Raw genomic sequence first — 122,716 nt, forward strand, 5'->3', positions numbered from 1 at the left:
TCGGTTGGAGGTGGCGCAGCTTTACAGATCTGTGCTTTCGATATGTATTATTTACTGTGCACTATGCTGTTGGAGCTAACCCCAGATCAACTGGCCTCTTTTCTCCAGCAGACTGTGAGCTTGAGAACGATGCTCCCACTTAGTCTACCTGTCAGCTAACCCCCTGGCACTGTGCTGCTTCATGTAACCCGCACACATGCACACACCACACACATTCAAATGTATTTCTCAACCTTTCTATCTCTCCCTTTATCTCTCTCCTTCTTTATCTCTTTCTCTTGCTGTCACCCAATTAAAAGTTCCCAGAGTTGCTACTGTGTACTTCTCCTCATGAACACTTGGTAACACTTTATTTTGAAAGTGCCTCTGTAGACAGTCTCTTAACCATCAAGGATCAATTAGTTACAAAACACTTCTCCTGCCAAGTTATTTTCTCGCACTCTTATTCTGTGTTCACATCTGTAATATTTAGAATATAAATCAATTTTTATTTCTTTTTTTCCATCTCTACCCTTTCCCTGCATATGTCCACTAAAAAACTCATGAACACACACACACTCACAGACACACACACACACACGCTCGCACACACACACACAGCTTGACCTTGAGCCCTGTTAGTATTGTTTACTGTAACTCTGAATTAATACCAAGCCAGGCTTACATGATCCCAGCACAGACAGTGGTTGACATGCTGTTAGACTCACGGATGTCTGTCCCTCGCTATTGGGAAAACACGCTCCCATGAATATTTATGCTATGCTAATTGTGCGTGTGGAAGCTGTTGACAGTGTTGATTAAAGCAGAGGACATGTCTGCAGTCTCCCCTCAAGAGGAAGTGGTATTGACAGGCCCATTGTACCCTAACCACAGGTCCTTCCCACAGGGGCACCGAGTGACAGGTGGCAGATATCAGTGGCAGCATCCAAGGTGACACTGCTGTTGACACCGCTGCCTCTGCAGGTTGATGGTGGAGGCTCACTTTACTTTGCTGCTGCACTCTAAGTTAAACACAGTGGTCAGAGTGGAGGCACACAGCCACACGCACACATGCACATACACGAGCACACACACACACAAACGGTACAGTCAGTACCTGCTTCTTCCCACCCTTGGAAGCCTCTGTTCATCTGTATGTATGCCCAGTAGTGGGTAGGTGTTGTGATGTGAAACCATGTGGAGATCAGGGTGTACATCTGAGCCCAGCAGGTCCACTCGAATGATCTTGACCAACGGATGCTGATTGAGCTTTGAAGATTTACATGTCTTTTGATGACATGGTATTTGAGCTTGTTGCGTTGGCGTGTGTATTTGTGTGTGTGTCTGTCTGTGTGTCTGTGTGCAAGTCGCGTGCGTGACTCGGTGCGTGTGCACACTCGCTGTGAGTTTTACGTGTGTGTGTGTGTGTTTGCGAGGCCTCAGGAAAGGGATTTCCATCTGTTATCTATGTGAGCAGTACAGCAGTTTAGGTGTCCCACTGGGAACTGTAATGACACCATGCTGGCAGGAGAGAGGAGCCATCAGAGTCTCTCTCAATGGAGACATATCATCAGTGAGTCCCTCCACAGTGGACTTATCAAACACTCCAGCTGTCAGGAGGATACCAGCCTCTCGTGAAAAACATCACTGCTTCTCTCAGCTCCTCTGATCAGGCTCGGGTCGGCCCTGCCCTCCAAACCCCTGTCGTGAATTATTCATGAGAATATCAGCCATGTTTGTCAGATTGGCCAAGTTAGGCGTCCTCATCACAATCCCAATTTCCTTTCTTTCTTCTCCCACAGTGTATGGAATCCTTCTCTTCTCTCCTCTCTGTAGTCTTTTGTTTCCCACCGTGCTAGTGTTCATATCAGCAACAAACAAACAAACAAACATTCACTCTTCCACCAGCTGAAACCAATCAATGATGGCTCTCAGATAACAGCAGTGCTAAGTGGTCCTTCAAAACAGTAATTACATGAGTACAGGATGCAGAGGTGGAATGGAGATTCATACTATATGCAACAGGAAGTGCAACAGGGATGTGTGAAAAGCTCAAATATAGATTGTTTTGTGTTTTGGTGCGAGTGAATTGACTTTAAAGTAAGTAAGTAAGTAAGTAAGTAAGTAAGTAAGACTTTATTTATATAGCACATTTCATACAAGAATTGTAGCTCAAGGTGCTTAACATAAAATCAATAAAAACAATAATACAAGTGATAAATAATTCAAACAAAAATAAAAATCCCAATAAGATCTCTGTTCAAGAGAGAAAACAACTTTAAAAAGTAGGAAAACCCTTTTGAGATAAAATTACTTAAATGCTTCGGTAAAAAGGTAGGTTTTAAGCTGTCTTTTAAAAATGTCTAGAGTGTTTGCTTCCCTAATATTTATGGGTAATTTGTTCCATAGTTTTGGGGCGTAATTGACAAAGGCCGAATCACCAATCTTCTTATGACTGCTTCTGGTGACCTCTAATAGGCCTGCATTTGATGATCGCAGTGTTCTAGCTGGTGTGTAGTTTATAAAGGAGTTAGCAATGTAGCTAGGTCCTTGTTCGTGTAGAGCTTTGTATGTGAGGAAAAGGACCTTAAAGTCAATTCTGAAGGTAACAGGGAGCCAGTGTAAAGTAGCTAGGACAGGACTAATGTGTTCTCTCCTTTTAGTTTTGGTTAATAATCTAGCTGCAGAATTTTGAATGAGCTGTAGTCTTTCAGTGGTTTTCTTGGGAAGACCAGTGAAAAGTGCGTTACAGTAGTCCAGCCGGCTGGATATAAAAGCATGAATTAACTTCTCTGCATCATTTTGGTTTATGAATGGTCGTACCTTTGCTATATTCCTCAGGTGAAAGAAAGCTGTTTTGGTCACTTTATTAATGTGAGAGTTGAAATTCAAATCTGAGTCCAGGATTACACCGAGACTCGTCACCTCTGGTTTAAGACAGGGGGTTAAGCCTCCAAGATTCTTAATAAGCATCTCTCTTTTGGATTTGGGGCCACATAATACTCTCTCTCTCTCTCTCTCTCTCTCTCTCTCTCTCTCTCTCTCTCTCTCTCTCTCTCTCTCTCTCTCTCTCTCTCTCTCTCTCTCTCTCTCTCTCTCTCTCTCTCTCTCTCTCTCTCTCTCTCTCTCTCTTTCTCTCTCTCTCTCTTTCTCTCCCTCTCTCCCTCTCTCTTTTTGCCAGTGGTCCCTGCATTAGCGTTAATCTCTTCCCTCTCCTCCTACCCCTACCCTCCTCCTCTCCCCCCTCTCCTCCTACCCCTACCCTCCTCCTCCTCTCCCCCCTCTCTTCCCACCCCTCCCTCCTCATCTCGCCCACGGTCCCGGGGGGTAGAACAGCCATTGTGGTGTCTAATAAGGTTTATGGAATTACAGATCTCTGGAATTGGATTTTGTCACTCCACCAAAGCACGGGGATTAGTGGTTTACTGCCCAGTGCATTAGAGCCTCAGTGACCTGGAACTGAACTGCTCAGGTTACCGGTCCTATGGATACACCGAGAGGTGGACAGACACAGGGTCTGTCTTCTCTTTTCCTGTCCTCTCTCCTACTTTTCTCAACTCTCACTGTATGTGAGGCATGTTATTTATTCTACCCCGGTGCATATAGAGGTCATATTCACATTTATACATCCTCAGCAGTTGTACTATATATTGTAGCCCAGGCCAAGTTTTTAGGGGAAGTATTCTTCTTGGGGATGTTAAGATGTCTGGTGTTTTCTCTCCTGGTTGTGTTTAATGAAGTGTGGCATTCACACATGAACCCTAAGAGCTGCGATAGCTCAACACTGACACAGATCGATCCTGCTGTTATTGTTGAATAAAAATTCAGCAAAAACCAAGGGACTTTAAGAATACAGTGTGTGAAGACAGAGAGAGAGAGAGCGAAGAGAGAGAGAGAGAGAGAGAGAGAGAGTGAGCGAGAGAGAGAGAGAGAGAGAGAGAGAGAGAGAGAGAGAGAGAGAGAGAGAGAGAGAGAGAGAGAGAGAGAGAGAGAGAGAGAGAGAGAGAGAGAGAGAGAGAGAGAGAGAGAGAGAGAGGCAATAAAGAGTGTGGGTGAACTTGGCAGGAAGAAAGTGCTCTTTAGAAGCAGTCCACAGTGGTTGGCTTAGTCAACTCTTAATTGGGGTAGAGACAGGGTTGAGCAATCAATACTGGGGGGGAGGGGTAACTGCCTGACGTGGGATCAATCAGGGTCTGACTAGGAGGGATCACACAGCTAATCACAGAAACATGGCCTGGGGCTCCTTCTCACTCATTCCTAGTCCAGTCTGGCCTGAATCTCACAGACATACAATCCAGGAGAGACAGACGAATATATTCTGTATAATTATTTGAGGACACCAGCCTTAAGATCCTAAAAGAAGACACACCAGTTCATGAAATCATATATCTAGACCAGCGAGGACTGGTAATTGATAGTGAAGAATATTTTCTTGGAGTTTAAATATATTACTTGGAGTAAAAATAGCCCCTTCCTCTCCTTCCCCTGGGTAATAAGTATCTTTTTGCGCTGTCACTTTGTGATGTATCATTCTTTCATCCACATCAAGGACAAGGCTAGGTGTCGCATTTTCTCTCCATGCCACACTGGTCACATCTCCTTGTCATCTAGAGCTTGCTCATTCCTCCCCCTTCTCTCCGGTTGTACAAATTAAATCTGTCACTCTTTTATTTCAGTGAGGACAATGAACAATGTTTTGTTTTACCTGATTCAGTGGATACCGTATACAGTATCTGCAAAATATTGGTTGTTTGTGTTATGGCAGGCCAAATCAACCATACATTTAAAGAAAAATATGACTTTTCTATGTTTTTGTCAGGTGATAAATTATATTTTTTCACATTTTCCTGCCTCTAGCCCAAAACAGTCTGCCTTAGAAGTGGCAATTCTTGGTGCATTTGGCCTTGTTACACACAAAATATTGCTGCCTACTTTAAGATCAATTCACTATTCCAATGGGAACAGAGTGAAACATTTGTTGAGAAACATTCTTGTTTTTTTGCGGGGAAACTGCTGAGCAAACAGAGAGTGATGGACTGTACATTCCCTGGTGTTGTGGGGATGGACTTAGCACTGTTGACTGCTGTACAGAGTGGACAATGACAGAAAACCAATCACAACACAGATCAGATAACTGTAGCTCTGTCATCACGTCTTTACAGGCAGACAGGGAACAAAGCCTTCAGCAGGCTGTAAAAAGTTCTGAAATAGAGAGCGTTTGACACAGTTGCTTGATGAGAAGGGTATGGTGAGCACTGTTCCTCATTCTGACACTCCGTTTGAAGTAAAATTGCTTTAGTGCATGTTACAGAGAGAGACACAGTGTGAGTGATAAAGCGTAATCATAAAATATGGTAATTCATTTTTATTACGAAATGTCACACAAGAAAGTCACTGTTTTAATAATTCACAAGAAAAGTACTGTGGTCGTGTCAACAAAGTTCTATGAAACATTTTTGAAACACCGAGACATTTACTTGGACATCTTAATTGTATAAATATATAATCCAGATACAGAATGTATTGAGGTCTTTAAATCATGCTGTGAACACTGTACCTTATATCATATATAGCAGACAATTTTATCCATGGACGTATGGGGGGGACTTGAAGCAGCTATCTCTTACTTAGTCAAACTACAATGAGCAATTACCCATCCCCATCATCGCAATTGTTAAAAGCAGTGTTTTGAAATCAAACAAACGTTCTATCATGCTCTGGGCATATGTGAGGGAGGAGTGGCGATTGGGAGTGTCATCTGCCCAGAAGGACTCAATAGTGGCTGGCGTCTGCGGAGGAGAGACAATGGAGCAGAGCATCTGTTGGGGATGATCCCAGATCTGTAGCCTGCTCAGAGACGCTGTGTGGAAGATCTAACATGGAGAATGGTCCTCAAACCCCCTGAGCAGGAGCTGCAGGAGCAGCAGGATCAGAGGCCGTCCAGTCTGATCACTCGTGTTCTCCATTGCCTTCAGATCCTGGTGCCCGGAACTTGACTGAAACAGAAGATCACAAGAACTTTGTTGAGCTTTAAGGTACGTCGTGTTTTTTGTTCTCTGTGAAATACAAACTTTTTGGAGTGTGTGTGTGTGTGTGACAGAGACATCTTTACATGTTTGATCTTAACATCAGAAGGGCGTGGGAGTCATAGTCTGGTGATGTACTAGACTGTTGCCTAACTAGCTGTATTCACATCCCAGCATGCAGAAAGAGCACAGGCTGGTGTTAGTGGGATATATCCACAGATCCTGTAGACCTTAGGGGAGTCAAACAGCTCAGCAGGCCACTGTTAACACAGCTGCCGTTTACCACAGAGAATAGACCATCAGTGCGAGACTTAATTTGCACATTCAACCTTTTTCTGCATTGCCTACATCAACTCACTGAAAGGGTTTTGACTAATAATGCAGTCTGTGAAAGTTTTTTCAACCAATGTAGGTCAGCCCTATAACTGATGGTTAAGCTTAAAGAGAGATTCCCAGACTGTGTGATTTTGGAACTCAATGCATAGATGTATATCACAAGTTTTGCTGACAAACACATGATGCTAAAACTAACAACCCATAGTACATTTTGTGCTGGACATCACAATGCTGTACTTACAATGTAACGCTGTCCAGGTTCATTTACACTCGTTAAGGTTGTGATGACAAAAGATAACACATTACAGATATTTCTCAGAAATGTCTCTAACCACTGAGAGCAGATGCCTTACAGTCGTTTCAAAATTAGACTTTAACGATTTAATGGCATACAATTATGATTCCCAGTATCTGTAGTTGTAGTCTATCAACCTGGTGTTTAGGATGTCCTGTTCTGAAAAGGCTAATATGCTTCTCTGAGTGGTTCAAAAAAGAGATGGAGGAGGTAATTGCTTCTCTGGGCTCTTGATGCTGTAAGGGGAAGACAGGTGAAGGAAAGCTCTTTGGTGAGTTATTCTGTTTGAGGCCTGAACCCTTCAGTCCCAGAATGTGGAGTTACTGTTCACCGTCCCCTTTCTTCCCCTTCTCCTGGCTGGCAGGGAAGTCTGCGGCAGGGCCAGACGAGCTGAGAGAAAAAGTCTGACAGGAACTCTTCAAAGGCAGAGTTCAGCAGCAAGTGTTGGAAAGTTTCAGGTCTTTTTATCCAATCACTGTCCCCTCGCAAACCCTGTTTCTGTCGGGAGAAATGTCAAGGTTTTACACGTCTTGCAGGGAGTTGCGTAAGGTGATTTCGATACCTCGTGACAAAGGGGCCTCCTCACTCTGGGCTCCCTGAGTCTGCCTGTGCTGGTGGATGTTCCTCCCCAGACTGAGCTGCATTCCTTCTCATCTCTTTTACATCCCCCATTTTCCAGACCAGCAGCATTCACACCCCTGGCCTGCTCTGGCTTTCTAGAGCCCTGCTTGCCCACTGAGGAAAAGTCAAATATTAAAGTGGTCTGTTGTGAGTGACCTAATTGATTCATTCTATTCGGTGCACACACAATAGGCTGACAGCAGGCGATAGCAAGCTTTGTCAACATTGGGCTCATTGCCACCTCTCAGGAAGGTACCCCATTAAAGCCCTAGTGAGTGTGCCAACCCACTGGCCACACACAGTCGCCCCTCAGTGTGCCAGCCAGGCATTAAGGGTGGGACACAAATGTTGCTCATCTCTCTTTGTTTCTCTGAGCTCCTTATCAGCCGGGCACGAAGTCTGGCTCGATATCTTTAGTAGGAGACTGGAAACCCTGTGTGTGTAAATGTGAACATGTGTATGTGTGTGTGCCTTGGTGTGTGTACGTATGTGTGTGGATGTTTGTGTGAGTCTGTCTGTCCATGTATGGTCGATCGGTAGGTAGGTAGGTACTTTATTTATCCCCATGGGAAAATTGCGGATATCCGTGTAGTTGTACATATGCAGCCCCTTACTGCAGTAAGGCATGTTGGCTTGCATAACCAGTCCAGTAACTGAAGCAGATCTGGGGCGATGGTGCTGAAAATATGTTTCATCTACAGAATGGTCTCACAAATGGCTTTTCTTAAATCCCAGACTCTCCTGCTGCTAATATAATTGCTGGAATAGGTTTTAAATACAGTTGTAATTAACAAGCATCGGTGGGGCTTAGGAGACACAGAATGGCAGCTACTTAACCTCCCCAGGTTCTTTGGAAGGTTTGACAGGCAGGGATGTCTTACCTAAAGTTTTAACGTATCCTCTTGTTGCCTTTATATGCAGTAGAGTCATTCATTAAATCGAGCATAAAATATAACATAGGTCTCCAGAGTCTTACTCACGTAACTTGTCTCTCCATCTACATTTACTGTGGATTTATGGGATATTTTATGTTGGCTTGAATTGCCTTCTCTCCTCATTTAGCTTTAGTGCTTTTATACTCCACATGTTAGAGTGCAAGCAGGATCCTTGTCCAGTACATTACAGGCTGTTTATAATCAAAGACATGCCCACGTGACGTTTTCTTCATGAATCTCATTGACCTTTTGCTGCATTTGATCCATGGAAAAGGGTTCCAGGCAGCTGTAACTCCCCATGGTTGAGTAGCTGCGTGTATATCCTGTCCTGTCCTGTATTTTACTGGCCATCTGAGCATAGTGACCCAGACAGGTCATATAAAGAGAGGATCGGAGAGAGACAGCCATCGTTGTGGTAATTACTTCATTAGGGTAATGGGGCTGTGCTCTTTCCTGTGACACGGCACTAATTACGATACAAGGTTGATGAACTTCATCAAAGCTTTTCTAATTTTCATTTAATAAAATGAGGGGAGAGGAATGAACAGGTTATGATCGACCATCAAAAGGAAGTGTAGTTTAAAAACATAATCTGAACCTTTACAGTTTGCATCTAGTGTTTTTACAGAGCAATTCAGTATGTGACATTTCCAATACATCTTTTACAGATAATGTGTTCATTGTCTCCTGTGTACATTATTCCTCAAATTTCTTGTTTTTTCACCCCGGCAGAGGGAAAACTCCCAACCGTCCATGCCTGTCTTGCCATGTGTCTATCCTTTTCCCCAGCAGTCCCAGGGGACAGTGAGGGGGGCAGCAGCATTAGGATCCCAGCCACAAAGCCCTGGTAGCACTGTGAGGATCTGACAAGCGCCTAACGGAGGACTAATAGTGGGAGCTGTAGTCCCAGCCCATGCCTGACCTTGACATGGGCTGTGGTTACTGCTGCGTTACTAGGTGGTGGTGGAGGGGGGCTGGGGGTGGTGAGATCACAGTAGGAAGGTTAACAGCCCCCTTCACTTAGAGAATGCAGCTGTGTATCTATATCTCTCTCTCCCTCTCTCTCCTCCTCCCCGGTTCTCTCTCTTCACTCTTTCTCTTCTCTCTCTCTCTCTCGCTCTCTCTCTCTCTCTCTCTTCTCTCTCTCTCTCTCTCTCTCTCTCTCTCTCTCTCTCTCTCTCTCTCCGCCTCTCTATTTCTCTTCCTCAAGTTGTTTGCCCTCACTTGTCCAATCAGTGCTTCAAGGTCAGTTTCTACTTGCTGTGAGATTGTGTGTTAAAGCACTTGATTTAATCTTCTCTCTGGTTGTCTGCGCGCATGTGTATAAGTGTGTGTGTTGGGGCCCATCACTTCCCCAGTATAGATTACAGAGGCAGCTCTGCAGGGAGAAACAAATGATATCATTATCCAGAGGAGGTCCACCGATGCTTGATCAATCTGAGCCTTCATTAAAAGCCTGCCAGGCATCTGCAACCCTATACAATATCAATAGTTGAGCCGCGCCACAGAGACAGAACGAGCTGTCCTGCAGGTCCCTGGCAGCCTGACTGTCGTTACCATGTGGGCTACCAGCCAGATGCCCCCTTACTGGGCCACTTAGCCCCATGTGCCAAAACACAGGTCAGGACAGACAGACAGATGGGGTGTCTGGTCTCGGCTGCTGGAAGGAAGAAATGGGGAGGGACCTGAGTGTGCAGGACCCAGATAGTGAGCCAAACAGGTTTAGTGGTGGCAGCGTGTTTGTGACTTTCTGGTGACAGGGACTGGCAAGGCAAGCGACCACCTAAAATACATGTTATAAAACATCCACATCCATGCACTGCTGTTGAGCAGGTCATGGCTAATTGCCACCTAACATGACCAACAGGAGGGAGAGAAATAGAACTCAGACTGCCCAGGGGAGGCTTGCAGTGGAAGGGGTCAGTGCAAGGAGCCATCGGTAGTGCTGGGTCTAGGTTTTGTCCCTAACCTACTTTTTCGTGACATGGGAAGTATGCAGGTCAAAGGCCCAGGTTTGGAAAATAGGATAGGATTATTTGGGTTTTGAGTTGAGATCAATCAAAGCAAATCAAAACAGCTTGGACAAAGTAATAATTTGAATGCAATCCAAGATTCGATTCAAACTCTTCAAACGGATTTGGCATGGAGCCCATCATTCTCAGTGGGAAAATTACAAACACTGAAAGGTGCTCTGTTGGGACTCCCTACCAGGGCTAACGGCGGCATATAAGTGGGCACTGGTAGCCTATCTGATTCAAGTCTTTGTGTTCCCATCTCCCCCAATAGTCTTAACCCCCTATGTGGCTCTGACAGGGTTTGGGGGGGGGGGGGGTGTTTCCAAGCCAGATAATCTTCCGACAAAGACTAAGAGAAAGAAGAAGAGAGAAGAGGGGATTACAGCAGAGAAAGGGGGAGTGAAGAAGCAAAGAAGTGGTCTTTGCCTCTCCATTCCCTCAGGGCATGCTTAACAACAGATCAGACCATCCCCACGGTGCCCACATTCCCATTAACAGAGCTGGATGGCCCTGCTCAGGGCCACGGGGCTGAGTGCTGACAGACCACAGAGCTGGACCGGGACCCTGGAGCACTAATCCTGGCCCAACTAGGAAGCCCTGGGAGATATCTCTGCTCTCAATGGAAAGACAACTGGCCCCAAAGGTCACCTAAAATAGTTAGTCTACAATCACTGTTAGCAGTGCAGGATAACTTGTGTCACGTCCCCTTAACAGTGAATGGATTTATTTTTGTTGTCTGTAATTTATGCACTGTGGGGTAGTGGCTATTTGCTGAAATATTAAACCAATATTGTTCGTAATGATCATTATGTGGAGGCGATTACAAGTTCCCCTTTCTGCATGCCCCTAATTTGATGGCAGAAGAGTAATGGGTGGTAATTAAAAGGAAACAAATGACAGTGTTGAGCCAGGTCCTGTGGCGCTTTGGGAACATTCCTCTAATTTGATCACCACAATGAAACCTGCATTAGGGGGGAAATAAACAAAAGCAAAACAGATGAACGCAAATGTGGACAGTGCTGATCATTGCAGCAGCAGTTCATCAGACAGCCATGTTCTCAGGCTGTGATTCGTACAGAACCAGCACAAAATTGATTTCCCCCATCTTCCTCTCTCTGTATCCTGACAGTACGATGGCATTACCTCGGAGCACATAGACTGCAGCATGGTGACAGAACGATGGTTAGAGCCGCAGGACAATAAGCCTACAGTATGGGTCTGTAATCCCTGTAAGTGCTACACACAGCACAGCAGGGGGGCTTTGCCTCTGGTCAATAAGTGCCAATAAGGAACCCAATCCCTCAGCAGGTCGTCATGTCCAGCAGCTTCGTCACAAGTTTCAACTGTCCCCCCCTGTTTCCCATGCACATCACAACACCACGGACAAAGAGCGAACACTTACTTACTGACTCCGAAATCGCCCAAACCTTTCTCACCACCAGAACCCAACCATTCAATTAGGAACTGCGTAGTATTTACTAAACACACCATTCACAGTTTCTTATTCTTGTCCTCCAAACCCCGTAGACTTGGCCTCTGGGGGCTGCACCCAGCTGAGGCACTATCGAGGCTCTGTTTGTGTTTTCTCTACCACCTCCACGTTCTGTTTGGGGTTTCTCGACGCGTACTATGGAGAGCATGGAGGGGGGCTAAGTGGCCTGACCCCAGCGGATCACCTCACACAGCCGTGGCCCCCCCCAATCGACACTACTCCCAGACCACCACGCTCGGCCTGCATACCGCCCTGTTGCCGATGGAGACGGAGCGTTTGAAAACAGGAGGCGAGACTGAAAAGAGCTCAGCCCGTCCCCTGGGATGACGACCGAATGGAACGTGTTCTTCTTCTGGATGTCTCCTGCATCAAGTTCCTACGTTGTTAGTGAAGCACCACAAAGAAAATACAACAAATACAAGCCAATAAATATGACGTATCAGCTGTACTACAGGGCTGAGACAATGGATTATTTGTCCTCTGGTGCTGTGAGGGGAGACATAGTGAAAACCACTTAATTTTCTGGTTTCTTTGTTCATTTCCTAGATGTTCCACAGATGATTATCCCTCGTTGTCTTCCATGGCAAATTCTAACAGCGATGTTTCAAGTCTGATGTCCTGTGTTGTGCGTTTGTAGTCCTGCTGCAGGGAGTTTGTCGGAGGTCTTTGTTCTCCTGGGAGAGCTCGTGATGACTGGGGGCTTCTGTCTGCAGTCAGACCATCCGACTCCTCTCCTCCTCCATCTAGAAAAACTAATCACAAGCATCTCATATTTCTTTGTGTCATTGAAAGCATTCAGAAGATGAAGTGTGATGTGGGTGATGGACGACGGAGATGAGATGATTTGTGTGCGGTTGGGCGGGGGAGCAGGGGGGCGTGTGGGGGGGGGTAGTTTGTGTGTTTGAATGTTCTATCTTCTGTCTTAGTCAGAACACATCACAGAATCACCCCTTATCTGGAAGGAAAAGAAACAAGACTCATTGGAGGATTAATGATGTGTTAGGTGTTGGGGCTACACACATTCATACATCACTTTCTGGAGCTCACTGTCACAGACTAGTACAGAGGTCTTTAGGGGCTGTTCCTGTGCTGCAGACAGAAATACTGAACCTCTGGGAAATACTCTGTCTCCTGCAGATTACTAGATTCACACACAATAACACACAAACCACACTCACAAAAAGAGTTTTGCATAAAACTCAGTTCAAATATTAATTACATTTTTTATCAGTTGTAAGAACTCACATTTTACTCAGTTTTCATTCCCTCATTTGTGTCTGTGTATTCAAATGGAACCTTGGTTTGTAGAATCCGACTGTCAGGCTTTAACAAGGGTGCAGAGTTGATGAGAAATCTAAATTAAATCTTTTCCATGAATGTGGGTAACCACAGCGGTGTCTGGCATCCTCCCAAGCCATTTGAAGTTATTAAAAATTACAAGCTCTCTTATGAAAATAATGTGTAAGTGTTGTTGTTGCTGAGCATCAGTGGGTTTGTGATTGAGATTGGCCTCCGGCCAGGCGGGGCTGAGCTGGACTGTGGTGGGCTGGGCTGTGGTGGGGAGGAGTGGACTAGGTTGGGCTGGGTTGGGGTGGGGTGAGGTGGGCTGTGGTGGGCTGGGCTGTGGTGGGGTGGACTAGGTTGTGCTGGGCTGTGGTGGGGTGGAGTGGACTAGGTTGGGTTGGGGTGGGGTGGGGTGGGGTGGGGTTGGGCTGGGGTGGGGTGGGGAGGAGTGGACTAGGTTGGGCTGGGTTGGGGTGGGGTGGGGTGGGGTTGGGCTGGGCTGGGGTGGGTTGGGGGGTCTCCGTAGTGACCTGGCAAGGGACATTCTTTTAAAGGTCATTGAATCAGTGTTCACTAATTAAGAAATAATTGATTTGGAGGTAATCATCTGTTTGAACAATCTAGGACAATTCAGCAGTATATGTTATACCGGTTTAGATTTGTGTAAACCAGTATTGGTCGAGAAGTGGAGGCATAGTGAGTGAACAACGTCAGAAACTACTGTCCTGGACACCAGGTACATATAGACATTGTTTATTATCACTGGTGGTGCAATGATAAGCAAGCGGAACATACGGGTCTATTTTCTAAAGCTACATATTATCATGAAAAAGAGGCCATTAATCTACAGTATTCAGTATCCCAACCTGTACCCTTCCCCCAACATACCACATCTCACATCACACACACACTTTCCCTTTAGAGAAAGTTACTCCCACATAGAGACATGTCATTGCAGAATTTGCATCTGAATACTAACTTTTGTTAGTAAATTCAAGGGTCCTTGGTGAATTTGCACATTGGGTCCACATCTATACAACCAAATGGAAACAAAGTCGCACATTCCCAAAGCTCTGCCTGGCTCAGTTATGACCAACAGTGTGGTTGGTAGTATTGCAACAGGGTGCTGTTGGAAGTGGGAGTTGTTTGTTTATGCATCCTTGGCCATCTCTACTGTTTGTTTAGACATAACAGACAGAACATTTATAATTACAGTTTAAGGTCAACAACTCCATTATGATTCTATTTAATTTTTCTTCTCTTCTATTTCTACTGGAAGCCCTTAGACTGTAAATTAAGTCATGGTTTTCTGTTGGTAAGAACAGACAGGAGTAGAGGCTGTCTTGTTTTGTTCTCCATAGACGACGCCTGAAGCTAGCTCTCTTTCTCTTACAGACAAATCCACAGTCCATTTTGAGCTTGTAGGCTCCTCCATATTTTATATGCATTATAAGACTGCTTGGACTGATTAAAATATAAGCAAGCACATGCATCATGACTTCAATATGAAATAAGAGAGTTTTTCTTATTTTCTCACTTTCTTTCATTTCATTTCTTTCTCCCAGGAGACTAACATGGCTGGCATTTATCAGACCACACAATATGACAAGCCCATGGTATTCTATTTATAGGTAAACTGCATGAACTCAAGCACAATGTTCTTTCCTTATTGTGTTCATTTTGAGATGTTTTCTCTCAGGTTGGGCTTTTGATCTGCATGTCATGTTGTTGGGCAGCAGGGATTCTGTCTCAGGGTCACTAATGTGACTCATAGTGTGATCTGGCTCTTCTGTTGTGACATTTACATTTCACTCTTTTCAATAAAAGATAACCATCATTAACATTTCATTGGGAGTGCACTTTCTGTTTTCCAATGTCTTGTTTATATGGAGAAAAATTATGTGCACATGTACTTCATTCTTGAACTACTTGCCTCACAGACAAACAGCACAGCAACCTTGGAAAATATTTCTGATAGTCTATTGAGTCCACAGAACTTATGACCTCTCTCTCTCTTTGTCTCTCTGTCTTTCTCTCAGTCTTTCTCTTTTTTTCAATCTCAATTTCAAACTCTCTCTCTCTCTCTCTCTCTCTCTCTCTCTCTCTCTCTCTCTCTCTCTCTCTCTCTCTCTCTCTCTCTCTCTCTCTCTCTCTCTCTCTCTCTCTCTCTCTCTCTCTCTCTCTCTCTCTCTCTCTCTCTCTCTCTCTCTCTCTCTCTCTCTCTCTCTCTCTGGGTGTCTCTCCGGTAATGTAAGAGTTCTGCTGAGAATCATATTTACTCATGTACTGTGTTGTTGGTTGCTGCTAAATGGCTAGATTTCTTTCACCCTGTCACATGAAGCTGAATCAGCACTGCCACATCACTCTTCACTTAGTATAAAGAGCTGATCTGGGCAGCATTCATCCCGACTCCCCGGGACACTGGCTTTAAATCATCCTATCCTGCCATCACATTTTCTGAGCCTGCAGTACAGACAAACACACATCATCCCTCATTGTGGGTTTACGACAGACGCTATCCAACTGCCATTCAGTCATATGTTTATTTTCACGCATTTTCACAAACCATATACCTACTTGAGTTATGTACTAGGCTTCTCACTCCAGCCAACTAAGAGAAATAAGATACAAGATGCATTTGAAATAATGATCCTAATACTAAATAATGAGAGAGAGAAACAAAGAACTACAGAGAAAGAAAGGAATGGAGTGAGAGAGAGAGAGAGAGAGAGAGAGAGAGAGAGAGAGAGAGAGAGAGAGAGAGAGAGAGAGAGAGAGAGAGAGAGAGAGAGAGAGAGAGAGAGAGAGAAGAAAAGAGAAAATAAAGGAGTGTAACTGTCAGTTGTAACTGATTAAAGACACTAATCCGATCAGTTCTCCTACCGAGGGAATGTGCTGGATCTCCAGAGAATCATTCTCCCACATCTCCACCGCCTGTCCACATCAATAACTTCACATTCACAAATAAGCTATTGATGTATCACACAGGCCTGGGAAATGCAGCTGGAGGATTCTAGTCAAATCTTCCCATATACTCTTTACTTTCCTGTCATAAACTTCCTGTAACACTTTCCAGTGAGTGGCAATAATCAGTTGGACCATCAATGCTGCTTCTTCTCTCTAATGGCATGAATACCCAAAGGCAGACACTAGCAGAGAAGGGTTTTCTTTAAAAAAAAACTATTCCTTTATCTATTGTAAATGTCCTGGCAGCCATTTTGGCAAGGCATTTACTGCTGTATGGAGACAGAGCTGTTTAAGTGTTTTTCCTTTCACTGGGGTTTTTTGTGCGGTTTTCCATGTTGTCGTTGTTTTGTTTTTATCCCTTGCCAGTGATGTGAGGAGAAGAGCTGGATGGAGAGGGTAAAGGAAGAGAGAGAAGGACGAGCTGGGAGAATTTAAAACAGCAAAGTGCCCTGGGTCAGACCTGATGTATTCCTCTGGGAGGGAAGAATGCCCTGAAAAACAGGAGGAGGAATTAAGGCTGAGCTGATGCAGCTGTTTGTGTGCGTGTGTATTTGTGTGTGTGTGTGCGTATCCTGAGAAGGAAGGCGATATGTTGGGAAGTAGGTGAAAGAAGGTATCCTAAGTGGCGCTCTACAGAATGTATTTAAGTTGTAAAGAGACACAGGAGGTATAGTGCCACAAAGGCGGATCTGCTTGGATTTGGGTAAGACAGGGTTGTTCCATTTGCATGCAGTACTTTCCTGTCTCGGGGGAAACATTTTGTGGAAGTGATTTGTGCTCTTTGAGGGAATGTCAGTAGGCATCAATACTGTGAGGAAAGAATACCTTTTCTCTCCTGGATGAAAACATGCAGTTGGTTTTTTGGATAAGTGTGTGTGTTTATGTTTGTGTGTGTGTGTGTGCGTGTACAGGCTTACAAGGCTATGGTTAGTTGACCTGATTTTTCTCAAACCTCTAGTACCTTTAGAAAGGGTTGTCCCCTCAAGTGATGTTCAAAAAAGTGGTCCCCGTCAGACATAAAAACCAGTCTGTGTGTGCTTGTCGGGCAAGAATGCATGTTTGAGAATAGGTAGAATGGTGGTGAATGGCCCATGGTGAGTGGAAGTCGTTGTTGTTGAGCTGTGTTTAGTCTCACAGCAAGCCAGTCGCTGTTGTTTCAGTCTTCTCACAGGGACCATGCAGAGGCCATTCTCATCCTCTGTACCCCACAGAGCCAGGCTTACACACACCCCACATATGCCCCTGGAGGGTGAGCCTGTATGTCCCTAGGCCCTGGTCGTGCATCAGGAAGTGTTGTATTAGACCATATAACATCAGTAGTTACTGCACATCACAAGTCACAGTGGGACTTTAGTACAAAAAGTGAATCAACAAACAAGAAAATAACTGAAATTTTGTTTTGAGACTTACACAAAAAAATGTGTCTGTCTGTATTTCCACGTTGTTGAAGAAATATTCTAATTGAGTAACTAGAAATAGAGTGTGATTTCAGCACGCAGCACAGGAAGACATGTCGTAGGTTGTTTATGGAGGGAGGGTCACCATCTGAGCACCATCACTGTCACATTATTGCTTTATTGCTCCATTGCTTCATTAACGATACACAGCGTGAAGCACACTGTACCAATTCTCAAGTCAATTCACTTTTATTGAGCACACAGGTTTTCACGTCTATAAAATATGCATTTCACTTCTCTTCGGAAATAAATGTCCAAATATTGGTTTTGTACCTGCATTCATCTTCTCCTGTGTTTGTGTACATGTCCTGTATGTTCAAAGGCCTCCTTTTAGCCACGCTTACCGATGCTCCCCGATCTCTGTATTGGCATCCTGTATTTACACGTTCCTCCTCCTGTTCCTCTCCTTCACCTCTGCTCTGCTAACCCTCCTCTGGGGCTCGGTGGAGGTTGATGGCAGCCCTGGCCCCTGGCCCAGCACCATTAGCTCCAGACCGCCAGCCATGTGTTCATCAGCACAGATCGTTACGCCGAGCCAGTGACACCGCTCTAATGCATCATTAATGATTGATTAACGAGCGGAGCTCAAACGAGGGAGTTTGTACGGGGAGCGGACGGTAATGGCCCTGCTCGGGTCACATCTGCGATTTTTCATCTAATACGTGAAATCGGGGTGTTTTGACTCTTGAGATTTGGAAATAGATAGGTGGGTCTGTCAGAGTTCATATGATATCTAAAACTGAGTCCCGTTCTCTCCCTCCCTCCCTCCCTCCCTCCCTCCCTCCCTCCCTCCCTCCCTCCCTCCCTCCCTCCCTCCCTGTCTCTCTCTCTCTCTCTCTCTCTCTCTCTCTCTCTCTCTCCAGCGTGAGCGAGGGTGTTGGCCTCTCCTGCAGTTATTGGGAGGTCACCACAGGTCAAAGTGATGGCAGGGTGGAGGCTGAGTGGGCCCCGCCTCCTCCTCCTCCTCCTCCTCCTGGGGCTCCTGGCCCTGACCCAGGGCTCCTCCTACCTCTCTGGGCAGCGCCTGCGCTCACGCCTGCAGAGGGACCGGCATGTCCGCAACGTCAGGCCCAACATCATCCTCATCCTCACTGATGACCAGGACATCGAACTGGGTGAGACACTTTAAATCACTAGATCACTATCGGCGATGCGTAAGTGTGGGAACGTTTGTGTTTGTGTGCGTTTAAACGTCTGTGTGTGTGCATGTCCATGAGAGAGGTTAAGGATCTCTTTTGTCACTGTAACAAATTGTCCCTCTCAAAGTCAAGTGCCCCGTGGCCAACACCACTGTTGGCAGGGAGTGAGTGGCCTATGGCATCTATTGTCTGTGTGCCAGACCCTGGCCATATCCCTACCCGTTTAAGCCTTTAAACTGTGGATTGGGTTGGGGTGGCTGCATAATGGCCAAACTGACACCCTTTGTCCCTCTCTGATCGCTGGTAAGGAGACCCCTATTGAAATGCAGGAATTTATGGTTGAGCATCTGTTTCACTAAACAATCAGCATCAGCCTAAAAGCCTTTTACCGCACATGAATTTAAATGGGCTTCGCTCCGCACAGAAAATCTCTCGCCCCTTTTCGCTCTCAAATATCCCCTCCATCTTCTTCCCCTCACCCTTCTTTTGCTCCCCTTCTACTGTGTCCCCTCTCCTCCTCACCCCCCCCCCCCGTCACCCCCTCCCCTCCTCCCGTCTGTGTTTCTGTCCCTCAGGTTCCATGCAGGCCATGAACAAGACTCGTCGTATCATGGAGCAGGGAGGCACCCACTTCTCCAACGCCTTCTCCACCACTCCCATGTGCTGCCCGTCCCGTTCCTCCATCCTGACGGGGAAGTACGTCCACAACCACCACACCTACACCAACAACGAGAACTGCTCCTCGCCCTCCTGGCAGGCCCAGCACGAGCCGCATACCTTCGCCGTGCACCTCAACAACTCAGGCTACAGGACGGGTAGGAAGCCTTTTGGAGACAGACATCCAGACACACACACACACCTGCATGGCGTACGTGCGATAAGTCGTGTCTTCTCGTATTGTTCGCATTCGGAACTGTCTCACTTTCTACTCCATCATCCACTCCTCCTGCAGCCTTCTTTGGGAAGTACCTGAATGAGTACAACGGCTCATATGTGCCCCCTGGCTGGAAGGAGTGGGTGGCCCTGGTCAAGAACTCCCGCTTCTACAACTACACTCTGTGCAGGAACGGAGTCCGTGAGAAACACGGCAACAACTATCCCAAGGTCTTAGCCCATGTCCCATGATGCATTGCGGTCTCACAGGACAGCAGCAGCAATTGACGGAAACGTTGAGTGCATTCCTTTGGAAACTGACGTACGCTTCATCCTCACTCTCCAGGACTACCTCACTGATATCATCACCAATGACAGCATCAACTACTTCCGAACGTCCAAGAGGATGTACCCCCACCGGCCAGTCATGATGGTGCTGAGCCACGCTGCCCCCCATGGCCCGGAGGACTCTGCGCCACAGTACAGCAGCACATTCCCCAACGCCTCACAGCACATGTAAGGAGTCTGCAAGGAATAACGCTTCAGCTCAGTCATTTCTAAACACTCTTGTCTAAATATTGTCCTTGTATCAAATAGTAGGCTCTTGTCGTGTTCGTGGCGTTGTCTTGGAGTGTGTACCTGAGTGACTGTGTGGTGCCCTTGGCAGATTGAACTCTCCCAGAGGCCCCTGGGGGGAAATCCAGGATGGCAGTAATGAGAGAAGTGTTCTCCGTTCCTTCTCTGCTGCCAAAATAAATCCCCTCAGCATCATTAACAAACCGTACACAGGCAGGATACACAGTCTACTTGGGTATACTCAGCAACTGTGTCTTTAATGGCAACTTTTAATTGCTTTTTCCCAGTAATGTATCCTCCCCTGTGGGATTTTGACACGCCTTCTTAAATATTATATACCCTATATCTACTCATGTTGCTCTCTCTCTCTCTCTCTCTCTCTCTCTCTCTCTCTCTCTCTCTCTCTCTCTCTCTCTCTCTCTCTCTCTCTCTCTCTCTCACACTATTTCCTCTCTTTTCTCTCTCTCTCTCACTACTTGTCCTTATATTCCTTCTAGAGTGACAAGTGCATTCCTCTCCTCCACACCTCCAGCAAGAAACTTTCCTCCACAGACACCACAGACCCTCTCCTTTGTCGGAATCTCTAGTGGGGCTCAGTGCTTCTAGGCTGTGGATGATTAGCATTCTCTAAAAGTTAAATCAATATGCTTTAAACGTTAAATATGTTTGCCTCCAAGATCTCATTCAATATTTAGCAGTGTTTATTTTGAAATAATGAAGGTTCTAATCTGCTCCTGAGTTAGGTATTGATTAAGTGCTTTTCCTGTGTATGCAGCCATTGATCAGTTCAGCAGCTTGTTGCCTTTTCATGGTTTGTGAGTACAATCTGAATCATTTTGAGGCTACCTTGGAGGCTTTGTGGAACAGCCCATTACAATCACGTTGATGTGTGATTGCTGTTGCAAATGCAGGAATCAAAACCAAATTAATGTGTGTACACTCCCAATAAAACCAAAACAATTATTCAAGGCCACTCAACGAATCGTCATTCAACTCAGAACAATACACCACAATAATAGGTAACGCAACACGGTATATCACAAAAAGTGTCAGTCCAATTTTCCATCCATGTGTCTTTCAGAACACCCAGCTACAACTACGCTCCCAACCCAGACAAGCACTGGATCCTGCGCTACACCGGCCCCATGAAGCCAGTCCACATGCAGTTCACCAACATGCTGCAGCGCAGGAGGATGCAGACGCTGCTGTCTGTCGACGACAGCGTGGAGAAGGTGGGACAGACGCACTGACAGACAGACAGACAGACAGACAGACAGACAGACAGACAGAGAGGCAGACAGACAGAGATGCAGACAGAAAGGCAGACAGACAGACAGACAGACAGACAGACAGAGAGGCAGACACACAGACAGAGAGGCAGACAGACAGACAGAGAGGCAGACACACAGACAGACAGACAGACAGACAGACAGACAGACAGAGAGGCAGACACACAGACAGAGAGGCAGACAGACAGACAGACAGACAGACAGACAGACAGACAGACAGACAGAGAGGCAGACACACAGACAGACAGACAGACAGACAGACAGAGAGGCAGACAGACAGACAGAGAGGCAGACACACAGACAGAGAGGCAGACAGACAGACAGACACACACACAGACAGACAGAGAGGCAGACAGACAGACAGTCAAACACACAGACAGGCAGAGATCTGTGCCTGATTTTCCATTGTATCTTTGTTGAAAAAGTGCTAGGGACCCCTAGGGGGTTTTTCAGCTGTGTGTGTTCTCCTCAGGTGTATAACATGTTAGTGGAGACTGGAGAGATGGACAACACCTACATCATCTACACCTCCGACCACGGATACCACATTGGCCAGTTTGGACTGGTCAAGGGCAAGTCCATGCCCTACGAGTTTGACATCAGAGTCCCCTTCTACGTACGAGGGCCCAACGTGGAGGCAGGAGCCATGTGAGGGGCCGCACCGAATAACACCTGTAGATTAGCCCTTTCGATTGGCTGCTCCATTGTCGATGACGTGGCGATACAGTTGTAACTGAAAGGTCACACGTTGCTCGTGTTGAATTTTCAGCTGAGCGGTTGTGTATCTCTGCTGCAGAAACCCTCATGTGGTGTTGAACATCGACCTGGCGCCCACACTGCTGGACATGGCCGGGGCAGAGGTGCCCTCGGACATGGACGGCAAGTCCATCCTCAAACTCCTGGACACGGACAGACCTGTCAACAGGTGACTTCATGCTTAACAATGGGTTATACTTTGTGGTGGAACTGGACACTCACCTCGACAGCGAGGACATTTACAATGACTTCCATGCTTTTCTTTAGGTTCCAGTTGAACAAAAAGGGAAAAGTGTGGAGGGATTCATTCCTGTTAGAGAGAGGGTGAGGATCTCCTTCATTGGCCATCAGTTGAACATGTTTGTATTTCCATCATAGTAGCAGCCTTAATCCCATGAGACAACATCCTGTCCACACAGGAAGCCTCTCCATAAGAGGTCTGATGGAAAGGAAGTGTCCCAGGAGGAGAACTTCCTGCCTAAGTACCAGCGGGTGAAGGACCTGTGTCAGAGAGCAGAGTACCAGAGCTCCTGTGAACAGCCTGGCCAGGTCAGTGGACAGACACGGGCTCACACATACACAGGCTCTCTCGCACACACACAGTTACATACACACACATACTCCTCTTCGCTTACGCACTCGCACATGCACACAAGCAGCGGTACATACACACTAACAGCATGGCCAGGTTGGTTGACCATGCGCTAGTCACACACACACATAGACACACGTGCACACACACATTTGTGTTGATCTAAAAATGTATGTCCTCCTTCCCTCTGTGTGTGTGTAGAAGTGGCAGTGTGTGGAGGACCCTTCTGGGAAGCTGAGGCTGTATAAGTGTAAGGGCATGGCCAGCCTCTTTGCCCCTCGCATGCAGGCTTTGATGGCTGCTGGGCCTAAGAGCTATGGCCACATGTCCAACTCTGACTCTTGTAACTGTGGCCCTCTGGGCATCAAGACAACACCTGTGAAGAGGAGGAAACTGCTCACCAAAAAGAGTGAGCAACTCTTGTCATGCATTCTGTTTTGGAAATGGTGTGGTTGTGCCACCCAGTGGCAACACAAGGTAGTGCAGACACACACCACCTCAACCGCCAGTCACACTATCTTACTGTTGTGATCCTGACAGAAGGAAAGTCCACTAAAGGTCTGTCTAAGAACCGCTGGGCTCGCTCCATCCCCTTTGAGCTGGACGGGGATCTGTTTGCTGTGGACCTTGAAGAGGGGTACCGGCCTGTGGGCCCCAGGAACTCCAGCTGGGAGAGGCAGAGGATGACTGGAGCTGGGAATGGTGACATGGAGGATGAGGAGTTTAGTGGCATGGAGGTGACAGCCAGACCTACCACCAGCAACAGCCTCACCCCACCTGCTGCTCTCAAAGTCACCTACAGGTGTGTGTGTGAGAAGGAGAAAGAAAGGGACAGAGAGAGAGAGAGAGAGAGAGAGAGAGAGAGAGAGAGAGAGAGAGAGAGAGAGAGAGAGAGAGAGAGAGAGAGAGAAGGAGAGAGTCAGGGGGTGTTGACAGTGTCTGTCTGTTTACTCTGCAGGTGCTCCATTCTGATGAATGACACAGTCAAGTGTGATGGAGGCCTCTACAAGTCCCTGCAGGCATGGAAGGATCACAAGCTCCACATCGAGCACGAGGTACTGCCCCAACGGCTTCCTCCCTGGAATGTTCCGGACACGCCTGTCACTGCTGTTTTCCACTCCAACTGTCCTGGTGTGTTTTCTCTGTGCATCAGATAGAAACCTTGCAGACCAAAATCAAGAACCTGCGTGATGTCAAAGGTCATTTAAAGAAGGTCCGGCCGGAGGAGTGCCAGTGTAACGACCCCAGGTCTGAGTCTGGACTCAACCACAAAGAAAACAATCTCATGTTTTAACTGCACATACAGGATGCACAAAAACAATCCGTAGAGCACATGTTGACATTTATCAAAACGTGGCTTTTCCACATATAAATAAAGCTCCTTATCTAGGCTGGCCAAAAGATGTTGTCATTCACGTGTTGTTTTCCTCCTTTCAGTTACTTGTTCAAGAACAAAGGGTCTTTCAGACTCAACACAGGCCGCATCCATTCACTCAAGTAAGGTGGTGCGTGAAGGGTATGAAGGTTATGCTGGTTCATGTGTTTTTTCCTCCACTGACTGTGTCTGTAATGGCTGTCGGTGCTCAGCAGAATGCCCTCGAAGCAGAAGAAGCAGTGGCTGATGAAGGAGCAGAAACGCAGAAAGAAGCTCCGTAAACTACTCAAGAGGCTACGCAACAACGACACCTGCAGCATGCCTGGCCTCACCTGCTTCACCCACGACAACCAGCACTGGCAGACCGCCCCCTTCTGGACAAGTATGGCGCTGCAGACCATTTGAAATCCTGTTATGCTGAACGTTTTGGAGTACGATTTTATCCGCAATGACACAATGTGGTTATTGCATGTATGAGGAAGGCTTGTAATTGGTCACTTGAATGTCTCTGTTCTTGCCAGTGGGCCCGTTCTGTGCCTGCACCAGTGCCAACAACAACACATACTGGTGTCTCAGGACCATCAACGACACTCACAACTTCCTGTTCTGCGAGTTTGCCACAGGTTTCTTAGAGTATTTTGATCTTAACACTGACCCATACCAGGTATGTATTTTTAAGACTTTTTAAAATTATTTTGTTTTACTTGTTTATACAGCTGTGTTGCTCCGTTCTGGAGAATGCTGCTTGTCCGATAGTTAACACACAACATACTAGACAAATATGAACTGTGAAAGTTATTTGGTTAAAACGGTGACAATCTTATCCAGGATGTAGCCTTTTCACTGATGCAGTGCCTCTTGTTGTTTATGGACACATTGTCCTCATGGCATTTCTGCAGCTGATAAATGCTGTCAGCAGTCTGGACCGCAATGCTCTGAACCAGATGCACCAGCAGCTGATGGACCTGCGCAGCTGTAAAGGACACAAGCAGTGCAACGCAGAGAAGGGTAAGTCTGACAGACACAAACGTCACCTGGTTATCTGTTTGTTTACTTAACTCCGTTTTTTATTTGTTTTACAGGAGGCAAAGAGCGAAACTCCTTCAGTGAATACAGGTACCCAAGTTTTCCTGGATTGATCTTATATGGTCTTGCCCTTCGTTCTTGCCTTTTTCCAAATGCTTTTCTACAAACTGTTTCCCAGAAGCCTTTGGTTGTTACAGTTTATTGATGCTTGCAGCTGCTGACACCCTCTTTGCACTGAGGCCTAATTGCTTGTCTCTGCTGTTTATTTGTGCATATGCGTACGTGTGTGCGTGTACGTCTGTGTGTGTATGTGTGTGTGCGTGTGTTGTTAATGCACATGCGTTTGCCAATGCACGTATGTACGTGTTGTGCATGCTTTAGGCCAGTTCATCGTCGAAAGAGGCCAAAAGTGAAGAAGCCCTCCTCCAAATCAGTGTGAGTTTGTCATCCCCCATTTGTTCCTCTCAGTTTAGCCAATCTCCCCCTCTCCTCCAGTAGAGCTCTATCTATCACTTTCAAATGACCCAGAGGCATGCCTTCTTCTAACAATAGTCCATGCTTCTTGTTCTATGCTTCATAGAACAAATGTAAGGATCTTTAAGTGCAGCGCCTTCAAGGCATCAGTACAACCTCATGTCAAAGTTTGTCATGTGTGTATTCATTTCATTTAACAGATGCTTTTATCAAAAGGGACATACAGTATGGGGGGGGGGGGGGGGGGGGGCGACCTGCAACCTCTTGAACTCTATGCAGTCAAGTGCTTCAACCACTGAGCTGTACCCTCATTTTATGCAGATTAAGAATTGTCTTTGTCATGAGTGTCTCTGTCCTTGTTCTGTCTTTGTCTCTCATTTGGGCTTTAGGAAAAGAACTACTGCATCCACAGATTTCAGTAATTGCTTAAAGTAAACCCTTCCATCCATCTGTTTTACCCACACAGAGGGCAGATTTGGGAAGGATGGGTGGGTTAAACCTGGACCTGTCCTCCACACTAGCTCTACCATCTTCTGCGAGGGAGGCTGAAGAACCTGAGGATCTTGTGGGGATATCACTGGAATGTAACCTCATAAACCATTACTGTAGGAGTTCATGGAGAAGGCCTGGACTGATATAGCTACCAAAATATTCTCCAAACAGAGGAAATGTTTAAGTCTATGGAACACAAAAAAAAGGATTATTGTTGCCTCTTTCCCCCCTCATACTGAATAAACACTCTTCCACTCAGTCAAGCTCACTCACAGGACTGTCTCTCATCTAGTAACCAACATCTCCCTCTGTCAGTCCCAACAACTCTGGTAGATTCTTGATTTTGTGCGGTTTTAAGTGTCCATTCTTGATCATCATGGTATATCAATTGCCTGTAAGCTTTTTTATTGTCCTGTTGAACTGGAGGAAAACAGATTAATAAATGTGAGGTGGATGAAATGTCAATGGTGCTGCTACAAACTGCTGTGGATCATCTCCTGGTGTTTCGCCCTAAGGCTCTACTACCACACAGGAGAAGGATATCTGTCATCACTCACACTTTCACCCTACTGTACAGACATACAACATGAAGAAACTCTTCTCATCACATCATTTCCCTTGCACCACAAACTTCTGGATGTTTGCTGCATTCTTGTATTATAGCTCAAATAAATGTTGCTTGAGTGCCAGTTATGATTGTTTTACCTTATAGAGAGGGTTGAGAGATGATGGGGCATGACTGTACAGTCAAAAGGATCAAAAAGCTCATTCTAATGTTTTTATCACAGACTCTTATCAGGACTACTCACCCGAACACCCACACTGAGAGTCTGCAAACCAAACTCCTTAACATTAGTCAAGTGGCAGAATGCTTATGGTACATTAGTGAATGATATTTTATTGCTTTGCATTGTTCATGCCCTGGTAGGTATTCAGTAAACTTAGTTTGTTCAGCTTGCAATACATGGTGCTATGATAACAATATGGAAAAAAGACTTGCTGTATAGTATGTATTTGAATGTATGTTGTGCAATTAATATAAATGTTTACAATATTTTTTTATAATACTGAAAGGAGGCAGACCTCTCTTGTACCTGGTATTATTTAAGACAACATTATTACCTTTTAGATGTTTTTTTCTGTTAGTGTCCGTTTTTTGGATGTCAAAACTGACTTCTGGAAAAGCACTTACAAATTATTAGTGAACATAGTAACTGTAAAATTAATGGATTTGTGCATAAGAATGCAGATTGTGATCTTTTGTCATTGAAATAATGTTTTCTCTTTTTCTCATTCAGCCTTTTCTTTTCTTTTATCAGTATTAGGTGATATATTATATTAGCCTAATTAGACAGTAATTGAGAATAAAGTGTTGATTTGCCACATATATGTTTTTGCTACTTTTATCTGGCTGGTATTTTAGTCGAGTAACATGCAACAAGTCGCACTTGCCAGCAGGTGTCTCTGCCACCCAAAGTGTATCTAACCACCGAACTACAGACTTTAAGAGATTAGAAGAGGGATTCAAGAGATAATTTAAAATATACATATATTCGATTAACATTTTTTTTTACTTCTCAAAATAGTCTAACCTGTAGGCCAATACTAATTAGGCTACTGTGCACATACTGGTAATATCGTCAGTGGAACTAAATGTCACTTGTCCCGTGAGTGGCCAGTGAGTAACAAACAGGAGGGAAGGGCGGGGGTGCCGCCCGCACCGGGCGGGGACCCCCATCGTATTTCACGTGCAGAGGCGGAGACTCCATATCGGATTCACTACTGGAGAATTGTCTCATGCTCAGTGCACTTACCGACTGTGGAAAGTAGCCGACAAGTTTGAGTAAACTAGTGAAATAGTCTTAATTCTAAGATATTCGTGTTGATTACAATGTGAAGGAAATGGCCGGGACAAGGTAAGTCATCTAATCTTCACAACTATTGAAACGTGTCGGACGGAGTTAAAAACATGTTATTTTTTAATCGAACGCCCCGCGCTCTTCGTGTGAGTGGTGTGGGCTGCAACTGAGAAACCGTCTAGCTCTCCATGAAGGGAGCTGCATTGTGTTAAGGGACCCAAAGGGTATAAGTTGGATTCAGAGTCAAACTTAATTATAGTTCCTTACTGCCCAACCTGAATTGTCAAGCAAAATAAATGTTTTGATGTAAACATTTTCTATGAACACGGTGGCTGTTTTGTATACATGAGTGTAAATGTTGTTTGTCAATTATTCAACAGTTTAGATGTTTAAAGGCACACTTTATAAAGTAGGCCTAGTACACAAAATGATTAGTGGGTTACCGTTTTAATAGCCGATATTTATATATACAGAGTTCTTGTGTAGGCCTAGTGACGGCATAACTTTTGAAAGGGTATTGGCTTTTGAATAGTTTTATCAAGCTGTCAAACTAACTGATCTAGATTCTTTATAGTCATAGCTTTGTTCAAAGCAATTTAATGACATCTTTCCCCTAACCTCTATATCAACCTGGTATCAAATCAACTCTTCTCAAGTGTTCTTCTGTCTTTAGAAATATTGAATTTCCTGTTGGCTTAAATGTAATAATGACCTTCCTCCTCAATTTGGCTCAGTTTGCTATTTTCTTTGGATAACAGACCAATAACCAAGGTGGAAAACAAATGCCCTGAAGACCATTTGTTTTTAAATTGGGCGTACTCCACCTGTTTCGGCTGATTCACACGCTCTTAGACAGCTCGTATTCACTATAAGGCTTGCTTTGGGAAGTCTTGCCATTTGATTAGTTATTTATACATTTCAGTTCTACTCGTCTCATAAATACCTAAATCCTAGTATACCTCAGATTAACACAATTTATTAATGGTGTACTTTTGATTGTCATTGGAGTTGATGAGAGGTTTTGTAATTGTGTTATTATTCCCCAATAAGTAAGGCATGGATTATTCCCCACTCAGTAGGGTATTGTAGACACTTTGATTAAAGATACTCGTCCCTCTAAATAATGATTAGATTACATTAGATAGTGTGTCGTGCTGCAGAACAAGTGGTTATGGGTTTGAAACCCAAACCAAATGTTACATTGGTCTTGGAAATGGGATGGTCTAGGAAGCCCTTATAGTCAAGTCACTTTGAGGGTTTGCTTTTAAAACCTGACTCCAACCTCTCACCACCCACTGTACTTATGCTCTGGGATAGTCTCAAAAAGATTGAAATGTCTTACGGGTGGAACCATGGAGATGGTGGCCCAAGGGGCAGCAAGAGGTGTTTTAAGGTCCCTCAGATATGTAATGTATCTAGCCCAAGGAGTTGACATGTCGCACCCCTACAGTTCTCAACTCAGTAGTATGTCACCCCTCCCTGTACAGCTGGGGTATCGATTCTTCTCCATGAGGCATTGGTGACAGCATTAGACTGTGTGCATTTGTGTGGTGTTGGGTTCTGCATACATGTGAGCTTCTCCATACCACACTATGCACAAAGAGAAATCACCTCTCAACCCATCTCAACATGCATGCTTCCATTATAGGATTCAGTAGGATGAGTGTGATATCATATCAGAATTGTCAAATGACTAATAGTATTACAGTTATGCATATTTCATAGAACTCTAGACCTAAAGGAGTCAGGTGGCTGAGCGGTGAGGGAGTCGGACTAGTAATCCGAAGGTTGCCAGTTCGATTCCAGGTCATGTCAACTGACGTTGTGTCCTTGGGCAAGGCACTTCACCCTACTTGCCTTGGGGGAATGTCCCTGTACTTACTGTAAGTCGCTCTGGATAAGAGCGTCTGCTAAATGACTAAATGTAAATGTAATGTAATAATTCTAGACCTACACAGTGTAGTTAGATTGGTTCAATGCTTATCACAAATACAACCTAATTTAGGGCCACACCTTACTCGCCCCTTGTGAACTGATAAACCAAGTAACTCCTCTGCTCTGCTGAAGCTAATCAGGGCTCCAAAAGATCTGGTGGACCAAAATCTACTCACATTACAATGCAGTTTTGTTAGTGAGGGCCTTCATTTTGTCTAGCTAATTAATCTTACCTATTTTATGCCTAACATTCTTTAAGATTAGATTATCAAAGTGCAAGCAGAGATGAGCCACACTAGGATGTTGTCTCCTTGTTTACTCTGCTGGCCCCCAATGGTCGGCAGACAAAGGAACACAGGACACTGCATTCCTCCAGCAAGGTTACCTCAGTGCACAGCCAGGCCTTTTGGGCCACATGTGACAATACAGACGCAGGACGTCCGTCAAACAATGGCTTTGAAGACAGATCTGTTTGATTGGCCTGTTGGGAGGAAGTGTGACGCGTTTGAGACTCCTTCTTCTGTGGTTCCAGTTGCTCGTCGGTGCCATAATGGGTTAAAACATTGGGGAAAGATCAACATGGTTCCTTCTGTTCCCTCTTTTCACCACCATGTGATTGTTGTAGGCTTTGTACAAAGGCTGTGTAGCCTAGGTGATTTGTCTATTCACATTTGTCTGTGCCCATCCAGCCCCTGACATTTGCAATCCCTCTTACACTGGGATAAAGAGCTGGCTTAACTTGCTTGCCTAAACTATGTTCAAACCTGATGGCCAGTCCAAGTTATCTGAGTGTTCCTAGATGGCATGATAAAGAATAACATTCCCAGGGTATAGAATGGTATGGCGTGGTATGATTGGCTATACTTAGTCATATCTTCCACTCAAGTTAACTAATACTGTAGGTCATCAGTGGTGAAGTTAATTCTTGTTACTAAGATACATATTTATGTCATATTTGCGCAAAGCTGCCTGTCTTATTCCTTTCACTCCACATTCATTCTGCTGCTATTAGGAGAATGCTTATCAGTCCCAATACCCTGAAATACTGGAGCAGGTGGAGGATGTTATGCTGACACCCCTGTCCAGCTCCCCTCAGTGTGGAGCATTAACAGCTTAACCAGGCTCTGGGTCTGACCCAGGATCGGCTGTCACAAGCCCATTTCCTCGGGGGGGAATCATCATCCAAGATGCCTCCTTCCTGTGTGGCTCATCGGCCACCTCTGACCCCCCTTTCACCCCGTCACTGCCCCGTGCTCAGACTCTGGCCTCGTTTGTCATGTCAGCAGAGGAAGGCTAATGGTTGGGGGTTGTGTTCTCAATGCATTTGGCATCAATGTCAGCTATAAAGTTAGACAAGCCCAAAGTAGTATTATGTTGAGCAGGCACCAAGCAGATGGCTATGGTTGAAATTCCCTCTTTAAAAATTGTTCCTCGCTGCAGAAATAAATCTGGTTGGACCCCAGTGTGTGCACTTGTCCTTATTTGTCACATTCTCACCTCAAAATTAAGAAATTACATTGAAAAATGATGTTAATGTCCATTAATCACAATTACATCCTCATTAGTTATTTTTTCTCAACGTTTGGACAAGTGACCCCATTGTTCCTGGGTTGACAGCTGGTGTACCAGACAGGGAGTCTGTCCTGTATTTGGTAAACACCATGATCTGTCCCTCCATGTCTCCTGCACATGCTCACTCATGTCCAGAGGCCCTCTGACCTGGTAAAACGTCCATTTGTCATAGGCCAGAAAGGGTAGGAGGATCTGCGGGAGCACAGGGGCTGTAAGTGGTCGCACTGGCCCCTATAAAACGGTTTGTTTTGGATTGACCCTGTTTCTGCCATGTGTGTCATACAGAGCGTGTGACTGGTCTGCTCAGCTGTGAGGGGTCAGAAGTTTAACCAGCAGTCCTGCCTCATGCTTCTGCTTCAGTGGACAAAAGAACAGGACAGGGTTTAGAAAATGACCTCCAAACAGACGCCATAGAGGAGTATCTCTATCCATTCACTATTTAGGCAAGGGACAGAACAACTTTAAGAACCTCTAAGCCATGGCACAGTATATCTCTGGACGGAACATATATCATATTCATCCTGCTAGCTGGAAGTGGCATGGGAAAGAGTAGCTTTGCTGGAGGTGGTGGAACGACCTTGCGGAATCCAGTCTAATCCTGTGCCAGGAGAATGAAAACTGTCTCTGGTTGTGGCTTATGGCAGCTGTTGTAGGAGGTCACCCCACTTCTCCCAAATATGTTCCAAGCTCCTCCCCCTGGGCTTAAGCACAAAGCTCTGATTGGCTGGCAGCCATGTGGGAACGGAAATGGAGACAGTTGTAGCTGAATGAAGCCTGGTTGTTAATTTGACAATAGTGTCCATTGTCAGCTATCAGGCATTAGCATAGGGCAGACTGCACAAGGATTGGAATGCATATGATTATGACTCACCGTTGGACTGGTTTGTCAGCTCAGGAGCTTTCATTCTATACAGAACAAGGCCCCCCTGAGGGTTTGTGTACAGACAACTCTTGGTTTTCTGATGCAACTTGTTAGGATGGTTTGGGACTTTGGAGCATGCTTCCCTAATAAAACTGGTCATGGTCTTAATGTGCTTTTCTTCACACACAAAGTTATTTTGTACACCACAGAGGACATCTGACAGCAGCACTACGCAGGTTGGACCAGTGCGTTGAAAATTGAGCCCAGTTACAATTACCGCACTCTGTAAAGCCCTGAGGCACAGACACCAGATAGTCCAGTTTTGAGGTGTATGGAGTCACTGCAAATGACTCACACCTTAATGATACCATTAACCACGGATACCAGACTGGAGCATCTGTTACACTATCTGACTGTAACCTCTCCAGGCCATATCGGCCGTCTGCCTGTCTGTCTGTGTGACTGCAGAGGGGTGGAGGTGACTGCAGAGGGGTACAGCTTCCAGCCCTGCTTTGCTCTGCCAGGCATGTGGCTGCGACTGCTTTGGCTTAAAGTGCTTGCCCCCTCTTCCCGTCCTTGGCCTGCTGCCTCTCTGCTTGTCTCTCAGGCCGGAGCGGCAAACACAAGGCCTGTTTTATCATGCAGAACAAAACCCCCATGAAACATTCGCTTCAGACCCGGCCCCAGCGTCGGAGCAGGCCGTGTGAGGGATGGACAAGAACAACTGTTGTCCCCCCTCAGGGTGAGGAAGGAAGGTGACAACCTGTCGGAACGGTGCATAGCATCGGGCCTGTCAGTCTGTATATAGACCCCCCTCAGGTACAGTGGTAAAGGGAAAAATAGAACCCACTTTGAAGCCTATGCACCTTTACCATCATAACATTCACTTCATACATGATACATGATCCTGTAGGGGCCTCAAGGCAGGGCTTGGAGAGACTTTTCACACCACAGAGATCACACAAGCCCCTTACACCTCCCCTCATAGGCAGCCCTCTGCCCATAAGGCAAGGAATCTTTTAACACAAACCACAATTACTTGTACCAGGGAATTTACTACTATGGTTCCTTTCGTGTAATGGCAAATAAACCCATTGTAATTCTGAAGAGGCAGCTGGTAAGAATGGATTCAGTTTTAAGAGAGCTTTGTACTGTAGAATCTGAAACGGATGCCTAACATACAATGATTTAACCGTAGTGTTACTTGGATGGAGTTGCTATGGGGATGAATGCCAATGGTTCCATGGAAGTCTGTTATCCTGTTATAGATTGCACCTTCAGCAGCGGTCATACTGGTTTGTGAGATGTACACAAACAGACTCACTAACACGCACTAATTGTCAGTAGTTTTTTGTTGTTGACCCCTGCCCTTGGTGGAACGGTAGGAATGGGATTGAACAAAAGAACCAAAGAATGCGTGTGTGACAGGTGCACAGCTTTTTCGGTCATCTGAAACATGTGCTCTTTCCCCCCCCCCTCCATGTGATTGTTCTCTGTGACCAGGGTGTGGGAGCCTGCACGTGGCCTGTACAATGCTGACCCACATAAACACTTTACACATATGCCTCTGTCCCAACCAAAAATGGAGTTAGTTAGATCTGGGTCCTAAGGTTTCCTTGGTATTTAGTCTTAAAATGCCTTAATTATTGCCTAGAAATATAGATATATCTTACATGTACAGACACAGTTTGAAAAGTTAAGTAAGTTGCTGACAGGGCCTCCTCATTCACTTCAATATCTGTATTTCTTGGACGTGTTTGAGAGTTGCTTGCTCTGTTCCAGTCCATCACAGTCCACACTGTAAATGGGGTTTCTGTTTCTAGTCACACACGGCTCATGAAGCTACTGCAGAGCACACACAGTTCATGTCTTCACTCTTGTTTTACAATATTTAGATAAGCTTGTTGCCTAGGAGCAGGCGGTCTATTTAGACTTTGAACATAACGTCCAATGACACAGAGCGCTGTCTGGGCCTGATTATTACTGCCTTAATATTGAGGTTCGTGCCACTGCTCGCAAGGCTGCAGCAGATGGCTAGCAACTCATGTTTGAATTGCAAGGTGAGCAGGGAGAAATTTAGCTTGTTAGCCTTACTGTGACTTTTTGTTTTTAAACTGTGTATCTGAGGAGTAAGGATGTATTTTGTCTCCAGATAGGAAATGGCAGGTCTGGAAATACACACAGGCGGACTTTGGCACTTGTTGCTGTGGCTGGTGAACTGAACTCTAAGATTACCCAGATGAATGGCAGAGCCTGTTAGAAACGGCAGCCTCAGGTCCTCAGGGGAACTGACCAGAGACCAGCTTAGAATAGCCTGTTGTTAGGCGAGGTTAGAGGTTAGTTTACGAGAGCAGTAAATGTGAAATGGGAGTTAAGGCTCGTCACTGGTGCCTATTGTCTCTCTACAAATTAATTTGAGAGCAAACAAATACTTAATAATCCCTTATTTAGCTACACGTCTGAGTAGGTGCTGTCAGTGAATCAGAAACAGCAGAATGATATTCGAGTGATGAGCTCCTCAACAGCCTTGACTAGATGAGTTGATGACACACTCACTCATCTGCCTTTTCTCTGACCATTGCACTTTAACGTTTTGTCTCTGATTTCTTTCCATTGAAAAAAAAAAAAGAAAAGTTAAACTAGCTCGGAATTTGAGGTGGACAGAAAGCCAACATTAAACAATGAGAGAAAGCTGCGTGGTGCCCTATTTTGAGACATTGAATTGTCCACTCCTATGTTTTTCACTGCTGGGAAAAGTGCCATTTACGGTTTCTTTCTAGAACAATGGAGCAGATTCCATGACCACGACGGTGTTGTTCTCCGCTCCAGGAAATCTCTATAAGATCAGATGTTATTTCTGGACTATGGATTTTATGACTGTAAATTACAGTTGGATGAAATATTCCTTCAGAGCAAGATCTCTAACACTTTGGCAGCAACAGGATGGGGAGAGAGATGGTCTTCCCGTTTTGGTGCAGCGTTCCGACAGGTTTTCTGTGTTTGCAGAGGTGTTATTCTATTTGACTGGACTTATTTTTAGTCATCCTAGAATAACCATGTGCTGCAAAATGGTCTCCTTGACCCAGATGGGAGACAAAGAGGCAGTGTGCCGTGGGAGATGATGGTCTGTGTTATCACATGAAGAGTACAAGACTAAACACCAAAGCTTATTTGAAGGCCATGTTTTTCCACTTGCTCCTAAGCACAACCATAGTTGCTGTATTATTTCTGAGCGTCATGTTGAGAGATTCCTACCCATGTTTAATGAACTGCACCCGCTGAATGGGGTCGTTGTCATACCGAGAAGCCGTCTCAGGGTAGAACTCATGTCTGCTTCAATGACATTGATCAACCCTGAGGTGAATCAGGTGCTATGTGCGTTGGTCACACTAGCACAAGTGTAATGACTTCATATTAGATTGTTACAAAACATTTGCAGTTCAAGTCTGAGTTCACTGAGGCAACGCAGACTGCATTCCACACCATTAGGAGCACCCTCAGTGAGTGGTCTCAGGTCACAGGGCTTTCTTAGTCAGACTTTGTGTTAAACTGTGGGGAGTCAGGTGGCTGAGCGGTTAGGGAAGCGGGCTAGTAATCAGAAGGTTGCCAGTTCGATTCCCGGCTGTGCAAAATGACGTTGTGTCCTTGGGCAAGGCACTTCACCCTACTTGCCTCGGGGAGAATGTCCTTACTGTAAGTCGCTCTGGATAAGAGCGTCTGCTAAATGTAAATGTAAATGTAAACTGTTCTGTCTTCCCGTTCCTTCATGAGAAAATGACCAACAGTACGACCTCTATATACCTATGGAGTGACAGACGGTACCAGCCACGAGCCCCAGACTCCCAGCTCTGCGCTCGTACACAGGGTGTCTCCCTTGTAGAATGAAGTGGGTGAGGGATGTCACACTTCACAACGTTAAACACAGACGTGGGGGGAGACCATCTCCTAGCAGCACTCCCAGAATACCTCTTCCAAGAATTTCCGAACATGACAGCCAGTCTATCTTCCAGCTTATCTCTGCCTGTCAACAGAAAACCCATGGCTTTACTCTGATATGACTACTGTTTATTTATCCAGAAGGAAGGGCCCTTACGCAACCACTAACCCCGTACTGTTTCTCTCCCGTTTACGATGGCCTGCGCCGCTGACCCTTGAACCCGGGTTTCCTGTAGGAGCGTTCACGTGGCATGTTCCTGTGCACACGTGTTCATATCTGGGGTTTGGCTCCCATCTTTTTTTCTCATTACAATAATGTAATGCCAAACACATGACTGGGAGAAATTCAGCATGAAGGGTTGTGTGTGTGTGTGTGTGTGTGAAAGCCCCTATAGGGACTTTAGTGCAGTGAGAGGCTGAAGGTTTGGTCGTTTGGGGGGATGCTGACTGGCTCACTCTGAACGTCCCATTATTCCATGTTTTTCCCACCCATTAGCTGTAGATCTGTCAGCTTAAAAGGCGTCTGCTCTGGTAGAAAAATGTGCCTTTTTCCCGGTCCCTCTTTGTGTGTAGTCACTAGCCAGACAGGTTAACCTCTACCTCCATGATGGCAGCTCTTAGGAGCAACACACACACCACACATGGACGTACACACATCTCATCTATATCATCCCTTCTTTTACACACACTCGAGAATAAGAAATGACCAATCTACTGTTTGTGATGCGCTCGTCACTCGATATGGGCTAAGATTCCCCTAGTCACACTGATTACATGTGAGCCGTGAGCCTCGGTTCTGAGCTTGTTGAGTGTCGGAGCAGATGGCCTCTCCGCTCCTGTGTGCAGCGTGGACCAACACTGGCAGGGGTGGCGTACTCCTGTGCCCCTCCACGTCAGCCTGGCTTTGAGAGGGGCAACGTGGAGAGCTTCAGCTTGATGCTGGACGAAGACATGTACACCTCCGAATTAATACTGAGTTTGTCACTGAGTGCATAGAATTTGATTCGAGAAGACTTTTTGATTGAATATAAAATGGCAAGTAGCAGTCTGGCTGTCGTACAGCAGAGACGACACTCCTGGCAGACCTGCTTGGCACTGCTTGTCTGTGGCTATTTCGGAGGCTGGGAATAGGGGTCTTTCTTGGCGAGAGCACCAGGAACAAATGTGTGCATTTGGTCACAGTATCCCCCTGCCCCCTCTCTCTGCCGCAGGTGGCCTGGCTTTGGGCATGTGTCCTAATCTTGTCAGTGAAGAGAAAAGAGTCCATCCCAATAAAACAATTCCTCACCCTTTACCCTTTCTGTTTCATAAGCTGTACCATGCTGGGAAATAATTATATGATTGCATTAAAGGCACAGTGAATGGGATATTTCATAAAGCAATTCCACATTTGCTAAATACTATTTTATAAAAGGTATCTCTACCGACTACCTTAACACCTCCCGCCTTTCTCCGAAATGTAGTTCATGGTACCATTGTGTCTGAGCCTGACGGCTTGCCCTTCTTCTCTTTGAAGCATTGCTCTGTATCGTGTATGTGGATCAGTCTGTGTTTCTGTAGGTCATGCTGGGTTAGCTGCTAGCGCTGCTCAGCTTTTGTGGTGGTGCTGGGAGCGGATGGTGCTCCTCAGGGCTGCTGGCCGGGCCTGCTGGCCGGGCCTGGCGCTGGTCCTGGTGCCATACCGAGCGTGTCCACCTGTCTCTTAGTCAGAACAACACACACTGCTACTCCTGCTGCTCCTCTGCTCACCAGAGAGGTGACATCACTGCTGAACCAGCGTTCCCCGACACTCACACACAGATGGATACATGTGGTGGACACAAACATTCCCTCCTGCTCCATATGGCCTGTGGCCACGGGGTTTATCCAGGGACACTGGGGTTCTGCGGTTTGAAGTCTGATGTCCCATAAAGCGATGATTGCCTGTAATCACTGGTGGTCTTTCCTTCTCTCTGCTGTCCTGGTGACTGTCTCTCCTGTGTCTTATTTTCAGCTCTGATTGGGTGGAGATCCTGGAGCCCCGCTCCCGGGAGCGCATGTACGTGAACCTGGCCACCGGCGAGTGTGGCTGGGACCCCCCCTTGGGCGCCCCCGTACGGCAGGCCGACGGCAACCAGTGGTGGGAGCTCTTCGACCCCCAGAGCGGCCGCTTCTACTACTACAACTCTGTTGGCCGCCGCACCGTCTGGCATCGCCCCCAGGGCGGCGATATCGTGCCCCTGTCCCAGCTTCAGGCCATGAAGCGCTGCTCGGAGGCCAAGCGAGCAGGGGGGACCGGAGAAAGGCATCCTGGGACGGGGAGTATTGGGAGTATTGTGAGCCAGGGACGCCGCACCCCTCTGCCTGAGCAGGGCCCGCCCAGCCCCAGACCCCCTGACATCAGCGAGAAGGAGAACACGGAGCCGGAGCCAGGCCCGAGGGTGGACAGCAGACCTCCGGGAGACGGCTCCACGGACACCAGCAAGGACCCCCAGAGGTACGTCCCTTCAATCTGGTGTCATCACCCCACATCACCGTGACACAACAGGAGAGAATGTACTTATTATTGTTATTGGAAGATCATATTTTCATGACCCGAAACAATTGACCAAAAATTGTATACATTAGAAAACGTATTTTGACTTTTGATCCGTCCGATCCATTTCAAACTCCTTTTTATTTTCATTCTCACTTATCTTAACGTTCCACATGCTTGTGTTTCCGTAGCATCGCCTGTGAACCGTACTTGGTACTTTGAGCAAATTGCTTCCAAATGCGAAGACAGTGTGCACTTCTATTAGTGTGCATGACATTTACCCCCACATGGCTGTTTGGATAAAGGCCCTAACAGTAAGCCTTTCAGAGACCCCATCATGTGCTCTGCTCTGTGGCATAGTCCAAACCACCATGGCTCCCTCAGAGTCAGATTCCAGGCATGCCAGTTGTATTTCCTCTGGCCCTCGGCCACCAGGCCAGTCTTAGTGCCCCTGTGTGTTCACCGCTGTCTCTCTTTAGTCCTATATGCACATTTCATTTCTAAAACAAACCCAGGTCCCTAACCATGAAAGACAAGGGGCTCCCTGGAGGAGGACATTTGAATCACCGCAGTTCAAACGTGACCGCATGGGTTCCTCCCTTGATATCATTTCATAGTCAGATTTGTGTGTTTACTAACCGAACACACGTGAAGGGGCATGTGAAGGAGCATTGTCCGTCTTGGGTCAAACCGTGCAAAACAGCTTGGTTCTAGTCAGAAACAGGAGGGCCTGCTGTTTACAGAAGGTCTCCTGTGGAGTCCAGAGGTCTTCTCCTCATCCTGGATCATCCCCTGCCATGTGCTGGAGCTCACAGGCACCAGGACGAGCTCTCTCTCCTTTGACCCCTGGCCCTGATGATTACGTAAACTGGAGGGGTAACAAATTGCTCGCCCCTCACTGTTGGAGAGCCCAAAGCCTCCTTGACTCCACTCAGCTTGGTGGTCGTCCCTAATGACTCAACTTTTCCCAGAAGTCTCTCTGTTTCCCCAAAACAATGGACAGCTGTGTCTTTGAGGCTCACATGGGCTGTACACCCCACTCAGCCATATGGTGTTTCTCCCTGGTCTTTCTCTGTCTCTCTTAGCAAGTAATTAGATACCACCATGTAATGAGGAGAGACTCTGGAATGTGACAGCGCAAAATGGATCAAAACAACTCAGTGGTTTCATGTTTGGGGTTCGGGAGGAACAGCTCTTCTTCAGCTCTGTCTAACTTATTGATAATGACATGGGTGAGCTGTAAGGAGCCTCAGAGGAGGGAAACCTTAGCAGTTGTGTAATGGTGTGGGGTCAGAGTTGAACAGGGCACATGTGGTAGGTAAAGGTGTTCCTGAAAGGGAACATATGTAGACAGTTGATTGCAGATTTTTTATGGAAAGTCTTGGGGGCATTTTCATGTGAACATCGTCAAGTCATCAGATTTTCAGACGCCCCAGTTTTATTTTGTTCTTACTTCCTCTATTTGCGGTTTTGGTGATATACTAAAATCTCCTTTTAAATGTTCTTTCCTTATTAACCTTGTTGACATATTTGCCTGAAGTTGTGCTATGCTAGAGAATTTGTGCTATGCTTGAACATTTTATCTGGCTTTCAATCACATGAAAATGTCCCCAACTCTCCCCACAACATAATATCAGGAACCAAACAAAATGAAAGCAAAAAAACATGTTGTCCACCATACCATGATGATACCCATCTGTCTGTTTTCCAAAATCACACCATCTATGTTATTCCACACAGCATGTTTTATGGATACAGTTTCCTGGTGTGTACATGTGTGTGTACATGCATGTGTGTGATGAAGGCAGCTCTAAATCTGTTACTCATTGGCTAACTCTTATCACATGATCTTGGACTTTCTGGGTATTTTCACACTGTGGACCTCACCAGGAAAACACCGTAAACTCCAGGGCTGAAACATGTCCCTAACATGTCCTAGCAGGGAGCTGATCTGTAGGAAATAAAAAAGGTTAAAGCTGACAGTGGCTTTCTTCTTGTCACATCTGTTGTGGATTTCCCCACTGTTACCTCTGAGCTGTGTGTAAGATGCCTTGCTTCATGGTGTCTAATAAGTTACAGAAAGTGGCTGAATTTAAGGGGAAATGTCATGCTTGTTGTGGTCACACAGCAGAGAGGTGTAAGATAACCCAGAAGTGACCTGGGATGGTCCACGTTAGGGTCACAGTGCACCTTTGTCCTGGGTGGGCTATAATAAACCACTTGAGGAAGAAAGGCCCGCAGTTGAGCACAAGTTTCCCCAGGGTCAGTGGAGCGCTTTCTCTAAGAGGAAGTCAGGAGCTGCTCAATAGTGAACAATGCTGCCAAATCAGCAGTGTTTTCCTTCTCATTTAGCCTCTAATGACACAGTAGTACACATCAGTGATTTGTGGTCTTCTGTTTGAGGCATTCAGACAAGAGATCAAACACACTAGGAACTTGCTGTTCTGGATTGTCAGCTATTTTATGCAGACAGCTTCCCATGACATGTAATATAGATGTTTCTATTTTGGTCCCTTTTTGAACTCAAACGCATTTTCTCACAGTTTGTTTCTAGATTTTTGGGAGACAATCTCTTAAATCTCAAATGAGACCAGACAGAGGCTTTTCCCCTGTGCTTTCTGTTTCTTATGTTTGGAATTTTATTAAAAATTGCTTGTAGATGTGGAAAAAATCCCCTTACACCCCATGCAAGTCAAATTTAAAGTGAATAGTGTTTGAAAGGGGAAATCACCAGTAGATTGATGTAGGAAACGAGGAGGAGTCTCTGGTTGGAATAGTGTATCGTTTTAATGAGTCACACATTGAGTGGATGTTTACAGGGACAACACAAGCCTCTTACACTTTCATCTCCCTAAACATGCCGGACTAGCCGCAGCTTTTTACACACACTTGGAAACAAGACTTGTAGTCATTTTATATCCTCATTCCTGGCTTGGTAAGGTTTCTCTGCTCTCTCACCACATTTCATTTAAGTTGGCCTGGATAGTTGGTAGTTATTTCAAAGTAACACTTTGAACTTGGTGGGTTGCGATCTAGTTAAATGTTACTATGTAAATGGGTGTTCATTGTGACTGTCCTTATTTCTCTCTGTATCCCTTTATCTAGCTTGTCCCAGTTTTCTGTCTCTCCCGTGTGAACGCTCAATTGTATGGTGTCCTTAGAACTAGATTATAGACCTACTGTTTTATGGTTGGAACTGGAGCAGAAAGTACAGCATGTGTATTTGAAACATTCTATAAGGGTTTCTGGGAGGCTTTCAGTGACTCATGAAGGGTCAGTGGCTTCACATGTAAATAAGCCTTAGTCATGATTCAGGCATGACACACAAATGCTGTATAGTTGATCCAGTGTATTGCCAGTGTCTGAACAGTGTCTCTTACTACCTATACAGTAGTATGAGCACCTCCAGATCTGTTTTGTAGTTGTAGAAAGTAACATTTTAAACTGCACTTTTACACACTGTATCTGTAATCCAAGAAGTGTGTCCTGCTGGGCTATCGTTTTACGTGAACAGATGTGGGCTTGTCGTACACATTCGGGAGGCATGTCTCTCTGGCGTCAAGATGTGATGGCCTCTGTGTCACCGTATCCCTGAGTCATGGAGACCAGCGCTCCCGGCCGTTGTCCCTGGCCCAGGCCAGGGTTTCCTATCTGGGTGGTTGGATGGAGGGTGAGGTGGGTGGGTGGGGATCTTGCCGGAGGTATGTGCAGCTGGTAGACACGGTGGCTCAGGAGAGGGCGGGGCGTAACTTCAGCTGCTAAAGGACAGCTGGGTCCTCACTCTCAGAGGTGTCTCCAAGTCCCATGTCTCTCACTGCTCCTTTAAGTGTTTCTCAGGCCTTTGAATAGACTATGTCACAGGGCTTGTGTGCCAGTGTAGTGTCAGTGTATGCCATATGGACTGTACATGTTTATTGTGGTCTGCTAAACGCTAAGGGTGTGCCATGTTCAGCGTCGCTAGAACGGCCATGACATTGTCTCAGTGAATCCTCTTTGTCTCTCCGTTTCCTTCCTGTGTGCAGATTGCGAGGGGTCTGATTGGCCAGACTGCCAAGGTGTTTGTGTGTATAGTGCCTGGCCTGTGTGAACTCTTTTCCTTTTCCTGTCTGGCAGATGATAATAATAATCCTGTTTGGTCCCCACTACTCCCAGGGGGTATATTTAAGAACGTCCCAGTCGATATCCCTATCCGCCACACTGACTCACTTATTCCAGGAAGGATACAGAACTGGAATATTTATTGCAAAATAGCTTATGTATATTAATACGTTTTTGCGTCAACCCTTATATTTAGTGCAGCAAACAGACTGGTCAGGGGCGTGAGACACCAGAGCTACCAAGACTAATTGAAATTTGCTGACCCATAAGCCAATCGAATTACTCCGTTGGGCTCCAGAGGACTAACTTCATTTCTTCTGTGTTGTCCTCACATGTTTGATGGAATGTGTGTTTGGACAAGAATGGCTGATATTCAAATGTGTCTACACATGACCTTATGATGAATTGTGGAATTTATAATCTCTCTTTACAAACATCTGAAAATACATGTCAGGTACTGCAGTTAGCATGATGTAGGGCCCAAGAAAGACTGATGTGGCGCTTTCTGTTATATAAGAATGTGTTTGTTTGAGTTAATCTGTAGGTTGAGGTGCTCTTTCAAAAATTGGCCTCAACCTTTGCACCACCCCCCGCCCCTCGATTGCTGCCGTTTAGAGGCGTTGCCGTGACGATAGCACAGTTATCCATTGTGTGAGGCTCCTCACCACCCCAGAGGCCCCAGAATGAGCCCTGAGGAATGCCAGCGTTCCCGCTCATTCCCCCTCCGCACTCTCCCACGACTAATCCTCCTCTCATTTACACACTCACGCCGGCCTTGCTCTCTCTCTCTCTCTCTCTCTCTCTGCTTCTCTCACTCTGGCTCGCTCTCTTTCTGTCTCTCGTCTCTATCTCTCCTCCTATTTTCTGACTTTTTTCATGTCTCCTCTCCTTCTCCACCTTCTCTCTCTTTCTTTCTCTCTCTTTTTACAGACAGAGTGTCAACGTTGACCACAGTCCCCATGTGATCATGATAATCATCTGTAGTCCGCTCAGTGCTGACACTCCACACACTGTACCAATGCTGGGGGGCTCCATGCATTAGCTTGCACCCCCCTAGTTTGGACAATGACTACTGAACAACAGACACAAAGCCAAGTGAAATCCTCATCTCAGAGCTGGGAGCCAGACCAGCAGACTCATTCAGTTATGTGTCTGATTTCACCCCTTCAACCACAGCCAGACTCAGGATAGAGTTTCTGCTTTTGTTTATTGGCATTTCTGAGAGGGCTGACACAATGTACAGAGAACATGGGTCATTTGGCATGGGACTGATGGTGTTCCACCCGATATGTGTGTGGATGTAGGATCTAGAACATGCTCTACTGAGTAGCAGGATGGCTACTCCGATCCAATAAAGTTCTTTATAAGGCCTCCATGAGGATAGTCTAGCCCTTATGTTCCGGCCTTACTCCTGTGTGAACGTTGCATTAAGCATTTCCTGTGTGTGTGTGAGCTCCCTCCAGGGGGCCTCACAGGACAGGAAGTAGAGGCCACCCCTCAAACCAGGCACATAGATGGAGAATGAGACTACTCATTAAATATACTGTGTTAGTCACCTGACATGTTGATACAACAGGAACCTTACCATGAGTAGTACCATTTTCATTGTGTGTGTATGTTATTGTTGTGTGGTCGTGGTCACTTTTCTAGAATTCTACCACAGTAATTACCCATCAACGGTACCCCAGTAAACTGATTACGCGTGTTATTCTTTTTGTCATTCAATTATCTGATGATGGTTTGGTTTGTCTGTCTGGTTTTCTTTGTGGTGACACCACTAGCCATGGACATGACAGCGGGAAACTCATGTATTTAAGAGATGACAAGCAGAAACAGGTCTCCTGTTCTTTCAACCCAGCCAGCTCTCTTGTCATTCTCTCACACCTTTCTGTGAGAACTAACAACATGAAAAGTGTCAATTTGAAGTGGGTCCTCAACTTGGACTGTCCCCACATGTGTGTGTGTGTGTGGGGGGGGGGGGCTGTAAACAGGTTTGATTGGGCTTTTGTGGCATGAAAGGGAGAAGAGGATCCTTGGAGTGTTCCCAGCAGCACCAGGGTGCCTGTGGTGCTGCCAGTTGGCTCTGAACCAGCTGTTTATAGACTTTGGATGGCGTATCTGTGGAACCGTTTGAAGTGGTTGTTTACTTTCAAACCACTGAGGTGGCGTGACTCACTCTGACACAGAAAGGGTGTGAGAGAGCAACAAAAAGAGAGAGAAGGCTATGCAGTGGCTCGGGGGGGGTGGGGAAGTTTGCCAGGAGTCTGAGAAGCTGCGTTCCTGGGGGGATTGCTTATATTGTTACAAAAAAGATGGGATGTGGGGGGGCTTTCTCCGTCCTCTTCCTGCCCTCAACTTAGCTTTCCAGTGAGCCCTGAGCGTAAGAGGAAGCATGTGAACAGTAGCACCATGTTTTTATTTGACTGACTAAGGACAAAAGGTCTAGGGTTTGACAGACGTTGATTACTGTGCTGAATTAGCTGTAATGTAGAGGAGGTGAAGGTAAGTCGCTTCATTCAAAATTCTTAATCTGTGGCAATAAAACTACCGGTAATGACCTTTGTTTCTTAAACAGAGGCAGCTCCTTTTTAGAGCTCAAGGATGTTGCATAAATCACAGTTTGTCATATAACCTTTGACTGTTCGTTTTACAGTTTGTCGTAAAGCCTTTGCATGTTAGTAATGTGTTGATTAACATCAAGCTGATTTTGACTATCTGAGAACATTAGTTGGATCAAACTGAAAACAGTGTGACCAGATTGATGGCAGATGGCTTTCTAGTGCTGGGATTATCATTCCTTTAGATTGAGACTGTAATCACGCTCTCAAATTTCGGTTTCAGGAATCACATAAATCATTTGGAGTGGGTCAGCTAGCTCTGTCGAGTTGCGCATCAAATGTGTTAAATGAGGCCATGTAATTAGCTTGACACAAATGTATTGGGTTGTTGTTCAAAGTCTAAAGGGGTTTAAACACTTTGGGTCATTTTCCACACTTCTGGTTGAGACAAAAGCTGGGATTCTGAACTTGCCTCAGTTAGATGACTTGACCTCACACTATATTTTGGGGTTTTTAGTTTGCACAATAGACATAGTTATTGTCTCATGACTTGAGATGTCATGGCTTTCTAGACTATAAAGGGAACAAAAGGCTTCTGAGGGTCAGTGAAACTTTTTACAATGTTCTGTAAAAATGTGTGGAGCTATTTTCCCAAGCCAACTGTGGAAGTTCAAGCCAGAGGCTTCCAATTGGAATTCAAAGAAAATGTTAGTAGACAGAAGAAAATGATGACATTTATTAACTCTATCAATACTCTAGGTTAATATATGAATGTATTTCCTGTCTCTGCCAGGGACCCCTCACAAAGATGGCAGCCCTCTCCGGGCTCCAAGGCAGCCATGTTGGTGAAGGTGAACAGCGTCAGCAGGACACAGCCAGGAGGAGCCTCTAGTGCTGCCCTGCAGCACCAGCACAGCACACACGCCAAACCCAACAGCCACAACACCTTCACACTTCTCCCTGTCAGTAGCAAGCCCCCGGGGGGCCACGTCTGCTCTGCGCAGGGCTATAAGACTGCCCCTTCTGGCAAGATGGCTGCCGATGCCCGTCAGGCTCACCACCTGAGGAAGGGGAGTAACGGCAGCTTCTGTCTGGTGACCTCCGACCATGGCCACCCTAGCCCTGGCCCTCAGAGGTCCCAGACGAGCACCCCGCGACCTGTTTCTCCCCAGTATGGCTCTGGATCTCCGCTCTATGATGACCCAGTGTCAGAGTGTCCAATCTATGACGAGCCCCCAGTGGACATGGAGGTGGAGGGGGCTCACCTCCACAACGGACCCTCCCTGCCCCGCCTCACCCCCAATCACAGCCTCCAGAAATCCAGGCTCCTCCAGCAACCTGGTCCCTCTCACTTAGGCTCCAGACACAAGAGAAACCCCTCTGCCTCCGACTACAGCCCAGCAGGCCTGGAATGCATCAAGCACATGGTCAACGTAGACCCCAAACAGGGGATTCTGTCCAGCTCTCCTGTCCCTACACGCACCCCCTCCCCAATCTCTAGACCTGACCCCCAGGCCCAGCCCAATCCCCAGCACCAGTCCCAGCCCAATCCCCATCACCAGTCCCAGCCCAATCCCCAGCACCAGCCCCAGGCTCAGCACCAGCCCCAGGCTCAGCCCCAGCCCCAGACCCGAGGGCAACAGCGAGAGAGGGAGCCCGGGACACCTGGCCCTAACACCCTGGAGAAGAAGCAAACATGGAGGGCCCTGGAGGCCACTGTGCAGAGAGCCATGGAAGCACGCCACAGTAGACAAAGTAGCCAGGCCTCCCAGGACTTCCCTACCCCGCCTCCACAGCCTGCAGCTACCTACCAGGACTCTGGCTACTCCACCGGACCCTCCCCAAGCCTGAGGAGAAAGAGCCGCAGAAGAGTTGGGGCCGGGGGTCGGCCCGGCTCAGTGGGCAGCAGCGGGGAGCTGTGTGCCCTCAATGAGAGGCTGATGGCGGAGATGAGGGAGGTTGTGAGCCGCTCCAACACTATGAGGGAGGTTAGGGCTGACTCAGAGGTGGGGGAGAGAGGGGCTGTGCCCCGGACTCGCTCCCCAGCTGAGTCGCTCAGGTGGTTTGGAGGAGGGAGGTGCTCATCCAGGGAGGATGTAGTTGCTGGCGCTGGTGCCAGCCGCTCGTTGAGCAGGGTGGGTAACCATGGCAATGCGGCCTTGAACCCACTGGAGATGCCTGGTAGGCAGAAGAGGACCTACGAGAAGGTGGACACTCTGGAGACGAGCATCGCCAGCCAGGCCAGTCTGTCCTCCCCAGAGACCTCCGGACCACCACCCCAGGTATGGTGTGCATGTGTGTGTGAGTGAGAGAGACAGAGAGAGAGGCAGAGAATAAGATAGTCATTCCCAAACTGACTAACTAGACATTGTCAATTCTTTAAATTCATTTCAACTCCATTTGTATGCCAATTCTTGTGTGGTTTATTTGGATTCAACTTAACTTACTCATATCTGTCCGTGACTACTTTTACCACCGGTTTCCCTGTATAATGTGAGACCAGGTTGAGCTCCCAGACCAAAGTGTTTTTGAATATTAGTTCTCGTTGTTTGTGCAAGATCCAATTTGTAGAAGTCCTCCCTAAAAATGTTTCCAGGTTAACAGATATTATGGAGTGCTAGATAAAAGGATAGATTCATTTATTATCACACACCACGTAAGTTCATAATGTAAGACACACACACACACACACTTAAATGTAAACAAAAAGGAAACTTGCTAAGTGTCATGTTATTACAACAAGTTCACATGATTTGAATTAAGGCGACTATTGGTCTGCTATGAACTGTTACATAAGCATTAGTGTTTATCCAGATCTGAGTCTCAGAGCTCTGGGAGCTACTCTCACGCTGCTTCTTATTCCTATAAATCACACCCTACCCATCCGTACAAAATATGAAGCTGAGAAAGTAAGATTACATGGCCTTCAGAACAGATCAGTGTTTAACAGTGTAACGGTCCAGTAATGTGATGTGTCCAGGCCTGACAACAAGCACAGCCAAGCATCAAGATAATCAGCCCAGTGGTACCTGTCACCCTCTTACTGTCCCCCACCTGTCCAACACAACAGGCCCTTATGTCCCCCAGCTCCCTGCCCTGGAATCAGGAAGCTGAGCCAAGCCTCAGAGATCCAGGACGTGGCAGCCTCTAGTCCGGAAGGAGGGCTACTGCGGCCCATATGGCGCAAGCTTAGAAGGGAGAAGAGGTAGAGAGGTGGTACGGCTGCGGCGATCATAGCCATTTGGCCTGGCCAGGGTAGAACTAAGAGTGGCCCCCTTAAGCCTGGCCAGGAATGTTCTACAGACCTCCTGTTACATCATCATACACTGTAAAATAGATTACATTCAGACTGCCTGTGCTTAAAAAGCAACACACAGACACACAAGCACACTAGTACACATTTAACCACACACACATATGGACAAGTTGGACAAGGCTTTGTTGAGTTTTCCAATATTATTTTATCCATTACATAGTATAGGAACTTGGAACATTTTCTTATTTTTAATAGACCTGTGGTTTAAGTCAATACAGAAATAGAATACCCCCATGTCATGGCTCATTTGGCTCAGCTATCTGTATGAAAGGAAAAGGTGAAATATTAGAGGTATAAATCATATGTAGTTAATGTCCCCTAGCCCAGTCAAAATGATCCCTGGTTTTATCTGAGCTCATATTATTGACCCTTGCCACCATCTCAAGACTGCTAGTACATGAAAGGCCATGAAAACTCTGGCGGCCAAAGCCAAACCATGGAGATGCATTATGACTAAACCCCAGCCTGTCTGGCACACCCCCACCCCAATTTCCATCATGCTCACATTAAGAAGATACACTGCATGTTTTATGTTCAGATAGTAAATTCTTCCTTTGATTTGGCTGGATTTGTTGTTGTTCCTGGCTCTATCTGAGTGTAGCTGGATTACTGGTTTTCACTGAGGGCAGTGGGCGGTGACTGTAGAAGGTTTGTTCGAGCCTGAAATCCGTCTTGGGATCAGAAGGTCTTGGGTAGGAAGGACTCAGTTCTTAGAGATTGGAGAAGAAGGAGGAGGAGGTGGAGGAGGTGCTGTGTCTGTCTGTAGTCACCTGCTCCTGACTGGCAGATCCATATGGATATTTGGGACATTTTAAGGGATGCAGCGTCTTCCGGTCGGGAAATAAATGTACTGACCCTGCAATAATTCCCCCTCGAGCCCTTGCACTGCAGAGGAAAGAGCCCAGACCACGCTGAGGAGACTGCAGCTGTACAGATACGTACCACTGACTGAACCTCTCTCTATCTTCCCCCTCTCCCTCGAATCTCTCCCCCTCTTTCTGCCGTACTCCCTCTCTCCTTCTGTCCTCGTCCCTTCCCCTCTCTTTCTCCCTCTCCCTGTGCAGGTGGGGACTCTGGAACTGCAGGCTCAGTTGGACAGCAGGAAAAAAGGGATGGTCGACGGCCGGACCAGCTCCTTGGGCCCCCACCGCCCCGTTACCCATGACAACCAAGAGATAGGGGAGGAGGGGGGAGGAGGAGGAGGAGGAGGAGGAAGAGCAGGTTCTTCCTACCAGCTCTCCTATGCCACCCTGCGCCAGCCCCCGCCCCCAGACACAGGCATGGCTGACTGGGCCAGCAAGCACCTGAACATGCACACCCAGGGCCTGTTCCGCCGACGTGTTTCCATCGCCAACATGCTATCCTGGAACCGCGGCTCCATCAAGAAGCCTATGTTGGTGACCAGTGACCGCGCTGTCAGGAAGGAGGCGTGCGAGATGTTCAAGCTGGTTCAGGCCTACATGGGTGACCGGCCCTCGCGGCTGGACCGCCGCCACTCCGCCCTGCTCATTGTCACCAAGTGCTGGGGCATGCAGGGCTTGCGGGACGAGCTATATGTGCAGCTGGTCAGGCAGACCACAGGCAACACTAGCCCCAGGAGCTTGGCAGCTGGTTGGGAGCTGATGGCCGTCAGCCTGGCCTTCTTTGCCCCCTCGCCCAAGTTCCGCTGTTACCTGGAAGGATACATCCAGAGGCACACGGAGCCAGCCAACGACAAGAAACGTGAGTCTCAGACTGAGCAACAGGGTGGGTCACCTTTCTTTCTTTCTTCCTTCCCTCCTTCTGTTTGTGTCATTCGCTGACTGTGATGTATCTAAGTGTCGGCCGTGACTATTCAAACCTAACCGTCAAACCTTTTCCAACTGCTACATAATCTGTCTTAATCTGATTTTTTCGAGGCCCTTCTTAACCTTTGCCATGTTTTCTGGTTTTCAGTTACTCAGTTCATACTGGACCAGCAGGACCTGAAGCTGAAAAAGAATTCAAAGTCCAGAAAGAAACGCAAACAGAACACAGACGAAGAAGAGGGTGTGTTGTTCTTTCATATGTTCTTTGTCTGTAGCCCTCAAGACAGGATGGCTGGTAGCTTTGTTTGTGTTCCATTGAATCGGGGCTGCAATGTTGTCTTTGTTGCAGAGTAGTTATCTGATATCTGGATTGGAGACACAACTTAAACATATTGCAGTACAATAAGCATTTAGAGTGGGATGGAAAGGCTTCTGGTGTGATTTGTCAGATGGCCATCCATGTTGATATTCTTGCTTCCCTTGCAGACACTATGAATGGATTTCACAGAACAGAAATAAAATCTGTAGGTTGGTACAGAATGTCAGAATTCCTTTAGATATTACAGTCACAATACAGTGAGTCATATCAGTAGCCCACACTACGTGTCAATCATCGGTTTTGAGAAAGCCTCCTCACAGAACACAACCTCATTAGGAAAGGTCTTCAAAGCCGGAAGAAATGACATCATCAGAGAGGAAGCAACCGTGTTATGGCAGTGACCACACTGGTGGGCCCCCACATTGTACATCAATGAGTCCAACACGAGACCTACACTCTAAAAAATCTCCAGTGACTAACTGTCCATCTGGAAAGCCTACTCTCACAGGAGTGACTAATCCTAGAGGTTTTTGGATAGAGAATGGAATAATAATGGCTTCAGGGAAAGAACTGTTGCTCACGATGCCGGCCAACCACCAGAGAAAGACTTCTGTCCACACAAACAGCATAATGAGAGCTGCTGTCTGTGTGATGGATGGAGGAGTTGAAATGAAGTGTGGTGTGTGTGACCACACCGTAGAGCAGCTGTGAGACCAGGGGTGGGAGTCGCGTGTGGGAACTGGAGGCCTCTTGTCTCGGCCTGGGCTAGGCAGGGCTTGGAGCCTCTCCTTGAGGCTGACATGGGCTTGGCTGGGAAAGGGTTGGGCTGAGACCCGGCTCGTCTTTCTAGGCTTCAAGACAGTGAGAAACAAGTCAAGACTGCGGTAGTGTCCTGGACACCAGTGAGGGGCTCTCTAAGATGTTGTTAGTTTGAAACCATGCGTAGACAGGTGTCATCACGTCCTCAGTCATGTGCCGAACTGTCAGTCCTCTCATGAACGTTTCTTTCTCAGGGGATTTGGTTGCTTTGTTGTTGTTTTTGTGCTATTGAAACAAGATGTTAATAAGGACCACCGCTAGAGTTCAAACCTGCTTTCAGATGGAAAAGAACAGGGCTTCACTCTTGCTTTTCTACCAGTGATGAATAGTTAATTTCAGCAGCCCTAGGAAAAATGGTGAGTTTTCTCCAAGATCAAGGGGAAATTATTGGTATGATCTCCCTAATTAGACATAATTACAGTCAAACTCCGGCAGATTAACGACATTTGTGAACATGCATGGGAGTCACCTGTTTGCTATAAATCCAGCGGCTTTGGGTCTAGGGAACATTCCGGAAAGGATGTTTTTCATCGCAGCACGAGTTCTCCATCTGGCGGAGTTTCAGGTACCTGAGAGGGTTCTGGAAAGAGAAGAGAACCCCATGGGTGTGATTGGGAGGCTGTGAAGGGGAAGTGAACACTCTCCTGAAGTGTAAACTTGACGTTGGATGGGGCTAAATTGTAGCCGTTAACCTGTAAGACTAGACGGGAGCCCATGGCTTGGGCTCTCTTTGTTGCATGCTTTGTTTCACCACCTGCACAAGGGAACAAAATAGAAATCTCTCTCTCCCCCATGAATCATCGGAAACAGAAAGCATACACAGGCTTTTGTGGAGCAGAGGTAAATCTTCCTCTGCCGTGACAGGTTAGACAGCAACGCTCTAATCCCTTCATGCCAGAATCACACAGTCTACATGTCTCTCCAATTAACGCAGCTGCAGTGTCTAACACATGTGGGAACAAATCGCTTGTCTTCTTTGTGAGGTAGTCTTTAACCCTTAAACTGGTTTTGTGTAAACCAGTTCCTTGTTTTTCTGATGTACCTTCTAAGTTTTAGTCAGAGTTAGAGTGTCTCAGGGTGTTAATAACTCAGGGCTTCAGTCTTATAATGTTAGTTTTTTTCTTCCAACAGGCCTCCCAATTAGCACATATGCTAAGTTCTGTTACCGCAAACTGCAGAAGGTGGCCATAACTGGAGGCAAAAAGGTGAGATCAGAAACAAGTACTCCATAGTGAGGTTGGATACTGAAGAGGGCAAAATAGTCGCAAAATAGTCTAAAACATTGTCTTTATAGAATGAATCTAACAGTATTGATAGACTGAAACACATAGAGCAATAATCACACATAGATCATAGAAAATCATATACCTAATGACATAGTCAAAGCTAATTTCAGATACATTCATAGATACATTAGTATGAGACATAATTATGTCATGGTCACAGACAGGATATATTGTGTCATTCATTCAAACTCTACTTCCCAATCTTCCTGCAGGGTCTTCGTAAACCCACCCTGGAGGAGATCGACCACAGCAGACGGGCCATCGTGACCCCCTCCCTGTTTGGCAGCTCCCTGGAAGAGGTGATGGAGCGCCAGAGTGAACTGTTCCCGGACAGGAAGCTGCCCTGGGTGCAGGTGCAGCTCTCCCAGTATGTACTGGCTTTGGGTGGAGCCCAAACCGAGGGCATCTTCAGGTGAGACAGGCCAGAGGGTCATCTATTCTAGGATGTTAACTGCTGAGGTTTAGGAGTGGTGGGATGGTATTATGATCATAATAGGAGAGGATTTTGTCAGTGTGAATGCTGCATTCACACGAGGTGGGTGGCCTGCTCTGCTAGTACAGTTAAGATAGACTATCCCTGTATACAGTCCTTGAGACAACAGAACATACAAAGCATTGGTCTTGAGCACCCGATACTGTGAGATGTGTGTTTACATTCTTGTTGTAGCATGAGCTCTCACGCACGTACAGACTTGGCCAGTGGCTGTGATTTTGTTTCTTTTGCTAATTAAATTATTTCGAATTTTGAATTTGTTTAGAAGAACCTCCTATCTCTACAAATGTGTTATCTTGTCTGTTAAGTCGATTACTTATCACATTCTTGTAGGGAAAGTGCTTGTTTTCCAGAAGTTTGCTCTTACTCAAACTGATGCAAAATGTATAAATGCCAAGAAATCCACAGGAAATTGATTAAATAACATATGAAGTATGGGAATTTTTTTTAATCTATAAACAAGGGACACAGACTGGCCATTAATCTCAAATTAAACACAGACAGGACACATTCAATGCATTTACGGTAGTTTTGAAGAGACTCAGTAGACACTGAACGTTTGACTGGATTATGTACAATACCAGGTAAAGGTCTCCCTCTTGTGTCCATTCAGTATAACTGATACATGTTTTATGCGTGGTTCTGTAGGGTGCCTGGAGACATTGATGAAGTGAATGCACTGAAGCTCCAGGTGGACCAATGGAGAATCCCAGAAAACCTGTCAGATCCTAACGTACCTGGTGAGTGAGACCTGCAAGTTACGGCCATATTTTCATAATTGTCTTTGTTTGTTTGTCCCTGTCCCTTCCTTGTTTGACTGTTGTCCTTCTTTCCCAGCCTCTCTGATGAAGCTGTGGTATCGGGAGTTGGAGGAGCCTCTTATTCCCATGAATTTCTACAAGCAGTGTGTCAGTAACTATGATGACCCTGTAGCAGCCATCGCAGTGGTGCAGTCCCTCCCTGAGCTCAACAGACTGGTCCTGTGCTACTTCATCCATTTCCTTCAGGTAATAAACAACATCCACAACTACTGCACTAATCAGAGCAAATTATTTGATGAATGCTAAATATTGTACATTAATGCTGTCCTATTTCTAACCCCTCTCCCCGGTCTCATGGTCCCCAGGTGTTTGCCCAGCCTGCCAATGTGTCTGTAACAAAGATGGATGTGAATAATCTTGCCATGGTAATGGCTCCCAACTGCCTCCGCTGCCAGTCTGATGACCCACGTGTGATATTTGAGAACACACGCAAGGAGATGTCCTTCCTGCGAATGCTCATTGTCCATCTGGACACAAGTTTCATTGAGGGTGTTGTGTGAGCTCCTGGCTCCTCTGGTATTCCAGGCACTGAATTTCAATGTGAACAGAACATGAGGAGAAACTGTAAAGTAAACAAGACGTTTACCCATGGTCTCACCATATCCACCACATTCATGAGTACTGTAAATGATAGTTTGTTAAGATATTGTCTTTATCCACAGTCTACTTTCTGACAGAGTAATAGACCTGGCCTAAGGCTGCATGTTGTGTGCTTTCATGTCACACCCACTGTGGTGGCACATTAGAAAAGTAAAAACCTCCTTCAAACCGGTTTTAATCTGTCTTCTTTTGCTGACTATTTTGTAACTGCATGTAAACTTTGACAGTACTAAATTTAAATTTCTGTCTCACTGTGCAGTGCTATGGGGGTCACTGGATAGCTTGATTGTGTTAAATGACACTCAAATAATAATTTTGGTTGTGGAAAATGCTAGCTTAATGCACCAGACAACAATGCCTTATTTATACAAACAAGTCTGGCTTTGCTGTCAGGTTCTTACTAATGTTTTTGTGTGTGTTGTTAACACACATTTATGTATGTGTGTGTGTTTGTGACACAGTAATGTACAAACCAAGAGATGAATATAAGGAAAATCATGTTAAAAAAAGCTTGCCTGTGATGTTTTAGTGGTTATGTTAATATCAATACATTTGTACTAGGATGGTTATTTAATTAAATAATACCACGATACCTGTTATACAGTAAAGATCCCAAATTTCAAAGCACAAACTGAAAGTATGTGTTTTTGGATCATTTTAGCTTGGTGTTCAGTTAAGTGAACAAAAGGGATTTTCCACAGCTCAATTAAACCGAGGTCAGTGTTTAGGGTACATATATATTATGTATGATTTCCCTTAAACATCTTAAGACGATCACACACTCATGTCTGTAATCTGACCCATTCTCTGCAACTCAGTTTACTGTTAGTTCTATTATGTATGATGTCATATCCTTTGGCTCGGGTGTTTAAACGGGTGTAGGTAACTACTCATGGCTTCCCCTTCTTTCACTGCTCTCAAACTAATGATGAAGCAGTGTTTAACTGTCAAGCACTACAAGATATTGTAGATATGACTGCCCTCTGGAGGCTTTGATGATGTACATACATTCTGCTTGTAAATAAATAAATAAATAAATAGGTATTTTGAGTGGATCTACAGCAAAGGTGAACCTTCCTGTTAAGAGGAAGAACACATTTTTGTAATTAATGTTAAATGCCCTGCTGTATGTGCCTGCCTTTGAAGATAGTACTGATTAAAACCACTCTCCACGTGTGTGTTCATGTTTGCATATCCCCTGTTATAATACGGAATGATTATTCTATATATATAAATAAAGGTTTGTCCAATGTAAGCTAGCCGTTCGTTACATTTTTTGTTAGATGAAAAAGCACTTGGGCACAATTGGCTTATGGTGAAATAGACAAACAATATTTATTTATTTATTAAGGATCCCCATTAGTCTACTCTCCATTAGTCACCATGGTGGAGACTATTCTTCCTGGGGTTCCAAATATGGAAATGTAGGTAGCTCTAATACAACAAAACAATATATTAAAACGTTTGTGTATCCATTATATACACATTTAGATTTTAATTGGTTGGAAATTGCTCCTTATATTTAGTTTGCCCCATGGTTTGTGTTGCTGAGATTTGGAAGCCTCTCCTCAGGTCACTTATCCGCACATGCGTATTTTGCGCTCCACTCACTCTCCCCGCGCCGGTGGAATGAGTGCAGCCAGCATGCATCGGAGAGAAATTCAACTGCGTGCACACAGAGACGAAGGCAACCCGCAAGGATTATAGCAACCGCACTTTCTGCACATTTTTTGGACTAAGTAACAGGAAAACAAGGTAACAATCCTCTGAATTTACCCAACATCACAGTAGCAAACATTTAAGGCAGAATAAAAAATGCGGGCCCATTTTGTTGACCTTAATGTAATGCAACGTTAGCTAGCTAGATTGTGCCGCATGCCGCTTGATGGAGATAGCTCCATGAGTTAACAATATACGTAACTTTAAATAAAAAATCATAATATGTATTTTATTTTCCTTACGGCTGTTTTTCAACATATTAGGTTGTTTATGTGGGCTTTGTTGTTGTTTATGTGGAGCATTCGATGACAAACAGTCTACGAAGTTTATATCGCTGTATGTGTATGCAGTATTTACGGTAAGGAAACTGTGAAACAGGCCTACTAGTGCTAGGAAAGGCCCCGGCAATGACTGTGAATGTCAGTTTCAACGGCCTATAAGATTTCACTAACCCGCCCCCATCGGACATATCCCCCAATAATCGTCATTTAAATCTCTGACGTACTACACTGAAGCGTATTTGACGCCCTTCCACCTTTTATAAAACGTCAGACAATAAGCTGTTCACTTTACTCCAGAAGTCAACAAAGGCTTTTAGTTGCATATTGATTTGTATGTAATCAAGCAACTAGTTGTGTACATGTACACAATTATTCTCGTTTTGACGTGGATCTTAATGAAAACATCCAAAATAAAGCTCACACATTCAGTGCTCTACAGGCATTAAATAATAGGACTTCGTCGACCTTTGTCTTATATTATGAAAATACTCCAGCCTAAGCAAATACTGCGAAGGATGAAGACAATTGTATCCGTAACTAAATCGAAGCCGTATGTGGCATAAACAACAGACGTTCTTTGCGCGCAATTTGCGTCACTGACTTAGATCACGTCTGTCTGTCCCTTGAGCCACTTTGTGCCTGACCAAAGTGACCTGTTATTCGTTTACTCAATTGTGTCATACCAATATTTGTGACGTTTGGGTACTGCGATCCACATGTAGATCTACGTCAAATTATCATTGGCCTACATAAAGTATATTTCCTAGACCTGCCTTTGCTATTGTCTCCTATTGTTTCGATACATGGAAAATTCGCCTGGCCAGAAGACACGTGGGTTTCCAGTAGTGTGATATCCGGCTAGGTTGCGTTGCAATGGAATATGCACATCAAACGCTCTCATCTAAGGTGAGTTATTGTAGCTCGGAATTTGTATGTCATAGTTTCCGACAAAGATTATCGTCTTTTCAGATGCCGCCACTTGTGTTTTTTGTGTGTGAATATCTTGTGGACATCATGACATGAGATTGTACACAAAGTATCACAATTAAATATTTCAATGCAATGGTGAAATAATTAAAGGTAACCTATCTTTTTATTGAGCATTTCCCGTCAATACAGAAGCAGAGTCGTATTGCATCATATTTTTTCTGTAAGGGCTGATCTTAAAGTACGGTAGCTTAAACGATGCACATGCTTGCTGTAACATGCTATAAAAGGGACAATAGCATTATGCACTCTGGCGTCCAACATCTGTTAAATGAAGATGTAAATTATCTCGTAATATTCATATCACTGTAGTTACAACGAATTCCATAAGCACATAGCCAGCACTTGATAGTCACTTGTCCTGTAGGATGCACACATTTTTTAGAAACCCTCAGTATGTTGTTTGCTTCTGCCTCAACCATGGATCCTAGTCTCATCATATATTTTACATGTTACCATGCCAGCAGATGCATATTTCTCACCACAATGAATGACACAAATCTATGTTAATTGTCCTGAACTATAGATGAGGCCAACATTATCTGACAATCTATCTTGTATATGTTACAGCCTGCTGATTTCACTTAAGATCAATTAGGGTAATTATTTAGTACTCATTTTGTACATATTTGATTTGGAACTGATTTCCTACTCCACTGTGTTTCTGTGTGTCTGTTTACAGGAGACAGATGAGGACAGGATGAGTAAGACACCCCCTAACAGAAGAGGAATAACCTTCGAAGTAGGAGCACAACTAGAGGCCAGAGACAGCCTCAAAAACTGGTGAGTCATACCATCACGCCTGAGCTTGCACTTCATGTCCTCCTTTATCCATTCACACTCAACTTCTCTCTCCACCCATTCTCCATTTCAGTCTCCATTTTGACCCCTGAAGTTGTTTCCTTGCATCTCAATGACACCTGCCTTCTTCTCTTTGCCAAGGTATGCTGCCAACATAGAGAAGATCGACTATGACGACGAGAAGGTCCTGATTCACTACCGTCAGTGGAGCCATCGTTATGACGAGTGGTTTGACTGGACCAGCCCCTACCTGAGGCCCGTGGAGAGGATCCAGCTGAGGAGACAGGGACTACAGGATGACTGTCCTGTCCCTGTAAGCCATGTACTCTGCATTCTTACTTTACCTTCTTTTTGCCTTTCCCCTATATTGACATAATTAGCCTTTTTCCTATCCCACCCTGATGATCCCATTGTTATTGTTGTTTTTGCACCTCACCTTATGATTTATTTTCTTGCTTCTCTAGGGATTCCACGTGCATGACAAGGTTCTAGCCAGTTGGTCTGATTGCCGTTTCTACCCTGCCAAAGTTTTGTCAGTGAACAAAGATGGTAAGAATGTCTGAACGTATGTATGTATGTGTGTGTGTATAGAAATGTACTTACTCACTCATTTCGGTTTTTTCCTCAGCATCCTACACTGTCAAGTTTTATGACGGAGTAGTCCAGACAGTAAAGGAGATTCATGTAAAGCCATATGTTAGAGGGGTAAGTGTGCTTCTGTTTCCTTCCTGTTGGTCCAAAGACATTACCTGTACATAGTGTACACTACACTGTCGAATATTGTGTTATTGTTTGTAGCTTTAAATATTTTTTTATTCCAGCAAAGAGAAGTAGGAGGGAAGCCAGGATCCGCTGACAGGAACAGAGCCAGAAAGCCCCGGAACAAGAGAGACAGGAGGCCTCAGGAGAACGGGGGCTTGAAGAGGAAGAGAGCCAGACGCAGCACTTCTGACCAGGAAGACGACAGCAACACGGAGGACGAGGATGATGAGGATGAGTGGGAGGAGAGAGAAGGAGACGAGACTTGCAAGAGGAATGACAGTGACGAAGATGGTACCAAAGAGAGAGAGGTTCCAGTGAAACAGGAGGAGGGTGCCCAGGAAGCAGAACAGAACCACCTCAGGGAGCCAGCGAAAGAGACTGAACACCTAAATGGCGTGAAAGAAGAGGGGGAGAATGGGCAAAGTGAAGGACAATGCAGTCATCTTTTGAATGGAGGAATTAAGAAAGAGGAGGTCGAAATGATGTCTGAACACAAATCCCAGATCGGTAAAGGGGGATTGGGGTCTAAAAGTATCTGAAAGTGGATGCAAATGGGGGCAAAATGCGTACTGTGTACGACAGCCAACTATTTTGTAACATTCAACATATTCTTTCATTTTGTGCAGATGAAAGCTCGCATAATGAAACTAAGCCATCCACTGAATCACCAAATCAGACATCACAGACAGTGCCTGGCACAGTGGTATCCATTGCATCCACCAATGAAAACAAGGAACAGGAGGTAGCCACCCAACCAGACACCTCTAAAGCAGAGGTGCAACCAGCCCCAATAGTAAAACGTAAGTGTCCATATTTGGTATACAGCCTATATAGTTTGGTACATCTATAGGTTTAGTTTAATTTCATATTCAATGTGCAAGACAGCAAAAACACGCGTCAGTGTCACTTACAAAATACTATGGACTGCCCTCCAGATTCATATCATGTCTTTTTTGTCTTTATCACAGCCGTTAGAAAGCAAGGGTTTCACAACCCCAACCGCTTCAGCAGAGAACCATGTGAGTACTTCTCATACCTCTCTCCAAGCCACCTATCCTTCCTCTTTTCTTACCCTTTACCCTTTCCTTTGTTTCTGTTTTTCAGTGTACAGAGTCATCAAAAACCAGCCTCCACCAGTCTTGTCCATCAATCTGGACCACAACCCATTTAAATGCAGCTCTCCAGGATGCACTAAGTCCTTCCGCAAGGCCAAACTGCTGCACTACCATATGAAGTACTACCACGGGGAGGACCAGCCTCTGGAAGACCTCAGCCCCACCCAAAGTGTCCAGACCCGGGCCTCAGACAAGCAGACGTTCCCCAATAACCTGGAAAGCCCCAAAAGGAGGCGCACCATCTCTGCTTCAATGTGTAAGTCCCTTACTGCCTTGTACTATCAATGTGCTTAGTTACCCTGTTTATGCAGACTGGGCCTGTCTCATAAAAGGGGCTGTCAGGCTGTCTTTAGCACAGTATGACATATATAACATGTATAACAGTTGCACCTACACGGCATTGAATCAGTTCCACCCATAAATAAGCATGATTGTTTTGATACCTGATATCCTAATCTCATAACATGTTGCTTTTGTCTCTTGTTTGCTCGGTGTGTCATCGTAGACTCCACAGTGCATAATCCCTACGTAGTTCCACCATCTCCTCGCGGTGAGGTAAAGCCAGCGGGCCGGCGCACGTCAGCTCCCCCTGCTGTCACCGCCCAGGGCCAGCAGCAGAGGGCGCTGCAGAGGGAGAAGAGCAAGGAGAACCAGCTGGACAGGAACGGATGCAAAACACTGGATGGGGAGAAGAGTGGTCTGGATGTAGGTGTGTATGATGCATGGGATATTAGGCCATATCCAGGTAATCAAATGCGAAGTGGTAGGTGGTGTCACCATCTCTTTATGAGGTAAACATATTGCGATTTCACCAAAAGGGTGGACATTGATCATTGGGCAAATGAGAAATGCGCTACCTTGGCGTTGTCTCCGGACACTGCTTTGACGTGGAATTTCTGCCTGTGTGTCTCCAGTGCTGGTGAAAGAAAGAGACAGACTTAAAGATAAGAAACCAAAAGACTTCCTCCGCATCAAACTCAAGAAAAAGAAGAAGAAAAAGAAGTCCAAATCTGGTAAGAGGTGAACCCTACTGTCCTGCATCGGGCCCCTGCATCTATGGTGCTACTGCATGTGCTTTGCTTGCTACAGTACATTCAGGGCATTGAGAGGCCCCTGAATTCACCGACTTCATTCCTTCCTCTTGGTGTGGTGTGCTGTGGTGTGTGAGAGGGTCAACGTGCCATAAGTAGTTGTAGTTCGTAGTACTTAATCAGTAGTTGTAGTTTGTAGTAGTTATTCAGTAGTTGTTGTCCCATGATCTTTAGAATGATAAAACGTACTAGTACCTACGTTAACACCTTTTCTTACCGACTTTGCTTCTATTTTCTATGTAAGACTGGGTAGGCAAGGCTGATGTTGCCTCATTTTGTGCACGCTGTCCCCATATATACCGCCTGACACGCAGTTCCGCTTAACACCCTCCCCAACAAAAATAGTAACATCCACCAATCAACACCCTGAACCACTGAGTGCGTATGAATGTAAACTGTCACCCGTGATTTGAAGGTTGGCCCAGTCATCCATTTGAGACGAATTCGACGGACCTGTCATAGATTCTAGCTACTCAAAAGGGAGAGCAGTATACGTGTCATCTGTTCCGTGTGCCATGTCCACTGTAGTGTCTGTAGTCCATGAAGCAGTTTTTGTTTTTCTGACCAGCATGTCCAAAGTTGATATGATGTTCTACGTCTGCTCTCCCCTTCCCTTCATTAACAGAGTACACAGGTAGTGAGGAGAATATTGACATCTCAATATTGGGCCTTCAGTCCAAATTGAATTTGCCTCTCAAATTCCCCCTGTCACACAATCACAAGTCTGAGGCCTACCTCCGCAGGCCAGGATACAACCAGTCAGAGCAGATTCACATGAATGGTGGGTATGTGTGCGCGTGTGTGTGTGAGGAATTATATATCTCTCCTCTGGCATTCTCTCTGCTTGGATTCAATCTATCAGCCGTATGTCCCAAAGATTGCATCTGTTGTTAGTGTGTGTAAAGTTGATCCCATGTCATTTTACGCATACTTCACTGTGACATGTCAATTATCCAAACCTGGTGTCTCAATTAAGAACAGATGTTATGGTTCATTGATTGAATCCAGGTGTTTCCACTGTGGCTATGGCTTGCTTAATCCTATTATATTGTACATATAATATGAAGGTTGGCAGGATTGTCACTGTTTCTGAGAGATATGCTTTATTATTGGGCAACCTCCCTCTGTCCCTAATTGTCCCTCCTAGATGAGGATAGTGTCAGTGATTGGTCGACTGACAGCTGTGGGTGGAGTGAGGAGGAGTATGGGGAGGAGTTGGATGTTACTACTCCGCCAATGAGTCTGGACTCTGTTACCTTGGAAACAAGTGACCAGGAGATAGTGCGCTGCATCTGTGAGGTGGAAGAGGAGAATGACTTCATGATACAGGTTAGATGAGCAGCAGGTCGCTGAACCTGAATATTATTATTTAATTTTTTTACCCGCTAACTCAAACAATTGGTTTCATGTCTCCCAGTGTGAGGAGTGTCTGTGCTGGCAGCATGGAACCTGCATGGGCCTGTTAGAGGAGAATGTTCCAGACAAGTATGCCTGCTACATCTGCAGAGACCCACCAGGTGAGCCAAGGCTACACACTTAAGAGCCCCTCACAACATTCTGCACGTTCGAGTCTGACTGTCTTCACGCGATGTGGGGTTCCAGGTCAGAGGCAAAACCTGCGCTTCTGGTATGACCGCGATTGGTTGAGCAGCGGTCACATGTACGGCCTGTCCTTCCTGGAGGAGAACTACTCCCACCAGAACTCCAAGAAGATTGCTGCCACCCACCAGCTGCTGGGGGATGTTCACCATGTGGTGGAGGTGCTGAACGGACTCCAGCTCAAGATGAGCGTCCTACAGTAAGCACCCAGTGGACGTCTATGTCTTTACTGTCCCACGTCTGACAATAAAAAAACGTGAAACTTGAAACTTCTGTCTGCTGGGATTTTGTTACAGTAACAGAGCCGTATATTGGGGTGTCATCTTACAGTGCCTGTGCCTCCCCCCTCCCTTTAGGAGCCAGACCCACCCAGACTTGCGTCTCTGGCGCCAGCCCTGGAAACGCACAGAGAGGCCCTGGAAGAGGGGAGACTCGTATCAGGGGACAGACACGGTGCCGTCTCCCATGGCGACGGAGGAGGATCGGGCCCACAGTGAGGTGTTGTCCGCCGCTCTGGAGAAGCTCAGCAGAGCCACCTCGGCCTCCTCCTCGTCCTCCTGCTCCTCGCCCTACCAGTCCTTCCAGGACTCTTACATCAGCAGCGAGCACTGCTACCAGAAGCCGCGGGCTTACTACCCTGCTGTGGAGCAGAGGCTGGTGGTGGAGACCCGCCGGGGCTCTGAGCTGGAGGACAGCCTGAGGAGCACCGAGGATCTGCTGGAGAGGGAGCAGCGCTACGGGGGGCTCCTGGACACAGACAAGCCCAAAGCCCTCAACACCATCACCAAGGTCAGCCAGTCCAAAATAAACTGCCTTGCAAACCAACCCTCTGTCCAGATGTCATGCCTGTATCCACTACCCTATATTCTTTACTGAACTGAACAATATCAGGTTATGTCTTTCACGAGAATATTTTGTCTGAGGTGTGCTTGTGTCTGACCTTAGGCATCAAACGGTAGTTGCTGGTCCCAGACGGAGGTGAAGCAGGAAGAGGGCGTGGTGTGTGGCGGGGCCCAGGACAGCAGTGGGCAGCGTCAGCAGTGGCAGATCAACCTGCTGGACCACATAGACGCGGTGCAGGACGACGTCACACACAGGATGGACTTCATCGAGAGGGAGCTAGATGGTGAGACATGGGCACGGCTCCCTGGGCCTACTACAGTTCCTTGAAATCCCGCTGTTGTTGTGCAGAAGCCGCAGCAACAGCTCAACTAGAATGAACGGGATCTGTCAGCCCACACTGATGCTTCCTTGGTTGAGAATGTGTTTGTCTTGTGTGTCCCTCAGTGCTAGAGAGCTGGCTGGACTACACGGGAGAGTTGGAGCCCCCAGAACCCCTGGCCCGGCTGCCTCAGCTCAAACAGCGAGTCAAGCAGCTGCTCGCCGAGCTGGGCAAGGTGCAGCAGATCGCGCTGCGCTGCGCCACGTGAGGGCGCCAGAGAGCAGGGCCTCGAGACAGCAGCGCCACCATCCCACCCCGTGCTCAGCAACCAGACGATGCAGAGAAACACTGAGATGAACGTTCACTGGTCTGCAATTACAAGGGTTGGAGGGAGGAGATGCGTGGGGGGAAAGGAGTGGAGATGTAAATGCATGGTAGAGCGCCATATGGCAAGAGGCTCAAAAGAGGTATTTGATCTAAAAAGGGAATGCACTGTGTAAAGCAAGCATTCTGTTAGACGATCAGACGTACAATAGGTGATCTCCTTGTCAGTGCTATAGGAAGTAAACAGAGCCATGGGGCTCTTAGTGCAAATCATAACCTTATGAATGCCTTTGTATGAGGAACTGTTAAGCTTGCCCTCAACACTACCTTGCTGTACTGTATATTCAAAGACCTCACCTGAACTCTGGATGAACACGCCTAACTTCAACATGGCAACTTCTTTACTGATTGAACAGCCATATGATTATCTAAACCAATACCCTTGTGTTTTCTCGTTATTGTGAAGTGCTTAGAACTTGATTTTTTTCAGATGCATATAATTATTAAGCTTATATGTTTGCTAATGTGGACTTTAACAAAGCACAAGCTTTGACTGAAACATGAAGTAAAGCGTTTATTCTCATATAATGGCACTGTATGAGTACATTGTTTCTGTAAAGTTTATCTCTACCTTTACGGAATTGAATTCCACAGCAGCTTCAGGGAACCAAGGTTTAGTTTCATAACACACTGTGAAGTTATTTTTGTCCAAAATCAAAGGGGATTGATGGCAACAGATTATTTGATTTCATGTTATTTTTGTGCTGGGTTTGCTTTTCTTGTACTATATTGATGTTTATATCCCATTTTTCCATTTCCAACTGCGATTGTTGCATTCAGCCTTTTGACTCACTGCAAATATTCTATCTGGAGATGTCATGAACCTAGAATCTTGTGGCCTGTTGTCAGTGATAAGACTCCTGTGACATGATTGTACATGTTGTTTTCCTATACATGTTTATTGTTTCATCTGTACTGTTTATTTGCAATATTTTGTATTGTGTGTTAATACAGCATTCAAAAATGGTCTTTTGGGACATCTTTGTATTGAAATGAAATGTATTTTTCAACATTCATGTCCAAAAAGGATCATTGTAATGTAGGCCTGTGTACTAAATTGTGATGTTGAGGGGGGAAAGTAAAAATGCTGGTACATAAATAAATTCCCTTTGATTAAAAGTAGGCTTGTGATTATTGAAACCAATATGAAGATCCATCTCATAATAGATATCACGTGTTGTTGATAAATATACTGGGCTTCAATTTAGTCACATCATTTTTTGCTTGTACAGTTGGAAATGGACTTAAAAATATGTCAAAGGTTATAAGTCCCCATTGAGTTCGATAACTTGTTTTCAGCTGAATGTGTACGCTTACACAATCAGATCGGGAATTAAAAAACTGAAACTTAATGTGAATTCTAATCTTTTAATCTTTGAGAAATGGGCCAGTGCAGATGGGGCAGGTCAAATGATACGCTGGCCTGCCATCTGAGAAAAGCATCTTTTTTTGTAACCTCTTGGGGGCGTTCAGATGGATTTGTACACCCTATTCGTATTGGCTGCGTGGCTTGTCCTCCGTAATGTCTAGGACGCAATGTGTAGGCTAGTTCCGCCCAGAACAGTGACATTCGTTGGATGAGGAAACGCGCTGAGAACGTGCGATACTCCATTATCATTCCACCTAGTTAGCGTATTCTATATTCCAATATTTTTAAGGGAATTGACTGGGTACTGATTTTTTTCCGAGTGGTAAGTGTGAACATCCATTGTACAGTGAAATATTACAATGTATCTATTACAGATGTGCTCAATGGTGGGAGAGTCGCAGTTCGCAATACCAATTCATCTTGTGTTCCAGTTCTCTGTTGTATTTATGGACCCTTTTTCTACAGGCATTTTACAGGCACGTAGAAACAGAGAGGCCAGAATTGCAGGCTTCTACCATTCGAATCAGTTAAAATAAGCAGTCGATGTTTGAATATAAAGTATATTTTAAGTGGCGCAGGCAGGAACTGCATTGAACACTTTGTAACTGGATCGACGGACTCAGTTAAAACAGTACGGTTTATTATCCACAGTTACCCGTTGTGACAATTTTGCGTTATTTTTGAATACATGATCTAATGATTATAAAGTAAAGTAACAATGTTTGCTAGCGTACGCCTAGGCTACTGTAGGGTACTCAACGATATGAGTGACCCCAGGCCTCCTGCGGACGGAGTATTTCGGTCGAGATCCAGCGAAGCTTGTGTCAAGAGTAGCCTGTTCATTTCAAACCTGTAGAAGATTTTGAAAACTGCTTATTATTAGGCATCTACACATGCCAGATTTATACAGTTTAAGAAACCACATCCATACAATCCAACTAAGTGCAGTATCCCTAGAACTTAAGACCAAATGCATACTGTTAGACTACGTGGGAATTATCTTTTGATACAGTAATGATTTGTGACACAAAATTATCTATCAGGATTTAGCAGGCACGATTTGCCAGTCCCACGGTGCCATGCTGATGCTGGCAACTAGTGGCTTGAAGGGATTAGGTTATATTAGATGACATTGTCAATTGTCACCTGGTTATTCGAAGGTCATGTGTCCTGAGGTGTAGGCAGGATTTTCAGGTTATATGATCCCAAGAATGACCTCAAAATAAGCAATGGCGGTTAAAGTTTACACAACAAACCGTGCCATTGCTTCCAGTTGTTGTCATTCTCAACAAAGCTTCTATTTAGTTTGGACCTATATTTTACAAATATCCAGCAGATAAGACTTTGCCTGTTATGGGTTTATAGCTAAATAAAAGAACAAACCCCTTGTAACAAATCTAGTTTGAAAAGGTCTAATACTGTAGGTCTCAAACATGTGTCTACAAGTTTGTTGGCTTGTCCATTCCAACGAAAGGGTGCATTTGTGGGAAACTCCACCATGTCCTTGATTTTAAGGCACCTGTATTTAGATCTCAAAAAATGATTAGATAAACCAATTTAAGTAAGTCTTATAACACATTCACAGTAGCCTATTAGCACACAAAATCTCTTGCCAGGGAATACAACACACAGGGGAGATGCAGGGTTTAATTAAGCTCTGCTGAAGCTGCCAGTCAGCCTTCTAGTTAGCCGTCTGTTCACTGTATCACCTCAGCATCACTGTCTGTCATTGCTGCCTACAAGGCAAAACCTAGAGCTGGGATTCATTGCACGGAGATAGGAGCATTCTACAAAGTGTGTGAATGTTTTGTACAAAAGTTAATCCACTGGTCCAAGATGCTACTTTAACCACTCCTGGTCACATATTGATTATTAATTCCAGGGGCCTTAAGCAGTATAACATCTTGGTTCTAGGTCCTTCTGTTGTGGTAGTGTGCCACATATTCTTCTGTTTGTCCTCACGTTGTGCTGTGCTGTTGAAATTGAGCTGTTTAGAGTTGTGCAATTCAAGACCTATAAGGTTACAGTACAGACTGCGTACAGGATCTGTTAAGTGAACTTGTCAAACGGAGAGCTGCTGTCCAAGCACCAACTTCCTAAGTCTATATATGGATCAAGCCAGGCTGAGACCTCTCTAACCTTGTAATACTGTTGTAATAACCTTGATATTGCACTCCTTATTTAGTTAGTGTGTCTCTGCTCATCTCTTGAGCCTTGTGTCACTTCAGTGTGGACAGTCCTGTAATTGTTGTGTGAGACGATTGCTTGTCATTAACCGCAGGCAGCGTGATAACACATCTGGGAGAGAGCTATTCCGTTTCATTTCTTTATCAGTGTCGGCATGACAGCAGCAGGTGGTGACATGGTGGAGAGAGATAGAGAGAGAGAAAGAGAGAGAGCACAGGTAGCAAGCTTGTTGATCCACAGGGATGGACACATTCCAAGGTGGAGGGGCCTTTAGATGCCCTCTGCAGTCCTTCACTACTGACACACACGCATATACACACACGCGCGCACACACTACTACACGTGCACATGTGCATAGATCGACAATAAACATTCACCACTGCAGCTCCTCTTTGATACAGAGAATAAACAATGCATTGGTTGTCATGTTAATAATGACTAATGTTCATCCCAATTAATCAATAATTTCACTCACATGTTCAGCCCAGGCCTGTTCCTTGTCCCCTTCACCTTGTTGTCAGGAAGAGTTGTGCAGGATATGTTTTGTCTTTGCTGTTTTGATCCAGCCACCACAGATCCATACCCATGGTCTGGCTACAAGATAAGTTAAACTGAGTTGTCCCAAAGGAAATTTGTCTTGGACACTTATGTTACCTGCTGTTAACATACAAATAACAAAGTGCATACGTGATACATACAATTAATACATACATTCATGCACAGGCTTTCACATACGCACACACACAATACCTACAGTACATGCACAGCGTACAGCATGTGTTCCCAACAGCCTCCCTCACTCCTTAGGCACCACAGTCCAAGGGTAGAGGTTCTCACGCACTGTAAAAATGGTATCCATGACTTGTTTTAATGGGCTTAGAGACACCAAGGAAAATGAAAGTCCTTGCCAGTTTTAATTGCAGTTGTGCAAATGGAGAGCCCACTGCACCAGGGGGCTGAGGCTCCTCCCCCCAGGGGGCTGAGGCTCCTCCCCCCAGGGGGCTGAGGCTCCTCCTCCCGGTAAAAAAAAACAAACAATACATCTGGAGATGAAGGGAAGTCACTGTTGTCTGTCTCAAGTCAACGTCAGATACATCAACAGTGAATCCAAAAAGATCGAAGACAGGTCTGGAACCAAGTTTAGACATCTAATTAACGTATAAAGTTTAACGCCAGGTATATTGTCTCAAATTCTTGTGCACGAGGTGAGAAGTTGGAAGCACCATTTGTCTACATATGTATCATTACTTTGACAAATTTTACCAAAAAATATTTAAAATGTGGCATGATAAATCAATGACTATAGGTACGCAACTTCAAAATGGTTGGTTCAATGTAATTATGTCTATGATAGTTGTGTCAACTATCCAAATAATCTTTTGTCTCCAGGCTTGATTAATCATTGACCATACCCCATTTACCAGTACTCAGAAACATTTTACAATGAAAGTTTAACAACGGTAAGATTTTTTGGGATCTGTACGCAATAAGGTGACATACAGTCGCTTGGCCCTTCCTAGTGACGAGTAGCTTGGCGAGCCAGCATCAGACGCCAAACTGTCACACTGAGTAAAGGAAACTCAGGAAGATTGGGTGGGATTCAGGTGTATGTGTGTGTGTTACTGAGTGGCGAGTTGTGACCCTAAATGTGTGTGTATCTCTGCAAGTAAGGGGGAAGCTTGTGACCAGACTAAGCAGTTGCTCCTATCTCTGTACATTTGTATCGTGCATGACCCTGTCTGTGACCATCTCAGGATTTCCCTCATTCTGCCTGCCTGCTTCGGCTACTTGTAAAAGCACCCCCTCTGCTCCTCGGCTGGGCTCAGCTGATGAGAATGAGAGGCCTTATGTAAATGATGGTAAAAGGTCATTTGGTCGTCATGGCGGCAGCGTTTGCGCTCCGTGGAGGGGGTGGGGTTTGGGGTGTGATGGCTCCCTGTGGTTGCCAAGGACACAGCCAACCTCCTTGGAGACCAGAACAGAAGGCGCCTGTGCTGTGCTGTGCTGGCTTGGAGGTTCCTCGTCACTCCCGGAGATTGACTTGTCAGCGATCAGTCAGTGTGACAGCCAATCTAGCAGTGTGATGGCTCTATCCAAAGAAGCTCGGCTCTGTGTGTGCAACAGGCAGCTCACAGAACTAACCTCTGTACATACGGAAGTATGGTTATTTTTTTAGTACTACTCACTCAATTCGGTCAGTTCTTTTTTTATTTAAGTGGGAGGATATTTAATTGAAGAACCTGGCATGTCTCTATCTATGGAATATCTGAGAGAGCAAAGAGAGATGTGAAATGTGTTGTTATCTATCTGGAGGTGAGATAGCTGCCCCTTGTCAGCACCCTGTTTTCTCTCCAGCACTCGTGGCCTTGTGTTCCTCTCATCCATTACAGGCCTTGTGTCCTGCTGGCCCAGCACTTCTCTGACTCCTGTAAGGCTCTCATCCGAAGCAGACCCACCCTCCAACCTGCTGCTCCTTGACGTGAACTTGTTCCTTTCTGTCTCTCCCCTTGTCTCCCCCAGCATTGTGCTCCCCCGCTCTGCTCTTACCTGCATGAGTGAGCCAGGTTAGGAATCCCCTACAGACCGCCAGTCTGAAGCAGCTAGCATAGCGAGGGAGCGCACAGGCTGGTACTCTATTAGCAGCACTGAGAGCAGGGCTGACAGGCTGCCCATTCCCCCTTATTTATAGCAGTTGTAGCAGGAGGAGACGAGCCGGGCCCACACCTCTCTCCAGCCCTGGTTATAGATTGCAGCACATTTATTGGGTGTTGTCCATTTGTTGACATTCGCTTAGTAGTGGTATATTTTCCTCCATGTCTCTGTGGCTTTATGAGGCTGATATGAGAGATCTTTTATTTCAGCCTTTGATTCTGGACAGCGACATGATGCAGACCAACAGTTTTGAGAAAATCCGCTCATACTGTCTTCATGAATGTCATGGTGATAGATAGAGGCAGATAGGCGCTTCTAAGAATCAAATCACATCACCCGAAAGACACTCCTCAAATTGATACACAGCTTAGTGCTTGGTCCGCTCCATGACTTATAAATGACCAAAAAGACCAAAATAGAGCTTGCTGAGCTGGAAAGGCTGAGCATGTAGGTTATTGTGGGACGAACATGGGAGAAACGGCCTCACATATGTTCTACCGCCCGCGGACCCACCTGACGGTTAATAAACAATGTATGATTAGTACTTTAACCTTGGTTGATTTAATATTAATAGAGTTTGTAGTTGGATGGACACATCACACTACTTGAGAGAAAAATAGTCCACTGGTCTGCCCCGTATTAGTGTTGTAAATCCAGCTTCTAGCTATCCCCTGAAACCCTGACAAATAATAATTTGGGCTATAAGACACTCTGTAAAGCCAAGTGGCTGATGTCTTGAAGACAGGCTTTTATATTACTGATGATGCCAACAGATATGCGGTCCTAAATCAATATGGGAAGATGCTTTTTTTAATCTCATAAGACCATTAGCGGATACAGCAATTCTTTAAAAGCCATCTGAGGATAGTAATAAGGGCCTATGCGGTATGTGAATGTGTTCATGTGGGCACGTTTGTGCAATGCACGTCTGTGGACCCTTTATTTGTGAAACTGTCCTAAGCCTTATTTTGCATGTGTCTGTGACTTTGTTTCTGTCACTGGGTTGCCCCCAGTCTGGGGAGAGGAGAGGGGGTGGGGCTCCCTCTTGGCAGAAAGGTTAGTGCAGTGTCTGCTGTGTGCCAGTGAAAAACTCTGCTAATGAACCAAGCCTCTACTCTAATACCGACACACACACACACACACAGATGCACACAAATACACAAACAGACATGCACACAAAAACACTGGCAGTGTAAACCAAAACCAAATATAGCGTAATCCCCAAACTCCCCCACACACAAAACATGTGACAGATGCTCATGAGAGAGAGAGAAAGGGAGAGAGAGACAGATGAACTTGGGTAAGAGAAACACGCCACAAGGTCATGTCCCTCCACCCCTTCTGTACATAGTAGCACTCGCACAGGAACCCTCCATAACACAGTATTCAATGGTCTGTATTTGGAAATATTCATGCAGTGGAGTCTGCATGTTTTCTTTGGTATTTTCACTTTGTTAATGATGCGCTTGAGTATTACCACCCTTTGTTAGTTGAAAATAATTCTTACAGCCGTACTAGGAATTTTCCTAGTAGTTTCCTAGAAGTAAATTCTTAGAAGAGGGACTAAACACTGAGTTATTTCTAAATTACTGACAGATAGTGCTCTCAGTGATATTACATTTTTACAACATTCACTTGACAATTGAATTAATTTAAGTTCTTCTATCTCGGCCTTTGATTGCATGTGCTGAGGACCCATGCAATCCAAAACAGCCTTTTATAAAGGAATTTGTCAGGGTGCGTAGAGACTGGGGCCTCCTTGAACATCCTGTTCAAGGAGTGAGCTGTAATTAAGAAAGCAGAAGCATCACCAGGGACTCTCAACATCCCAGAGTCAGAGCATGGATCTGGTCAGAGCATGGCTCTGGTCAGAGGATGGCTCTGGTCAGAGCATGGCTCTGGTCAGAGGATGGCTCTGGTCAGAGCATGGCTCTGGTCAGAGGATGGCTCTGGTCAGAGCATGGCTCTGGTCAGAGCATGGCTCTGGTCAGACGATGGCTCTGGTCAGAGGATGGCTCTGGTCAGAGGATGGTACTAGTGTTGTGGTGGCTCTTCTAGCACTGAGACAGAGAAAGACTTCCAGACTGGATCCAGTCCTGGTCCAAATATTCTATTTTCAGCCCATTGTCTCATTAGATCAAATAGAGCAGTGGTTTGGAACAGAACATACGGCTTACACTTCCTCCAGTCACACTAATGCCTTGACAGAAAGGAAATGAAAAAATGAAGAGATTTTTCTCCTCTAATTCTCTTACCAAACGGCCCTGGTTAGAGTGTTCGGAATAATCTGGAACTGAGCCCTGTCATAGTCCCTTAACACATAATTATACTCTGGAGTGGATTATAGTCAGACTAAGCTCTATAAATGTGTGTTTGGAGGGAATGAGTTTCAAGTGAGATGTTCCTGGTTACAAGAAAGGCTAGGGTTAAGGTGGCATCAGTTACCGTCCTGAAACAAGGGATATCCTTTTCTTTTCATGGTAACCACGACAACGGCAGGCACTTGGAGAGGAGCGGGCAGGGCAGGGGAGCTCTGCTGAATGGTTGGCATGGAGGTAGCATCTCTGGAATTTGGCTTGTCCCATTTCTGTTTTGTTTTTGATGCTTGACTGACTGCGAACCCCCCCAAAACTCTCAGACACAGACGTCCCTCTGTTCAGTAATTGGGACTGTACTTGTTAAAGTATTGTGGACCAAACTAAAAACAGACAGAAACATAACACAGTTATTTATGTGGGACTATCTGTCAAATAGCTGCCAAGTATTCACTCATAAAATCCGTCCGTCTTTTAGGACAGGATCACCAAAAGGATACTTAGTTAGGTTAATCCAGGGTTACCAGTGAGACTCATATCTGAGTTTTAGGCAGTTTAATGGCCAGCATGGTGGCCAGTAAGCTGTGATCCATCATGGAGCCTCTCCCAGGCGGAGGTGCTCTGCCCTCCGACGTGAGATGGATGGATGGAGACACAATGGGTCGATGGGGGCTGAGGCAGGAATGGTGGGGCTTCTTCATCAATCATCTAACACTAGCTGCTGACAAGGTGGCTACAAGACTCCTTTTGGTTCGCTGTATGTGTGTGTGTCAGCACTAAGCTTAACATAACAACTGTACCATCTCTATAGCCAGCCCAGCCCTGGCTGGATGCAGGTCACATGGAGTGGGGTCTTCTTTTTTAAAGACCAGTGTAATATTAATATCAACCCAGCAAGGCAGTGCAATTCAGAATCAGGATCAGGATTTTCACTTCAAAGTTTAATCCTCCTGGTTTCATCTGTCTCGTGTCTTGGTCTCGAACGAAGAGATAAGCCACGAGTGGGAAGGACTGACCTTTCCCTTGCTGTGTCAGAGAGCTCCTGTGGTTTTCCTCAGACTTGACTTCCAGACATGTTTTTCTCTGAGCCCAGTGAGGTAGTATGTTCAACATTGAGAAAGGGCGGCCCTGGGCACACCATGCTGAGGCAGAAATTGAGCCAGACAACAGCTAAGAGGCAATGTGCGTGAACGTGTATCATATTTGTGTTTGTGTGTTTGTAATGTGCTTTTAGCTCTAGTAAGCCATAAGTTCATGTCTGCCTAAATGAGTGTTTCTTAATTATTCATATTCAGTCATATCTGCCAGGAGATGTCATTAGTAACAACGTTCATATTGCTGCAGTCAGACCCGGCTGTGTTCGACTCCTGCCTGCCTCTCAACACTTAAGCTTTACCCACTGAAACACACCTCCGTAGATGTAGCACACAGTTTTTCACCACATAGTGGTGTAATCACTGCTAAAAACAGATGCTTTCGATAACCTTTCTCGATCTATATCTCCCTCTAGAACGGCCAGAATCTACTTTTATCCCAGCCTCGATTTCCCCTTGTCTTTATGTTTCTTGTCTGTCCCAAGGGGCTCCTAGCTCAGAATAAACATCCCCAGATTTGTCTCTATGGCAACAGCTGCACACACTGTACAGTAGAATAGGATTGTATAGTGCTGATAAGAGACAGGCCAGTCTAGTGGGAAGCTGCTGTTATTACAGGTGGCTGGACCCACAGCAAGGGGCCACATAGAGAAACAAGCCTCTGGGGGGGTCTTTCTCTCTCTGACATTGAAGGCGCAACCAGGGGGTTGTTTCCCAGGTAACCCCTGTAGGGGGGAGGTCTGCAATTAACCTGTCAGTCTATAATTTGGGTAAGTCTAGCCTGACCCCACTCCGTGGGCACTCTATTAGCCGATTAGCAGGCTACGATTACAGTTGGCCTTTGCCTCCGTCCCAATGTCTGTGACAGCCTGAGGAAGTGTTGGATTGATCCAGCCAATACGCTTAATCTGCTCAAGCATGCAGAATATTTGTTTTTCTTTTCTCCTCACAGCTTGTCTAAATATTATTTAGTTCTTCTGAGCCGGATTTGTCAGCAGGATTCCACTCCATATTTTCTCTCAGTTCCGGGTAATTACTTCCTACTTTTGATGTTTTTTTTTTCAATTTATTTTTCTTGTACTGGTATTGTTGTCACTCAAATGCCATCTGTTCTGAATTGTTGGCACACAGTTATTGACAGGCACCTTAAATGTCTGCCTGGGTTGTGATGATATTATGATGGCTACAATAGATGATCTTGAGATCATTGTTTTTGTTGTGTTGTTTTGTTACATTGATGGGTTTTTAATGTGTGTCTATTCTGTGCTAGAAAACAAATTGCCTCTCGGAGGACATTACAGTTTTCAAAGTCTAAGTCACTCCTATGGATTTTGAGTGGAACTTCTAGTCTTTTCCAGGAAGCAGTTAAATATTGTCACCAGCAGGAGCGTTCCATCCCCCAGCCAATCATTAGCAGCAGGTCCATGAAGAGTGCCGAAAGGTCTTCCTGCTGACTCAAACTGGGATGATGTCACCGAGCATAGCTGCTCTGGTTGGTTGAGTTACAGACACTTCACTAAGCAACCCTGAAGGTGATCTGATACTGAAGCCCAAGGTCATTAGAGGGGCGGACTCTGACACAGGAAGTGAATGCATCAGCCCCAGATCAGACTGCAATTGGCCTCCGTTCTGTCCAATGGTACTTCAGGTTGATTTGGGTTAATTATTAGCATGTATCTCTCACAGTCAGTGGCACTGTAGTTAGTATAATAGCCGATTGACTTGCCAACTTGTTGTTTGCTCCGACCTTCAGTAATCAGAGAACGTCTGTCTTAGTTTAGGATCCATATGCTTTTCAGTGTAACCAGAGCTTGTCTCTTGGTGCACCAGGTAACCCAACACTGCCCCCAGTTCTCACCTTGAATGAGGGCTGAGGTGGAAGCCATGAGAGGGGGAGGTGGGGGTAGGGGGAATAAACACAGACGTTGTCTCTCTGAGGGGGGGGGGGGGGGGGGGGCAGGGGCAGGACCATGGCACCACAAGCAGACGCTTGCTTCATCCCATACTAATAGATCAATCAGTATGATGTGCTGTTGTTAACCGCTCCCAGGATAACTAACACATGCTGCTGACATGAATCTGAACACTATCGACCCTGTGGGACCCTGTGGTCTCTTAGTAATCTGCCATGTTCTGTGCGTGTGCGTGCTTGTGTTGATGAACAAACACATTTACGAGTGCACTTCATGCTGTAACACAGCCCCGACTCAAACAACGATACAACACTGTCAAGCCCAGTCTGTGGGAGTATGTGTCATTTGGTGCTTATCTGTACTGTCCTGTCCTTTCTTTTTAGAGTGACTAGACAGAAAGATGGAAGAGCTACAGGATGTCCAGCTGACTGAGATCAAGCCCCTGCTGACCAGTAAGGTGAGCTGATGAGGGGGGGACTAGCTGATGAGGGGGGGACTAGCTGATGAGGGGGGGACTAGCTGATGAGGGGGACTAGCTGATGAGGGGGGGACTAGCTGATGAGGGGGGGACTAGCTGATGAGGGAGACTAGCTGATGAGGGGGAGACTAGCTGATGAGGGGGACTAGCTGATGAGGGGGAGACTAGCTGATGGGGGGGGACTAGCTGATGAGGGGGAGACTAGCTGATGAGGGGGGGACTAGCTGATGAGGGGGAGACTAGCTGATGAGGGAGACTAGCTCATGAGGGGGAGACTAGCTGATGAGGGAGACTAGCTCATGAGGGGGACTAGCTGATGAGGGGGGGGCTAGCTGATGAGGGGGGGCTACTTGCTAAGGAGGTCCATACGTATCCCAACAGCTGTGCACAGCACAGTGTGTGTACATACAGAGTGCTCTGTTCATCAAAGTGCATTATTTATATCATCTGGTTCACAGTAGAGGAGGAAAAAAAGAGAGGGGGGTTGGAGTCAATAGGAGAAGAAGGAGAGAGAGGGGAGGAGAGAGGAAGGATGGGAGTTTGAAAGCAAGAGGGAAGGAGGGAGAGATCAAAGGGAAAGCTGGCAGAAACTCATCTCTTTTCTGGAAGCTTTAAAGATTCCAAGGGAAGAGCAGCAACCAAAAAAAAAACTCTGGCAGATCAAAGCTGTCTTCCCACCATTCCTCAAGGACCATCTCCACTGCAGCAAGGAGCCAGCAAGACGAAACCATGACACAGTCTTTCTTTGGGTGGGTTAGTGAGCATGAAGTCAGCCTGTCTGTAGAACATGACCCCTGTTAGCTCAGTCGGGTGCTCCAGGTAAATGCTCCAAGTGACCCCAGGCGAATATCTCAGACAGTTAGGCAAAGTGTTGGGTTAGAGGAAGCGTGTTGACTAAAGCAGAGGCTTTTAGACTAAGTGTCATGAGGCCAGGGGGAAAATAACATGATCTCATCAGCCTGAATGAGTGTCTGGCTGACCTCTCACTCCACCTAGTGGCCACCTCATTAAGAGACATGACACAGCTGCCAGCAGGACAGAGCAGAGGAGAGACTCAGGGACAGGGAGGACATAGGAGGAGAGTTAGAGATAGGTGTAGGCCTCTCAGTTGGAATGACTGTTCAGCTGAACAGCACTTCTCAGGTCTCTGATATACCATTCAGACATTTTGTATCTGTATCTTACATGGAACGCTTCACAACAACTCTGTTTGCTCCTTTCTCATTTTCAGAACTCACGCAACTTCCAGGACTTTGACTGCCAGGTGAGTGTCCTCAGTTGAAACACTGTTGTTGTTTTTTCTGTTCCTGGAAATGGCATGACGCAGGGGAGGGTGGTAGGTATGAACATTGCTGCTCAGACCGTGCCCTACATTTGAAAGGAGTTTCTCCCTCATGAGGTGTTCACTTTTGACCCAGTTTGTGCCCATGTCAAGTGTAAAGAACACTATACAAACACTACCAGTTATACTGTCAAGTAAACCCCTCAAGACTTGTCAAATAATGGTGAGATTGCCCTTGTTTCTTTGTCTGTGTGTATGTGAGCGTGTATTATTGAGAACAATAGTATTATCGCCAATCATAGCAAATGTTTGAACATCTTGCCAAAGATGGTAATCCTACAATTACTCCCCTGATCTCTGCTTGAGCTTGATTGTACTAATGGGGCCAGAGTCAGAAAGAGCCGGTCAGGCCACACACAGACACTCATAACAACACCACACACACTCATAACAACACCTCACACACACTCATAACAACACCTCACACACACTCATAACAACACCTCACACACTCATAACAACACCACACACACACACTCATGACAAAACCACACCCACACAAAACCTAACACAAACACAGAGACGGTTTAGAACAAAACATGAGTTTGGTTTCATGTGGTTATTGAATCGATGTTGATTTAGCTTCATTGTGTAATCTAGCCAATGATGGTTGACTTAGTAGGTAATTGGGTCTTTAAGTTTCCACGTAATGTTAGGGATGTTACTTCTGAGGCTTCTTCTCCCAGTGAAGGGTTAATGTCTGTGGCTCTCCCAGTGAAGGGTTAATGTCTGTGGCTCTCCCAGTGAAGGGTTAGGGTCTGTGGCTCTCCCAGTGAAGGGTTAGGGTCTGTGGCTCTCCCAGGCTCCTGCAGTCTTCATGCTCCCTGCATCACATCATGGGCTAAAAATAGCTCCTGCAGGTAGGAGAGTAAGCACGCTCAGTAGAGCAGGGCTGGTTCATGCTCTCCTCCATGTGGTCCTGTCTAGCACCCATCCCCCATTACACACCCTCACACACCCTCACACAGAGCCTACACTTGTTTAGAGGTTTGTGGAGTCAAAGAAATTGACCAAACATACATACACTCATACAAACCCACTCTCTAGGTCTGTTTCCCAAATGTGTCTTTTTGCAGTGTAAAGCCAGTAATTCTACCATTGCACCAGTAATTCCAGTACTGCTGTGATGATGTCATAACCATGCTGCTGTGCGTGATTGGCCAGGAGGAGACAGGGTCTGGGGGTGGTGCCTCAGCCTTGATGCCACATAGATACTTCCTCCCTACCAGAGGATACATTAGCACCAACTCCACCGAAATCTTCCAGCAAGGCAGGGTCAGCACAACAGCTGCCTCTCTGCTATGAATGTAGAATGTGGAAGCTCCCATCTTTAAAATTGCAATCTGTGGTAAATCTCATTTTATCACAATATATTGTCCAGTTCGTTCAGTGGTGAAACATTTTGTTTAAAGGTTGATTGTTCTGCATATACTTTACGTGGAAACTTAAAATAGGGATGTTTGACCATCAACTTAACTTAAACTAGGTGTAGTAAGAATCCCCTCTCTATTCTCCTCATGGAACAATGGCTGCCTCCTCTACACAGTATAGTACTGCAAGTCATCGTCGTCCTCCACTGTTTCATCTGGTCCAGGAGAGGGCGCTGTTTACCTGATCATTTGTTCAGAACCAATCAGCTTGCCTTTGGGTGGTGTCTTTAGGCGTACATACATTGGCCGGGTTTCCCAGATTTGTTAAGAAGCTCTTAACGCTAAGAGCTTCTTAAGAGCGTTCTAAGAACGCTCTAGAACGCTCTTAGAACGCTCCTAAGAAGCTCTTAGCGTTAAGAGCTTCTTAACGAATCTGGGAAACCCGGCCATTGTCTACTGTTCTGATCTACGGGTGTACGGGTTTGAGGACAACATGATCCATCTCCTTCCGTTTCCCCTGACTCATAGGGTGACTCGTGACTCATAGGTAGACGTGCCAGCTTGCATGTGTTCTGGATATTCAAACCGTCACTTACCATCATGACTGTACTTTGGGGGGTGGCACACTGGAGGTTGAAACCAGCTGGCTGTCAGCCCTTGTTGTTAAAGTAGCCTATTTGTCATAAGGTGTATAGCTATGTATAGGATAAAAAAAAAATTATGTACCGCATCAGTCAGTGTGTACACCACACCTCAGAATGAACCATGTGTATGGGGCACCCCCTATGGGCCCCTGGTAGTAATGGCACTGGCAATCCTGTACGTCAAACTCAACACTGATTCTGAGTCATAAAGCAGTTCTCCTCCGCCTCCACCTATCTTGCCGTTTGGGCAAGCTACTTTGAGAGGACCAACTGTGACTGCAGGTTATGTGAAAAATAGGATCAGGTGAGAGAGAGAGAGAGAGAGAGGGAGACAGGCTTAGAGACGGATAAACATGCTACACACATTTCTGGTTAATTCCCCATAACTAACATGCATGTGTACTTTATCGTTTCTTCATGTTGTATTGTAGAGAGCATGTTCTCTCTCTTGTCTGGCGGTGGGGGTTGTGTAGGATGAAGAAACGCAGGGTTGACAAGGGTCAGCTGATTAATGTTATTTGAATAGCACTTATATACCTACATTACATTCAGCTGCTGTTAAACAATGAGGAGCAGGGGATGTTGATTCCTGCCATATCTGCCACCTACTGTAAATGTGTGCATTGCCTTGTTTGTAATAAAATAACGTCTATCATTAAGATGATGAACCTGTCGTCGCTGTCAAAGACAGGAAAACGTGTCTGCTTTCCTTTCCAAAAATCAGCTTGATGATATATTCACCTCTTAAACCAGTAGGCTGATCCTTTAGCGTTGGCATGTAATGTCAGTTCCTGCTACTTCTTTTGTGATTGGTGTTGTCTGTATGGGGGATGCTGAATGCAGACAGGGGTCAATAGTCAAAGTCAGCTTCCCTTCCGTATTCTGTGCTCCAGCACCACTTCCTCTGTCTGTGTGTGACGTTGCAGCCCTGCTTGTCTCCTGGGCTGCTGGCTGCTTCCAGGCGGACACCCCTCCTCCATCCCTCTGTCTCTCCATCCCTCCCCCACCCCTCTCCTCTAAACCCGCCTTCCTCTGCCCACCTGACCCTCTGCAATCCAATTAGAAGGAGCGGAACGTAGCCCCTGAAAACACTAACGCACTGTGCTTACCAAGCGCAAACTGCAGTCTCACTCTCCCCCTTTCTGCCTCCCACCCCTCTCACACTCTGTCTATCTCCTTTTCTCTCTCTCTCGGACTCTCCCTGTATTTGTATCTTATCCATCTCCCCCACTCTCATTCTAAAGTATCCACCCCTCTTCTTCTTCATTTGGAGTTCTGTCCGTCTCTCTCATTTCCTCTACCTCTGGGTGCTCTATCCTTGCTCTTTAGCTAGTCCCTCTGTGTGTGTCTACTCCCCCTCTCTCTCTCTCTCTCTCTCTCTCTCTCTCTCTCTCTCTGTGTCGCTCTCTCTCTGTGTCTCTCTCTCTGTGTCTCTCCCTTGCGCTACTACCCTCCCTTTCTCCCTACCCGTCCTTGTGGAGATCTTGACAGCTCCCAGTGGCACTCAGTCTACTCTCCTGCGTGGGAAACATGTCAGCCATTCTGGATCTGGACCAGATTGCATGCTCCGGGAATGGAGTGGTGAGTGGATCTGACTGACACACCTTGCTCCCTCTGTGCTGGGTTATGTTTCTTAGTGCTGCTTGTAGAAAATCTGTGTGTGTGTGTGTGGCTGTAGGACTCCCTGGCCAGCAGCTCTCACACAGACAGACAGAGCCATTTCTGTGCACAGGCGTTAGTGTGGGCGAGCGTTTGTCTGCAGGATTTCTTGTTTTCATCTGCCGCCCATGCATTCATGTGTGCGGTCCATGCAGAATGGTGCAGTGGTGCATTTTAACGGGATGTCATGAAAAATGCATATGTGTAAAGGGCTGTGAATAAGGGAGAATCCGAATGACTTGTACATGTATGCTGTTTGTCTGCCTGGGCTTGTGATTAGCGTTTGTGTTTACCAGAGTGATTGTCGCTATTTCCGTTTGTATCAGTAATCATTTGGCTGGCCTTGTTCCCCTCCTCCCAGTCCCTGAGTTTGGATCAGTATGAACTGCAACACTCAGGCAAGTCATCTTTCAACCACATAGCAACAACGTACCACTTGAGCAATGGGCATCACACCCAACGAGAACCCTCCTGTTGTTTTGCCTTGTGACCGCTGGAATACTCAGAATACACTCACCATATCACATTATGTGTGTGTTGTGTGTGTGTACGTTTGTCAGTTTGGATGTGTGTGCGAGGTGATGGATGCCGTCACTCTGAGGGTGGGGGAGGAGAGAGGGAGCAGGATAAGGTGATGGACAGGACAGGGATGAAAGGTTGCGGTGAGGTATGATGACATACTGCTCTGATTGTCTACTTGGCTTTTCCTTATGTCCAAGTCTACCTAAACCCATCTGTCGTCTTTTCCCCTCCCCATTGCATCCTCTCCTCTCTGTTTCCACTATCCGCCTCTCCTTCCCCCCCTCATTTTATTCACTCTGTAACAGTGTTTCAGCTTTCTAAGGTTTCTCTGCTGTGCTGGGCTCTATTTATGCTTTAGTAAATGTCCGACCTCTACCGACTGTATCAAATCCACAGTATTCTACTCAGTATTCTACTCCAAAAGGCACCATAGATTGACTGTGGTAAAGGGTTAAAGGATTGCAGCCATTGCAGTACCCCCCCTCCCCCTCCCTCTCAATGCAAGGAGCCCCGCCCCAGGTCTGTTTGCCTCAAAGGCTGAGTTGTGTGTGTGTGTGTGTGTGTGTGTGTGTGTGTGTGTGTGTGTGTGTGTGTGTGTGTGTGTGCGCGCGTGTCTGTGTATGTTGAGGCAGAGATGAAGGGAAAAATAGTGAGAGGATGACTAAGATCAATAGTGGCCAGAGGGAGTAGCAGGAGGTGGATTGCGGGATGCAGGGTCTGTGCTGTCCTGTTCCAATTTGAGGTTATGCATCATCACACCCATCTGTTTGTTTGTTCTGGCACTGACCTGTCCAATATCTTGAACCACATTCCTCTGAATTCATCTGTCCATTTCATGTTTTTCTTTCTTTCATTCGGACCTCCCTATTTTCTCCCTGTTGCAGACAAAGTATTCGTTTCATTTCCTGGCTCAGATTTTCACTTGTGTGTGTGTGTGTGTGTGCATAGGCTGTATGTGTTCTCTAAAGCAACATTTCTTCACCCACTAAGTGTCCTTGACACCGTCTTTCCTGAATATTCTAGAATAATTGTCCAACCATATAATAGCTTTGGCTAGGTAAGATAATCTCTTTTTAAATAATAACAGTTTATTGTGTAAGTAAGCCTTGTCACTAGTTGACATTTAAACAGTCTAAGACTTAATTCTTGTCGTTGGGATGATGGTTGTATTTTTGCTTCACTCATATGCTTTTTCACCATGCATGCTAGAGAATGAAGGCCAAGACAGCCAATCTGTGACCTTCAGAAGACCGTTCAACCTTCACTTCTCCTAAGGGAATAGTCCTATATCAGTCAGTCTAATTCAACCTCAGCTGTGAAGTGAAAATGGTGCTTTGTACAGTGTTGTGTGCCCAGCCCTTCCTGGCACAGATAACCTGAGCTTCTCCTTCACTGAAGCTCTGCCTCTCTGTTATTGATGACCTGAGTGCCTCGAGACCTGAGACTTACCACTCCCTTGGACACACACACACACATATACACACACTGTGTCTCCCACACCGTCCGTCCCATACGCAGTTCTGAGTCATGGCGACCTTGCGCTTTGGAATGTGTGTGTCTGTTTGACGTAAGCAGATACTGCTGTCACGAGTCTTGAGAAGTAGCAGTAGGAGGAGCCATGAGAAAGTTTGGATACAAGCCAAAGGATGACTATGTCATTTCCTTTGTGTCTTGCATCACCTCCTGTTTAAAATATGTTCTTCTCATGAAATGATGAGCTCAACATTTATTGCTGCATTTATTGCTGAGTAATCTTTATAGGCACTGACCTACTAGGTACTGCTTAACTGTTAAAACAAGGCTGTGGATAGATGGCATCCATTTTAGGGGATGTGAGTCTGTGTTTCGTAGAAGAGGTTCTTGGGTTCACAGCGAGAAACACGGAGAGGAGAGATGGTCCTTTGAGATTTTTGAATTAAAATGCTGGTCACCCCTGTGGGCAGAGCTTTGAGAAGCCATGACTCTGAGATTTTTGCGCAGTCATTCCTCAGAGAGTCTTGCATACTTGAGACCTCTGAAGAAAAGATCTTCTCTCGACACAATCGTCAGCTGTGTGTTTCATCTAGGCAGGAAACAGGAGGACCTTACTTCCAAGATTGTATACACACTTAATTATCCACACGTACGCGCGCACACACGCAAACACACAAGATTGTAATTGGATTTCGGATTTGTCCGACATTGTATGGTCTCTTCCCCGTGTGTGATGAGCTGTGTGGTGCTCAACTATCAGCTGGATCCCCGTCCATGCCAGATGTCTCTCGTCCCAGAGGGGAGGGGTGAAGGCCTCTCTGAGGGCCGAAGGCCTCTCTGGATCCTCCAGACATCTGGGAGGCCTTCATGGAAAATGACACAAGCTTCAAATGCCCTTTCATTCAAATTACTTGTTCACCATCGATCCCATTTCAGTCAGGTCTCTGACCTCCCTGTTGCTGTCTCTGATTGGCTGCAGGAGCATGACATTGAAACTCCCTATGGCGTCCTCCATGTGACCATGAGGGGTGTGCCCAAGGGCAACCGGCCAATCATCCTCACTTACCATGACATTGGCCTCAACCGTGAGTAAAAGAACAATTCATGCTATTTGTGCCATTTGGTACGTACAGTATCGTCTTACATGTTCGTCTCTGCTCTTCCTCCTTGCAGATAAGTCGTGCTTCAACACGCTGTTTAACTATGAGGACATGCTGGAGATCACCCAGCATTTTGCAGTTGTTCATGTGGACGCCCCTGGCCAGCAGGAGGCTGCGCCCCCATTCCCTACTGGGTGTGTGTTTGTGTGTGTGTGTGTGTGCACGTCTGCCTGCCTGCTTGTAAATAGGCACTTCTAAACAACCCTGTTTGACTTTAGTCTCATACTGTAGGTTGTCTGTCTTTGTGTCTCCAGGTACCAGTACCCAACCATGGATGAACTTGCTGAGATGCTGCCCTCAGTTATGACTCAGCTAAAGTAAGTGATGGACATGGTCACTAGCATGTGTACAACAGTAGCAGTGGGTTGTACAGTTGTGTTGTGGAGGCTGATGTGTACATCTGGTCCCTGCAGGGTTAATAGTGTGATCGGGATTGGAGTTGGAGCAGGTGCCTACATCCTCTCAAGGTTTGCTGTAAGTCCCCCTCTCTGATCTACTATTCATTTCCTCTCGCTCGTTCTCTGTCTGTTTCTCTGTCCGCCTGTGTGTCTCTGTCTGGGATGCTAATACCACAGTCCCCAGGCTGGGTCTGGCTATGCCTTTCTACAGTATCTGTCAGACTGAATAGTAATGCTTCACATCCTTACACAAGCAGCAATTCACGAGTCTTTCATTTGAACCGTGCCCTTCATAGGATGATAAATAACCTTGTGACCGAACCCATCTCGCTCTCTTTCTCTCGTGTTCTTCATCATTGTTTTTCTGTCTAGGCAGCAGAGCTAAAATAAGACAGGCATTATAGCTGTGCGATACATTATAGTTGGACAAGACATTATATATGTACAAGACAGGATAGCTGTACAAGACAGGATATCTGTATAAGACAGGATAGCTGTACAAGACAGGATATCTGTATAAGACAGGATAGCTGTACAAGACAGGATATCTGTATAAGACAGGATAGCTGTACAAGACAGGATAGCTGTACAAGACAGGATATCTGTATAAGACAGGATAGCTGTACAAGACAGGATATCTGTATAAGACAGGATAGCTGTACAATCAAGTCCACAGAAGGAGAAGGGAAGGACAGAGAACACTGAAAGATTAATGAGGAAGAGGAGGACAGTGGAGGGGGAAGGTGGATGCATTTATGGAGGATTAGGCATCACAGTGTTGGATGTTCCTCAGGGGCTCTGCTCTCATTCTGATTTAATGAGAAATATTGTGATTGTCACATGCTTTCATTTGGAGTATGTGCTCTTGGGGAACCAAATGTGATGGCTAGGTAGGATGGTACCAGCTGTTGCTGCCCTGGATTAGGATTATGTTAAAGATATCTGGAATACCAGAGGTCCCGAAACAGACATAGTCTGTCAATGCACTAATGCACTTCTAAATCCAGCACTCTTTTTAGAGACATTCTATATCTGCACCCGCCTGCTTTCTGGCTGATAGATTTTGTGCTGCACCTGGTTATGGTTTTGAGATTGGGTTTTGAGATTTTCCCATTATACCTGGTGTCAGACTGACCTTCCCCCTTCTGTCCCCTGCAGCTGAATAACCCCAGCCTGGTAGAGGGCCTGGTGCTGATCGACGTGGACCCATGTGCCGAGGGATGGATAGATTGGGCAGCCTCCAAGGTCAGTTTTCTATCATAAGACATCCACCATACCGGCCCTTCCTACCCTTCCCAGACTTCTCCACTAACTGCACAATTAATGGAGAAATAGTAACTGGACCTTCTCCTGATAATTTCCCCTTTAGCTGTCTGGGTGGACCAGTAATCTTGTGGACATCGTGATGGCTCACCACTTCAGCACTGTGAGTCCCCCTTAATGCCACAGCATGTTGGCCTTAGTTGGAGTCTAGTTAACCTCCGAAGAGAGCTTTCATCCTCATGGTGTGTGTGTGTTCTCAGGAGGAGTTGACAGATAACCAGGAGCTCGTCCAGACCTACCGCCTCCATATTGCCCAGGACATCAACCAGGACAACCTGGGCCTGTTCTGTGCTACCTACAATGGGTACGCTTCCATGGGCGCTCAGAGGGCTTCATCCACTCTGGGGGTTTCGTTAGAGCTCTCTGATGGCTGGACACATTGCTAAACCATGTGTTTTTGGGGGGGGGTTTGTCTGACAGACGTCGGGATCTGGAGATCGAGAGGCCAGTCGTTGGTCTTAATGAGGACACAGTCAACACACTGTTGTGAGTTTGTATTGTTTGTACTATTTCCAGTTGTTGTTTTGGTGTTTTGTTCATTCACTGCCATTTTCAAACTGTTTTTGCCGTCTGTTTGCCGTCCAGGTGCCCTGCTTTGCTGGTAGTCGGAGACACATCCCCTGCTGTGGAGGCTGTGGTGAGTTAGATGGGACTGTGGTTGGTTTAGATATGGCCATAGATAAATCCTCTGAAGTATACGTGAAGACGTTATACGTGACCCCCTTGACCCTCCTCTACAACCTTGCTTTAGGTGGAGTGTAATTCCAGATTAAATCCAACTAAGACCACACTGCTTAAGGTGAGGCCATATGTATTAAATGTGTAATAAATGAATATATATAAATGGGTGTGTGTATATATTTGTGAAGTAGAACTGACAAGTGTCTCTGTGCTAGATGGCTGACTGTGGAGGCTTGCCCCAGGTTGTTCAGGTGAGACTTGTGTTCCTAGGACACTCCATTTGTTTGATGACTTATTCAATTATTCACTTCATTCATAACTAGGTACTACCTACTTTCATAATTCATGTCTCTTTCACAGCCTGGAAAACTGGCAGAGGCATTCAAGTACTTTGTGCAGGGGATGGGCTACAGTAAGCATATTCCTATTTCTATAATTCAGTATGTATGTATTACAGTCATGCTGTAATTTAAATTTTTAAATACATTTTCGCGGTTACTTTAGCCAGTTAACAGTGGCTCCTCTACATTTGAAACTGCCTAATGATGTCCTCTTGAACTGACGTGTTTGTTGTCAAGGTCTGTATGGCCAACGTACTTCCTGTTGACGTGAGTGAAATGATAAACGCAAGTAAATGGATGTTGCTTTCATTGCGGTTTCCCATGAGCTTTAGCCAGACATTCTGTTAAAGGGTTTGGAGAGGACCCAAAAGTATGTGAAAAGACTGTTTTTGTCACCCCGATCACGGAGAGACACATCTTACTCCTAATGCCTTTCCTCTCTGGTCTTTTCAGTGTGTGGTAATCTCAATTCTCAGTAGGTGAGGAATTAGTGATTCTAGCATGACAGACTATCATCAAGGATGTGCTGAACAGCAATTGACTTCCTGTTCACTTCAGCGTGGGAGAGATTCTCTTGTTTTGCCGTGTGTGCTTTTTCTTTTGTATCACAACTGTTTAAGATGCAGTCCCCCCCCCCCCCCCGACCTTCCATGGTGCATACTTAAACAGGCTGCTGGGTTATCACCTGCTCATTCATCCACAAGGAATATATGTATTTACCAAATTGATCACAGTGCACAAAACTGGATTGAATGTTTGATAAACATTGATAAGTGTGGGTTAGTGTGCTTGCTCTGTCTTAATATAATGCTTGTATCTTTGCTCTCGATCTGTCCAATCCCACCTCAGTGTGAGTGCAGCCCTCGGTGTGCTGTACTGTAGTGTCATGTGCTGTAGTGTCATGTGCTGCAGTGTCAGTAGTACAGCACAGCCATGGTGGAACTAAAGGTCAGCATAGAGTGCCTGTGGGGCAAATGTCATTGTAGGACTAGAAGATGAAAGGCTCCTTTCTTGCAGAATATTGGAAATAGAAAGCCTCTGCAAAAACTACTCTTCGCACTGGTAGAACCTAAAAGGAGAGAGAAGGTATTCTGACATGTGAGATGGGATTCTCTACACTTGCTCTGTAGCTGTGGTTCTATATGCTACAGTATGTATGCTACGTACAGGGCCAGTTGCACTAGTCAGGTTTGCCCTGCTCTTCATTCTATCTGATAGTAGGACCTCTCTCCTGAAGCCCTCTTGACTCCTCACTAAATCTCAACATTGTCAAATCTCTCTTTCAATGTTTTCCTTTCTCTTCCTTTCTTTCCCTTCCTCTGTTCATCAACGCTAACAGTTCCCTACGTTCTTCTCAGTCACCTGAGCAACGAATCAGGTATTAGGTCCTTGAGCAGCTTCAAGGCTAAGACTAGCTGCACCAGCCGCAAGTCATCCCTGCCCACACCAGATGAATGTCAATGTATGCACAAAGAAATCCATTGAGCTGATGCTTCCAAATTGTATTTGAAATATTAACTTGTTACATTAAGTTATGTTACCTATTTGCATACTTTGACAGATTCATTTTTGTTCAGGTGGCTTTCCTGATAAGCATGAACATCTCTAGGTCGGACTGCTCTACTTTGTTGATGGTGCATGAGATTCTAGTGTTGGTTTGTTTTGTTTTGGTTTCTATATTCTATTTATATGCTTCTTCTATTTAGTTTGTTTTGGTTGAGAGATGCAGCCTCTTCATGCTTTGCATATCAGTATCTTTGCATGGTGAATATAGTCAGCTTTAGTTTTACATGTATGAGTATGCCCAAAGAAACGATCATATGACGCATTGTGCTCTCTGCACTCCTGTGCTCGCTGTGCTCGCTGCATCCCCTCCTCCGCTCGTCTCTGTGACAGAGAGGCTAACGCTGCTGTCTTGTGCCCTAGTGCCGTCAGCTGGTCTGAGCCGCCTGGCCCGCTCCCGTACCACCTCCTCCTCCAGCATCACCTCCATGGACAGCAGCCGCAGCCGCAACTTCAACAGCCTGCTGGAGGGCAACACCACTGGGGCCCTGGACAACCAGGTTGGCCCCCAGACCATGGAGGTCTCCTGCTAAACCTGCCCCCACACTCCTACTTACCACCGGGAAGCAGCCCTCCATGCTGCCCCTGTCCGCCTCCTCCTCCTCCCGTAACTTATGTCTCCCATCTGTATCTCTCTTACACTGCTACTCAATGCCAGAAGGTTATGTAATGAATAATGTGATGAACATGTGGATATAAATATATATATATATATACAAATATATTGACTATTAAATCAAATGTAGTCACAACTTGATGCAATGAAACAAATATATATATATAAACATATACATATATTTGTGTGTAAAGGGTCTGATGGTAAGATCAACCACCCCATGTCCTTCTCATTATTTTCTATCCAAATGCATGTCTTTCATGCAGGCAGATCTAGCCTCACATCTAGATACACTTGTTCCCTTCTTATGTTACCAATTATTGCCTCACATCTTGTATTTATTTTTTCACAATGTGTCTATGTGTAGAAGGTTTGCCCCCTTACATTTTAAAGTCTTGAGTTTGAAGGGCACTGTAGCTCAAAACCAACACTACCCAGGTCCTCTGCTTCTGTACTTCAGTCATTACACATAAGTGCAACACTTTTTAATTGATCTTTTTTATGTTGGGAACTTTGAACACATGCCTCTATTGATTGTGTGGTTGTGTTTTAATGCTGTATTGTACCTACACTGTTATTCTCATTTCACCCCGCTCACATTGTAGTATTGTCTCTCAAGCTGTGTGCATTTGTAGTATTTTACTGTATCTGCAATGTGTTATTCAAATGTATTTTTTGCATTAGCAAATACACTGAATGAAAAATAGCACTGTATACAGGTTGAACTAGGACCTTTTATGTCTTTCAAAGCATCTGTGCAAAGAATAATAATACAACAATAGAAATACAAAACAACGATATCGTAAAGATGTTTTGATCTCTATATTATTTTGTTATTAATGTTGTTTTCTTTTTTCTGTATACACAATTGTTGTTTTTGTAGCCTATTCAGTCATCTGTTGAGTAGACCTTCACAGTAACAACATTAACAAATGTCTTCTGATGTGAAAATGTGTTTAGTCCCTTTCACAGAGGGTGGTGCCTCTCACTGTCTGCTGATTCAACTCATTTATACTACCGTAATACTAAATAAAGCTAGAATATTGAAAATGTCAATAGGAGTTTCATTTTATTCCAAACCGAGTGCATTTCAACAGTTTAGTCAAAACATAAGTTGAAGATATTTAAGTGTGGACAGTATACCTAGTGAGGGCAATCAAGGTTGGTACTGCATAGAAACCTAGAAAAAAAAACATCAATCACTCCAGGCCAAAAATGTCATGCTTGCTTTTATTTTCTTTCGGTTTGAAATTCAGAGCTGTGGAAACTTGTTTTCCAACCGCAAGTCAGCTAAGCTATTTTTAGCTTGCCCTGAAAATAAATGTGCACCGTCTTGCCATACTGGTGTTTAGATAAGGTTTTCTCATACATGCCACAATTAATGGATTGAGCATCTCATTGCCCCAAACCTGTGTTTGGTTTTGGTTTTCAGATGCTCAGCACATACATATCAGCCGCCACATCTGTTGGCCCTAATACAAGTCTTCATGGTTTTTACAAATTATGGCAAGGCACTGTAGGCAGTCAGGTCATTCAAAGTCAAACGTTTCTCTTTGGCTGATGATCAGAATTGTATGCTGACTGATACACTTTAAGTGTTTACACAACAAGAAAACACTTAATGGAATGTTCCCTGAAATGACTTCAGAGTTTGTCTGTTATGAGGGTGTCAAGGTGTGTAGCATAACAGGAAGCAGTCGGAGTATGACATCAAGCCTTCCCTCATCGAGATAGTTGCTGTCTTGGGTTCTCATCAAGGCTCACCGCAGCTACATAAACAGACCAAACAGAGGAGGGACACATCTTCACTTTTAATTGGACTGTTCAGGGGAGCTCATGTGTTGGGTTCATGTGTGAGGAGCCAGTTTAGTTTATACACATGAAGACGAACATGCAGACATAGTATGCAGACAGACATACATTTATAATCTTAGTATCAGTATAAGACTTTGTCAAGAAGAAACCAGCATCTCTGAAGTGGATCTAAAACCAGTTGTCTCTACAGAGTGAGTAGATATTTATTTGGTCTTATGCCAAATTTTGAATATGATTTGAGAGAGCAAGACTGGGGAAGTGGGGAATTAAGCTTACAATTTTACATTATATGTCTTGCTTATATAGCCTGGTGTTTGGAAGTAAATGTACACTATACCAGGGGGGGGGGGGGGGGGGAATACCAATTTAATTACGGTATATCATATCATGATGATAGCTCTTATAATTCCTTTCTTTGTACAGAACCAGACAAAGATGGGAACCTGCCCAATCAAATGTCGAACACACATAGCCCAACTGGAGCATATACCTGAGTCTGTATCATTGGGTAAGTTTCAGTCCAAGCTGTCTCAAATTAAGCCCAGCTTAATCTCCTCAAAACAATATAGACCAGTATCATTGCATCGTAATGTGCTGTATTTGAAATGTATCATATTGTAATGTAGTACATTTGTGAACCGGTGAAGTTCCTGGTTTATGGTTCATGTCTTTCTTCCAGAGGATCAGATGGTAGTGTCCCTCTATAATTACCCCTCTCATGGTGTCTCAGGCCACAGCATCCACACAGGGGAGAGGCTCACAGTAATATCAGAGTAAGTTAGAAACATGATTGACCTAACCGTGGCCCACTATACATGGTGGACTCTTGACTGATCAGGTACTGCTCTGTCTACAGTGATGGGGATTTCTGTATGGTAAGATCAACAACAACAGACCAGGAATGCTACATCCCCAGTGACTACACTGCCAAAGTGATAAAAAGGTCAGTCACTATGTCACCATCAATTTCCATAACAACCATAGCTTCTGTAAGCTACACATGTAAGCTCAGACTAAAGGTATTCATGTCATTTCAGAAGTCTGGTCATAAACTGCTAATTGAGATTATGGGGTGATCTGGGGACTCCACTGATATGTGGGAGTGCCCATCTAGGTGGAGGATGTCCATCTGTAGGAATAATTCTGGAACATTAGTTCCATATTTCTGCCTAAACGATTTAACTTTCAACATCTCAACTGAAGCACTCCTCCCCCAGTGGAGTATGATGACAGACGTAGTTCCAGGGTTTCATTTTGACTGTCAGAGGAGGAAAATGAAATGAATAAATGTGCTATTATCTTATTTGTATTTTGAGTGGTATAGTTTTTTTTGTTGTATTGCTGCTGTATAGTTCCTTTTCTGTGTCCTACAATTTTTATGTTTTACTATGTCCTTCTGTCTGTGGTTAGATGGCTGTTTATCAGGACCTGCAGGATGAAGGCAGAGGAGCTGTTATCCTTGCCCAACAACCACACAGGGGCTTTCATGATCCGAGAGAGTGAGACAGAACGAGGTAACTATTATTGCTTTTATTGTTTGGTGCATCGTAAGTGGTGTCCGAATTTTCTGTCAAATTTCAAGAACACTTTCAAATGGTGAACTAGTGTTCTATTACCTTCCCAAATCAAGTGTTATCATCTAATTCGGCACTTGATCCTTATTTTTCACGTCAGTAGTTTACCCACTGTAATTTTTTGTACTTCAACAAAGACAGTGATGATGGTGATGGTAAGCAACCCTGTCCTGTGTTTGGCCACAGAATTCTACTCACTGTCTATCCTTTGGAGGACGAGCTCAAACCGGAACTCGGTGAAGCACTACCGCATCTGTCGCCTACAAAATGGCTTCTTTTACATTTCCCCCCGTCTCACCTTCCCCTCTCTGGACCACCTGGTCGAACACTACTCAGGTGGGTACAACCTATATTAGACATGGTGGACACAGGCCAAACAACAGGTGTAAATACAAATCTGACCTATAAACTATATATTATGATACAGCAGCACTGCTCAATGTAAGGTGTTCAATGGGTCTTGGGGCTGAACGAATGTCCATTTCCAATGGCATCCTCTTATTGTGGTATACTGCTGTTTCTATCCCCAGAGTCAGCCGATGGATTGTGCTGTGTTTTGAAGGAGCCTTGCTTCATACAGGGTTCTGAAAGTGCTTCAGAGGTGACCAGGTTGTTTCCAAGGGTGATCAGGAGGCCCACCCTCAACTGGAGAGACGTCAGCAGGTGGGACATATTCATTTTCATTTTCCTTAGGCCAGCAAGAAACACTGCCTAGATATGTAAATATGCCGTCAATTATGATAAATAATTTTATACTGTGCACAGTCAAAAGTGTAATTAGTGGTTTTTGTTGTAATGTGATTCATCAAGCTGACAGCCAACTCAAACTTTTGTTTCTCTCTCTTTTAAGCTCAATGATTTTCAGGAAGTCAAGAGTGGACTCACAAGACTCTTTGGTGAGCGAGGGCCTGAGGGAGGCCATAAGCTCATACCTCTTTATAACTGATGCTGGCTGTGAAGACTGTGCTGTGCGCTGGAACACCTGAGGAAACGGATGTAAATTCACAGAGTGAAGACATGTAGAAACAGAGGACATTTCACTGCACTGTTTTTGTCCAGCACAGCAAGGGGCTGAGAAAGAGGGGGAGTTTGACGCAATCAGAGCTGGTACTGAACCTTCTACGTCCTCCTTCAGCTCCAGTTTATACCCTGAAGAAGAAAAAAAAATTAGGGGGGGAAGGTTTTTCTGTGGAGCTTGTGGGCATTGTAGAATTATAAAACCATTATTATTATGTAAGTTTATACAGAAGAGTACACAGGAACACAGAGGATTGTGCTGCATGTTGAATTTAGCTGTTTTTGGTAAATAAATTGTCAAACTAGTCTTATTTGTAAGTATAAACATCTATTAAAGTTTACTACACTAACACATTCATATTCTATGCCCACTGAGGTGCTTGTTGTCATATCGCCTGTTATGTCCCATTGATGATGTCGCTCTGTCAATAGATGGCGCTAAAAGCATGAGAATATTTGATTAAAGATTAAGAACTTCCTGCTTGGAACAGTTCAGGAAGAAGTAATAATGGCGACGCTTCTGGGGTCCGAGTCCCCTTGGACTGGAGGAAAACGAAGGAGCCTAAATGGCAATATCATTGCAAAGATCAGGCAGAGTCAGATCGCAGGCCAGAGTTTTAGCCGAGGAACACAGGTAAGACTAAATAAGCGCAATGTCTTTATGATGAAACGATCCGAGAGTAGGTCGATTCGAGCCTGGGACTTGCTTTAGCTAGAACCTTGACTACAGTACTGCATGTTTCCCAGGCGACCGTTAACGTATGCTAACCCCAGTTACTAGCTACCAGCCTCCTAGCTGCAAAAGCAACGTGCAAAATAACAGATTAACAGTCAAATGGCTATTTATATAACATAATATCATTATCTGCCTAGAAACAAACTACCGTAAATAATGCTGTAACGATACCTGGCTACCGAAATATGCTAGCTAGGTCTTTGTTGATAGCGAGCTAGCAGCAGAGCTAGCTAGCCTAAGCTAACCAACTAATAGTTTATAAAGCTCATTAATGCAAGTTAGGTGGGTTTAAGATACAATCCATTTAAGCACTCTTAGTAACTGTATTCTCTTGCTAACTGATATGGAAATAAACTGTATGGAATTTGGGTATATTATTCAGACATCTGAGTTGCAAGGCCAACTAACCACAGTACCTAGCGAGCTAGCTAAGCCAACCGAACACTGAGGTGATTACGTAATACTAGCTCCAGTCTCACGAAAATAGCCAGACTCGCCAGTTAGCATTCGTTAACGTGAGCAAGCTTGTTCATCTGCCTTGAATGGATACGATCCTGCTGTGCCATTTGGGTAAAGTCGACGTCGTTAGCTAGCGTTTAATGCATGTATAGCAACGTAATCGTTCATAATTTTAGGACACGTTTTCAGCCAAATTGTAGGCTAACACTAACCATGGCATACCAGTTTTGCTAGCTGCTAGCAGGGACGTCACTAGACATCCATGGATACGGGGGCTACACCTAGTACTAGGGGGGTATGGGCATGCTATTGGCATATTTTTAAAGACCCTCAAAACGTATTTTCACGGTGTATTTTTTTGAGTTACAACAGCTGTCAAATCTATCTATTAAGATAGGGTTAATTTTGGTTGAGGTTGGCTAAAAGTACACCTGTCTCATAGTTTGTGTTAGACATTGATCTAATATGACTACCCAAATAAAGAAGTTAGAGCCCACTCTGTCCCCATCCACAAAACTTTTATCAGATAAATAAAGCTTAATTGAGGTCATCTTGTACCGGTGGTGAATGTACCATGAGAAGTACTTCAGTTTCAGCATCCCTTATCAGTGTTGTACTGTATTACAACAGTCTTGTAGTGTCTCTACTGAAATTCCACAGCATGCGTGCTATAAAATCATGTATTATGTTGCAGCTTCCAGAGGCCCTGCTCCAGGAGAGAGACATAAGGGCTAAGTGGCATGGAATCCCTGTGCTGCTGCAGAAACTGTATGAGAGCAGCCACCTCAATAGCGACCTCTCCCACACGCATAACGTACTAAAGGTACCCTACAGGACATCACCATAACAATGCTCTGGGTTTTTTTATGTACCCCTTATGTCCCCAGTGATATTAGTGCTGTTATAAGGATGCCATGTCTGTGTCGTTGACAGGAACTATCATCCCTGCTTTCCATGGAGGCCATGTCTTTTGTCACAGAGGACAGGAAGGCAGCTCAGGAATCCACCTTTCCCAACACGTACACCTTTGACCTCTTTGGGGGAGTAGATGTAAGTTTGCTGTGCCCTGTGCAGTAGACTCTTGTCTGGTCTTGAGACAGGGAGCTTCCAGTTTGACGGCAGTGCGTCTTTTAAAGCTAAGAGATTGTCCTAGTTTTTAATCCTACTTTATTTTCCCCTTTTATTCTCAAAGCTGCTTGTCGAGATCTTGATGAGGCCCACTCTCACTATGCAGAAAAAGAAACTGAAAAGTAAGCAACACTGATATTTGTAACAACCGTATAGTGTGATGATTGTACTAAGAGGGGACGTTAACCCTTTTTTTCCACTTGGCTGTTACTGTGATTTTCCCTGTAGTGAATGACGACTTGGTCAAGGACTGCCTTAGTGTGCTGTACAACTGCTGCATATGTGTAAGTACCCACGAGAGGGTTTGGGTGCAAAGCATAGAGTTATAAAATGTATGGGGTTTTGATTACTATTCTTGCTAAAGGAATAGCTTGTCAGTGACTTGACAGGTCATATTTCAATGCCTTGGCACTTGTTCATGCTATCATCCATATACACAGATACAATACCTTATGGGTTATACAAAAAGTAAGTTATAAATGCTTTAAAAATATTACCGTACAAACTCTCATCGTATCCTCAGACGGAAGGGGTGACAAAAAGCCTTGCAGCAAGGGAAGACTTTGTCCTGTTTCTATTCACCCTGATGACCAACAAGAAGACCTTTCTACAGACTGCCACTTTAATCGAGGATATTCTAGGAGTCAAGAAGGTCAGAGCAGTTTATAAAATTTAAATCAGAGGCTAGACTTGCTCAGCTTTCTGATGTTTCACTTGGCTCATAAGGCTCCCAGACATGGACCGTTATAGTCCAATCACGGTCTTCTGCGGTATCAGTGAATGTGTGTTGATCTGTCTTTGTTCCAGGAGATGATCCAGCTGGAAGGCATCCCTAACCTGTCCGGTCTGGTCCAGAGCTTTGACCAGCAGCAGCTGGCTAATTTCTGCCGCATCCTGTCTGTCACAATCTCAGAGCCCGACGTCGGCAATGACGATAAACACACCCTGTTGGCCAAGAACGCGCAGCAGAAACGCAATTCCAGCCCCTCCCGTGCAGAGGTCAACCAAGGTAGGACAGGGACACAGGCGCCCTGTAAGAGTCGGACATGAAGGCGACAGATCCATATCACTGGTCCAATGTTTAGTTTGAATTGGCTAATGCTCTGATATTGATCATTGTCTGATCCTGATCTTCTCTGTCCTTGTTCTTAGTGACTCTGCTGAACATCCCAGGCTTCATCGAGCGCCTGTGCAAGCTGGCCACCAGGAAGGTGTCGGAAGCCACGGGGACATCCAACTTCTTGCAGGAACTTGAGGACTGGTACACATGGTTGGACAATGCCTTGGTGCTGGACGCCCTCATGCAGATGGCAACGGAGGAGGCAGAGCACAGCAGCACAGGTATGAACAGAGAAAGGGCTCCATGCTGACCCTTAAATGCCCCGAAAGGCAAGTAGGGTGAAGTGCCTTGACCAAGGACACAACGTCATTTTGCACGGCCAGGAATCGAACTGGCAACCTTCAGATTACTAGCCCGATTCCCTAACCGCTCAGCCACCTGACTCCCTCCCTACTTTCCACATGTTAAGTATGTTTTGTTTTTCCTCCCTACAGAGTCATCAGATGAGAGCTCCCTGGCCACAAGTCCTCTGAGACATCGCCTGCCCCAGTCCATGAAGATCGTCCATGAGATCATGTACAAGGTGGAGGTGCTCTACGTGCTGTGTGTGCTGCTGATGGGCCGCCAGAGGAACCAGGTGAGGAGGCTCCCTGGGCAGGGCCGGAGAACGAGGCCTGGAGCTGTAAGTGGGACGTGTCTAACTGATGTCGCTGCCTTCTGCAGGTGCACAAGATGCTGGCTGAGTTTCGTCTGATCCCAGGCCTCAACAACCTCTTTGACAAGCTGATCTGGAGGAAGTACACCTCATCCAATCATGTGGTGCATGGGCAGAATGAGAACTGTGACTGCAGTCCTGTAAGTTATCCTCCCTTACTGGGCTGTGTCTAGAAAGCACCTCTTCCCTTCCAGTCAAGTACCATACAATGTAGCAAATGATATTCTCTCAAACTCCTATTTTTTCCCTCCCTTAGGAAATCTCCTTTAAAATCCAGTTCCTGAGGCTATTGCAGAGCTTTAGTGACCACCATGAGTAAGGGACCTTCAGCAAACGGATATGATGACTTTCAAGTTCTGTTGCCGCCGTTGCAGGAACAAACCTCTTCCTCTCTTTCAGGAACAAGTACCTGCTTCTGAACAGTCAAGAGCTGAACGAGCTGAGTGCCATCTCTCTGAAGGCCAACATCCCTGAAGTGGAGGCCCTGGTGAACACAGACAGGAGTCTGGTGTGCGATGGGAAGAAGGGTCTCCTCACACGCCTGCTCACTGTCATGAAGAGAGAGCCCCCCGACTCCTCCTTCAGGTCAGCACCGCATGGGTCGAAGGTTGAGATGTGGAGGCAGGACTGCGCCACACTGTCTAAAGGCCAAATCAAAGCCATCCTAGTAACTCAGAAAGCAATAACCAGCTCACCTCACTGTCCATCTTGCTATAGTAACCTACTCAGCGGAGTGTCTTAGTGATGTGCTGGAAATAGTGGGTGGTTCTCAGCGTAACCAGTGTCTTGTACTTGTGTGTAGGTTCTGGCAGGCGCGGGCGGTGGAGAGCTTCCTCAGAGGAGCCACCTCCTACGCAGACCAGATGTTCCTCTTGAAGAGAGGCCTGCTGGAGGTGAGCATGATGTCATCTCTGGTGATTTGGTGTATACCACCACTAAGACCTTAAGCACCAGCAAGACCGGCTGTGTCTTAAGGATCTGGCCTGCATCGTGTATTCATGACCCACAAGCTATGATCTGAGGTCCATGGCTAATGTTGCTGTACTGTCGGGCCTGGAAGCGGCAGCTGTTTAACGGCTGCAGGGATGTTTTGATGTTACTGTTGGTGTTGATGTTGGTGTTCAACTCCACAGCACATCCTATTCTGCATCATCGATAGTGGCTGTAAGTCTAGAGATGTCCTGCAGAGCTACTTTGACCTGCTGGGGGAGCTCATGAAGTTCAACATTGATGCCTTCAAGAGATTCAACAAATACGTCAACACAGAAGAGAAGGTAGAGACGGCGCCTGCACCCAGACTAACCCTGTCTTCCCTTAGCCCTCAGGGTCTCAGAACATACATGGAGCCCTGTGTGTTGGTCAAATGGTTCCTATAAAGCACTTCCTGTGTAGTTCCAGACCTTCCTGACCCAGATCAACAGTTCCCTGGTGGACTCCAACATGCTGGTGCGCTGCATTGTCCTGTCCCTGGATCGCTTTGAAAGCCAGACAGAGGACGTGAAAGGTAAAAATAATAAGAAAAAAAAAATATATTAAAAAAAATAATGTCTATATCATTTATTCATTTAGCAGACGGTTTTATCGAAAGCGACATACAAGTAGTGCATCTAGAAAGTGAAGGACAGAAGCAACTCAAGGATGACTATGTTTTTTTGGAGAGTGTGTAAAGACTGCATGTGTGGCTGCCTGCTGTGCTCCTGCAGTGGTGGAGGTGCTGTCCGAGTGCTGCCTGCTGTCCTACATGGCCCGAGTGGAGAACAGGCTGGCTTTCCTCTTCAGGCTGGTCAACATCATCAACGTTCAGACGCTCACACAGGTCTGAACTCACACACGCATACTCTTTAACAAACGTTATATCTCTGACTATAGTAAGGGACTGAAGAAATATGCAACATTTTGAATACAAAATTAAATACAATAATACTTGTGCTATGAGCCGGCTAACATACCTCCTAACCTTGGCCTGTCCTCACTGTCCTGACCCAGGAGAATGTCAGCTGTCTCAATACCAGCCTGGTGATCCTGATGCTGGCCAGAAGGAGGGGCAAGCTTCCCTTGTACCTCAATGCCCTCAGAGAGAAGGAATATGCTGAGAAGTACCCCGGCTGCCTGCTCAATAACTTCCACAACCTGCTGCGCTTCTGGCAGCGCCACTACCTCAACAAGGACAAGGACAGCACCTGTTTGGAGAATGTGAGTGTCTGGCCCATAAAGATAACATGTCTGGCCATTTCCACTGTAGTAACGAGATGAGCCTTGGCTCACCCATTCTGAGTTTCTTGATTCGGTAAGGCCGATGCATTGCATGTTGTCCTCTGTGGAGAGCTGGGCTTGGTTGGTCTAACTTGTGTCTCTCCCTCTCAGAGCTCCTGCATCCCCTTCAGCTACTGGAAGGAGACTGTGTCAGTGCTGCTGGGTTCAGACAGGACTTCTCTGTGTGCCATAGCCAGCTACATTGATGAGCCATTCATGGACCTGGACAGGGACCTGCTGGAGGATTAACCCCCCCACCCCATGAGCCATGAGGCCTGGCTGGGTGGGGTGGGGGTGGGGGGGTGGGGGAGGGGGTTACTGGGGGTATGGACGCCTAATGTTGGTGATGACTCCACGGAGCCAGGGCAGGGGTCACTCCTCACCCAAAGACCCGGAAGTGCTCCGTTAATGTGTCGGGATGCAGAGAGCCATGGGTGTGCTGTCTGTAACCTGGCTTAGAGACCATTACTGGAGGCAGGAGGGACACACTTGGCTGTCTTCACTCTTTTGTATGAATTGGAAGAGATGAGACTGGCTGTCCTTTAAAGACCCCCCCCTACAGAAGAATCAAGACATTTAATGGACCTTGAAATACCCATGTTGGTGGTTTAGGTGGAAGCAAACATTTTTATAAATATGACATGCATCACAAAATATATGGGGAAAATATATATGTATGATTCAACAAAGTATATATAATTCAGAAAATGTTGGTTTGTTTTCACTGGGACATGAGTGGCGGCAGTGGGAGTCTCAGAGAGTGTCTTTTAAGGCTGGTGTTGACTTTGACCCTCAGCTCACACGCCTCATGTACCACATCCCACTACCTAGTTGATCTGTGTGGACACCATTGGCTATAGGGCTGTCCTACACATGATGGTAGGTGTGTTCAGGTGTTGAATGAATGAAAACAATGTTTTCATTGAACTGTACATAGGTTTACTTTCCTAGATGACTAGTTGACTGGTGCTTTTTGCCGTTGCTCAGCGCGTCCAGGTAGCTTGTGGACCTGCTGAAATATCTCATCCTTAACTGGGCTCCCTCTCACGTCATGCCATCTTTTCTCACAGAGAATGCTTCATTCATCGAGTTCAATATTTTTTCTTTTTTTGGATATTGTTTTTTTGGTTTTCCTCCCTTTTCAAACATTAGGTTTTAGTTCTTGAGAAGTTGTAGAATAAAACAAACATTGCACCTTTTGGAATTGTTTTAAATGTTTGTTGTATTTTAACAAATAATTTGTTAAGGCATTTGTTTTCATTTTGTATCAGACTTTGTATCCATGGAGTGAAAAGTGGAGTGGTAGGAGAATAAACTATGCAGGCTCTAGTGTTAAAAACCCAATATCTGTGTCCCAGTTAAACCCTATCTGTGTCGCAGGTATTGCACTGGTCCTAAAACTGCAGCATGACTAGCCTTCAACCAAACATCAGCGTAAGATGCATCACTTGATTGTTTCCTGTCTGCCACCTTACACCAGAAGTCATACCAACAGCCTAGAATTTGACAATCCGAATCTGTCTTTTTGTGATGGGTATGTGCTTGGCCTCGCTTGTAAAGGAATGGCTTGGGGATGGTGAATGGGTATTTGAAATGCTAAAATGTGATGTTGCCATGGAAATTGAGCACTTTGCACATATCCCATAAAAAGAACGTGAATCCAAGAAAATGTCAAAAATGAAAGAGCTACCTCATTTTTCAGTACCACATTGATTTAACCACTTTTCCCACAATAGCAGGTTGTACAATGACTTTCCAAATGTTTTGAGCAGACCCCTTTGTATGTTCACAAATGAATGTATGAGAGCTTCTGTTCCTGATCTGGTGGACACCAGTGCAAGCCACTAGTAGTGCTGAGACTCCCTCACTCTAGTCTCCGGGCTGTTCTGTAATGTACTCTCCACACACTGCAGTGACGTGACGTTCGCTTGTGTTTGAGATGCAAGCACCAAGAGTTAGTAAGTGCTTGTGTTACTGTACTGTGATTGGTGGTGCTTGGGGGGTCTTTATACAATTGCTTTTCTCTCAATCACTTTCTTAGAACACCATGTCATGTAAGGTTTTTATGCGGCCAGGTCCTTAGTGAAGCCTGGAGCGTCAGAGTGGCACTGATTAATCCTGACTTCAAGTTCATGGTTCCAGTCTGTGGACTGTGATCTGTATGAATTTGTTACCTTTTAGTGATTCTACAGCCTGTTTAAAACCCATTTCACAGCCAAAAGCAGACATTTTTGATTGACTTTAGACACATTTAGATTAGAAGCTAAAATGCAGTGGACAATTCTTCTAGGAACTGCCACTTGCCAACCAGAACTTGAAAGGTTTTTAGATTTGGATTGTGTGAGATTGTGTAAACCCTGTATTGGATTTTATGCAAACTTGGTCCAAATGTTGAGGACTGATGAGTTATTTGTTGTCTAAACGAATGCTTGTTTTATATTATGGTCAAAAGTTTTTCAGAGTTGGTTTTATGGCCCTCTTTTTCTTATCTGAGGCTCTAATGATTTCTATCTGATTGTAGACCCTCCCCCTCCACAGTGTGTAATAGGATCAGTGCTTTTCAGACTTTCTCACAGCATAAACCAGGCCAGGAGTAGCTTTGTTTGACTGCATGTGTGTTGTGCCGCTGTGAGTGACAGAGCACCCACTTGGGGATGTAGTACTAAGAAGCAGTAGTAGTGAGTCAATTAATGAATCGGCAAGCTTTTGTGTGTTTAGCATTTGCCTTGACATAGAGAACTGTGGGGGGAGATCACGTCATGCTTGTTTGTCATTAATATCTATGGAGCCAGTAACACAGCAAGAGTGTGCTAGACTTCTGAGCTATGTGAAACACTGTGTTCTCATCAGACACACTAACACTTTGAATCAACCCCAACTCACACGCCACCCCAAACCCACCCCTTCACACCCATATTTGTCCTAATGTTGATTTGGAACTTAATTTCTTTATTTAACAGTCTTGTTTGTGAATTTAATAAAAATGATAAACATTCATTCTAACAAACTTCTCCTGAAGACAGTCATTTGAATGGTTTGAATAATCAGACATTCTGTGTATGTGTTCAGTAGTCTTTATTGGATGCACACACAGTCACACACAGCTGTTGCAGCAGGGAGACTTGTCTGCTTAGGGTGGCCATCCTTGCAGCATTACTCTTCGAGCTGAAATACACATGAAACGCATGTTTATTTACAACCATCAGAATCACTAGTCATTGAAGCCATTCCAGCCTCGAAACATAAGAGGCTGTGAGACCTTCATCTGTGAGGTATTTTCTGTGCTGTCCTAACCTTGCCACCTTGGTCCCGAGTGCGGACGCGAAGCTTGTTGACCTGTGACTCGGCCAAGTCGGCCCTCTCCTCAGCATCATCCAGCTCATGCTGGATTTTCCTGAACTTGGTCAGGTTGGAGTTTGCCTGCGAATCCTACAACACAGAGAGAAGGGTGAGGTCACCATTGCTTTCCAGAGGATAATGTCATGTTTGGTTTTATTGGAATAAAATCCATCATCCTGGTGATATATGTAGTCAATGTAACCAAGCTTGGACATACCGCCTCTTCCGCTTGCCTCTTGTAGCTCTTGACCTTAGCCTGCAGTTTATCTATGAGCTCCTGAAGGCGAGCTAGGTTCTTCCTGTCCTCCTCAGTCTAGGCAAACACAAAGACACAGGATACTCTCACCACACCATCTCATACAGTCAACTACGGTAATAATCTTTTCAGAATGACTTTTCTTCGTCTGTACCTGGTAGGTGAGCTCCTTGATCCTCCTCTCATATTTGCGGACTCCTTTCTGGAACTCCTGGCTCTTTTTCTGCTCAGAATCCAGTTCACCCTCCAGCTCTCGCACCTGTCGGCATGTATGACAATGAATGGGATCTGGGAACGGTATTTCAGCAAGCATTATGACCATGAAGAGGTATAATAAATGTATCTGGGCTCTCACCCTGTTTTCCAGTTTCTGGATGTGCTTTTTGCCGCCCTTCAGGGCAATCTGCTCAGCCTCGTCCAGACGGTGCTGCAGGTCCTTGATGGTCTGCTCCATGTTTTTCTTCATCCTCTCTAGGTGGGAGCTTGTGTCCTGTTCCTTCTTCAGCTCCTCTGCCATCATGGCCGCCTGCACAATCAAAATGTGTTTGCCGTTTTAAAGTGATGGAATCAAAGTCATCCGTACAACCAGTGGAATCAATCCATTGATTCATTATGTGTGTGAGGTTCTTTACATCCGTGATGGCCTTCTTGGCCGTTTCTTCAGCGTTGCGGCACTCCTGCACGGCCTCATCGACCTCCGTTGACAGCATGGACAGGTCACTCTCCAGCTTCTTCTTCTGGTTGATCAGCCCTGTGTTCTGGATGAGCACCGACACACGTCACTGGCATGTTAGCATCTGTGTACCACGCCATCTACAAACCGCCTGTGAAAATCTCTCAAGACAGAGTGTCCCCGATGCTCACATGAGAGTGCAGCAGGTTGACCCTCTCAGTGGACTCCAGGAGCTCGTGTTCCGCCAGTTTCCGGGCGCGCTCGCTCTGCTCCAGCTGGGCCCTCAGCTCCTCCACCTCGGCCGCCAGCAGGTTGTTCCTGCGCTCCGTCACGGCCGCCTGCTCCTTCAGCTCCTCGTGCTGGTGCAGCGTCTCGTCCAGCTCCAGCTGGGTGTCCTTCAGCTGGAGCTGCAGGTGGCGCAGTAGTCTCTGGGATTCAGCTGCCTGCCTAGTGGCATGGTTCAGCTGCACCTCCATCTCGTTCAGGTCTCCTTCCATCTTCTTCTTGAGACGGACAGCCTCGTTGCGAGACTTGCACTCTGCGTCCAGCGTGGCTTGCATTGACTCAGCCACTCTCTGGTGGTTCCGGCTGGGATCACAAAAGGTGACAGAGACGTCATGGAAATCAAAAGGCAAGTGAACGTTGGATTGTGTTGACACCATATGGGGGTAAGGCTCACCGAAGGTTGTCGATTTCCTCGTCCTTCTCTGCCACCTTTCTGTCAAGATCGCCCTTGACCTGGTTGAGCTCCAGCTGGATGCAGAGAGTCTTACTTTCCTCATGCTCCAGTGTACCCTAATGTACATGGGGAATACTTTACTAAATGCTTAAAGGGATGGAAAGAGAGAGAGACACAGAGAGAGAGACACAGAGAGAGAGAGAGAGAGAGAGAGAGAGAGTAGGGCCCTACCTCAGCCTCTTCAAGTGCAGCCTGGATCTCACTCTTCTCCATGTCCAGACCCTTCTTGATCTTTTCCAGCTCATGGATGGTCTTTGCCTCCTGGCTGATCTGGTCTGACAGGTCAACCATCTCCTCTATAGTAGAAGACCGTTGTAAAGACATGCTTATATTTACATGTATTTCACTGGGGCTAAACTCACAGCTGGCAATATACTGGAATGCAGAAACCGTAGGACTGATAACAAGAGTCCATCATCTGTGATCCCATCTTACCCTGGAGATTCTTGTTCTCCCGCTTGGTGGTCTCCAGGTGGTCCAGGGCCTCCTCGTAGGAGTTCTTCAGCTTGAAGAGCTCTGTGCTCAGGCTGCGAGACTCCTTCTGAGAACCCTCCAGCTCTGACTGGCCCTCCTCAAACTTCTGCCTCCACTCAGCCAGCACCTGGGATACACTTACTGTATCAGCAATTCCCAAGCGTACACTTAACATTTATTAATGTTAACCAATATTAACATAAGTAATATTAAGAGCACTGTGGTCAAGCCATGGATCCAGCCTATTTGTTATTTCATTACCAGATTGACAGTAAAGTTCAGGTCCTTCTGCTTACCTTGTCAAAGTTGCGTTGCTTCTTGTCAAGGGCTGCGGCAGCAGCATTGGAGCGCTCCAGATCGATCACCAGGTCCTCGATCTCTGTCTGCAGACGGTGCTTGGTCTTCTCAAGGGAGGAGCACTTAGCACTGGATGCCTCAACGGTCTCCTCAGCCTCCTGCAACCGAGTCACGAGCTTCTTCCTGCATCAACACAAAGAATTAAGATCACAGAATGCTTGAACGGTCAGAGAGCCTTGAGAGGCCAAAGCTTCTGTCTCACTTACTTGGCCTCCTCCAGCTCCTCAGTTCTCTGGATGGCATCAGTCTCATACTTGGTCCTCCACTGAGCCACTTCTGCATTGGCCTTGGACAAGGCCCTTTGCAGTTCAGACTTAGTCTCCTGTTCCTCCTCATACTGCTCCCTCAACAGTTCACAGTCATGCCTGGAGGACTGCAGGGCATGGGCCAGGCCATTCTTAGCCTGGAAATGATCGTGGAATGATTTTGGATTAAAGTTGGTCTTATTCTCAGAGTACCCAACAGAACACAGTGTTGTGGTATCCATGCCGTATCTGGATGGGATGGAGGTTCACCTTGTTCTCCTCCTCCAGCTGCTTCTTGAGCTCCTCAGCATTCTGACTGAAGGAGATCTTGGTGCGCTGGAACTGGGTGATCAGGGCTTCCTTCTCCTCCAGCTTCCGGCCCTGCTCGGCTACACAGGGAAGGACAGAGTCAGTCGAGTGTTGGGTGTCACACACAGTGGGACGCATGTGCCCCCGGATGTGTTGTGACACGTCTTTTTCCGTCTCTTAGATGATGTCGCGTAGAGGCTGCGTGCGTAGCTGGGGCCTCACCGCTCTCGGCCTGAGCACGGGCTCTCTGGGTGTTGGTATCGTTGAGCTGCCTCTGGAGCTCCTCCACCCTGGCCTTAGCCTCGTTCATCTGATCTTCATACAGCCGGCACATCTTCTCCGTGTTAGCCTGGGGGCGGGGATGTGAGGGGTGGCCAGAGAGAGATGCACCGCAAAGCATACAGAACACATGAATAGACACTAAACGTCAGTCTGCTCTGGTTTTTCCACAGGTGTTTGTGTGGTGGTGGATGCGTTGGGGGACTTTACCTTGGCCTTGGAGAGATGCTCTACGGTGGAGGCCAGGTAATCAGCCTCCATCTTGACCTCGCCCCTCTCCTTCTCCAGCTTCTGCTTGACCCGCTGCAGGCTGTCGATCTGCTCGCCCAGCTCCGCCACGCTGTCGGCGTGCTTTTTCCTCAGGGCGCCGGCCGTGGCCTCGTGGTGCAGCATGGCCTCCTCCAGGTCCCGCCGCAACTTCAGGACGTCTGCCTCCCGCTTCTTGTTCATCTCGATCTGGGCAAAGGTAGCGCCGCCAGCCTCTTCGAGGCGTTCACTCAGCTCCTCCAGCTCCCTCGCCACATTGCTCCTCTGCTTCTCCACCTTGGCCCTGGATGACCTATCAGTTTCCAGTTCCTCTTCAAGCTCCTCAATACGAGCCTGGGAAGGGAAGAAGATGGAAAGACAGATTTATCTATTGATCGGTGACACGTCATTGATGATGTTTGCATTAGACTCCTTTCAATGAGTATAGCCAGTCTTGTGTGAAGATGACGGTTTTGCCTTGTACGTTTTTGATGTGTTTTCCATTAATACCTGTAATTCTTTAATCTTTTTCTGGAGCTGAATGACTAAGGCTTGTTCGTCCTCAATCTTTGTGCTGATGTTGACCATTTCAAAGTCTTTCCTGAAAGAAAGCACGTTGTAATGGTTGCTGATGTATTTAGTGAGTGAGTTTAGTTTTGTATCTATTGTAGATAATCCTTACTTTTTGAGCTTTTCTTCAAGCTGCTGCTTGTCATTCTCCAGGTCCATGACAGACTCCATGGAGAGCTTCAAGTCCCCCTCTAGCTTGCGCTTGGCCCGTTCCATGTCCAGACGCACCTTCTTCTCTTGCTCCAGAGAACTCTCCAACTGATTAGAATTATATGAATGTCAAATGGTTGGGTCTGGTGATTCAAGAATGCACACTGTTGCTCTCTAAACAGTTCTGACAGTTGGGTAAACTCACATCGTCCACTTGTTGTTCCAGCTTGGCCTTTGCCTTGGTCAGAGTGTTGACTTTGTCCTCCTCTGCCTGAAGGTCATCTAGTGTCTGCTGGTGTGCCTCCTGCAGAGCCTTCTTTTCCTTGGTCAGCTTCAGGATGATCTCATCCAGAGCTGCCATCTCTTCAATCAGATTCTTAATCTGGAGAAGAGAGCAAAGGAATATGGTGTTCAGAAGTACTTAGTAATCAACTGTGTATAAAAGGGTGAGATATGGTCATGTTCATCGTAGATTTTGGCATATGAGGCGAAAAGCGTCATTTGTTTATTCAGCTTTATTATTCCATACTGTTTGTGTTAATAGAGGAATAAGAGCATACTGCGTTGGCCTGTTTGACCCCTGGATGAATGCCACTCTACTGCCCCCTGTCTGTGGTGACTGTCCTCTCTCAGCTCTTAAATCCTCTCACCTTGTTCTCTGTGGCGTGTTTCTCCTTCTCCACCTTAGCCAGGGTGATCTCCAGGTCATCGATGTCCTTCTTCAGCTCAGCACACTCGTCCTCCAGCTTGCGCTTCTTGGCGAGTACGCCAGCGTTCATCTCCTCCTCCTCCTCCAGTCTCTCTGTCGTCTCCTTCACCCTGGCTTCCAGCTGAATCTTAGCTTTGATGAGCAGATCACAGCGGTCCTCAGCATCTGCAAGGTTATCTTGCTCCTGGAAGAGAAGAGAAGGATCATAAAGGATTTATGTACGATGGACGTCTGAGGCAGGGTTTTGACTTCATAGTGTGAAATCAACCACAAGGAGCCACTGGAGGCGTTGTGGGTGCCTGAGGGGTGTGAGGTGTGGAGGTACTTACAGCTTGCAGCTGCAGAGAGAGGTCATTCTTCTCTTGGATCAGGCTGACCTGCTTCTCCTCCAGCTCCTTCCGTTTGGCCTCAGACCTCTCCAGAGCTTCCTTCAGCTTGGCGTACTCCTCCTTCAGATTGGCCATCTCCTTCTCTGTGGCAGCGCTCTTCAGCAAAGGCTTGATCTTGAAGAAAAGCTTCATCCAAGGCCAGTGCTTCACAGCGTTAAAGGCTCGGATGTTCCACTTGATGATCATCAGAGCTTCCCTGGAAACAGAAACATAAAGAATGATCATAAGGCATCCAACCTGAGGTACGAGAATTAGATAATGGGTTTCTATTCAGCTACCCTCTCTTGGGCAAACATATTGGTATGGAATGGACATCATGTCACTGCCAATGTTTCATGGGTGAAACATGACTGTCACAATCACAATAGGAACTCATGTTGCAGAACCTGCAACATGAGTCCTTCTGCAGACTGCCCAAGGACTTCCTGTGTGTGTGAGTGCTACATGTCAAGGTAGTTGTCAGGTGTAGCAGTAGAGAGGAACATGAGGGTGTGGGCCTGTGGTATGAGTCTGATTGCATTTCTGACATGACTCCATGCTCTGTGCCTTTCAGAGGTGAGCGGCTTCATGTTTATTTAGAAACCAAAGCCCTCTGTCAAACGGCAGGCTTTAATCCTCTGTCACCCATGGCATATCCCATCTATGTGCTCACTTAGAATGCAGGCGCCTGGGACAAAAGGGGCCGGGGGCTCTGTGCACGTGGTGGGGGGCTGTATTTTTAGGGTGGGCCCAAGCAGCTGCCATTTGACACATGTCACCACCTGGCTGGATGGACACCGTCAGCATTGTTTAATTTAAGGGAAACGGATGGGGGGAAAGGCCAGTGACTGCTCGAGAGGAGTGTGTGTGTGAGGGTGAAGGGATGGGGTCCTTGTTACCATTGGGGCCACACACATGCATGGCAACCATACATGGTCAAGCACACGCCTCACACATGCCGATAACACTGCCCTTCCATACCAAGCATACTGGACAAAGGGAGTTTATGCTAAGGTATAATATATCACAAACTGAGAGGCTTCAGCTGATCATGTTGCTATTGAACCTGCTGTCTAAAGCAACTGGCCTGGGAGTTAGTATGTTTTGTATTCATGTCTTAATCGGGAATTAACTTAAGTGGGAATCAGTGTTCTCGACAACACACCAGTCTTAAGAGTTTTTTCAGCACTAAATTAAATTGACTAAGCGTGTGTTTTGAATTTATTAATTTGTTCTTATTCAGATATATCTATATCTATAAAATCCTGATTTATTTCCTTTGTAAAACGTTGACCTATAAACACTACATATCCCAATTGTTGAGTCAGATGGCATTTCTTGGATTTTTCTCTGAGATTAACATTATCTTTTATAATATTTTTCCATAAAAGAATACTCCCCATTTTATCAAATTAAACACTTCCAATAGCAACTACAGTAGCTCAATTCTCCCTTTGGAATAAAGAAATGATGTCTGGTCACGTACTTCCTCTCCATCATCAGCTGCAGCTCCATCCTCATGATCTTGCGGCGGCTGATGGCTTGCAGCATGGTCAGGACTTTAGCCAGGCGCTCGTCCCTCAGCTCCTCCAGGTGGCCCAGCAGACCCGACTTAAAGAACACCTACCGGGGGAGCGTTCACAACACAAACCAGGGATTTATAGTGAGAGACTAAAGGGAAAAAAAACATAAGAACTATTAACTATTGAGGATAATGCACACCTTTGTGTGTCCAAATTTGTATTGATTGTGGTCAATATCCAAGGAGCTCAAGAGTTTCTCTGCTGCTTTCCTGCTGTCCACAAACTTATCATCAGGGATGGAGTGTGGGTTCAGAATGCGATATCTGGGAGAGAAAAAGCAACAGATAATGTGTGAATGGGTGTGGTTGAATCCAGCATGTTTGTATGGACTGTATGTACGGTTTGGCTACATTTGTGTAATCCAGCTCACCGCTGCTTAAAGTCAGCATACAGGATGCGGTTTGGAAATCCCTTCCTGCAGATCCTGATGCCCTCTAGCACCCCGTTACACCTCAGCTGGTGCAGCACCATGAATGCATCAATGATCCCTGCACAACACCAGCAGGGTCATTTATCTGCTCTATCGAACTAGCTGATGTGTTGTGGTAGTTGTGTACTACTACAGTGTTGTACCTGGAGTCTTGGTCTCATTAGGGATTAAGCAGCGGACAAAGTGGGGCTGGGTGCTGCGGAGGTTAGTCATCAGCTTGTTTAGATTCTCCTGCAAGTATGACAGATGGACAGAGAACAGGCCAATGTTAATGGGAATGAATCCATGAAGTAACTTTACTAAGCAACACATTATACAGGACAATTTAATTCGGCAAAAAACCCAGTGTGGATTACAATAAGTCTCCCTCACTCCTTGTGATGATGCTAATCACTGGTCTTCTGCGATGATACAGGTTGATTTATGAGCGAGGAGCCAGCACAGACTTAAAGTGATGTTCATGTGATCATTTCGCTAAACATCACTGCAAGTCTTAACTGCCTCCTTCTCAGCAGTGGAGTGATGTTGTCTCTGATTAAGACTCTTCCCAACGACTTCACTAGTAACACATTTATGTTTTCCTTTTCTAATGTGCCTTATTCACCTTATGAAGCTGAGACACAGTCTGGAAGGAAGCAGCCTTCTTCCTCTTCTCCTTGCCCCCAGGTTTGGAGTCTGCTGTTGCACAATAGCCAGCATTTGGATTAAAGATTAGACCACCTTGGTTGACTTAAATTTAGGGCTACTAAGTCACTTGTCTAAGGTACCTGCATCAGATCCAATGTCGTGTTCATACAGACAGGCCAGAAGCTTGTTGGCAGACTTCTGGAAGCAGACCACCACTGTTTCATTCAGGGGGTCTTTGTTTTTCTCCAGCCAGCCAACAATGTTGTAGGGGACCTGGTATAGCAGGAAATACATCAATTGAAATCACATAGTAAATTTTTTTAATCTAACATAATGTCAGTGTGGGCGAGGCTTGGATGGAGACCGACGTACCACTCCAGCATAGTGCACCAGCTCAAAGTGGGCCTCGTACTTGCGCTTCTTATCAGGCCTCGGCTTCTGGAAGTTTGATGATTTGCCGATGTGGTTGTCATACATCTTGGCCTTGAAGCTGCCATCGGTGGCCTTGGGGAACATGCACTCCTCTTCAAGGATGGACATGATACCCAGGGGCTAAACGAAGAAGGGGGAATCCTAAATTACAAACCCGTCTAGACTGATACTCATTAAATGGTCCTCAAAAGGCCTGTATTTTAGTAAATGTAATTGGCAATAATGTTTTGAATGAATAATCATTATCATCACTTATTCTCCCACAGGAATAGCTCATACTCAAATCTCATACTTTTTCGATGAGGTCAATGCAAGCCTGAAGGTCGAGACCAAAGTCAATGAAGGTCCACTCGATGCCCTCCCTCTTGTACTCCTCTTGCTCCAGGATGAACATGTGGTGGTTGAAATACTGCTGCAGCTTCTCATTGGTGAAGTTGATGCACAGCTGTTCAAAGCTGTTCAGCTGCAATGAAAGAGGAACATGTGTTGAACAAGCATAAAGGAATATATGCCTATAATTGTAAGAATGGAAGGTCTGAATATCCCACAGTCTGTAGTTACAAAGCAGTGTCTGATGCTAGAAAGCTGATGTTGTAATATAGTGTACTTGCTGTTAAAGTAAGTGGAAAGAAATGCCTTCAAATGGTTTAAAAGACACTTACATCAAAGATCTCAAAGCCTGCGATGTCCAGTACTCCTATGAAGAACTGACGAGGCAGGGAGGTGTACAGGGTCCTGTTAATGCGTCCCACCAGCCATTTGAACATGCGGTCGTAAGTGGCTTTGGCCAGAGCCCCGACGGCGAAGTTAACCTACAGCACCCACACACCCCCGTAGCATACACAAACACACAAACACACATGCACACCCACACACACACACACACACAAAAGGGGACACAGCTGTCATTCACATGGAGTGCCACAGTTGCTTGGATACAAGATTCTTGAGTCAGTGGAGTGCTGAGTGTATTGATTGATAGAGGATTAAGAAGTTATTTTCTGTCTGCAAGCTAAACACTTAGCAGAAATATTAATAATAATCCCAGATGATTTACCAGTTAAATGTCTATCATCTACTGACCTAACTTCAAACTACATACCATGGCTGATAATCAACACTACGGTACATGATCAATTTATTCCTGGAGATAAATGAACAATGTGCCAAGTATGAGTGTTGAATTGTACATTCTCTCTGTCGGTGGGCACTGACCTGCTCGACATTCTGTCCCTTCACCACATATTCGTTCCCCACCTTCACTCTGGGGTGCAGGAGCCCTTTGATGAGGTCAGCTGAGCTTACTCCCATCAGGTAGGAAGCTTTGTCAGCACCTTGGAACAAATACACCAATATATCAGACCAAGGAGACGACACACAACATACATCTATTCGAAAAGGCTATTAATATCAGCGCTTACTTTCAGTGCCATCAGCCTCTGCTTGCTCCTCACGCTGCTTCAGCTTGAACTTCATATTGCCAAAGTGCATGATGGCGCCCACTATTTTATAGCAGCCGTACTTCTCATCAGCACTGAAGCCCAGGATGTCCATGGCATGCTGTAAGCAACCGACAGAAGTGACATTACAACTCAGTAGGACCAACCGTTCAATCACACAAAGTGGTTTGATGATTTGTTTGGTGAAGGAAAAGCCCTTACATCAGTAGCCATCAGCTCCTGTCCATCGTCCATGTTCTCCACGGTGGTGACCCCCTGGGAGCAGAAGTGATAGTCGTAGGGGTTGGTGGATACCAGCAGCATGTCTGTGGAACGCACCAGAGGATAGTTTCTCTTTCTAAAACCTGAAGATCTCAGATACAGCCTGACTTTGCTGAACTTTATCTACACTTATAGAACGGGGTACATTATGCCTTTTTGTTACCTAGAAGTTCTGGTTTCTTCTGGGACATGATCTGGTAGTAGATATGGTAGCTCCTCTCTCCGGGCTGCTGGAATATCACCCTGGATTTTTCCAGAAGATCTTCAAAGGGGAAACACAGTGAGTTAATAAAGCATATTTACACCCTTGTGTGTCATCACTTCAGATCTGAATCATGTACATGCTATACAATGCAATGTTGTAATCCTGTCCACTCACATATATCAATGTCTGCAGAGGCTAGTTTCCCTGTAGGCCCAAAGTGGATCCTAATAAACTTGCCCTTGATAAAGGAACAAAAAATAAGCATCAAAATATACATAAATAAATATGCATGATGTCTTCAATGTGTGGGAAGCTAATAAGTAGTTACAGCTGGCACAATTCCTCTCCACAGTCTGACATTGCAGATACTCACAAAACGAGACGAGTTATCATTCCTCAGCGTTTTCGCGTTGCCAAAAGCTTCCATGGCAGGGTTGGCCTCAATAATTTGGTCTTCCAACGTGCCCTAGTAGTGACAAGACAAGGATATTACAAGCTAGGACAAGGGATGTGGTTTTCCATTTATCAATATAAAAGTAACACTGTGAGCCGGGCCTTCATTGGTTGTTGAAAGCATGTCATTGAAGTACACATTGAACTTACCCCCATTTTTGTGGTAGCACTCTGTCATGAGAAAGGAATAAAGAATGAAGTAAACATTACTTCCTGGTGTTGGATATTGTAAAAGTCCAATCAAAGTCAAGTAGAATATGTTTATGGAAAATTCTACAATAATATTGGTGAGCACCAAAAACAAAGTTTTACTGTAAAATACAATATACCACTTTGTATACTCAAAATGTGAGGCCTACAGGAGCTATGGGTATAGGAAAAATGGGATCAGGTCAACCAAATCAAAAACGGACTGGAAGGAGAATCTAAACAGCAAAACTATTGTTAATAAGGTTTTAAAAAAGGGAGGATATGAGAGGAAAAATTAGATGAGAAAAAAATACTCAAAAGTAAACAAGGGAAAGAGGAGGGCTTCACAAGACAGATGATGGAAGACTTGAACCAAGAAGACAGTAATAATGCAAATGAAATTTACATTCACTGTTTTGACACAAAACATGTGGAAAAGTTATAATGGAGAAACACTGGGGAGGCCAATGACAAAAAAACACCAAAAAGGTTTTAAAAAGGAGGAGTTGAACAAAAAGGAACGCCATAGTGGCCTTACTCCTTTTTTGGCAGCTGCTTCCCCAAGAGCTGCTACAATGGCAAAATACTGAATGACACGTTTCGTGTTGACAGTTTTGCCAGCACCGGATTCTCCGCTACAGGAGTATGGAAAAAGTATACATAGGAAAGGTTTGGATAGATCAGTAAAAGATTTATGGATTGCTTGCTAGCACAAGAAAATATGCCATAGAAAATGTTAACAAAAAAACAAAAGCCAAAAAGAGTAAAAGTTTTGATTTAGAGTCTTGGAATAAAATGCATAAAAAATACATTATTATTTGTCATAAAAAATGCCTACAATATTGTATAAGTGCTCATTCAGTAACAAGGCTTCAAAAAAGTCTCGTTAAACATATGAAACACACACACGTGGGACATCAGCAGGATATATGCAGGACTTTACTTACGTAATAAGCATAGATTGATTCTCACGGTCTGAAAAACAGTAACAAAGGCTATCATCAATTACTTCACTCATTATTCATAGAGTGAATATTAGACCTACATTAGGTCATTTTTACTTCATTAGGCTACAGCTACTAGACTAGTACTAGACTGTGTGGGCAGAATAAGTGTCTTTGAGTGACTTACTACGCAGCATGTCATTGTAGGCATTGTCTGCTATGGAGTAGATGTGGGGCGGGGCCTCGGAGCGGCGTTTGCCTTTGTAGGCAGCAACTACAGGGGCGGTGTAGACGGGCAGCCATTTGTACGGGTTCACTGTCACACAGAAGAGCCCAGAGTATGTCTATGGAAAGGGACAGAGCATTATGAACTACAATACAGTTGTAGATGTATCCCCAGCTACACTAATATGTGCCATGCCAGCATAATGGGGTCAGTGACAGTTTGTTCAAGCCCAATTGTATAGATTTATCTGGCCCTTAAAACATCCCAGTGCATGCCTGGTAGTCTTGTCACTCCCCCTGTGCTTACTCACATAGATCATCCAGGCTGCATACCGCCTGCGCAGGTTGAAGAGCACCGAGGCCTCGTTGAGATGAGTAAGCATGGCCATGTCCTCCATCATGTCAAACTTTGGAGGGTTCATCTGCTGAATATCATCCTCCTTCACTGTTAGGGTCTGTGGAAGTGGGCAAAGAGAGGTAGCTATAACAAGGGCAAGTCAGGTAAGACCAGGATCTGTCTCATTAACTTTAATAACTGACAATATTTAATTATAAACTGTCCAAATGCAACATAACAAATCATAATTCCAGCTGGTTGCGTGCAATAGAGTATTGAGTATAGCAGTGTTGGTATTTACTTATAAGTAAAAGCAGCATTCCAGGACCCACAAACCTTCTTATCTCTGGTCTCAACGATGACTTTGTCTCCGTCAAATTCCTTGATCTCAATTTCGATGTAAGCCTCCTTTTCGTCTGGAATCCATGCTCGCTTTTTACCTGACAACAGACCAAAAATGAAAGATGTCGATTCGATGGACATCGGTATGATTTTGTAATGTGGTGGGCTTGTCAATCATCGCTGCTTAACATTTAACTCTAACGGAAAACTACATTCACATAATAACCATACAATGGTTAGAAACAGCCTACTAAAATACGTCAAATTTCTCCGTAACTACCATCAAAAGCTATGGTCTGCGCAGCCAATAACTCCAAGTCCGTTTTGCGTAAAAAAGGTCCAGCCTCCCCGAACTCTTGCATTTCGAAGCGAGACATGGTTGGCAACTCCTCTGGCCGACTGAAGCGCCAAGAAGACAGGTAACTTCTCAAACTTCTTGGACAGAAAACAAAAACGCACTTTCAGTATTTTTGTAAATCACTAAATATGACTTACGTATTATTGGCGTGACAAACATCTGAGTGTGCAAAGTATTCGTGAAAAGTATTTGCGCGTAAAAGAGGGCAAATTCATCTCTATTTTAATTACATTTTCAGCAGAATTAGCCTACTTAATGAAAGGGAATTCTGTATGGCACTCACGTAAATTACGTGACGAACACCCAAAAAACAAAGACATAAGAAGTGGTTGACTGACCTTAGGGCGCACACAACGGGATAGTAAGTGGTGTAAGAGGTGTGTCCCCTTTTTATTGTCTTTCTCAAGGTCATGGCCAGGGGAGATTTGTCCCTAATTAGCATATGCCACCACCTCCACCGTCTATTGGTTGTTGCCGCGTGTCTCAATTGACACAAAAGGAAAGCAACTTTTTTATCATTGCGCTAACTCAAGCCGGCTATTTTTATAGCCCCGTTATTTATCGTACTGTATGCACACAGAGGGGCGAGAGAGCCGCGTTGGTGGGAGCGGCCCTTTAGAAACCATAGTTTAATTGTCAGCAATGGAACCCTATCTGGTTCACAGCCATGCAAATTGACTGGTCGACCGTTTGCTTATTTGTTGTTATCTCCTATCATCATGACCCGGAAATTCGTAACTAAGTATAAAATGTCAATGGGAAACTAAATAACCGATGAAAAATAGGGATTTACTGACACATATATATTTAGTTATGTAACGTCAATAAATAGCTTCAGTTATCAATTATTCGAAATATTAGTATCCTTGTATATATCCTTCTTCCTGAAAAGTACAGTATTACACAGAGCTACTAAAAGTGACTGAGATGCCCATGAGCTAATGCTGTCCCCGCTGTAATTGCATTGCGGCTTTTTTGTTGTTGAGTGCCAACAGGGGTGTCTGCCATTGTGTGTGGCCACAGAGGATGCAACCTCAGAAGAGATTATTTCAGGAGTGCTTCAGTGTGACATTAAACATGGCACTATTAATACATGACACAATATTAATAGAGAAACACTTCTCAATTTGAACATGACAGAAACAGCTCTAGGGAAAAAAAATGTCTGACACGGATCAAACGGATTGATTTTGTGTTACAAATTATTATTGCTGTTGTTCTTTTACTTGAATCTTCTGTCATGATCATCTTTGTTAAATTGTGACCATGATTCAGAGCTCTTTATATGAACTTGAAGGCCTCTAACGTGCTAAATGTGGAACACTTAGTATACATGTGATAACGTGGAACATCTTTGATATAATTTTGTCTCTGCCGTAATTCTGGCATGGACAGGCATTAGGGCTGTGCCTTTTAAAATTCTGGCCCCAGTGGATCTGACCTTCAGTCCAGAAGGGGAGGTTGGTGCCTGGTATGAGAGCAGGGTGAGAGTGCAGCGCAATGGTGTGGGGTGTGTGGGGGGCGATCCAGAGTCTCCCAGAATAGACAAAGCCAGCAGAGTCCAGTACTCCTTATTGAAAGATTGAGTGTTAGGAAGATCTATTGTTTAAGGACTGTGTTATGGACTAAAGCAATGTTGAGTTCCCTGTCTTGTCACTGCAGGAGAAATGGACAAGCATGGTCGAAAGAGGTTTGGAATTTTGTTTATAGTTTTCTTTGTAGCATTCTTCGTACCATTCAAAAATAGGAGGTGTAAGCAGCCTAGTTTGTATTATGAAGTCTTTGGGTTCTATGGAGACAAAGCAAACAACTTCCTTAAATGACACCCTGGTGTAAAGAAGAAGCAGCCATCTTTGTTGATGGCATTATCTCCTGTCATGGCAGGCCAAGAGGTGTTGCCATGATGGCTGAAACTTTATTGGCCATCAGTTAGATAGAGTCCAGAGCTATTCTAAGACAAGGGGCACTTCAGAGTAGTGGAGGCTGTGTTATGTACTGTGTCACTTGCCCTGCCGTTAAAAAGGCTGACATGCCGATAACACATGAGAGGAGATGAATCCCAAAGTCCCTGGTGCTGCTTTAAAATAAGTCCACACACACAAACACACACACACACACACACAGTGTATGTACTGGAGTGTTGTCCCACAGCACGTCTCTCTGCACTGCAACACTGAAGTCCATAGCAACAGCTGAGTTCCCAAAGCAACAGCTCTTCTTACATCCTGGACATTCCCCACCAAAATCATTTGGTGTTTAATGGAGCCAAGACCCTTTAAATGCTTCTGTTTTGATTATTGGTCATTTGTGAAGCATAGAGTTCCCTTATCAAATGACTGGCTCTAAATAAACTAGACCTCAGTCACAAAGCCAGGCCTTTGACATGAAGCATTGAGCCAAAGTCACAGGACCACAGTATGTCCTAAGTTTGCTTTTCCAACAGTGGGCTGATGTGAATGTGTACAGCCAATCTTTTGGGACACTAAGACAAGTCCTGAATCCCAGGAATCATCAGTGGTATGCTTGGTGGGCTCACAGTTGTTTTAGATCATCATGCACTAAATACCTTTGGGCTTAGACACAGAGATAGCGAGAGATTGGGATTTACGAGTGTATTCATTTTCACTCTAAACACCTTTTGTGCAGACTGCTTCTCTATCTATCTATTTTTCTACCTATCTATCTATCTATCTGTCTATCTGTCTATCTGTCTATCTCTCTATATGTATATCTGTCTATCTGTCTGTCTGTCATAGATACACAAATATAATGTACATCATCTTATGTAATCAATCTATAAATCTAAAACTATCTTTCACTTTCTCACACACACCTTTTCTGCCTGTCTCTCATATACACTTTTACTTCTTAATCCCTTTGCCACTCATTTTACTTATTTTTTTAACTGATGATAGAACCTACTCTAAATATGCTATGTTACCCCACTTATAACTCTAGGTAACCTAACCACTAAGTCCTGAGATGGCACTTGCAAATATTTCTGTAATCACCTTGGGGGGATTTTATGCAAAACATTGCAGCAACTGTGGGCTCTCAGGCCTCGATTCATCAGAGGGGAGACAGGGAGACGCATTTTGCAAACCCAGGATCAAGACTCACTCATGCTTTTAATATGTGAGCTCCGATAATGCATTCACTGTCCCCTCATAGGCCACCACAAGCCAACACAGGCAACAATAACATGAGCTAATCAGTCTTTTAGCAACTTGTTTTGGTGAGATATTTCAGCTATTACCCCTGGCTCCAAACAATGGTCTGTCTCTCTGTCAGTCTGGAGCTGTGGTCCTGCAGGGTTGGCCCAGCCCCGGGTATGTATGGACACCCTCAGCTGTCTTTCTATTTCTAGAGCATGCAGGCATACCTCAGCCCTGCCAGCCCATCAGAGACAATAGGCATGCTGCCTTATCCAAACACAGGCCCGCAGACAATCTGACGCACTCCAGGATCCCACTGAGAGCCCTACTCCAGCCCCCCATTCAGGTCCAACAAAAGGAGAGGGGTTAACAAGGCAGTGCAAACACTTACAGACAAACATCACTCAGGACCTGTGTTTTTAACATTGAAGATGAATGGCTCATTGCAAGTAATGATTTACTTGTTTTTGTATTGCCATACCGGAAGCTGCCTGGTACAGTGGTGGCACTTTTCTTCGGCATTTAGGAAAAAAACAAAACATGAATTCAAAGTAATGCATGTGAGTCCTAAACTGGTCACTTGTGGTGCCACTTGGCTGAAGTTATTCCACGCTACACTTTAAATAGATTTGAAAGGCTGTTTGTCCGACTGCTTGAGAGACCTTCATCAGTGACCTACAGCAGCATCTCATTGTCACAGTGACATATATTTACCTAATTTACAATCAGGCATACCTCTGTTGCTTGTGGGGTCCTTTAAAAGGCCCAAGCTTCAGGCAGCTTCAATGGACCTCTGGCATCAATTTGGCCCATTTTCTGCTTGGATATGAAAAGCTCCAGTGACAATGAGAGACATTCCAGTAGGCTAGTATCACACGATAAAATAAAGAACATGTGTGACTGGTGCACAGGGTCTGTTTCACAGTTTACACAGGATTCAGTCTCTCACATATTCCTCTATGCTCACATATAGACACACACACATACAATGTATACTTCACACGTTCAAGCACACAGGTGCAAATACTACACACATTCAAGCACACACACGGCACCTGTCTGCCAAGGCAACTGCTCAAACACAGACATAACTGGTCAGCTAGTGGTGCATTTGTTAAAGTGTCAAAAATTAGATTAGGTGCAGATAGACACACCCATACAGATAAATTCAGTTCAAAGTTACGTACAATTTTGATTAATTCCGTTCCTGCCATAGTTTGAACAGCAGGGGGCAACACAATCCAATACGAACTGCCTTGTCCAATAATATGGCTGTTTATGTCAACCTTGATTAGCAGACATATCAGGCTACAAGACGATACAAAGATGAAAAGTCTTAGAGCAACCATTTTGAAAAATATGGCAACATTCTAAAAGGAATAAAATTGTATTAGAGGGCTGATGACTTCTACAGCTGTGTCAGGGTAAGTGTAGCAGTACCAGTTTGTTCATGAGTGACCCTGTGGTCCAAGCAGAGGGCCTAGTCTTTAGGAGCAGGTGAGGTGAGTCCAGAGGGAAAGCCCTCTCCCTCCTCCTTCCAGATCCCCACGCTGGGGGGAACAGAGGGACAAGCATGGCATCCTGAGAACTGCTACTTTCTGGCAGCATGCCAGACACTTGAAAACTGACACTATGTTTTTTAATTCTCACCCCATACTGAATGTAGCACACAAAGCTGTACTATTATCAGCTTTGTAAACATTCAACAGAGAGCCTTTCTCTTGAATGGCAGAAATGAAAAATGTAAATGGGGTAAAAGGGACTTGATAGTCTTTTTACTTGATGATGAAATTGATGTCTGGAGAGTGGCTGAGATTGTGATATCAGCAGGCAAATTTCTACATTTTTTAATTGACAAGATGCAATAATTGTGTAACTCAATGAAATTATACACCATGAGAAGAACTGTCATCCTACTGTACCTAGCTGATCTCCTCACCAATACTGCCCTCTACTGGAACAAAGAGACAACCAACTGTCACATGAATATCATCACACATCCATGTTTTTATTTTAGACCAAGGAATTATGTTTAATACTTAATACTGAGGGCTTTAGTATTACACATCTTCATGGTAAATATAATTTAGTTTCACACAACAAATAAGTTCTGTTCTAACCATCCCTTAAGCCAGCCTTTCTCAACCCTGGTCCTCAGGGGCCCCCTGCCCTGCATATTTGAGATGTTTCCCTGCTCCCATACACCTGATTCAAATGAATGGGTCGTTATCAGATAATGACCCATCCATTTTAATTAGGTGTGTTGGAAGAGGCGTGCAGGGCAGGGGGCCCTTAAGGACCAGGGTTGAGATAGGCTGCCTTTACCAACATTTAGTAGTTACATCCGTTTTCATGGGCAATAATATGTTAAGGGTCAGATGAAATGCATAGCAAACCATCTGTAAATGTGTTCATTAAGGAGGGGACCTTCCATAATCTAGTTTGTAAAAACTGCTGACTGCAGTGTT

General features: G+C 45.4%; 7 protein-coding genes across 22 annotated transcripts; 6 read left to right on the plus strand and 1 right to left on the minus strand.

The window, feature by feature from the left end:
- Positions 1-18,329: 18,329 nt before the first annotated feature.
- Positions 18,330-27,272, plus strand: sulf2a (sulfatase 2a). Of its 4 annotated transcripts, none has more exons than XM_067233805.1 (20): positions 18,330-18,522; positions 19,122-19,361; positions 19,499-19,650; positions 19,766-19,935; positions 21,077-21,227; positions 21,757-21,932; positions 22,081-22,209; positions 22,308-22,364; positions 22,460-22,589; positions 22,834-23,083; positions 23,173-23,434; positions 23,591-23,687; positions 23,786-23,880; positions 24,070-24,129; positions 24,223-24,389; positions 24,529-24,671; positions 24,907-25,015; positions 25,090-25,123; positions 25,415-25,468; positions 25,974-27,272. In XM_067233805.1, the coding sequence occupies exons 1-20, from the start codon at positions 18,330-18,332 to the stop codon at positions 26,002-26,004; spliced, it is 2,700 nt and encodes an 899-aa protein (XP_067089906.1). In that variant the 3' UTR covers positions 26,005-27,272. The 4 variants fall into 4 exon arrangements, with proteins under 4 accessions (XP_067089906.1, XP_067089897.1, XP_067089915.1 ...); XM_067233796.1 differs by having other exon boundaries at positions 22,834-23,041; positions 23,110-23,434; XM_067233814.1 differs by having other exon boundaries at positions 22,834-23,041.
- A 546-nt stretch (positions 27,273-27,818) lies between these two features.
- On the plus strand, positions 27,819-56,030 carry arhgap46a (Rho GTPase activating protein 46a). Of its 2 annotated transcripts, none has more exons than XM_067240982.1 (10): positions 27,819-27,915; positions 38,157-38,639; positions 46,128-47,616; positions 49,715-50,396; positions 50,586-50,678; positions 52,707-52,780; positions 53,074-53,273; positions 54,003-54,094; positions 54,192-54,361; positions 54,481-56,030. In XM_067240982.1, exons 1-10 carry the CDS (start codon positions 27,902-27,904, stop codon positions 54,673-54,675), a joined length of 3,492 nt encoding a protein of 1,163 aa, XP_067097083.1. In that variant the 5' UTR covers positions 27,819-27,901; the 3' UTR covers positions 54,676-56,030. The 2 variants fall into 2 exon arrangements, with proteins under 2 accessions (XP_067097083.1, XP_067097084.1); XM_067240983.1 differs by having other exon boundaries at positions 49,715-50,372.
- Positions 56,031-56,399: 369 nt separating this feature from the next.
- phf20a (PHD finger protein 20, a) lies at positions 56,400-65,795 on the plus strand. 5 transcript variants are annotated; one of them, XM_067241581.1, is made up of 19 exons: positions 56,404-56,530; positions 57,600-57,681; positions 58,445-58,545; positions 58,705-58,885; positions 59,028-59,112; positions 59,192-59,268; positions 59,385-59,832; positions 59,952-60,125; positions 60,294-60,344; positions 60,430-60,696; positions 60,946-61,149; positions 61,355-61,453; positions 62,157-62,312; positions 62,679-62,860; positions 62,949-63,048; positions 63,134-63,329; positions 63,487-63,919; positions 64,076-64,256; positions 64,418-65,795. In XM_067241581.1, exons 2-19 carry the CDS (start codon positions 57,649-57,651, stop codon positions 64,558-64,560), a joined length of 3,111 nt encoding a protein of 1,036 aa, XP_067097682.1. In that variant the 5' UTR covers positions 56,404-56,530; positions 57,600-57,648; the 3' UTR covers positions 64,561-65,795. The 5 variants fall into 5 exon arrangements, with proteins under 5 accessions (XP_067097691.1, XP_067097682.1, XP_067097688.1 ...); XM_067241587.1 differs by having other exon boundaries at positions 58,705-58,876; XM_067241590.1 differs by lacking the exon at positions 57,600-57,681 and having other exon boundaries at positions 56,400-56,530.
- Positions 65,796-66,253: 458 nt separating this feature from the next.
- Positions 66,254-90,832, plus strand: ndrg3a (ndrg family member 3a). 6 transcript variants are annotated; one of them, XM_067229345.1, is made up of 18 exons: positions 66,254-66,367; positions 76,590-76,663; positions 77,374-77,433; positions 77,916-77,948; positions 84,674-84,779; positions 84,868-84,988; positions 85,109-85,171; positions 85,268-85,328; positions 86,411-86,497; positions 86,622-86,678; positions 86,776-86,879; positions 86,996-87,061; positions 87,161-87,212; positions 87,327-87,374; positions 87,472-87,507; positions 87,617-87,668; positions 88,937-88,975; positions 89,524-90,832. In XM_067229345.1, exons 2-18 carry the CDS (start codon positions 76,607-76,609, stop codon positions 89,691-89,693), a joined length of 1,212 nt encoding a protein of 403 aa, XP_067085446.1. In that variant the 5' UTR covers positions 66,254-66,367; positions 76,590-76,606; the 3' UTR covers positions 89,694-90,832. The 6 variants fall into 6 exon arrangements, with proteins under 6 accessions (XP_067085446.1, XP_067085478.1, XP_067085487.1 ...); XM_067229377.1 differs by lacking the exon at positions 88,937-88,975; XM_067229386.1 differs by lacking the exon at positions 77,374-77,433.
- Positions 90,833-91,565: 733 nt separating this feature from the next.
- On the plus strand, positions 91,566-94,536 carry sla2a (Src like adaptor 2a). Of its 3 annotated transcripts, none has more exons than XR_010876568.1 (8): positions 91,566-91,782; positions 92,015-92,099; positions 92,271-92,364; positions 92,448-92,534; positions 93,002-93,105; positions 93,303-93,501; positions 93,696-93,828; positions 94,016-94,155. XR_010876568.1 is itself a non-coding variant. In XM_067234723.1 (8 exons), the coding sequence occupies exons 2-8, from the start codon at positions 92,027-92,029 to the stop codon at positions 94,149-94,151; spliced, it is 726 nt and encodes a 241-aa protein (XP_067090824.1). In that variant the 5' UTR covers positions 91,601-91,782; positions 92,015-92,026; the 3' UTR covers positions 94,152-94,536. The 3 variants fall into 3 exon arrangements, 2 of the variants coding, with proteins under 2 accessions (XP_067090824.1, XP_067090815.1); XM_067234723.1 differs by having other exon boundaries at positions 91,601-91,782; positions 92,322-92,364; positions 93,352-93,501; positions 94,016-94,536; XM_067234714.1 differs by having other exon boundaries at positions 91,602-91,782; positions 93,352-93,501; positions 94,016-94,536.
- A 26-nt stretch (positions 94,537-94,562) lies between these two features.
- trpc4apa (transient receptor potential cation channel, subfamily C, member 4 associated protein a) lies at positions 94,563-101,732 on the plus strand. The gene is made up of 18 exons (XM_067234702.1): positions 94,563-94,816; positions 96,072-96,200; positions 96,311-96,427; positions 96,570-96,627; positions 96,734-96,789; positions 97,029-97,157; positions 97,313-97,514; positions 97,658-97,846; positions 98,060-98,202; positions 98,289-98,420; positions 98,537-98,595; positions 98,680-98,865; positions 99,083-99,173; positions 99,414-99,554; positions 99,673-99,784; positions 99,984-100,096; positions 100,267-100,473; positions 100,645-101,732. Exons 1-18 carry the CDS (start codon positions 94,691-94,693, stop codon positions 100,780-100,782), a joined length of 2,328 nt encoding a protein of 775 aa, XP_067090803.1. The 5' UTR covers positions 94,563-94,690; the 3' UTR covers positions 100,783-101,732.
- Positions 101,733-103,594: 1,862 nt separating this feature from the next.
- myh7ba (myosin, heavy chain 7B, cardiac muscle, beta a) lies at positions 103,595-117,129 on the minus strand. Its single transcript, XM_067236742.1, is given in 41 exon segments — positions 103,595-103,698; positions 103,828-103,962; positions 104,090-104,185; positions 104,283-104,387; positions 104,484-104,654; positions 104,761-104,886; positions 104,993-105,389; positions 105,481-105,596; positions 105,712-105,836; positions 105,976-106,141; positions 106,311-106,494; positions 106,578-106,774; positions 106,887-107,005; positions 107,148-107,274; positions 107,415-107,804; positions 107,961-108,051; positions 108,133-108,278; positions 108,376-108,552; positions 108,821-109,063; positions 109,209-109,464; positions 110,734-110,870; positions 110,970-111,093; positions 111,201-111,318; positions 111,404-111,491; positions 111,865-111,938; positions 112,028-112,160; positions 112,260-112,439; positions 112,612-112,782; positions 112,982-113,131; positions 113,535-113,653; positions 113,741-113,879; positions 113,981-114,084; positions 114,204-114,302; positions 114,420-114,483; positions 114,619-114,741; positions 115,426-115,522; positions 115,835-115,862; positions 116,019-116,175; positions 116,368-116,511; positions 116,730-116,833; positions 117,016-117,129. Coding segments are annotated over 41 exon segments (5,829 nt in total). The 5' UTR covers positions 117,113-117,129; the 3' UTR covers positions 103,595-103,686.
- Positions 117,130-122,716: the final 5,587 nt, after the last annotated feature.

This window comes from Osmerus mordax, chromosome 1 (assembly GCF_038355195.1).
Source record: "Osmerus mordax isolate fOsmMor3 chromosome 1, fOsmMor3.pri, whole genome shotgun sequence".
NCBI classification, from domain to species: Eukaryota; Metazoa; Chordata; class Actinopteri; order Osmeriformes; family Osmeridae; genus Osmerus; species Osmerus mordax.

What these genes read in the sequence shown, in the direction of transcription:
- sulf2a (XM_067233796.1), top strand. Translation starts at nt 18,330, where the DNA reads ATGGCAGGGTGGAGGCTGAGTGGGCCCCGCCTCCTCCTCCTCCTCCTC. An exon ending in CCTGTGAACAGCCTGGCCAG is followed by an intron (nt 22,590 to 22,833) that starts GTCAGTGGACAG and finishes GTGTGTGTGTAG; the next exon opens with AAGTGGCAGTGTGTGGAGGA. An exon ending in GCTCTCAAAGTCACCTACAG is followed by an intron (nt 23,435 to 23,590) that starts GTGTGTGTGTGA and finishes TTTACTCTGCAG; the next exon opens with GTGCTCCATTCTGATGAATG.
- arhgap46a (XM_067240982.1), top strand. An exon ending in CAAACCGAGGGCATCTTCAG is followed by an intron (nt 53,274 to 54,002) that starts GTGAGACAGGCC and finishes GTGGTTCTGTAG; the next exon opens with GGTGCCTGGAGACATTGATG. An exon ending in ACTTCATCCATTTCCTTCAG is followed by an intron (nt 54,362 to 54,480) that starts GTAATAAACAAC and finishes CATGGTCCCCAG; the next exon opens with GTGTTTGCCCAGCCTGCCAA.
- phf20a (XM_067241581.1), top strand. Translation starts at nt 57,649, where the DNA reads ATGGAATATGCACATCAAACGCTCTCATCTAAG. An exon ending in GAAAAAGAAGTCCAAATCTG is followed by an intron (nt 61,454 to 62,156) that starts GTAAGAGGTGAA and finishes CTTCATTAACAG; the next exon opens with AGTACACAGGTAGTGAGGAG. An exon ending in CTCAAGATGAGCGTCCTACA is followed by an intron (nt 63,330 to 63,486) that starts GTAAGCACCCAG and finishes CCCTCCCTTTAG; the next exon opens with GAGCCAGACCCACCCAGACT.
- ndrg3a (XM_067229345.1), top strand. Translation starts at nt 76,607, where the DNA reads ATGGAAGAGCTACAGGATGTCCAGCTGACTGAGATCAAGCCCCTGCTG. An exon ending in TCAGTTATGACTCAGCTAAA is followed by an intron (nt 85,172 to 85,267) that starts GTAAGTGATGGA and finishes TGGTCCCTGCAG; the next exon opens with GGTTAATAGTGTGATCGGGA. An exon ending in GCTTGCCCCAGGTTGTTCAG is followed by an intron (nt 87,508 to 87,616) that starts GTGAGACTTGTG and finishes TCTCTTTCACAG; the next exon opens with CCTGGAAAACTGGCAGAGGC.
- sla2a (XM_067234714.1), top strand. Translation starts at nt 92,027, where the DNA reads ATGGGAACCTGCCCAATCAAATGTCGAACACACATAGCCCAACTGGAG. An exon ending in ACCTGAGTCTGTATCATTGG is followed by an intron (nt 92,100 to 92,270) that starts GTAAGTTTCAGT and finishes TCTTTCTTCCAG; the next exon opens with AGGATCAGATGGTAGTGTCC. An exon ending in AGGCTCACAGTAATATCAGA is followed by an intron (nt 92,365 to 92,447) that starts GTAAGTTAGAAA and finishes CTCTGTCTACAG; the next exon opens with TGATGGGGATTTCTGTATGG.
- trpc4apa (XM_067234702.1), top strand. Translation starts at nt 94,691, where the DNA reads ATGGCGACGCTTCTGGGGTCCGAGTCCCCTTGGACTGGAGGAAAACGA. An exon ending in CCCCCCGACTCCTCCTTCAG is followed by an intron (nt 98,866 to 99,082) that starts GTCAGCACCGCA and finishes ACTTGTGTGTAG; the next exon opens with GTTCTGGCAGGCGCGGGCGG. An exon ending in CCAGACAGAGGACGTGAAAG is followed by an intron (nt 99,785 to 99,983) that starts GTAAAAATAATA and finishes GTGCTCCTGCAG; the next exon opens with TGGTGGAGGTGCTGTCCGAG.